This window comes from Pituophis catenifer, unplaced genomic scaffold, assembly GCF_029215685.1.
Source record: "Pituophis catenifer annectens isolate HBS135680 unplaced genomic scaffold, rPitCat1.0.hap2 SCAF_14, whole genome shotgun sequence".
Classification (NCBI taxonomy): Eukaryota; Metazoa; Chordata; class Lepidosauria; order Squamata; family Colubridae; genus Pituophis; species Pituophis catenifer.
Window position 1 is genome coordinate 21930354 of NW_027256894.1, and position 144179 is coordinate 22074532.

The following is a 144179-nucleotide window of genomic DNA, read 5'->3' on the forward strand; positions in this document are numbered from 1 at the left end:
GAAGGCTTTCCTCCTTAATGAAACTTGAAATATTTCCTCCTCGTTTCTCCTGCCTCCCAAAGGGCATTTTGCATTAGCAAATCAATGCCTTTCCCAAACGGGATATGCCTCTCTTCATATCCTGATTGCATTAAGCTGACCGATTGCAAAAAAAATAAATAAACGAAACGGACGAAAACAAAGGACGTAAACAAAGGGGAACACAAAACACACAACCGACACCTTTTGCCAACGCAATCTTCCTCGTTGGATGCGTGACCGCCGTGTATTTCTCTTTTCTCCGAAACCAGCTGCATTTCGTACTTCTTTTTTTTTTTTTTTTTGTTTCTTTTCAGTTTGGGTTCTTGGCTAATCAACTAGGCATGATGACAATCATATCTTACCACCGTTTTTCACACAATCTCCTGGAAGGGCTTTGCTACCTATTGTGTGGCTTCTGTAAATTATCCAGAATTAAAACGTCGGCCAGTTTTACTGACGTAGGATGGTTTTTCTTTCGATTCACCTTTGAAAGGAAAGGCTCTGGTTGTTTTGTTTTATTTTATTTTATTAATCCGATTCATTTGGCCGCCCGTCTCACGGAAAACGACCCTGGGCGGCGTCGAGCAAGCCAGTCAAAACAGGAAAGAAATAAGACAATCATTAATTCAAACCGTGGTACAATCATGATTAAAAAGAGTTAGAAAGGAGAGAAGCGGAGCTAAGAAAAAACTTGTTGTTTGTGGCGATTATCATCATCATTATTCTTCACTGATTTTAAGCCTAGATGAAGCCACGCAAAAAAGGCAGGGATTTTTTTTTTTTTTTTTTGCTTTGAGGGAAAGGAGCCATTTAGATTCACACAATTTTTCCAAAATTTGCTAAATCTGTTTAGTACTGTGGCCAAAAAAAAAAAAAAAAAGGAGGGGGAGGTGTTAGTGGTCTCCCCAAAATTTCTGGGTACTGCCGTTTATTTATGGGATCAGGCAGCAAATAACAATAGAACTACAATATTTACAGTGTTACAATATTATTATTTTTAAAAATTAGTTTATCCAACTTAAGAGCCAAAAATCAAATGAAGGCAAGTAAAGATTTGTGACCTTCTCAGCTGGTTTCTGATAACCCAATGGGGGAAGACAGATTCACTTAATAACCAAATGGTTCCCTTAATAACTAGAGTGATTTGTTTAAGAGCCATGGTGACACAGTGGTTAGAGTGCAGTATTGCAGGCTAATTCTGCCGACTGCCAGCAGTTCGATTCTCACTGGCTCAAGGTTGACTCAGCCTTTCATCCTTCCGAGGTGGGTAAAATGAGGACCCAGATTGTTGGGGGCAAATATTCTGACTCTGTAAACCACTTAGAGAGGGCTGTAAAAGCACTGTGAAGCAGTATATATGTCTAAGTTCCCTTCCTTCCTTCCTTCCTTCCTTCCTTCCTTCCTTCCTTCCTTCCTTCCTTCCTTCCTCCCTCCCTCCCTCCCTCCCTCCCTCCCTCCCTTCCTTTCCAGTGGTTAGAATGCAGAATTGCAGGCTGACTTTGCCCCACTGTCAGCAGTTCGATCTTGATCGGCTCAAGGTTGACTTAGCCTTCCGTCCTTCCGAGATGGGTAAAACGAGGATCCAAAATTGTTGGGGGCAAGAGGCTGACTCTGTAAACCGCTTAGAGAGGAATGGAAAGCACTGTGAAGCGGTATATAAGTCTAAGGGCTATTGCTATTGTTATTAACAACTTGGCAAAAAAGTTGTAAAATTGACTCAACAGCCACTTGTTTAGCAACTGGAAATTCTGGTCCCAATTGTGGACATAAGGCAAGAAGGAGCTTTACTAAGAACACTGGCTGTTTCCATCTTTTAAGGCGAACAAATTCTGATTTAACCAGCATCGGTTCTTCCAGACAGAAACCCTGAGTGCCAACAGACAGCCAAAAGTCCGTTTACTTGGAAGTAAATAAATAGCGAAGCCGAGATTATTAACTCCGCTCGGAAAACCTTAAAGCAGGACACGGAAGTCAATTTCCCTAATTGAAAGGGGGGAAAAGAAGAATGGGACTTCCGGATAACCTTTCGTTCACCCTGCAGGGATGGAAATGAATCGAGTCATTAAGGATTTAAAAAAGAAAAGAAAAAAAGGCAAGTGGATCTTTTTCCTTTTTTTCAACAGAATAAAATCTTTTTGCTTTTTTTGCTTTTCTTCTGATTAATCTCCCTTGAATGTCACGGCGAAGAGGATGGGGGCAAACCAGACAGCGGAGAAGAGAGTCAAGGACGAAGCCTCTAAAGATTTATTTTGGCTTCTGAGAAGACCTCCAGTCACCTCCCCACCCTCAAAGACTGCTGAGACAGGACTTCTGTTTAATCGTGTCTAAAAAAATCATTATACAGGAAAGGAGGAATGGAAGAACTCTCCTCGACTCATGAGAGTCATAATTCCTCTTTTTACGGTTTCTAGGAAACGAACCACTTCCTGGAAAAATTCACCGCTAAACGTTCTCCCTTCCCAATTTATCCCAGATGGTAGTCCTCGACTTACAATTGGGGATCAGAATTTCCATTACTAAGCAAGGCGGTGGTTCAGCGAGTCATGCTCGGTTTTATGACCTTTGTCACCGCCGTTGTTAAGTGAATCACATGGTCATTAAGCAAATCTGGCTCCCTCCCCCCCCCGGATTTCGCATGTCGGAAGCCGTCTGGAAAGGTCACGAATGGGGAATCAGGTAACCCAGGATGGTGCAACCCTCCTCAATCTTATGTCGGTGGCCAAGCACCCCCATTTTGATGGGTAACGATGGGGATACGGCGAAGGTCGTAAGTACAAATCCTAGGTCACTTTTTCCAGGGCTGTTGTGATTTCGAACGGTCACTAAATGGATGGTTGTAGGTGAAGGACTACTCTGTTTCCCCCAAAATAAGACCTCCCCTGATAATAAGCCCAATGGGGCTTCTGAGCGCATGGCAATAAGGCCAAGCACTTATTTCAGGGTTCAAAAAAACCTAAGAGTCTTATTTTCGGGAAAATACGGTAGCTGTGCAAGCCCACCCATACAAGCAGTCCTTGACTTGCAACAGTTCATTTAGTGACTGTTTGGCACCGAAAAAAGTTACTTATGACTGGTTTTTCACACCCAGGACCATTGCAGCATCCCATGGGGGGCACTGATTTGCCAACTGACTCATATTTATGACGGTCGCAGTTTCCCGGAGGGTCACGCGATCCCCTTTTGCGACCTTCTGATGAGCAAAGTCAACGGGGAAGCCAGATTCACTTAACAACCATGTGACTCACTTAACACAACCGCAGCTGTAACAGCTGTGACAAGAAAGGTGGTAGAACTCACTTAACAAATGTCTCACTTAGCTACAGAAATGTTGGGCTCAATTGTGGTCGTAAGTCGAGGACTACAGTACCTTGGGGACCTCATTCAATCCATACTCCTCTCCACAGTCTTTGCCTCTCTACCCAATCTAACTTCATGTTCAACTTCCAAGCTCCCTAACAGAGGCCACCAAGGTGTGTAGCCTCTGGCAGGCAGGAAGAAGTGACCCAAAGACTGGCTTTTGTCCAAAAATGGGGGTCTGAGACATCCTGGCGGGTTGTTTTCCATCGCAACTTTGCCTCTGGTCCTTGAGTGGTGGCCTTGGGAAAAGAGTTTGGGTTCAAATTGGTGCCTTCAGGACTTAGCCTTCTTCTCTGCGAAGAGGAACCTCCTGGGCTTTTCACTCTGCCGGGGAAATAGAGGGATGCTGATCAGAGGGGTCATTTCAGAAAGACCCTTCCCAGAAAATGCAGTTCTGAACATTCCTTGCTAGATGAAAACTCTGAACGTTACTGGTTGGAAGGCTCCCCATATGCTTGGATGCTCTATGGCAGTGGTCCCCAACCTTTTTATCGCCGCGGCCCGCTGAGCGCGCGCAGGGGTGGGGACACGGCCCAGGAGCTTTTGCGCACGGCCCATTGCGCACGGCCCAGGAGCTTTTGCGCACGGCCCAGGAGCCTTTGCGCTGCAGCGTTTATGTCCCCCGGCCGCTGCGCGGCCCGGTGCCAGGTACTCCACGGCCCGGCACCGGTCCGCGGACCGGGGGTTGGGGACCACTGCTCTATGGGGTCCCCCCCCAAATTTAGGAGATTCTGTCTCTCTGTAAGTTGTTCCATCCACCCACCCATCCATCCATTTTTCCATTCCATCCATCCATCCATCCAACCATTCTATCCAGACAGCCATCCTTCCATTCCATCCATCCATTCCATCCTTCCATCCATCCATCCATCCATCTACCTTCCATTCCATCCATCCATCCATCCATCCATTTTTCCATTCCATCCGTCCATCCATCCATCCACCCTTCCATTCCATTCCATCCATCCACCCATCCACCCTTCCATCATCCTTCCTTCCTTCCTTCCTTCCCATCCATCCATCCATCCCCTTCCATTCCATCCATCCATCCATTTTTCCATTCCATCAGTCCATCCATCCATCCACCCTTCCATTCCATTCCATCCATCCATCCATCCATCCATCCACCCTTCCATCATCCTTCCTTCCTTCCTTCCTTCCTTCCTTCCTTCCTTCCTTCCTTCCTTCCTTCCCATCCATCCATCCCCTTCCATTCCATCCATCCATCCATTTTTCCATTCCATCCGTCCGTCCGTCCGTCCATCCATCCATTCCATTCCATCCATCCTTCCATTCCATCCACCTACTGACCGATCCATCTACCTTCCCTCTCCCTCTCCTTCCTTCCTCCTTCCTTCCTTCCTTCCTTCCTTCCTTCCTTCCTTCCTTCCTTCCTTCCTTCCTTCCTTCCTTCCTTCTTTCCTACCCTACCCTACCCTACCCTACCCTACCCTACCCTACCCTCCCTGGATTTTGGATATTAAACCGAGATAACCCTTTTTTAATTGACTGTATCCATCATCTGCTCACTGAGTTCTCTGAAACCAAAGAAGACTTATCATCAGGGTTGGCCCCTATTATGTCCCACCCAAAAAGAAACTCCTATTTATGAGCCATGCCCCCTTAACAAGGGATGAATATTCAAGGTTACAGTACCTTTTGGGCGACCTTTCCTTCTATTCTTTTCCCTGGCAGGTAGGGAATTTGCTCGTAGGGGTCCTCCAGAGATGCAGCTTGACTTGTGGTTGAGGAACGTTGAGAGTAAGGATCAGGTATTTTTTCATATGTACTCTCAGGGTTGATCTGAATCTTGGAGACATGACCAAACTTTCTGGCGATTTGATCATAAGACCCTTTGGACCTGGAAACCTTGGGAGGTTTTTCTGAGGCAAGGAAGATACCTTTTGCCCATCTGAACGATTCCTGGGTATTAGTTGTGTTGTCCGTCCATAAGATAGATGGTTGGATCTTCTCATCCATGCGTTCCTTTGGGAGTTCAGACAAGCATTTGGGCTGGTTTAGTTGCCCATGTTCTTTGTTGACCACCGACCCCGTGTTGATCCCAAGAGGAGAGTCATGGAACTCCACCGAATTTTTTGATTTATTCAGCAACATAGGAGATAATTTTGAAGGCGGGTAATTAGGAACGGCTGATTTCTTGGACAATGGAAAGGTGGACTGATGACTGTGGGGCTCAGCAGACATCCAAAAGTTTTTGGGTTGGTCTAAGGCAATCCTAGAATAAATTGTGGGTGGTTGAGCTGTCTCTGCAGGATTCACTTTTATGGTGAATGGTGTGTCTGATTGCTTGGCCAATCCAAACATGGCTCCTTTCTTCCTTTGGCAAGGAGAGTTATGACCTTGGCCCAATCCTACAGGTTCCTTTGCCTTAGTGTCCCCAAAATTTCTGCCCCCCTCTTTTGATTTTCCCAAGCTCCTTTTATCTAAAGGAAGCTTCTTCACGGCTGAGTAAATAGTTCCTTCATCTCCAACCTCTTCCTCCAGAGACAATGACTCCAGCAAGCGGGACCTGTCTGGTATAGGTGGGGCTGCATCTGGATCCTCCTGTGTTGATGAAAGGTAAGGAAGAAAAAAAAAAAAAGACAGTTTGCGGAGGAGAATGTCTACTTCTTAGAATTCTTTCTTATTAGAATTCTTTATTGGCCAGTTGTGATTGGACACACAAGGAATTTGTCTCCGGTGCGTAAGCTCTCAGTGTACATAAAGGATATAAGTGATGAATCATAGTCATAAATAACATTTATCATGAATCATAAGATGCTACACGTAGTGATAGTCACAGGATACTAAATAAACAATCAAAATCATACTAGGAAATAACACAATATAAATTGTGAAGATACAAGCAAGAAGGTTATCGTCATAAGTGGGAGGAGATAGGTCATAGAAAGGATGAGAAAGAATAATAATAATAGTCTTAGTAAATAGTTTGACAGTGTTGTGGGAATTAGTTGTTTAGCAGAGCGATGGCATGCAGGGGAAAAAACTGTCCTTGTGTCTAGTTGTTCTGGTGTGCAATGATGCTCTATATCAGGGGTCTCCAACCTTGGCAACTTTATGACTTGTGGACTTCAACTCCCAAAATTCCTCAGCCAGCATGCTGAGGAATTTTGGGAGTTGAAGTCCACAAGTCATAAAGTTGCCAAGGTTGGAGACCCCTGCTCTATAACGTCATTTTGCTCTATAACTTCTTGGATGAAGATCTCAAGAGGTACCTTCTGACTGTGGACTCTTGCTTGACATGATAGACAAGCAAAGAAGATAAGAAACAGAATATAAACTTTACCCGTTGCTGAGTTCCAGCAACCAGTCTTGAAAGCCATACCTCCTCAAACTGGGGGGGGGGGGAGGACATCAGAGATGTCATAATTAATTGCTACCAATTCCTCCCCCTTCGGAAAATGGTTTCATCATCCCTTGGCAGCCCCCTCAGTGCTGCCATGTTGTTGAGTTGCGACCAACCCATGAACTGCTATTGCTCCTGGAGAGTGAGTAGGCGGAGGATATTTTAAATCAGTGCTCCAAAATGTTGTATCTTGCAACGGTAAATGCCACTATTGAACCATCAAGGCCATCACGGAACTTTGCTTCTTCTGAAGATCTCACCAGGAGTTACATGGTGAGGATTATTTTGGTACAAAACTGAGCACCCAAGAAGATTCTTGTATATGATCCAGACCTTGGATCCTTCTAACTTTCAGTTTCCATGTGTGCAAATCAGGGATACCAGTGGTGGAATTCATTTTTTGGGGCATGGCTTGGTGGGCGTGGTAGGGGAAGGATACTGCAAAATCCCCATTCCCTCCCCACTCTGGGGCCAGCCAAAGGTATTTGCCGGTTCTTTGAACTACTCAAAATTTCCGCTACCCGGTTCTCCAGAACCTGTTAGAACCTGCTGGATTTCACCCCTGCAGGGATCCCACCAGTCTGAAGGACATGAGGTTGGAAGAAGCTGGTTTAGAGCACTCTTCAAAACCTACCTTTGAATTTTGACGTTCTTTGAAAAGAGATTTCTGGTCTTCCTGAAGTGGAATCCTTGGATGTCCTGGCTGATTGGTGAAATGATTCCGGGTAACCAGTGAATCGGCAGATGGGTTCCTGCTCAGTGTTGGAGCATCTGCACTGGAACTTCGCTCTGAAGATATTTCATCATATATGCTTTTCTCCTCCAGCTATGAAAATGGAAGAACGTGGAGAAGATAAATCATGCTGGACCATTACCGCTAATTTAGAAAGGCATATAAATTCTAGATAACTTCCCAGTTCAAATTCTTTGGGCAGCCAATGAGACCATGAACCCAAAATACCATCCCAACCTTTAAAAAGAACGGGCTCGAAAGCCACAGTTATAGTACATCAACAGCAATTCAAAAATATGAATTTTAGCTCTAAAGAAACTGAAGTGGTACCTTGGTACTCAACTGCTTTCTTTCAAACTCATTCAATTTGGTACTCAATGCATTTTGATGCGAAAATTTTGTCCCAGTACTCATTGTTTGTTTGGTACTCAACACACAAGCTAGAACTTGTTGGTGTTGGCTGCCTTGTGACTCACTACATTATTCCTCATGGGAAAAATTTGTTTGGTACTCATCGCGCCTCTGAGAACCAATTAAAAATAAGTATCGAGGTACCACTATATCCCATGATGCTAAAATGATGCTGAAATTCTTGGATGAAGAAGGATATCTCTGGCTGTCATAGGAAGCCCCCACTGATTGCAACCCTTTGGGACAGGCTGGGTGGTAAGACAGGGACTCTTCGCTAAATAACAATAGCAATAGCCCTTAGACTTATGTACTGCTTTACAAGGCTTTACAGCCCTTTCTAAGCGGTTTACAGAGTCAGCCTCTTGCCCTCCAAAAATCTGGGTCCTCATTTTACCCACCTTGGAAGGATGGGAGGCTGAGTCAACCTTGAGCCGGTCAGGATCGAACTCCTGGCTGTGGGCAGAGTTAGCCTGCAATGCTGCATTCTAACCAATAGGAAGGAAGGAAAGGAAAGAAGGGAGGAAGGAGGGAAGGAAGGAAGGAAGGAAGGAAGGAAGGAAGGAAGGAAGGAAGGAATAGCCCTTAGACTTATATACCGCTTCACAGTGCTTTATATCCTCTCTAAGCGGTTTACAGAGTCAGCCTCTTGCCCTCCAACAATCTGGGTCCTCATTTTATTGACCTCGGAAGGACGGAAGGCTGAGTCCACCTTGAGCCTGGTGATATTTGAACTGCCAAATTGCAGGCAGCCGGTAGTAAGCAGAAGTAGCTTGCAGTACTGCACTCTAACCACTGCCCCACCGCAGCTCTTAAATGCAACAAAACCACTGGGTGACCATTTACGTTTGCATCATTGGGTTGGAGGCTATCTGTGGTTCGGCAACCTGACCCACCTTGGGACAGGCCGACGTGAGGTTTTCTCCAAAGGGTTGAATTTCAGACCTCTGGTAGTAGCCGATCAGTCCAGTCAAATTCACGTGCGTCCGAGTGTCTCCGGATACGACGTACCGCCCACTGCGGTGGCAGCTGATGACAAAATGACGGCAGCGATCCTTCCCTCTGCAAGTCAAAAAGCGGGCCATCTGAGGAGCAGGTGCTGAGGACAACCTGCAGCCTGTCCTGGTTCTCTTCTTGACTCCCCAAGGGAAAAAAACACAAAAGAGCCGTGTAGACTTCCCAGGAAAGCCAAGTTGATTTTCCAGCTAATTCCAGATCACCCAGTTGGCGCCATCGTTCCTTCCCTGGTCTGTCTAGGTTCTGCCTTTCATTTGCCTCTCTCTCTCTCTCCCTCTCTCTCTCCCTCCCTCCCTCCCTCTCCCTCCCTCCCTCCCTCCCTCCCTCCCTCTCTCTCTCTCTCTCTCTCTCTCCCAGGTGCCAGATGTTGAGGGGGGGGGGGAGAGAGAGAGAGAGGGAGGGAGGGAGGGAGGGAGGGAGGGAGAACAGCCCAGCGGCTCTTCTTCCCGTCTCTCCTCTCCCCCCCAGCTATCCTGAACTCTCAGGGGGATGAGCAAATTCAGTCCCTGAACTGGGCAGTTTAAAGCCTCGTGCCATTGGATGGCACACTTGTCCTGAAGGACCGGATGAAAGGAACAAGCTGAGTTTAGATACGCTGGGCTAGATTTGTCCCCCGACCTTTGGTTTATAGAGATGTAGCGATGCCAGAGATGGAAATTTCCTGCTGGGGTAATATGTTTTATTGTGAATGTTGCTTTGAATCATAGGTTCTGTGAATCAGAGCAGTTTGAGCTCTGTGATCGCAATACTTTATTTTTCTATTAGTCCCTAATCTCCTTCCTTCCTTCCTTCCCTCCTTCTTCCTTCCTTCCTTCCTTCCTTCCTTCCTTCCTTCCTTCCTTCCTTCCTTCCTTCCCTTCCCTTCCCTTCCCTTCCCTTCCTCCCTCTCTCCCTCCCTCTGTCTTTTTGTCTTTCTGTCTTTCTCTTTTTCTCTTTCTTTCTTTCCTCTTTTCCCTCCCCTTTTCCTCCCTCCCTCCTCCTCTCCTTCCTTCCTTCTCTCCCTCCCTCCCTTTTCCTCCTTTCCTTTCCTTTCCTTTCCTTTCCTTTCCTTTCCTTTCCTTTCCTTTCCTTTCCTTTCCTTTCCTTTCCTTTCCTTCCCTTCCCTTCCCTTCCCTTCCCTTCCCTTCCCTTCCCTTCCTCCCTCTCTCCCTCCCTCTGTCTTTCTGTCTTTCTCTTTTTCTCTTTCTTTCTTTCCTCTTTTCCTTCCCTTTTTCCTCCCTCCCTCCCTCCCTCCCATCCTTCCTCCCTCCTCCTCTCCTTCCTTCCTTCCTTCCTTCCTTCCTTCGTTCCTTCCTTCCTTCCTTCCTTCCTTCCTTCCTTCCTCACATTAGGCAAACCCTCCTTCCCTTCCTTCCCATGCAGTTTAGTTGCCTCCAGTCTAGAAAAGATCCCGTAGCATCTGCTTAGCCCTCGTTACTTTCTTCATCACTGGAGCATTTAATCCCAGGTCCACCTCGTTGAGCTCCTGCTGGAATTCTTTGCCACAGAGCCAAAGGCTGGAAGGCTGACCTGGAGAAAGCCCAAAAGTCCATCTTCACAGCTTCTCAAGGACAGAATTCAGGGTCACAGAGCATCGGTGTGCAAAGAAAGAAAACCAAGCCAAAAGGGATTTGGGAAAAGGGAGATTTTTTTAATTTTTTTTTTAAATTTGATTTATATGCCGCCCTTCTCCGGAGACTCAGGGCGGCTAATAATGCATTAAGCAATAGCCTTCATCCTTTTGTATATTTATACTAAGTCAGCTTATTGCCTCCACAATCTGGGTCCTCATTTAACCTATCTTTGAAAGGATGGAAGGCTGAGTCAACCTTGAGCCTGGCGAGATTCGAACCCTGCAATAATTGCAGGCAGCTGGTCTTAATAACCAGCTTAATAACAGTGTGCCTTAAACCACTGTACTACCAAGGCTCTACCAAGATTCACACAGTGAACGGTGACTTTTCTCACCCCTGAGAGACTTACCGGTAGGAAAGGATGTAGCCGAAGGCTTTTTCGTTCAGCCTGATCAGGAAGCAGCCAAGCTCTCTGTTTTCCAGCAGTGTCTCAGTTTCCCTGATACGAGAGAGGAATTTTGACAAAGATTCCCTTTTTAAATACAACTGAAGATGTTTTAAAGATTAAAAAAAAGGGGGGAGGAGTAAAAAAAAAAAGGGAAGAAGAATGCTGTCAATGATCTACTAATTCTACAATGGTAGACCTTCCATAATCTTAAAATATTTGTGGCTTCCAAGCCACGTCTCCTATTTTGGAAGAGAGATGCAACGGACTAAAATTCTGCTTTCTCTCGATCAGAAAAGGGTAGTTCGCTTACTGTCTGGTCAGGAATCCATGGAACCAGTCTGGCAATCTGCCCTCTTGCAACAGGAGAACAATCTGGGTCTCCAGGAACCATCTTAAGATCAGGTCTTTCAGCATCTCCGAAGGCTGCCTTTCCCTTTCCCTTCCTGAGGACGGGGGTCCCACCGGCTGATTCTGCATCCTGCCTGCCAGAAGAGATGTAGAATATCCCAGGAAACCATATATATATGTATATTCTTTTTTTTTTTTTAAACAGCTTCTCAAAACACTCATTTGCTTACTGTGTTTCACGCGCCTTTCTGGATGGCTGAAGCCATTCATCAGATCAAATGTCCTTATTTGCAGAGTTGACACCTTGGCTTGGGATCAGACTAGAGAACCTGGCTGGCTCCAAGTTCAAATCCTAAGAAAAGGAGATTGGGCATTGTCTTAGTTCTACTTTGGGTGTATGGTTATGGCCATTAACAGGCTTTAACCTGGTTAGGTGAGGGACGCAGTGGCTAAGTGAGCTTGTTGATTGAAAGGTCGGCAGTTCAGTGGTTCAAATCCCTAATGCCGTGTTATGGGTTGAGTTCCCGTGACTTGTCCCAGCTTCTGCCAACCTAGCAGTTCAAAAGCAGGTAAAAAACGCAAGTAGAAAAATAGGGACCACCTTTGGTGGGAAGGGAACAGCGTTCCGTGTGCCTTTGGCGTTGAGTCATGTCGGCCACATGACCACGGAGACGTCTTCGGACAGCACTGGCTCTTTGGCTTTGAAACGGAGATGAACACCGCCCCCTAGAGTCAGGAACGACTAGCATATATGTGCAAGGGGAACCTTTACCTTTACCTTAACCTAGTTAGAAACTGGGCTTGTAGCCATAGGGTAGGTTTCTCCTGTATATCAGGTAGAAATTGGAAAGGGAAAGAAGGAAAGGGAAGAGGGAAAGAAAAGAAAAGGAGAAGGAGGGAAGGAAGGAAGAAAAGGAAGGGAGGGAGGAAGGAATGAAAGAAGGAAAGAAAAAAAGAAAGAGAAAGAGAAAGAAAGAAAGAAAGAAAGAAAGAAAGAAAGAAAGAAAGAAAGAAAGAAAGAAAGAAAGAAAGAAAGGAGGGAGGGAAAGAAGGAAGGAAGGAAGGAAGGAAAGAAGGAAGGTGGAGAATTCTGGGAGTAGAAGTCCTTGCATCTTCACATAGCCAACGTTGATAAATCCTGCACTAAGTTGTCCTTCTTCCTCAACATCTTGGCCACTAGAGGGGCCCACATCCTCTAGATACCTGGCCATCTCCAGGGGTGTATGGCATCTGAAGACTATATTGCCACTTTGAGCTTGGCTTGGACCTTTCCACGCTGTACCAGGAAGCCCAAGAGAACCAACAGTGGATGCTTGACAATTTCTGGCCAAGCCCAATTATCTTAATTGTCAAGTTACATTAACCGAATCTTGCAACTCTGCAAATGTTTCTCCTCTCCTTTCCTTTTACTCAATGGAAAACCAGGGAGGGTCCCTTCTAAGATGCTTCCCACGCCCCTTTTCCTCTGGTGGGCTCAGCTGCCCCTTCTCTACCCATTGCCTAGTCTGCAGCTCTTCCTCCTGTCTCCAAGGTCATTCTCGCCTACCATCAAATCCATCCCGATTCTCCTTAGGGGCAACCCCGAAGGGATTGCAACCCCCTGGCTCAGTTCGACCTGCTCCCTCTCTTGCTCACCTCCCTCACTTGGCCAGGCAGTGGAAAACCATGCAAATCATCCCACCCGTCCCTGCGTGAATCGTCCCGGGGGAAAATGCAAATGTGTGCCTGTTAGGTGAACAGCATCATTTTATATTCAAAGGCTCCCAAACATCAAACAAAAGAAAGTGGAAAATATGGAAATGTTGCAGACTCTGCCCAAGTTCCTATAGATGGAATGAGCTGAACTCGCTTTCAAATGGAATATTTTTAGTTCTAGGACAATTTAGAGCAAAGTTTGGCAACTTTAAGTGGTGCGGACTTCAATTCCTTGACTGGCTGGGGAATTCTGGGAGTTGAAGTCCACTTATCTAAAATGGTATAGGTTCTCCTCCTTGAACAGGGGGCTGGACTAGAAGACCTCCAAGGTCCCTTCCAGCTCATTTTATTCTATTCTATCTCTTAAAGTTGCCAAGCTTGAGAAATACTGGGTTAAATTCAAGAACATATTAAGCCATAAAGTCTTTTTTTAAATCAGCCACAACGAGCTGATAAACCATCAAAGTTGACACCCTACCAATTTCCTGTGGTACAGGAAATGTGCAGGTTGTTTTTATGCCTCTCTGGCAGGATATAATTTTGATTAAATGGTTTTTTTTAATAAAGAAAAATACATGATACAAGCTAATTTAGAATAAGGAAAAGAAAGCCATCAAAGAGAAAGTTAAAAATGCAACAAAGTGGGGTGGAGGAATAAAAGAAACAGATGAAAACACACACACACACACACATATACCAAGAATCGGCTTCCAATCTTTTTACAACAGTTATAAGCACAATCATATATTTATCTCTTAGTCAAGAATTACAACATAACTCCCTTTTTTTAACCATTATTTTTTTTTTCTAATCATCAAAGAAAATCCAAAGTTCCTTTTTTCTTTGTAGGTTTTTTGGTTGCTGTTGTCACTTACATTCCCTAATTTGTTTGTTACCCTTCCCCTTTTCCCCTTTGCTTTTTGTATTTTATATTTGTTTGGGAATTTAATAAGGTTTTGATTAAAAAACAAACAAACCCATAAATCATGTTCAATTTTGTCCCCCCCCAAAAAAAGTCCCTCAGAGGTTTCTTGTCCCAATAAAAAGTAGATATTGTCCTATTGTTGATCAAGGAAATCAATTTAGCTGTCCCAGCAAGCTCCTCCATCGGGGTTCCCATCTTCGTACATTAAAATAATGTATAATATTTGTATCGCCAAAAAGAAAATTCTGTAACTTTTTTTTCCCAACAGTTTGTTCCTCAATCCCCAAAGAAAAACCTCTGGTTTCAACAGTTATACCAATCTTTAAAACCCTCTGAATCACTGTTTGTATGCAGGCTGGTTTTTCTGCACACAATATTTGGTATTTCTCTAATTTAATTGAAGACTCACTTCAATTCTCATAATTCTTTTAGAAGGTTAAGGGCAGAAATATCGCTGCGCCCTCTAGTGGCTGATCCAGGTAACCTCTTTGGCATTTGAATCGTCATAAGCTGCATTTGGCCTCTAGGGATTTTAAACAATGCAAAGTAAATGTAAATCCCAGCAGGAAGGTACCTCAACTAAAGAGAGTAAATCCCACTCCCTTACAGCACTGATGATGTTCCTTAGTTGGGTCATGAAACATCTGCAAGAAAGGAACCAAGTTCAGAGAGCAGCTAAGATGCTACAGTTCTCCTCCTCTTCCTTCTTGTAAACTCCACTCCCTTCTAGCTCTGATAATGTTCCCTAGCTGGGTAATGAAACATCTGCAAGAAAGTAACCAAGTTCAGAGAGCACCAAAGATGCTACAGTTCTCTTCCTCCTCCTCCTCCTCCTCCTCCTCCTCCTCCTCCTCCTCCTCCTCCTCCTCCTAGCAGACAATGGCTCTGACTTCTATTTTTCTAAAGGACTTGGGCGTGGCATTGATGCCAGCCCCTCGGCGGTTTTGAAAGTGCAAGAAGAATAAAAATGTCAGTTTCATAAACGTTCATGCATTTCCTGCTGCTCCTATTTTTGGCCCCCCGACCTTCAGCGTAGGCAGAACTTCCTCTTTTTTTCCTGTCCCCAAGCAGCTTTCGAGATCTGAAGGAAGGTGCGGAACGAAGAGATGCTTTGCTTCGCAGCGAGGATTTCGCGCTGCCTCCTGGCTCTCCTGTTGCTGAGAGAAGCTGCCGGTAGGGCTCTCATCCTGCTTCCTGTTTTGGTTCCTTGGGTGGCATTTCTTTTTCCTGCTGGGAATTTGTCACGGGGTAGAATTCGGGATGTGGGATCTACAGGAAGCACTTGGAGCTGAGCGAAAGAGGAAGGCACAGCCTCTCCTTAGGGCAGTGTTTCTCAACCTTGGAAGCTTGAAGATGGATGGACTTCAACCCCCAGAATCCCCCAGCCAGCAGCGCTGGCTGGGGGATTCTGGGAGTTGAAGTCCACCCATCTTCAAGCTCCCAAGGTTGAAAAACACTGCCTTAGGGGTCTTTTTGCTGCCTTTATATTTGGAATTTGATCTTTGCTTAACTTTGGAGATACATTTTTGGGTGTGGTCTTCATTTGGATTGACAGACGTATGACCAGAACTGAGTCCAACATTTCTGTTGCTAAACGAGACAGCCGTTTGGGAGATTTCGCTAAATTCATTGGTTCAGTGAGTTTTGCCCCATTTTACGCCCTTACTTGCCACCGTTGTTAAGTGAATCACAGCAGCTGTTCAATTAGTGACACGGCTGTTCAGTGAATCTGGACTTCGCTGGTCAGAAAGTCGCAAAAGGGGGATCACAGGACCCCAGGGACACAACAACCATCATAAATACGAGTCAGTTGCCAAATTTTGATCCCCGTGACTTATGGGGGTGCTGCAACGGTCATTAAGTGTGAAAAAAAGTCACAAGTCATTTTCTTTCCCAGCGCTGTTGTAAATGTGAAAGGTCACTAAATGAACTGTTGTAAATCTAGGATTATATTTATTATCTTTTCTTCCCAATGGGGTAGCAATTCCTTATTCAGGAGTGGGGCACAGCTTGGGTGTTTTCCTGGACTCACAGCTGACCTTTGAACCCCTTTGTAAAGCCTTAGTAAGGTCACACCTGGAATCTTGCATTCAGTTTTAGTCACCACGTTACAAAAAAGATGTCAAGACTTTGGAAAAAGTCCAGAGAAGATCAACTAAGATGATTAAAGGCCTGGAGGCTAAAACATATGAAGAATTTGGTAGGAAATGGGTATGGCTAGTCTACAGAAAAGAAGGACTAGGGGTGACATGTTAGCAGTCTCCCTGTATTTGAGGGGATGCCACAAAGAGGAGGGGATCAAATTATTCTCCAAAGTACCTGAGGCAGGACAAGAAGCAACGGATGGAAACTCATCAAGGAGAGAAGCAACCTGGAATGAAGGAGAGACTTCCTAACAGGGAGGACAATTGACCAGTGGAACAGCTTGCCACCAGAGGTTGTAGGTGCTTCATCTCTGGAAGTTTTTAAGAAGAGATTGGACAGCCATTTGTCTGGAATTTATTTATTTTATTATTTATTGGTTCGATTTATATGCCGCCCTTTTCCGGAGACTCAGGGTGGCTTACAATGCTTTTTTAAGCAATAGCCCTCATACTTTTGTATATACCTGCTTAGTAGGGCTTTTGGGCACCCCCTAAGCGGTGTTCTTTTTTTATACAAAGTCATCTTATTGCCCCCACAATCCGGGTCCTCATTTTACCTACCTTAGAAAGGATGGAAGGCTGAGTCAACCTTGAGCCTGGTGAGATTTGAACTTGCAGTAATTGCAGGTAGCTGATGCTACTTAACAGCACTTTGGTCTGCTGCGCCACCAAGGAATGGTATGGGATCTCCTGCTAGAGCAAGGGGTTGGATTAGAAGACCTCCAAGGTCCCTTGAACCAATCCATGGGGGGGGGGGGCAGAAAGAGGAATATGCTGGAGACTGGCGGGAGTTCTAAGTTAATCTTTCCACCTGTCTCTGTTTTTCTTACCCTAGGTGCCACTTTCTTTCACTGGTATGAAAGTGAACATATGACTCTGACCTGCAATCAATCCTTTGGGGGAGACACTGCTACTTGGTGGATTGGGCAGCACAAGACCTCTCTGCAAATATTTCAACGGGGGTGCTACTATCCAGATGGGATTCTCCAAACTCACTCTCCAAACTTTGAAAAGTGCCCCAACAATCTTTCCCTGAGCAATTTCTCCGGTGGTGGAATTTTTGCATGCAAAACCCAAATGGAGCATCAGATCCAGGAAAATGAAAACCCTGTATTTTCTTCACATGACAACTGCACGAATTTCAATTTCTTTATTGTAGCAATAAAGAGCCCAGCAGGTGAGAAGTCCCCCTCCTCCCCCCTCCATTTGGCAGGAATCAACGTCAAAGTCATTTTGATAGTTTAGATCAACCATTCTCAAATGTTTTGGTCTCAGAAATGACTGAAGAACTACGGTTGAGGCAAGCCATATCTGTCGATGTTTGCTGTAATAGAAATTGAACCTGAGAATTTTTTTTAAAAAAAATTGATTTATTTGACTCTGCTGACCTGAAAAGTTCTGGTTTAGAGAATCAATTTGGTTGGGTGCGTTTTGGGAACCAGCTAGAGACTTTTAACAGAAGAGAATATTTGTAGCTCAAGGTTGAACTGGAGAGTTTTTGGTAGTCTCTGATCTTGGTGGTTTTCAGGCAGACCCCAACTAGCAGGGGTGAAATCTAGCAGGTTCTGACAGGTTCTGGAGAACCGGTAGCGGAAATTTTGAGTAGTTCGAAGAATCGGCAAATACCACCTCTGGCTGGTTGCAGAGTGGGGTGGGAATGAAGATTTTGCAATATCCTTCCCCCAGGAGTGGAGGGGGAATGAAGATTTTGCAATATCCTTCCCCCAGGAGTGGAGGGGGAATGGAGATTTTGCAGTATCCTTCCCCTGCCACGCCCACCAAGCCACGCCCACAGAACTGGTAGTAAAAAAGTTTGAATTTCACCACTGCCAACTAGGTAACATATTCAGTGCCAGAAGAGAGTGGGGTTTACTCTCTTTTTATGTACAGGTGGCTTGGTGGTGATCATCAGTCCTGATGATGTTCCCTAGTTGGGTAATGAAATGTTTGCAGGAAATGTTTTCAGGAGAATCACCAAGGAGGAGGAGGAGGAGGAGGACCAAGGACCCCACAGCTAGAGAGTTTACAAGTTAAATCAGACTTGCACACAGAGGCCATCCATAAAGGAAGAATGATATCCTATAAGACAGGGTTCTCCAACCTTGGCGACTTTATGGCGTGTGGACTTCAATTCCCAGAATCCCTCAGCCAGCATTCTGGGAGTTGAAGTCCACACGTCGTAAAGGTGCCAAGGTCATGTAGGCCCCTGCTGTAACACAAGGACCACACCAACCTGCAAAACAGCAATGGGTTTTCCACTCCCTCTTTCCAAAAAAATAATAATAAAAAAAAAAAAATAGGACCCTGGGATCGAGATGCATTCAATGCAAAGCGCCACAGCAATAAGAGAAGAATGTTGTGGGTCCATAACTTGACAAAAATATGCCTCTCATCTCAACCCTTTCCCCTGTTTTGCACTGCAGAGCATCGTTCTGAAAACGTTCGTAGGAAAGCAGAGGAAAAGGTCTCCATTGAGGAAAAGCAAAACTTAATTCTTTCCTGTGAGTTTGAACTGGGAAAGGGCACATCCACTTTCGCTGTGTATTGGTTTAAAGGAACCAAACCGAGCAAGTGCCTCTTTTCGGCTTCAAATGAAGACTGTGGCACTCCCTTTAACATCTCCTACGATCTCAACTGCTGTATTGATGACTCATTCAGAGACCGACGAATCAAGAGCCACACAATTTCAAGTGACCAACATCGAAACCAGACACATGTAGTTACAATCACCAACAGCACCACGGCCGATAAAGGAAGCTACTTTTGTGTGGTGGCCGCTTATAATAAAAGATACACGTGGACAATAGAACGCAGGATATCTGTGAACGTGATGGAAGGTGAGTTTCAAAGGGTGAGAACCGAGCATTGAAATGTGTCCCACAAATTCCGATTATGAGGGCTCTTCGGTGCTCTCTGAGCTTGGCTCTTGTCTTGCAGGCATTTCATGACCCAACTGGGTAACATCATCAGTGCTAGGAGAGAGGGGTTTGTGGAGAGGAGAAAGAGAAGGAGGATGGTGACTATGGGCTCCTTGGTGCTCTCTGAGCTTGCTTGTTTTCTTGTAGATGTTTTATGACCCAACTGGGGAACAACATCAGTGCTAGAAGGGTGTGGAGTGTGCAGGGAGGGGGACTGTGGGGTCCTTGATGCTCTCTGAGCTTGGCTGTTTTCTTGCAGACCAGAGGTGGGATTCACTTACCTTCCCTACCGGTTCGCAAGTGTGAGTTCACGCATGTGCAGTTGTCGCGCATTACATCCAGGCGGCTGGGGGAAGCCTCCTGCAGTCACTGCTACTGGCTCGCGTGATCTGGACAGAACCGGCTGAATCCCTCCACTGTTGCAGACATTCCATGACCCGACTGGGTAACATCATCAGTGCTAGAAGAGAGTGAGGTTTGCTCTCTATTTATATAGAGTGGCTTGTCCTTTCAGTGTTCTTGGTGGTTCCTTGTTGATGCTTTTCTTCACTGTTAGCTAGTTGTCTTGAGTTGGTAGTTCCTTCACTGGGGTGCTGTTGACTTCTTGGTCTACTCTTAACTTTGATGTCAATCTCTGCTCATCTGGGTGTTGATTGTGGGCAAGGAGGTGTTTAGGTTTCGCTTTGGCTGGAGTAAACTGCACTCCATTTTAGCACTGGCGATGTTGCCTTACATCTGCAAGAAAACAGCCACGCTTAGAGAGCACTAAAGACCCCAAAGTTGTTGTTGTCGTTGTCGTTGTTGTTGTCGTTGTCCTCCTCTCTGCAAACTCCACTCCCTTCTAGCTCTGATGATGTTCCCTAGTTGGATTATGGAACGTCTTCAAGAAAACAACCAAGCTCTGAGAGCACCAAGGACACTACAGTCCTCCTCCTCCTCCTCCTCCTCCTCCTCCTCCTCCTCCTCCTCCTCCTCCTCCTCCTCCTCCTCCTCCTCCTCCTCCTCCTCCTCCTCCTCCTCGCAAAGAATGGCTCTGACTTCCATTCTTCTCTTCACAAGCTCCATTCCCTTCTGGCACTGATCATGTTACCTAGTTGGGTCGTGAAATGTCTGCAAGAAAACCCACCTCCACACTCAGAGAGCACCAAGGACCCCCCCCCCCAGTCCAACCCCAAGTTACAAACGTTTTCTCACATGGCATTCTGCTTCAGAAACTTCCCCCTGTTTGCTTCCTAAAACATGCCCTGAAGTGATCATTTCCCCTTTTTGACTACGCTAGAATGAATTTTGCGTTTCTCTTTTTTTTTAGCATCGCCACACAACTCAAACATCGATATGAAGATCTTCCTAGCAGCCATTGCGGCAGCCATTGTGGCAGCTCTGCTTCTGATGGGTGGGATAATTTTGTTCTTGTGCTGCAAGAAAAAAGCAAAAGGTAAAAAGGAATGATCAGACCAGGATGGTGTCAAAGGAAAACTTGCAATTTTGGGAAGGGAAAAAGCATTTGAAATATACAACGTTCACTATATCTTTTTAAATATTTTGTTCCAGGAAAGCCACTGGAAAGTCAACAAAGGTATTTGCCTATTGTACCATTGAATCGAAATTGTATTTTTCCCTTTACCCCAAAATGATTTTAAAATAATCTCTTTTATTTAGGGACCAGACTACAGTGGCTACAGAAGATTGTAAGTCAACTCTTCTTTCCATTACATTTAATTTCAAATGGTTGTTTTGAAACAAATATCATATCCTTAGTTTCCCTGAAAATAAGACCCTGTCTTATATTTTTTTGAACCCTGAAATAAGTGCTTGGCCTTATTACCATGCGCTCAAAAGACCGATTGGGCTTATTATCAGGGGTTGTCTTACTGTATTTTTGGGGAAACAGGGTAGGTAGGTAAGATAGATAGATAGATAGATAGATAGATAGATAGATAGATAGATAGATAGATAGATATAGATAAATGATAGATAGATAGATAGATAGATAGATAGATAGATAGATAGATAGATAGATAGAGATAGATAAATGATAGGTAGATAGGTAGATAAGTAGATAGGTAGGTAGGTTGGTAGGTAGGTAGATAGACAGACAGACAGACAGACAGACAGACAGGTAGGTAGGTACCGTGTTTCCCTGAAAATAAGACCGTCTTATATTTTTTTGAACCCTGAAATAAGTGCTTGGCCTTATTGCCATGCGCTCAAAAGCCCAATTGGGCTTATTCAGTGGATGTCTTACTGTATTTTGGGGGAAACAGGGTAGGTAGGTAAGATAGATAATAGATAGATAGATAGATAGATAGATAGAGAGATAGAGAGATAGAGAGATAGAGAGATAGAGAGATAGAGAGATAGATAGAGAGATAGAGAGATAGAGAGATAGATATAGATAGATAAATGATAGGTAGATAGGTAGATAGGTAGGTAGATAGATAGATAAATAGATAGACATACAGACAGACAGACAGGTAGGTACCGTGTTTCCCTGAAAATAAGACCTCTTATATTTTTTTGAACCCTGAAATAAGCACTTGGCCTTATTGCCATATGCTCAAAAGCCCGATTGGGTTTATTATCAGGGGAGGTCTTATTTTGGGGGAAACAGGGTATTTGGGATGTAAATACCGAGATATTTCATAGGCCCACTTAATGGATATGATCAGCATTGAGTTCAAGGCATTCTTGCAAAGCATACTTATTCTTTTGACAATGCACTGAAGCATCAGCTAATACCACGCAGGCAAAGCCCGTCAAAAGTTTTCTTTTAATAACAAATTCAAAACAAAACAATCTTAACCTGTTCACCAGCTACGTCTTCCATTCACCCAGTTTGGTTGCAGTCTCAAAGTTACTTTAAAAATAAAAATGAAACATATTTGTCTTTTTTCTCACTTCCAGGTTCCCCATATGCCGTTTCCAGCCACAACGACCTAAATGGACCAGAAACGGTTTATTCTCTAGCCACAAATCCTGGGGAGGCCCCCTCTACAGTGTATTTCTCACCGCAGAGCAAGCCAGCTCCTGGCGTGCAACATGGAGAAAATGTGGAAGCTCTTTATTCTAAAGTTTTGAAGGACAAAAATGGTCCCTCCTTGGCCTCTGATTCCAGCGTATGAAGTGCCTGATTTTGATTTCTGAAACTTTCCTTTATTGAGCAGGGAAAACGGACAATTCTCCAAAACAGGAAGTGAAGGCCAGTTGAATTGTTTGGAGGACTGCAGATTTCAGGTCAACTTTCTGGAGTTGAGTGGGTGGAGAATGGTGGATGCTTATCCTACGGTTGGGTAGATAATATATAGAAAACTATGTTCTGTAACTTTAACTGCTACAAAGATGACTAATTGGCTGTGCTAAGCAGACATATAAAGGAAGGCAGGAAGTTCGTTCACTCCTCCTCTCACTCCTGCTCTCACTCTTGCTCCTGCTCCTGCTATTGGAGGTTGAACTGCTGGAAGGAACTGTGTCTGTGTTTGAAGAGAACTGGAATTGTAAGCAGACTATGTTTTGTGTTAAACCATGATTGTTTGAAGAAGTTGTTTTGAGAAGCCAAGTTTGTTTTTTTACTACAAGTAAAGACTGTTTATTTTTCTTTAAACGTTCAGAGTCTGTGACTATCTGTGTGTTTTGCTAAGCATCGTATCTATTCGCTGTCTGGTCCGTTGCACTACTTTGCAGAGGGCAGTTTTACCCTCAACAGAGAACATCTTCAGAGGACTTTCACCAGAAAACATTTGAATTAGCTGGTTCCAGAATAGCTGCCCAACTCTTTTCCCCTCCCTTCAACTTCCCTGGGAGCTGCCATGTTTCATTTCATTTCATTTTTTTATTTTGAGTTTTGCACCCATGCCATTGCTAAAGATCCCACCTGCTGCTTGTCTATGGAGATTCTCCGTCATTCAGGACATGGTCTGCCCCAAAGGTGCTTTTTCCAAAAGGCAACTGGACTTTCTTGTTTGTTTTTCTTCAAAAACATTTTGCTTCTCATCCAAGAAGTGAACTGAAGAAACTTCTTTTTCTTTTTTTTTTTAAAAAATGTTTTATTGAATTAAACAATCATTATTCAACTCTTGTGCGTGACTGTGACCTGAAGAAGCTTCTTAGATAAGAAGTGAAATGTTTTCAAGGAACAAAAATAAAAGAAGAAAGTCCAGTTGCCTTTTGGAAAAAGCATCTTTGGGACACCTGCTGCTTGGAGCATTAGCTGCCAGTGGTCTTCATGCCTCATGATTGGAAACCCTTTATGGACTTTTTGTCTTAAACGTAATTGAATGATTGGAAACTCTTTATGGACTTTCTGTCTTAAACGTAATTGAATGATTGGAGACCCTTTATGGACTTTTTGTCTTAAACGTAATTGAATGATTGGAAACTCTTTATGGACTTTCTGTCTTAAACGTAATTGAATGATTGGAGACCCTTTATGGACTTTCTGTCTTAAACGTAATTGAATGATTGGAAACCCTTTATGGACTTTCTGTCTTAAACGTAATTGAATGATTGGAAACCCTTTATGGACTTTCTGTCCTAAACGTAATTGAATGATTGGAAACCCTTTATGGACTTTTTGTCTTAAACGTAATTGAATGATGGAAACCCTTTATGGACATTTTGCTGAAAAGGGATAAAAATGAATAGATGGTTTCAGGAGCCTCAAAAGAGGCCATTTAGGGGAAGAAGGCAACCAGGATTATGTCATTTGGGAAGGTGGCGATAGTAAATCACAGATTGACAGAGTTAGAAGGGGTCCTATAGGCCATCTAGTCCAACCCGCTGCCCGAGCAGCAGACCCTACAGCATTTCTGTCAGATAGCAGTCCAGTCTCTTCTTGAAAGCTTCCAGTGATGAAGCTCCCAGAACTTCTGAAGGCAATTCTTAGGTAAGCAACTGCTGCAAAGAGAAGATTGGAAGTCACTTCTTTAGATATCTTCCCTTTTATCTTTTTTCATTTATTCTTTCCTTTTTTCTTTTTCTCTCTTTTTCTGTTTTAAGTTTCAGTTGTTTTTAAATCTTGTGTAAAATTGTCTTTCAGGAACATAGTCATAGAAAGGATCCCTTTAAGGAAACTTCCCAACTATGTCATGTATTATACTGTATGTTAAAATGTGTTGCGATGTCCTACAAAGACAACTCAAACCCTTTAAGATCTTCAAGCTCATTCTTCTTTGAAGCTGTCAAACCAAACATGGGATTTCCACGTGTAGCACCTGTTTAAAACATTCTTTGCAAGCTGGTTGGGGTTGTTTTTGTGTGTTTTTTTTTCATTGATGGTCCATTAGATGGCAGCCTTGTCTCTTATGAGAGAAGTCTCTTTTGGCCAGAAGGCACTAAGATCTGAAATTACCACTGTTGGTAATCTTCATCTGCGGTAGCTATTTATGGAGTCAGTTTTCAAAGTAGGAAGGTTGGGTAGGGGAGAAGTTGTAACAAGCTAGAGAAAGGTAGCTTTTCCTCACCTGATCTCCAAAACATGTCATTCTTAAATAAGAAGAAAAAGGAGATTTATTACCCAGGACAAGTTCACTTTTTTAAATGGTGAGGAAGTTCTATTTGGCATGTCAAGAGTGCTGTTTGGGGAGTCACCTTCAATTCTTGAACCCAAGGGTCATCTCAATGCTCCATGTATATTCTTAGGATTTTATTGGCTGTCTTCATGTTTGGACTGAATAAAAGACTCTTTGGAGGAATTCTCTCACCACGATTCCCTTTAAATCCTAAGAGTTAGGATTAGGATTGAACTGGAGTGGGAGAGGAGAGGGGTATTGACTGCTGGAGAGACTCCCTGGTTTACATCTTAAACTTTGTCTCCTTAAACAAATTGTTGCACTTGTAAATTTAAGGTTAGGAGCTTGGAATGCAACCCAATTTAGATTCAATCCAGAATTTGCCTAATGTAGCAACTCATCCCAGTGTAAATCCTATTTTAGGATATAGCCACTCAACACATCTAATGAAGGCAGCTTCAGCTCTTGCAACTTCCAAGAAAGAGTTAGCGAGAAAGGATGCTACCACAATCCTTCTGGAGAAGTTAGGCAGTCCAAATAGACAATGCAAATTTGGATAGATGACTAGATAAATGGGACTGGATCTCATTTGATGCATTTGGTAGCAGAGTTGCCAAGTGTCTGCAGCCAATTTGTTGGGACGGCTGTTGACCAAGGGGTTGGACTAGAAGACCTCTAAGGTCCCTTCCAACTCTATTATTCTGAGAGTAATTTCAGATAATTTCTCAGGAAGATTGTTCTTCTGATCTGCTTCTGAACTAGCTGAGATCCTTAATCACATGTTGCTTGCAATTCGTTGTGTGCGTTTCCCTACTAACAGTTGAGCTGAAATTTATGCTGAGCCTCATCATTGAATTACCCTATTTTTCGGAGTATAAGATGCACCAGAGTATAAGACGCACCTTAGTTTTTGGGGAGGAAAATAAGAAAAAAGCTGATTGGTGGGTGGATTGGCCTCCTGGAATACCCCCAACCAGCTGTTCCCAGAGGTGAATTTTAGCAACAGGTTCCTTGGTTGTGAGCTCTGTGCCTTGCTTTTTTCCCAGCCTTTGAAACTTCTGAAACTCCGTTTCATAAAAATAGTTTTTTTCTGCCTCTGAAAGCCTCTGAAACAGCTTCAGAAAAAAAGCCTCTGAAGCTCTGTTTGGGGGCTTTTTTTCTGAACCTTCATTTCTGATGCTTTTTTCAGCCTCTGAAACCTCTGTATGAGAAGCTGGGCGGGGCTACATTTGGAGTATAAGACACACCCAGATTTTCATCCTCTTTTTTGGGGGGGTAAAAGGTGCGTCTTATACTCCGAAAAATACAGTAACTGCCTTTTAAGGTTTGCATGGAAACATCTCCAGCAATTTCCACTACTACACCTTTACGGCAATTTGCTAAGCCTGCTAGGTGGAAAATTTCAAGTGTGATTGAACCGACCATCTCCACAAAAACAGGAGCAACAACCCCAAAAGTCTCTCCTTTGCAAAATGTAGACATGCACTTATTGATGTGCGAGGATGCAGCATTTTAGTACTGAAACTAATGGACAGGCTCGCTTGTAGAGCCCTTTGATTGAGATGTGCAAATTTCACGCCTGCGCTCCCTGACCCCTAGTACCCGGTTTCCCCGAAAATAAGGCATCCCCTGATAATAAGCCCAATCGGGCTTTTGAGCACATGCGCTAAAATAAGCCTCCCCCCCCAAAAAAAATAAGGTCTCCTCAAAAATATTCACCAAAAAGCAATGAAGACCTGGCTTTTCCGGCAGGCCTGGGGCCGTTGATTTTGCTGTTGCGATCTGGCGAGATCTGGCCATGAATGGTGTGAATGGGTTTTAATTGTTTTTAATGGTTTAACTTTTAATATTTTATATATGGTTTTTAAATGCATTGTAAGCCACCTTGAGTCTTTGGAGAAAGGCGGCATACAAGTTGAACAAACAAACAAACAAACAAATAAATATTTAAATGCAGAGCTGGAAATCAAGTAAGACGGCAAGAGGAGCCCCATCTTGCTACACGCGCCCCAAAATAATAAGACCTCCCCGAAAATAAGGCCAAGTGCTTATTTCGGGGTTCAAAAAAATATAAGACAGGGTCTTATTTTCTGGGGAAACATGGTAGTAATAAGAACTAAAAACCAAATAGCTTCAGTTGCATCATTTCTAGTCAAAAAACCGGGCGTCTGATAGCACCTTTTTCAACTAAAATGTTGTGTGAAAAGGCCCAAGTGTTAATGTGAACTCAGAATTTGATAGCTGGAAACTTCTCCCCTATAAAGTACAGACGTACAGAATTTTAGTAGGAAAGCAATTTTTCAGGCATCAGCTTGCTGGTTAAGGAAAAAGCGAAGACATTTCACGTCAAGCACAGTTCTGCTTTCTGAAACATGGATGGCTTTGCTTCAAATTTCTGCTTATTCAGATATTACTGTTTCTTTGGCAACAGTGTGAGGAAGTGACCAGCTAATACCCAGTTCCCCCAAACAAACAACGCTTGAATTTGGAGTTAAACATCCTTAGCCTATGATTTTAGGACTTAAGGAAGAGCAAACACAGAGCAGCGTAAAACACTGTTAAGTTAGGAGTTAGCAATGTTTTTTTTTTCTCCTAAAAGTGTTCGGCGAAGGAGGTTAATTCCCTTTTAATATTTGCTATCTTAGAGTTTTAACGACTATTGGATTCACTGGGAAATTGGCAGCCTGGGGAGGGAAGCCTGAATTTTAAGTAGGATTGGCCTTTCGTTTAATTTATTTTGAGCTTTGCACAAGGAATTAAGAGGTAGCAGAGCTGGATTTGGAGGGTGCTGTAAATTTCTGGAGATCACGATCCCTGTTCGCTTGCAGCGGGACCACAGAGGATCTGGATACATGCAAAGGATATGTAACTAAGCAGAGAGGACTTCAAATTTTTTTTAAAAATGGAGACCTCCAAAAGCCAGCTGTAACAGGCTGCAGATCAGAGAGTAGAGACAGAGTAAGGATCGTTGTTTCATCCTTTCTTCGCTATGATTTTTATGCTCAACCTCCCAACAGTGGCTTCCTTTTTCTGTAGGGTTTTAACTGCATATTTAATATATGCAGCACTTAATTAATTAAGGAACCCTTTCTGGATTCTTTGCTGGAATCTTGTCCATGTTCATTTGAAGGATATTCCTTGAGGATCGTTCTCCTGTAGAAACTCAAAGGAGACCAGAAAGAGCAGCTAGCTAGTTCATCTTGAGCCATGCAAGAAATCCATGATTATGTTTCCTTGATCTGAAATGTGATATGAAATCTAGTACCGTATCTTCCTTCATATGCCATATGTGATTTGATATCCTGTTTAGCAGCGCTGGCTGGGGCATTCTGGGAGTTGAAGTCCACCCATCTTCAAGCTACCAAGGTTGAGAAACACTGCTGTAGAACAAAATATTTGGAAGACCATCCTGGAACTCTTGTGTGCAGAATTCTGATCAGGGAGGGACATTGTTCTGAAGTGAAATGCAATTACAGATATGGGGCCATAATTCACAAGGAAAGCATCTTCATTATCTGTGACTTGTAGATTAATTGAAAAGTCTCCCACTGTGTGGGTGACACTTCCATGAGAGATCGAAGCGGGCAATGAAATTTGAAACAGTGGCAAAGTTGGGAGAGAGCGCAGAAGTTCCAGCCATCTGGCTTCTATCCAGACCAGATTGTCCTCCTTCTGTGGCATGCATGGATGCATCACCAACAGGAGAAATATGGTTCTGTGCAATTCTCGGTGGACCATCTGAGGGGAAATGTTTGAAAGGATTGATATTATATGTGTGAAAGATATCTTTTCTCTTCGGTCCATGAGTCTATGCTTCATAGTGTTCCTTTTGAAATGAAGTTGCAGAACAAAATTAGGCTTACGCTCGAGTGTATAAGTTTGGGATTTTTTTTTCCACAATATAAGATACCAGGAGAAGAAGAAAACGAAAAATCAGAGCTGTGGGACTTCCTTCCTTCCTTCCTTCCTTCCTTCCTTTCTTCCTTCTTCCCTTCCTCCCTTCCTCCCTCCGTTTTCTTTCTTTCTTTCTTTCTTTCTTTCTTTCTTTCTTTCTTTCTTTCCTTCCTTCCTTCCTTCCTTCCTTCCTTCCTTCCTTCCTTCGCTCCCTTCTTCTTTCCTTCCTTCCTCCCTCCCTGTTTTCTTTCTTTCTTTCTTTCTTTCTTTCTTTCTTTCTTTCTTTCTTTCTTTCTTTCTTTCTTTCTTTTTCTTCCTTCCTTCCTTCCTTCCTTCCTTCCTTCCTTCGCTCCCTTCTTCTTTCCTTCCTTCCTCCCTCCCTGTTTTCTTTCTTTCTTTCTTTCTTTCTTTCTTTCTTTCTTTCTTTCTTTCTTTCTTTCTTTCTTTCTTTCTTTTTCTTCCTTCCTTCCTTCCTTCCTTCCCTTCTTCTTCCTTCCTTCCTTCCTTCCTTCCTTCCTCCCTTCCTTCCTCCCTTCCTTCCTTCCCTCCCTTTTCCTACAACAAACTAAAAAAAGATGAGTTAATATTGAGACAATTCATAAACCTGTCTTCATTCCAGACCAGAAGGAAAAGTTTCCAAACACTTACTTCTAGATAAATGAGATTGCTTGCTTCAAGGATAGCCATGTATGCATATATATATAACCAAGACATTTGCCTCTCCTCAAAACCCCCGAAAAGATGGAAAACCTGTGATCTGCCCCACTCTGCAAGCCTTCCCCAGAGGCTGCCAGACGTTGCCAATAGAAGCCCCCCTTTTGGGCCAATGTCCTTCCACACCCCAAAAGGACAAGGCAGGATCTGGATTAGATTCAGCCCTTACAGAAAATGCAAAGAATGCCCCCACCCCCTCTTTGAGAAGGGGGAGAAAAGAAAGCCGCAGGAATAAGAGATGAGCCAGCCTTCTTCATCATCCCTCCCAATATGGTTCCCCAAAGATATTAAATGTGGCCTCCAAACTTCAAAAGACCGGCTGCTACCTCGCTCAAACGTGCAGCCTGCTACAACGGGAACAATAGACTATAAATAAAGGAGCTGTCCCTGGTATTCAAAGAGGAATGGAGAAGATTTTTGTGGCTGTGTTTGAGCAATAGCGTAAATCACACGTCAGGGTTTACAAGCCATGTTGACCAAGCCGTAGCTCAAAACGTCTTCTCAGAACCAAAGGGTCTCAAGGCTTTGTCCTTGAGTTGGCCAAGAACTCAACCATCATGTCATGGACCTTCCTCAGTCTCTGCCCTTCCCTGATCTCCCTCCAACCCAAGGGTGAAATCCAGCAGGTTCTGACAGGTTCTGGAGAACTGGTAGCAGAAATTTTGAGCAGTTTGGAGAACCGGCAAATACCACCTCTGACTGGCCCCAGAGTGAGGTGGGAATGGAGTTTTTGATTCTGCTTGAATTGGATTGGAATAAGGGGGAAAATAATAATTTCATATCATTTCAGCTAAAGGCAACATCGGCTTGTCTCTTTCCTGGGCTGGAGATGAGATGAAGCTAAATCCCTGGGGATAGAGCAGAAAAATGTATTTTTTACGAAGGCAAAACCAGAAACGTTGGAAGAACATAACAGGGAAAAAAACACATTCTCTTATATCTCTCTTTTTTCTCTCTCTCTTCTTTTCAATTGCTAATTGATCCTTAAATATTTTCATGCTATGCTTTGGGCATCTACAATTATAACTCATTTCAACTGAGATTATTTTTATTTTTTTAAAATCATTTTTTCCTACACAAACCATATTCTAAGTGTCTTAGCATGCTTTGCTGTGTCATATATTGTTTATGTAGAACTATTCCTGCTTGAATTTGGCTGGGCTTTGCTATGAATACATACTGTTTCTATACTCATATGGTCTCTAACCTAAGGAGAAATTTCCTAACAGTGCGAACAGTTAACCAGTGGAACAGCCTGCCTCCAGAAGTTGTGGGGCTCCATCACTGGAGGTTTTTAAGAAGAGACTGGACAACCATTTGTCTGAAATGGTCTAGGGTCTCCTTCTCAACCAAGGACCAGAAGATCTCCGAGGTGCCTTTCAATTCTATAATGCTATGTTCTATGTTCCAATTTTTGTTTTCTACTTGTGTTGTTGAGTTTCTCTTTTCCAATATTGTATTGATCGATGAGGTCCTTTCAAATCATTGTTGACTCTTAGAGGACCACACAGATAGACCTTCTCAGGGGGATCTGCTCCCAACTTGGTCCTTTTGATCCTTTTTGATCACCATTGTGACTAAGTACATCCTCCTTGCTGTTGTCTTGTCTTCTTCTTCTTTTCCTCTTTTCTTCCACCTTTCCCAACATCAGAACCTCCTCCAGAAAGTCAGAGCCTTCACACAACATGCCCAAAGTTGGATAATTTGACTCTGGCCATTTGTGCTTCAGTTGAGTTGATTTGTTTGATGAACTGTTGGTTTGTTTTCTTGGCTGACAATGTTGTGAACAGCCTATTTATTCTGTAAAAAAAAAGAGAGAGAGACTTTTCTTAAGACAATCGTTCAAAAGGCAGATTATGTTGTGGCCCGCCAGTGGCCAGCAGAGCTGGCAGCAGATTTGGACAGTGAGGAGGTTGGGGAGGAACCTGGGCCAGTCCTGGAGTCTGGGGAAGGATCTGATGAGAGCTCTGCGTCAGAGGCAGAGAGAGGGCCAGGGCTGGATGCCAGTTATCAGCTGCCTTCAGAGTCAGACATCAGTGAGGCAGACGAACAGCTGGAGCCTGTTCCCAGTGGGCGCATGTGCAGAGTTGCCAGACAAAGGGAACAGCTAAAGAACAAGGGTCGACTTGGGAGTAAGGCCACAGGTGGATGATGAAGGGCCCCTCCCAGAGGGAATAAAAGAGGAGCGAACAGGGAGTGGAGTTTGCAGGAGACAATTAGTTCATTACTGCATTCTTGCCAAGTATTGCGGTGTCTGAAAGATATCAGCCTGGCCTCTCTCCAAGCCTGATAAAGGTCGGTAATCGTGAACTATCTTGAAAGACTGTGGGAGAGGAAAGACTTTGCTGGAGAGGAATTCACTGTCAATTAAACAAAAGGAGTTTATCGGGATGAGGACTTGGCTTCCTGCTGCAGGGGAAGCCTAGGTCAGAACACATTGGAGCTAGCATCAAACATATGAACGTGTTTTTCTCCGGGGTCAGATCTTTTTCCAGCCTACCCAGGATTGCTTGCAACTCTTCCCCCCGCTGAGCCTTTTCATCTCTTACACCCACCCCCACCCACCCCCTTTCAAGATCTCCAGGCCAGGGTCCCTGAGCCTTGCCTTCTCTTCGCCACCTTGCAAAGGAAACCATGTGCCATCTTGATTTACCTTCCCAACCCTCTGTTGCCACTCGCAATCGCATTGCGAGCAGAGTTGGCTCATCTGTCAGGTCCTCTTAGCATCCCCCTGCTTACATTTAATGCATTTCCTGGCAGATGTTTGTGCAGGTGTGCGCGCGCGCCTGGCTGTGTGTGTGCTTGATGGCATCTTGTATTTAAGATCGGAGAGTGGGGCGGTGTGGGGGGGGGGGAAAGTGCCAGCTTTAGTGCTGGTTTTGCAACCCTGGATGACAAAAAGGGACTTTGGCAGCGGCTGCCACATTAAGGTTATGTCTTGGCACGTCAGACTGCCCTGCTTGGTCATTTTCTCTCCTTTCTATTTAGAAGGTTCAAGCTGGTGAGGCCATTAGCAGAGAGGATAAAGGCTGCCAGAATTGGGCTCTCTCCATTGCAAGCAAGGACTCGGGTTAATTAACACAGCCTAATTGAAACCGCATAAAGATGAGCTCGTTTGGGGTCTGGAAAGAGCTGGGCAGGGAGCCAGGCACCTGGATAATGAAACCAGTTGCCAAGCTACTAAAACGGTGGGGGGAACTGGGTTTGGCGTGCTTGACCGGGGGGGGGGGGGCTCTGCAAGCAAGAACTGCAGGCTGGGTCTCCGGCCTTCCCCTCCAACCCCTCCCCTCAAGTAAGGTAGGAAGCCTGATGAACAGGGATTAACTTCACACAATATTGTAATCCGTTGTTTACTCAATCACGGTTGACTTAGGTTGAATACTGTTGATAGAATGGCCAATGGAATGTGTTCGCCGCATAGGCTGGATCAGAAATGTTAATTGGCAAATTGCGGGGACCACTTTCACCCGACGTGAGCCAGAAGCAAGGCAGCCAACCATGCCAGAGTCCCAACAAAAGGCAAAGCAATGAAGAGGTTGGTGGGCTACAAGGTTCGGGCTACAAGACCCCCCCCCCACAATGTTGGCTAAGCAAAGAGGTTCTCAAACCTACAACTATCTAGAGATCTGCTACATTTGGAGAGTTGTGTAGGTGACATGGCTTCAAAATTGAAGGGACTGGTTTGGACAAAACTCAACAGTACTTTTTTGTGTGGCTGTTAATAAAAAATAGCATCGCCAACATGATCGCCAACATCCGATGACGGATATGGCAGAAGAAGAAGAAGAAGAAGAAGAAGAAGAAGAAGAAGGAGAAGGAGAAGGAGAAGGAGAAGGAGAAGGAGAAGGAGAAGGAGAAGGAGAAGGAGAAGGAGAAGGAGAAGGTGGAGGAGGAGGAGGAGGAGGAGGAGGAGGAGGAGGAGAAGAAGAAGAGGAAGAGGAAGAAGAGGAAGAAGAGGAAGAAGAGGAAGAAGAGGAAGAAGAGGAAGAAGAGGAAGAAGAAGAGAAGGAGCAGGAGGAGGAGGAAGAAGAAGAGGAAAAGGAAGAAGAAGAAGAAGGAGGAGGAGGAGGAGGAGGAGGTGACATATTCATTTCATAATCAGTAAAACGAGTGAATAGGAAGTTAAAGTCATCCATGTTTTAGCTTCAGCCATGCATGTTTGTCTAAACCACCATGGACTAGGATCACCTATCTTGCAAAGTCACAAAATGGGGATTTAGAAATCATCATTGGCTGGGTCGATCAGAAAATGCCACAGTATTTCTGGGGGAAAAAAATCTTGGACAGGTTGGTGAATATTGAAAGCTTAGCTTCTCCTTTTAAAAACCTATCTGAACTCGAAATATGCTTGCAAGTACAGACTTCCCCCCATCTTTTCAATGTTTTCATGTGTTACCTTATGCTTTTTTCTCCTTTTTTCTTCACGTGTTGTGAATTGTTCATTTTGTTTGCTTGCAAATGGGTGAATAAGCAGTATTTTTTTTAAAAAAATTATGCAGCTGAAAAACAGGCAGAGGTTTTCGGAAGAGGGGAAAAAAGATACGATGGATTGTTGAACAATATTAATAAATCTTGAGTCTTCTAATAATAGACTCCTAGATTTCTCTCTCATTTTTTTTTAAAACAAATGTCTCCGAGGCCCCACGTATAAAATTTACACCCCTTTAAAAGGTACATTGTGGCTTTCTATTATTCAGCGTTGAGATGACAGTGGAAAAATTGTCGGAGTTAATTTCCTGCATTATTTAACACAATACTATTTGCTTCCCACCGCTCCAAAGTATACATTCTTCTACTGTTTCTTCTCTCTGTCTTTTCTATTCATGCAAAATGCACAAATCGTAAAGTCATCATATTTTAATGACCCCATAATCCCTTGTGGGGTGGAGTCTGGGCAACTGAATGCAGCTAGCAGAGTGTTTACTGGCCGGATGCCTTTCCTGTTGCCAGTACGGAGTCTTGTTCAGCAGATATATTCTCATCATGCCCAGAGAGAGAAATATCTGCCTCTACCTAGGATCGAACTCACAGCCTCCTGATTGTGAGCCAAGAGCTCCACCTCTAGGCCACTGCACCACTCCACAAATCCTAAAGTCAGATTTGAAAAGAATGAAGAGACCCCCCCCCATAACTTGAGATATTACTAAAGATGTTGTGGTCCACCAGCAGCCTGCGGACCTGGCAGTGGAGTCAGACAGTGAGGAGGCTGGGGAGGACAATGGGCCAGTCCTGGAGTCAGGGGAAGGCCCGGAAGAGGGCTCTGTGTCGGAGGCAGAGACGGGGCCAAGGCCATCTGGGAGCAATGTGCAGACTCTGGAGCCTCCAGAGATGGACAGCAGAGAGGCAGAGGAACAGAAGGAGCCTGTTCCTAGTGCATGCATGCGAAGAGCTGCCAGAAGACAAGAGCAGCTAAAGCAAAAAGGACAACTTGGGAGTAAGGCCAGGAGATGATTGGCCCCTCCCACAAGGCTTAAAAGAGTAGGGTTAGGGTTAGGAAGGAAGGAAGGAAGGAAGGAAGGAAGGAAGGAAGGAAGAAGGAAGGAAGGAAGGAAGGAAGGAAGGAAGGAAGGAAGGAAGGAAGGAAAGCAGAATAAGAGAGTTGGAAGGGACCTTGGAGGTCTTCTAGTCCAACCCCCTTCTAGTCCAACCCCCTGCTCAAACGGGAGACCCTATACCATTCCAGACAACAGCTGTCCAGTCTCTTCTTAAAAGCTTCAGAGAAACTCCAAAGGAGAAGAATAAGAACGTCCAAAAATCGCTTCTAAACCCAGCTGTGGCTAACGCATTTATTCCCCCCCCCTCTCCCGTTCGACTTTTATCTGCCGGTAGTTAAACCAGCGAGCACCTTAAGAACAGCTTCAGTCAACAGTCCCAAGTTTTCTCCTTTGTTTTTGAGCACTAATTACTTGGAATTTATGATTTGAAGATGACAGCCTAATTGTTTCGCTGGAAATGTGGCTCTCCTCTATGTTGCAGCCTAGTGAACTGTAAAATATCCCACAGATGCTAATTTGAATGAATAAAAGATTTCCCTTGCTTCCTAAACCTGGCCTTGACAGTTGCTTTAAGCAAGATCTATGTCTCAGAATCGGTTGGCGGGCACGCTTCCTGATGCCCGAAGTCATCCCCCACCCCACGGTCTCCAAGCCTGACTACATTTTAAGGATAAATGAAGCCATCTCTTTGGATTATTTAATAGAACATTAGATGAAGATGTTCTTTTTCGAAGCACAGAATGGCGGCGATGACCCTCCTTAGATGGTGAAGGGCAGAAACCTGTCTGGGTGGGCAAGAGAAAGCCATGTTCAGACCCTCCTAAAAATGCTACCAGTCCTTGGTCACCCCCAAAACATAAAGGCCAAAACGAGGGGGTGTTAAGAGGGGAGATGAGGCGGTGTTAACCATTCATGGTCTTGAGAGAAGGAGAAAGTTCTGTCCATTTTTTAAAATTCCACCTGCATTTGTTGTTATTGTGTTAGGGAGTCATCCTGATGCCTGGTGACTAGAATAAATAACAGAATAACAGAGTTGGAAGGGACCTTGGAGGTCTTCTAGTCCAACCCCCTGCTCTGATATGATGGCTAACCTTTTTGCCATCGCGTGCCAATAGCAGGGAGAGCATAGAGTGGTCGTGCACCCATGTTCCCACACCCTCCCCGCCCCCCGCGCATACGTACGCGACCGCCCGCGCTCCGCCTGCTTTTGGGACACAATGGCAAAAAGGTTACCAGTGGGCCTGGTAGGCCTGTTTCTCACCCTCCCCAGGCTCCAGAGGCTTTCTTGGAGCCTGGGGCCCTCCGGAGGCCAGAAGCAGCCTGTTTCCCAACTTCCGGTAGGCCTGGAAGACCTGAAAATCAGCTGGCTGGTGCGCGCATGCACGCTGGAGCTGAGCTACGGCCACGCTCGCGTACCCACAGATATGGCTCTGCATGTCACCTGTGGCACGCGTGCCATACGTTCGCCATCCCGGCCCTATATCATTTCAGTCAAAATGGTTGTCCAATCTCTTCTTAAAAACTTCCAGTCTTGGGGCACCCACAACATTTGGGGCTTTGGCTATATTTTCTGAAGAGTTTTTTTTTCTAATGCAGGCTCCCAACTCCCAGGGTTGAGAGTCAGTGGTTGGCCCAAAGTCACTCAGCTGGTTTGGTGCCCAAGGTAGGACTCGAACTCAGCTTTCCATGCTCCTAGTCCAGCACCTTGAACTCTGGACCAAACTGGGAACATCCAGTTGATGGTTGAAAGCAAACCTGGAAAAATACGATCGTCTTCCTTCTCCCATTATTATTCATCTATATCATGAGCATGATGAAGAATTCACTCCCACCAGAAGTAGAGATGACCTCCAGCTTGGATGGCTTTGAAAGGGCCCAGGTCAAATTCGTGGGAGGGAGAAGAGGAGATGGCTGTCTCTGGAAGCCTAAATGGATTCTCCTAAATGGGATCGTCAATCTGCAAAGATAGGACATGACGACGTCAGCTGGAGTTGGGTATTAGGCGCAGAAGGAGTTGGGTGTGAAAGAAGGAAGCCATCGATATCTGTCATGAAATTGGATTCCAGGAAGATGGATGGATGGAGACTGGAGTTCCCAAGCTTGTGCAAAAAAAAGCCTTTTGGGCATCAGTTCCAGATCCTAGATAGGATCAAATCAATCGGCTGAATTAGATCTGGCTGATCTGAATAGAGCACTTCTCTTGCACATAACTCTGTTCCAGAATAGGGAAGAGCCTATCCATTTGCTACAAGTCATTCTTTGTCCTATTTGAGAGCTTTTGGTCTCTCTCTCTCTGTGTTAGTGTGAAAGTGTGATTGTGCAAACCAGAACCCGAGTTTCTGAGGCCTTTGATCAGATCTTGCAGGCGTCTTCTAAGCCCTTCAAAACAGGGCCTGCTTCTTAAACAGACAAGAGTAACGTTAACCCTTACAAAACATGGTTGGCTTGTGGGGGGCCGAATCCATCACATCTTCCATATCTCCACGGGGAAAACACCGGATGCCACCTGCCAAGAGTGCCTCTGAGCACATGGACGGCCTTCTAGACCCAGGATGGACAACAAGTCCATGCCTTGTTGACAGGGGGTGGGTGGGATTCTGTGATAGCAACCCTTTGGGGTCAAAGTGAAAAATCAGGCTGTCTGATTTCTGGGGGCCAAGCTTAAGGGTGTAGCCCACCACCTGTCCTGACCGCCTAGACTTGATCATCCGGGCCCTCTTCCTTAGAAGCAAGCTGGGTCCTTGTTCTTCCTGCCCTCCCGTCGCCAGAGCGTGTTGCAAAGTGCTTTCTCACGAGCAGGCAGAAGGGTGGGGGTGGGGGGATGGGGGGATCGCAGTCTCCTGCTGCCTGGCTGGCGCTCTCCGGGTCGGGACGGAGCGAGGCTGGGCCCGCCACTGAGCCAGGAGGGAGAAGGAGGAGGAAGAGGAGGACGAGGAGGAGAGGGAGGAGAAGGAGGAGGAGAGGAGGAAGAGGAGGAGAGGAGGAAGAGGAGGAGAGGGGGAGGAGGAGAAGGAGGAGGAGGAGGAAGAAGAGGAGGAAGAGGAGGGGAGGAGGGGAGAAAAGAGGAGGAGAGGAGGAAGAAGAGGAGAGGGGAGGAGGAGAGGGAAGAGGAGGGGAGGAGGAGAGGGAGGAGGAGGAAGAGGAGGAGAGGAGGGGGGAGGAGGAGAGGAGGAAGAGGGAGGAGAGGAGGGGGAGGAGGAGGAGAGGGAAGAGGAGGAGGAGGAGAGGGAGGAGGAGAGGGAGGAGGAGGAAGAGGAGGAGAGGAGGGGGAGGAGGGGAGGAGGGAGGGAGGAGGGGACAGGAGGAGGAGGGTCGGAAGAGGGAAGGAGGAGGAAGGGGGTCCCCGCCGCTCTACATAAAGGCGTGCTGGGTCCGGGAGCTGCAGTGGCTGGGAGCATCAGCAGCAGCTGCCGCTCGGCTCCTGACGCGGGGAAGGAGGGAAGCCCGTCACGTGGGAAAGGCAGAGCGCGAGCCCAGCCGACCAGCGGCGGCGGCGAGCGAGCGAGCGGCGGCGGCGGGCAGGTGGGCGGACGGACGAGGGAGGGCGGGAGGGAGGGAGCCGGGCAGAGAGGCGGGCCAGGCGGCGTCTGGCTCCGGCAGGCTGCGAGGAGGCGCGGCGGCGGCGGCAGAAGAAGGCGACCCTCCACCCGGCGGGGCTTCCCGGTTGCGCGGGATCCCCCCGGAGCATTCCCCGCCGGCCTTGCGCCCTCGCCAACTTTGGCGCCTCGCCCGTCCGGCTGGCCGAGCGGCGCGATGGGGCTGCGGGAGCTGTCCGTGGTGCTGATCCTCGCCGGAGGACTCGTGCGCGGTGAGTGGGGGGCTTCGGGAGCTCGCTCGTCTGGACTCCGCTGCGATCGCAGCCTCGCCTTCCCCCACCCCCAAGGGCCAGGGAGGAGGCCAGAGCAGGGGGAAAGAGAGCCTCTGAGCATGTCCAGAGTGCCCCGTTTCCCCCTTCTTGGTTTTCTTAAGGGGCTGTTTCAGGACTTGAGCATTTGGAGGGAGGGTCTTCACGCAGATCTAAGGTGCCTGATTCAAATAGGATTCCCAGGGAAGCAGGTAGCTCAACCCTTCGTGAGGGATCAACCCTCTAAAATCGGCATGGTGATAAGCAAGGAGGAACAACTCACAAGAGACCAAGAAGAACCAAAGTGTTGCTTGTTTTGTGTCGATTGGCTTTCTCCAGGAGGGGTTTCCTCCCCACAAGCCCCCCTGAGCATTGGGGGAGGGGGTACCCTCCAATGGAGTTTGCACGCTGCCATCATGTGGTTGGTTGGCTCAGCTTAGCCTGCTGCACAAACTCAGCTCACTGGGTTTGGCCAACCCTGCTTGAAGTTGTGTGAATCCCGCGACTTGCGGTTGATTCAACAAGCAGTTTAACACCGAGACTCCAGAATACACTCCAGAGGTCTGAAAGGGGGGGGGGGAGTACAAAATCTAGAAAACTGAATTCAACTTGGGGTTGATTAGATATTCAAGTCTATATGTGCATAATCCCAAGAAAACGTGTCTGGCTCCCAAACTTTCAAAGGTCTTTCAAAGGTGTTGTTTTCCTAATACTATCACACCTACATGTCCAGACGTTCCTATTACTAATACTGGGGGAGTAACTATGTCTAGAAAACGTGGGTCTCATTCCTGGGAGGTAGACAATTGTGCTGTGAAACTTGGCAAGTCCCTCTGGCTTTCTTGGATAAATTGAGAGATTTGCAAATCATTTCCCTCCACCAGATGCTTAAAATTTGGTTCACTCACAAGCAAAGCCAGGCTGGGTTGGGACGATACGTAAGAGTCCAGCTGCTGTGGTTTTATGCCTGCTTACGTAACTCGCTTTGAACTCACCAGGGCTTCTGAATTGGCTTGCAAAAAAAAAAAAACAAAAAAAAAAACAAAAACCCACCACCGTTAGGCTTATGGCTCTTAAGTTAATTAGAAAGAATAAAGGAATTGCTTTAAAAAAAAAAAAAAAGTATCCCATCAAGCCAATTTTCAGAAATGATTTGCAAAGAGTTTCCAGTAAGTTTTTATGATGGGAAAAGTACTGTGTGTTCTTTTTAATTTCTGCTAATCTGGCTCCATTGTAGCAGCTGTTTTTAGTACCCCTGATTTATATATATATAATAGATAGCTAGATAGCTAGATGATAACTAGATGATAGCTAGATGATAGCTAGATGATAGATAGACAGACAGATAGTGAGTGGATGGATGGATGGATGGATGGATGGATGGATGGATGAATAGATAGACAGATGGATGAATGGTTGGATGGATGGATGGATGGATGAATAGATAGATAGTTAAATAGATAGATAGATAGATACTCTCATATTTTGGGGTAAGCAGGTAAAGCATTATGAGGGACTTTGCCCAGAGACCCCAACTAATAAGGTAGGTATCAGCCAGGATTTGAATCCTGGACTCCCGGGTTGAAGGCGATGGCTCTAACCCAGGGGTCTCAAGGCCCTTCCAAGCTCTGTTTTTGCTGGCAGAGGGTTGCAGGAGGCTGTTGCATCTGAAACGGAGCTTGGGGGGCCCATTTTCGCTGGCAGAGCGCTCGGGCTGCCACAGGTGCCCCCAACACAAGTGACATTGACCTGGCCATGCCCCCCTGACACCCCCAGAGGTCAAACACAACCCTGATGCGGCCCTCAATGAAATTGAGTTTGACACCCTGGCTCTAACGATACACTGTTTAAAAGCTGCCCCTAAATTATATATATATATATATATAATTTGATTAAAGATTTTAAAAAGGAAGATAAAAACTATGTCAAAGGAATGTAAAGGAAGAAATAAAGGAAGAAATGAAAGAGAAAGCTAAAGGTGTAAGAGAGGAAAACAAAAAGAAAGCAGACGCCAATTGTCTTTAGAACAGTTAGAAGTAGGTTTATCTCTTATTCTACATGACTCTCTTCTTTCCATAATCTCTCAGAAGCATAAATTCATTTTTTTCTGTTTCAAAGGAGTCTTTAAGGAGTTGGGTGCCTTAAAAAATTGGGTGCAACTCATTTAAATAACCACCTCACTTAGTGATGGAAATTCTGGTCCCGTTTGTGGTTGCAGGTCGAGGACTACCTATGCAGCTCTAAAATTTCCTGCTGGAAACTATTCCAAACTAAAGACTCTGGTTTTGTTTTACTTCTGATCCCGGACAAGATAGGCCAAGTGCTTCCATATGGGTTAAGACAAAGTTTTGTTCCACATTGTAATATTTTTATTTATACATTTTTGCTTTGTTGGGGATTTTGGTTCCTCTTCAGGTTCTTCCTCTCTTTGACTTGGATATAAACACACACAAAAAAAATCCCATTTAGGACAGGGAAGAAGTGTGTTTGTAGCAAGTCAAACAACCCTCTGCATTTCTCAGCTACTTAAATGGCTTTTAAATGATTGCTTTTAGCTGTAATGTAGCTTGTTTGGCTTCAACTTAGCACGCTGCCAAGTCTGCTGTGTCATTTCTCGTTGGACAATTGTTGATGTGGTTTTGTTTTGTTTTTAATTTCCAAATGTTTTGAATCAGGCGGGCCATACAAATTGAATAAGTCAAAGGAGTTGCCGAATGCAGACAGGGAGAGTGGCAGGTAAACCATGATGGTTTAGTGTGACAAGCGAACCCACCCAACAGAGGTTTATTCAGTACCTGGCCTTGGTTCCATACGAGTTTTCAAGTTGTCTGAAAAGAATATGGAGCATAAATACCGTAGACCAGGAGACCTAAAAAAAGAGTTAAAAATTTTAGAGCAGAATAACTATTTCATTGAGCAGAGAGTTATGCGACGAGCAAATCTATTTATTTATTTTTTTAAAAAGACACCTGTCCATAAAACACACATACACACACATACATGCATTAGAGCAGTGTTCCTCGACCTTGGCAACTTTAAGATGCATGGACTTCAACTCCCAGAATTCCCAAAGCTGGTTGGGGGATTCTGGGAGCTGAAGTCCACAGATCTTAAAGTTGCCAAGGTCGAGGAACATTGCATTAGTGAGTTTGTTTTTCTTTTCCTGTCTCATCTCCCTGGGCCCATCCATCAAAGAGAATCTCCTTTGCAGAGGAGTCTCAACATCTGTCCCCAGCTGCAGGTCTGGAGCTGTAACCTGTGAACCCCCTCCGATAAGACCGTTGGCGCATTTATTCCTAAACTGCACATGTGAGAGAAGAACCAAGAACCGAGGTTTCCGAAACAGTTCATGCCTGCAGATGTTTCGCTTCTTCTGCCATATGCTCCTCTCTTTCTTTCCCCAGGGAAAGAAGAAATAAGATGCTCTCTGTGCCTTCAAACTGCTGAGAAACTTTGCATACAATGTGAAAATCTGGAGAAACAGTTGGGCGCAGGGAGATTTATTCCTTATTTTTCCCCCTCGCTTAACGGAGCGCTTACTTTAAGGGCAGTAAGGGAGGCGTTAGACACATCCCTGCGTGATTTGTAGTCCGATCTCCAGGAAGAGTCTTTGGTACTTGCTGAGGGGGAAAAGTATACCTCTTTGCAGTGGTGAAATCCAAACTTTTTTACTACCAGTTCTGTGGGTGTGGTGTGGCTTGGTGGGCGTGGCAGGGGAAGGATACTGCAAATCTCCATTCCCACCCCACTCCAGGGGAAGGATAGTGTAAAATCCCCATTCCCTCCCCACGCCTGGGCGAAGGATATTACAAAATCTCCATTCCCATCTCACTCCAGGGGAAGGATACTGCAAAATCCCCATTCCCACCCCACTCTTGGGCCAGCCAGAGATGGTATTTGCCGGTTCTCCCAACTACTCAAAATTTCTGCTACCGGTTCTCCAGGACCTGTCAGAACTTGTTGGATTTCACCCCTGCCTCTTTGCCAGAGATGCTGCCTAAACAATGAATAACAGAATAGAAAAGTTGGATGGGACCTTGGAGGTCTTCTAGTCCAACCCCCTGCTCATGGTAGATAGATAGATAGAATTCTTTATTGACCAAGTGTGATTGGACACACAAGGAATTTGTCTTTGGTGCATAAGCTCTCAGTGTACATAAAAAGGCAAGATACATTCATCAAGAATCATATGGTACAACACTTAATGATAGTCATAGGGTACAAATAAGCAATCAGGAAACAATATCAATATAAATCATAAGGATCCAAGTAACAAAGTTACAGTCATGCAGTCATAAGTGGAAGGAGATGGGTGATAGGAACGATCAGAAGATTAATAGTAGTGCAGATTTAGTGAATAGTTTGACAGTGTTGAGGGAATTATTTGTTTAGCGGAGTGATGGCATTCGGGAAAAATCTGTCCTTGTGTCTAGTTGTTCTGATGTGCAGTGCTCTATAGCATCATTTTGAGGGTAGGAGTTGAAACAGTTTATGTCCAGGATGCGAGGGGTCTGTAGATATTTTCACAGCCCTCTTTTTGACTCATGCAGTATACAGGTTTGTGTCTGTCTTGTTGGGTTGCAGAACCAAACCAGACAGTTATAGAGGTGCAGATGACAGACTTTGGAGGCTTCCCATGACTTCCCTCTTTCTTCTCTTCCAGTGAGCCTGCAAGGAGAATACCAGCGGAAACTTTACCGAGAGCTGCTGAAGAATTACAATCCCTTGGAAAGGCCAGTGGCAAATGATTCTCAGCCCCTCACTGTCTCTTTCAGCCTTAGTCTCCGGCAAATTATGGATGTGGTAAGATTTCTTCGTTTGCGTAGTGCCTTGTCTTCCTCTGCCCACATTACAAACACCCAGTTTCTCCATTTGGGGGCAGGACAATTGGCAATAGCCATGATGCACCTAGAATTCATCAGATCTGTATCTTCCTCTATGCTGGTTTAGTGGGTCCTAATCAAATATTGCCAGTAATATGTTGGGCCTTGTATGCAAGTCAATGTGAGAGCCAATTGTTAATTTTTTAGTCATCTTAACAGCTGGTTGAGGGCAGCGCTGAGCCACGATGTCTAGGCTTGCAATGTGGCCCAGGGATGGCAGTGGATGGGCATAGCCAGCTGTTATACATTTATTTAGCAGGCCATTGGAGGTTGCCAATTACAGCTTTTGAATTCGGTCATGTCAGCTCTTTGAAGTTGGCAAACAAATCCTTCACGGCTGACTGGAATTCTACTTCACTGGCATCAGTACAGTTAGCTTGATTGGGTCCTTCCTTCCTTCCTTCCTTCCTTCCTTCCTTCCTTCCTTCCTTCCTTCCTTCCTTCCTTCCTTCCTTCCTTCCTTCCTTATCTTCCTTCCTTATTTTTCCATTTCTCATCTCCCTTCCTTCTCCCTTTCTCTCCTTCCTTCCTTCCTTCCTTCCTTCCCTCCCTCCCTCCTTCCTTCCTTCCTTCTCCCTTTCTCATCTTCCTTCCTTCTCCCTTTCTCACCTTCCTTCTCCCTTTCTCTCCTTCCTTCCTTCCTTCCTTCCTTCCTTCCTTCCTTCCCTCCCTCCCTCCTTCCTTCCTTCCTTCTCCCTTTCTCATCTTCCTTCCTTCTCCCTTTCTCACCTTCCTTCTCCCTTTCTCTCCTTCCTTCCTTCCTTCCTTATCTTCCTTCCTTCCTTCCTTCCCTCCCTCCCTCCTTCCTTCCTTCTCCCTTTCTCATCTTCCTTCTCCCTTTCTCACCTTCCTTCCTTCCTTCCTTCCTTCCTTCCTTCCTTCCTTCCTTCCTTCCCTCCTTCCCTCCCTCCCTCCCTCCTTCCTTCCTTCTCCCTTTCTCATCTTCCTTCTCCCTTTCTCTCCTTCCTTCCTTCCTTCCTTCCTTCCTTCCTTCCTTCCTTCCCTCCCTCCCTCCTTCCTTCCTTCCTTCTCCCTTTCTCATCTTCCTTCCTTCTCCCTTTCTCACCTTCCTTCTCCCTTTCTCTCCTTCCTTCCTTCCTTCCTTCCTTCCTTCCTTCCTTCCTTCCTTCCTTCCTTCCTTCCTTCCTTCCCTCCCTCCCTCCTTCCTTCCTTCTCCCTTTCTCATCTTCCTTCTCCCTTTCTCACCTTCCTTCCTTCCTTCCTTCCTACCTTCCTTCCTTCCTTCCTTCCTTCTTCCTTCCCTCCTTCCCATTTGTTTTATTTCCGTTGACTCATGTCCAACTGCTTGGATAAGTCCCTGCAGTTTTCTTGGCAAGGTTTTCCAGACCTGATTGGCCATTGCCTCCTTCCAAGGGCTGAGATAAATCAAATCTGAGCTTCCTTCTCTGACTCTCAAGTCCAAGGAGGCTTTTGTGCCTGTGGGTCACTATACACCCCTTCGAGGTAGGCCGGGTGAGAAAACAAATGCCAGAAGCAAGTTGATCTTTTGGGTTCTAGAAGAATGAATTTTACTCTCTGCAATTCTATCCATATTGCTATATTTTTTTTTCCTGTAATTTTTAATAATTTTCAATAAAAATTAAAAAAAAAAAGGAATGAATTTTACCGGTCATCCTTGCAGAACTTTGCAAAGAACTTTGCAGATGCAAACAACGCCTCTTAAAAAAAAAAAAAAGAACGAAAGAGAAACCCTATTTTTAAAATTAAGATGAAAAGAATTCAACCTGCAGAAAGAGATCCCAATGCTGCTGAGCCAACCTTTGGAATCTCCTTCGGAAGTGGGAGCTGAAAGACCGATAACCTGCTTCCCAAACCCCAGCCAGCTCTGTTACCTTCACTCATCCTTGGAGATGTTACTCCGGCTGCTTTTGGGCTTTTAATTGTTTGCCTTTTGAAGGCAGGTTGGTAGGAGCTTCGCTTTCTACTTTTCTCCTGTTTAGAATTTGCTCCTAGGCATTTTGAGTGGGAAAAAAAAAAACCCACTAAAAAGCTTTTAAGTGCTTAGGAAAGAAGTTCCAGATATTTTCCTTTGTTCTTTTATTGGGGGGGGGGGGGAAGGAAGGGGGGGGTGAAACGGACACAGTGACATACTGTAATAATCAAAAAAGCGTTTTACAGACATGCTCTACTTCCTAGTCCGAAGTCAGAGATTTGTAAGATTTCCAACGCCTTGAAAAATTTCCATCGTTTGGTTCTGCGGCAAACGCTTCTTCTGCTCTGAAGTTGTGCCAACCCCCAAAAATATATAAGAATATGTGCTTTGTAGCTATGATTCAAAACCCAGATAGTTCTCCACTTACAATAACTCATTTAGTGACAGTTACAACGGCACTGAAGAAAGTGACTTAGGATTTTTCACACATACGACCGTTGTAGCATTCCCATGGTCACGGGATCAGATGTTTGGCAACTGACTCCTATTTATGACGGACGCCCTGTCCCGGGTCACGTGATCCCCTTTTGCGACTTTTCTGACAAGCAAAGTCAATGGGGAAGCCAGTCTCACTTAACAACCGTGTTCCTAGCTTGACAAGGGCAGTTTGTTCACTTAATGAACGTGGCGAGAAAGTTCGTAAAATGGGACAAAGCTCACTTAGCAAATGTCTCATTTAGCAACAGAAATTTGGGGCTCCGTTGTGGTTATAAATCGAGGAGGATTACCTGCAGTGGATACTAGAGCTGTTAAGAGGCCAGGAGTTAAGATTAATATAATTTGTTGCTAGTATTTGTTAAGTTGGTCAAGTACAACGTTGAGGTTAAAGTATTTTGTACTTTGTTGTAGAGAAAAAAGTTGGAAGGCTATAATTTTTTCCCCCTTTCCTTTGTATCTACACCTTCCCCCCCTTCTATTTTCCAATCTTTATATTCACCTGTATTTTATCTTATGATCATCTTAATAAAATGCATATATAAATAAACAAGAGATCAGCAGGCAAGGCTCTGCAAATTCTCCCCCAGCAGACAGAACCCCAAACCCCAAATTTTGGGGGAGGCCAAATATCTGCCTTCAGGCTCTCCACTCACGGCTTCGTGTTAGGGTAACTTTCCTTATTAAAGGTAAAGGTTCCCCTTGCACATATGTGCTAGTCGTTCCCGACTGTAGGGGGTGGTGCTCATCTCCGTTTCAAAGCTGAAGAGCCAGCGCTGTCTGAAGACGTCTCTGTGGTCATGTGGCCGGCATGACTCAACGCCAAAGGCGCACAGAACACTCTTACCTTCCCACCAAAGATGGTCCCTATTTTTCTACTGGCATTATTTTTACCTGCTTTCAAACTGCTAGGCTGGCAGAAGCTGGGACAAGTCACGGGAGCTCACCCCATTACGCAGCACTAGGGATTCGAACCGCTGAACTGCCGACCTTTCGATCAACAAGCTCAGTGTCTTAGCCACTGAGCTACCACGTCCCTTGTAACTTTCCTTATTAGCCGCCCACAAAGTCATTATAGAAATGGAGAAATGACAATCCAGCCTTTATAACCTGGGTTACATACTTACCGATCTGGCTAAACACAATTAAGGATGGAATGAAAAACAAAGCTTTGGACCAAGTCTCTTTAAAAATAAAATAAAATAAACCATTTGGGATTTTTTTTTTTTTTAAAAAAGATTTTGAACAGCAGCCACTGAACCATTAAGATAATCATATAATTCCAACAGAATAAAAGCAGTTTCAGTAGCTGACTGGTAGAATATTTCAGCCACCCAAATAGCAGGAAGGAGTGAATTAATCCAAATTGAAAAATGTAAGGAGAGCAATTTTGGGCCAGGTTTAAATGGATCGGAAGTTCAACCTTATCTTTCTAGATTCCAAGGGGAGATCCTGAAATCAGATAGGAGAGCAAGGATCCCTCCCCATGAGCAATGGCTACATGCAGGTAGTCTTCGACTTATGACCACAAGTGAGCCCAAATTTTCTGTTGCAAAGTGAGACATTTGTTCAGTGACCCAAAGGTGCTTTTTCAAGAGGCAACTGGACTTCTTCTTCTTCTTCTTCTTCTTCTTCTTCTTCTTCTTCTTCTTCTTCTTCTTCTTCTTCTTCTTCTTCTTCTTCTTCTTCTTCTTCTTCTTCTTCTTCTTCTTCTTCTTCTTCTTCTTCTCCCTCTTCCTCTTTCTCCTCCCCCTCTTCCTCCTCCTCCTCCTCCATCTTAGCAGGGTTTGACTTGTTCCGCAAGCTACCTCTTCAGCCTCTTAAAAACCATTCTGTTTTTCTGTGCAGAGTTTCACACATCTGTGTAACATCTCCTATTTTTCTCCCTTCTTTCTAAGAGAAAAAAGCTATTTCCAATTGCTGCCAAAATAAGAGCAATTTGCATAAAACGAAGAAACAATCGGGTCTAGGCAAAAGAGAAAACTAAATTGCTGGTGTTTGCAATTCTGAAATAGGTATGGAGGCATCATGAATTCCAAAGATCTTTTTATACGCATGTAAATTGGGCGTTTAGTAATGAGTCAGCTGTGATTAAGGAGGCCTGGGAAAAATGACTCGGATCCTAGAGGAGAGCTGGGATGTGATGGATTGCTTTGGATGACTAGGGCTGAAATATAAAGCTTCCTTTCACTCCTAAAACAACAGGATCAGCAAATCCAGATGTCGTGCGATAGTTATGATCACCATTAAGCAGTTAATGCAATAGAATTACATCCTTGCTCGTAATGTTTATGCCTCAGCTGTGCATGGTTCAAGTGTCCTTGGCTTGTGTTGTTTTGAATTTTATGTAAGTGCAGGGGCTAGAACAAATGTTTTCGGTTGCAGAGAGATTTGCATCGCGGGTTCCTTTGTGGAAGACGGTTGGCAGCAGACTTCCCCCTTTTTTAAAAAAAATGAATTTATAGTGCATCATTTCCATGAATAAAGGGACAGTGGAGAAGAGATGGTGTCAGAGAGAGTCTTGTCAACTGGAGGGGTGGAGGGTCCCAAATCCAAGAATGTATTTATTAATTATTATATTAACTTTCAACTCCATATGGGCACCTGAGGGTTTACAATAACTTCATTTAAAATTATGGGTATCCATGGTGACCCCGTCTCTTGAGAATTCTGTAGTGCTGGGAAAGGAAACAGAAGAAAGGAAGGATCAACTGCAAATGGACAGATTCAATTATAGTGATAATAGATATACTGTTAAAGACCTGAAGGTTGGAGACAATCCCCCATGGAGAAAATATATGTCTTTGCTAACAGTCAACGCCAACTGATATCATATTATCCATCCATCCATCCATCCATCCATCCATCCATCCATCCATCCAATGCAGTGACCCAAGAGTGGGAGGCAAAATCCCAACACATCTTGATGATATCACAACTGGCATACTTGCATCGGAGGTCAGGATGCAACTACAGTATTGATGAGATGATGCCACCAAGCACACATCAGTGTTTGGACAACATTGTGGTCCCCTAGGGATGCTACTATATTGAACTATAAAACTGACAATTAAAGCCATTAAAAACAAGCCAGCCTCAAATCTCAGCTACTATCTAGATTTAAGCATCGACAAAATCTCTCTGTTTTTATGGTGCTCTTAGATGCCATAAAAAAAGAGCAACATCTGGATCTTCATTGTAGCTTGTTCCAAAGGGATGGACCCAAACTGAGAAACATTGTGTCCCCTCCCCCGATCTCTCTATTCCTGAACTTCAAGTAGAAAGAGATTTAACTCTGTGCTGCATCCAAAAAACAAGCTTTTGCCCGCTATGCGAGGAACATCATGTGTCCAGCAGAGAGTTTTGATGATCGCTAAACTAATAATGTTTGATCATCTCTTTGTTCCTTGAGCCGAGTCTTTTATTCCTGACCCTGTCCAGGGTCCTGAAGGGATGCCCCTTACAGAATGTCTTGATCACATTGCAAGCGCTTAGTCTGTGTCTGTCAATCCATGAAGTCATCACCCCCCATTTCAAAATGTTGACCCCATCACTTGAATGGTCCATGTCTCCAGCCTTTCCCTTTACAAATTCAAAATTGCAAGGAACACCTTGGGCTGATAGGAGGTTTGCCTTTCTAGGCAAGTTTAGGAGAAGGCATTTCTCCATTTGTGGTGTCCTCACCCTGGCTTTAAAAGGTGCTCCCTCTGACAACTTCTTAACACTCTGGACAAATGCACAGATGGGCCATGTCTATCTCCAGGACAGATTAGCTGCCTTTTTATAGGTTTGTTCTCAGTGTCAAGCTGTTTCTAAGCATTCCAGGGCTTAGAAAATTCCCACCAAACTCAGACATCCTGGTATCAGAAAAAGAGATCTGTGGTTCAGACAGTTAAAAAGAAATCACTATTAAAAGAGCCCAATTAAATGTAGCCCAAATAATTAGCCAAGGTGACGAAGGACAAAGAGGCAGAAATAAACAGAGGCCAACACAACAGTGATAGTGAAGTGATGGAACCAAGAATTATCTCAACAACTGAAAGCTATGGAGAGGTATAGTGAATGGACTTCATTCATTCATTCATTCATTCATTCATTCATTCATTCATTCATTCAAATGTCTGTAGCCGCCTAACTCAACCATGTGACTCTTCTTGCAGTATTACCTGTATTTCCTTTTTTTCTCCTTTTGCTATATTTTGTGTGTGTTTTGTATGCTATTTATTATCCCAAAAAGGAATAGTATGCCGAGTGGGTATATCAATGCTTAAATTTGAACCAAACGGTGCACGTATTTGGCATTTCATACGCCGTCACCATTCTGAAATTAATCAAAAAGCTGGGTTTGTGTAAAGCTCCATTACATTCCCATTATCCCAAGCAGGGCTCCTCAAATTAGCTTCGTGTCTGCACACATTCCATGTATTCTATTAACGGACCATCCCATTAAATCAAAATTATGCTCAACCAGCCTTAGTAGATCTAAAGGGAGAAGTGTTCTATGCCAGGGATCTCCAACCTTGACAACTTAGTTTGGTTCTGCAACCCAACAAGACACACACAGACTTCAGAGGATAATTAGAACTGCAGAAAAAACAATGGCTACCAACTTGCCTTCCATTGAGGACCTATATACTGCACGAGTCAAAAAGAGGGCTGTGAAAATATTTACAGACCCCTCGCATCCTGGAAATAAACTGTTTCAACTCGTACCTTCAAAATGACACTATAGAGCACTGCACATCAGAACAACTAGACACAAGGACAGTTTTTTCCCCGAATGCCATCACTCTGCTAAACAAATAATTCCCTCAACACTGTCAAACTATTCACTAAGTCTGCACTACTATTAAATCTTCTCATCGTTCCTATCACCCATCTCCTCCCACTTATGACTGTATGACTGTAACTTTGTTACTTGGATCCTTATGATTTATATTGATATTGTTTCCTGATTGCCTATTTGTACCCTATGACTATCATTAAGTGTTGTACCTTATGATTCTTGATGAATGTATCTTGTCTTTTTATGTACACTGAGAGTGTATGCACCAAGACAAATTCTTTGTTTCTCCAATCACACTTGCCCAGTAAAGAATTATATCCTATCCTATCCTATCCTATCCTATCCTATTCTATCCTATCCTATCCTATCCTATCCTATCCTATCCTATCCTATCCTATCCTATCCTATCCTATCCTATCCTATCCTATTCTATTCTATTCTATTCTATTCTATTCTATTCTATCTTTAAGACTTGTGGATTTCAACTCCCAGAATTCCTTAATTCTGGGAGTTGAAGTCCACAAGTCTTAAAGTTGCTACGGTTGGAGACCTCTGTTCTACGTGACTAAATTCCAAGTGCTGCTCAAAAAACATATAGGTTTTGCTAAGTTTTCTAACCGCCTCGCTTCTAAACACCTTCACTATCTCTGCCAATTTGTAATTATTGGAATTTTCCTCCATTTGATATGGAAGAAATATACCCGCCTTCTTAATAGCTTCTTCAGATTTCATTTTGGGAGAAGTGAAAATGTGATTTCCAGAGATCTGTGTTAGGACTTTTATTACTTAATAAGAAAAGTAATTTGCCTTGCATCAGAAAAAAAAAAAGAAAGAAAAAAGATCCAATTAGGATGTGGACACAGCAGTGCCTTTTATCTGATGATGTTGTATCAACTACGGTCTCCGACAGAGTGTGGGCGATTGTTAAATACTGAGGACCCATGGAATCACAATCATTGGCTACCAGAAGGTTTCCTTGTAATCTTGCGAACAGTGAATTGCAGACCCAATTCTTCTGCAACTAGGAATATTTGGGTCTGATGTTGCAATTGTGTCGCCATTATTTTCCGGACTGAAAAGGAACTTAACCCAGCAAGTATAAGAAATGCGTTTTGCCCCATTTCACAAAGAGCTGTGCTTGCTTCAATTACTTTGAAAATGACATTTCCAAATTTATATTTATCATCGCGATGCTATCTAGGAGGGTGGGAAATGTTTTTGAATGAAGCCGGTCTGAATGGGAAGTGTCTCGTTTTGAATTCAAAACAGGCCGTTTCCAGGTCAGAAGAGTTGTTTTGAGTGTGAAAAGGCAACAATCTTGGAAATGTTTCCCTAAGTGCTCAAAACACTTAGAAATAATTGATATGGTCTGTTTCATTTTTAAAACTAATGTTGCCCATTCAGATGGGGGGGAGGGGGCTGCATGAAGCCTCTTATTGTAAATGACTCTATCTAGAAAGTGAGTTTGGATACCAGCAGCTAATATCTGCTACAGAGTTAACTAGTTGAAGGCCTTTTTCTAGCTGCTAGTAAATTAGGATCTAGATCAGTGGTGAAATCCATTTTTTTTTACTACCAGTTCTGTGGGCGTGGCTTGGGCGTGGTGTGGCTTGGTGGGCGTGGCTTGGTGGGTGTGGCAGGGGAAGGATACTGCAAAATCCCCATTCCCTCCCCATTCCTTGGGGAAGGATATTGCAAAATCTCCATTCCCACCCCACTCTGGGGCCAGCTGAATTTGCAAAGAAGACCATTTGTTTTGCGCTCCTTATGGGTTGTTGCTGTGGAAATATAGGATTTTGCTGGAAGAAGATGACTTACATTGTACTAGAATTGCAGCCAAGCTTTCTGTTGCCAGTTGATTCCAACAACGGAGGAGCTGAAGGTTGAAGCTGTGATAGAAACCCTTGCCAGATCCCACCATCTCTAGAGCTAGGGGAGGGAGGGGGGGTCCCCAATGAAAACATTCATTTTGTTGGATGGGGTCCCATCGATCAGCCCATCTGTTTGCTGCCTACGGTCTTCTTAGTTTGGGGAATCTTCCTCTTTGCTCCTCAGCCTCTCCACTTCCTTTAGATCGGTTCAACATTGCAGATGCTGGTAACAGTAGAAATGGGCTGTCTTCAATTTACCTTCAAGTCGTCCTAAAAATGTCCTATTGTGTGTGAGAGAGATAGACATAATTAAAAAAACCTGGAGGGTTTCTTTTCAGTTTGTTGTTTTCAGTGGGAAAGTAATCGTTATGACTTTATCTAGGGACAGAGATCGAAGAAGAGAAATCGTAAATTCCTGAAAGTATCTTCTGGGGAACAATATATATTTAACATTTCAGAAGAGCAGAAATTGTGGTTCCTCTCTCTTGCGCCTTCAAGGAAGTCAACTTTGCTAGATGCACTCAGACGTTTGAGGGTGTAAAGCAGGGGTCCCCAAACCTGGCAGCTTTAAGACTTGTGGACTTCAACTCCCAGAATTCTCCATCCAGCATAGCTGGGAGTTGAAGTCCACAAGTCTTAAAGCTGCCAAGTTTGAAGACCTCTGGTGTAAAGGAAGAGAGTATTGGAAATGCTTTCATTGTGGAACGGTGAAGTTTCCACTGGAAAGAAGTATTATAATTATAACCGTTTTAAAAAATGTTGGCAAAATTAAAGTAGGTTACGGGAGCTTCTCTGCAGGAGCCCTGGCTGTTTAATGTTTAACGACTTTGTTCTCTCCAGAGGATGTGAAGGAAGTTTCTTTTATTGTCTGAAGGAGAAGGGATAATAATGTTGACGCTTCTGCACCGTTAGACAGAAATTTATAGCTTGGCGTACTCGTTGGACCTCACTGACAATCTCTTCATTAATTACTTGAACTTCGCTTGTTATTGCAATTAAATAAATGGCAACATAACCTCTGTAGTGGAAGACTCATTAGTAGGTCAACAGCAGATGGAGGAGAAAGCAATGCTATACCTCTAGTTAATGTTGGGGAAATGCATTTTTTTAAATATAAAAAAATAAATAAATTAAAAACTGTCCCTGTCAACCAATACTTTCTCAACGGCTTCCCTGTGTATAATAATAATAATAATAATAATAATAATAATAATAATAATAATAATAATAAAGGTCATGGTGATTATAAATGGCATTCCTGACCAGAGCAGACAACTGTCAAATTGGCGCAAAGAATCAGGGCCATTTGTAAGGTGGCAGCATAGAAGATTTATTCAAGCTTGTACATAGGAATCTGATCGACTAAAGGTCAACACTAAATTGGTGCCAGATAAGGGTCAACGGAATTCAGGAGGGGTTGGACTGGGAACACAATGACTCTAAACCGATGACATGCTTCACTCCGCCTCCCCAGCTGTGCCTACTTTTTTCCTACATTAGAAGAGCGGAGGAACGGAATAAAATCCAAGAAATGTTGTTGGCAAACGAAAGCTGGTGAATCTCCCCTTCCACTCAGGGCAACCACAGTCTCAAATCAACCAGCCCACCCAGTTGTGCCCAAGATGGGACTCGACTCACAATCTCCAACAAAAATTCTTGCATTTAATTCCATTCTCCTCTGTTCTTCTAATGTAGGAGAAGAGCTGGGGAGGTGGAGTTAGGCAAGTCATCAGTTTAGAACTGTTGAGTTCCCACTAGCGCTCCAAATCTAACACCTCCTGAATACCATTGACCCTTATCCGGCTCCAATTTAGTGTTGAACTTTAGCTGACCAGATTCACGTGCACAAATCTTCTATGCTCCAACCTTACAAATGGCTCTGATTCTTTGTGCCAGTTGGACAGGCTATTTATAACTGGGTGATGCCAATTTCCACCTTTCCAATCCATTTCCAATAGTTGAGCATGGCTGCCTATAATTTAACCATTTCTGAAATCAGTTATTTGCTCGTGGTGGTAAAGATTATTATTGAAAGCTGATGAGGTCCATTCTTTGGAAGTTTGAATGTGGAATATTTCTGGGCATGTGGCATAAAAGAGAGCGTGGCCCCAAACTTCTTAAAGTTTAAGAAACTAGTCCATTTCCTGTCTGTGCCAGAGAGGGATCTACCGCCGAGATTATGACATTATTATTGCCAAAAGCCAGGTTTGCTCTCAATGTTGCTGGTTCATATGCTATTCAGTATAATGAAGGCCCTTTTACTCAAAGCAGTTGGTTCTTAAGTTTTAGCCTCCTTCCTTCTTTCCAGATTACACTTCTTGCCTGCAGGGAATTTTGAATTATGCATCGTCAGTAGAATAGTAAACTAACTCAGAATGACAATTTTTACAACAGCTTGGGGAACCGGGACTGTGTTTTTACTATAGGCTATTGCTGTGCAGTGTGAATTTAGCAATAGCATAAGACGCAGAGAGGGTACAGCAGAGTTATTTTGAATTATAATCATTGTCTTTTGCTGCACGAATTAAGAGTTCTTTTGATTTTAATCTCTTGCGAACGGACTTGGCAAAATCTGATGTATTTTTGTGTGTGAAGGGGAGCAGATCCCTTAATAAGACGAAGGACTTAATTTTGCAAAGAGCAAGAATATTGAGTCCCTACCCCAGACTTAAGAAGTAAACTTCTCTGCAGAGGCAAAATTGCTGCAGCTGCTTTTATGGAGCATAAGAAAAATAAGAACGGAAAACAACCTCATCCAATGTGTCAGTTAACATTTAGGGAATGGTTTTCCAAACTCTTCACTTGCTAAGAAATTGTGTGCGGGATCAGCTTAGCTGTTGGAAACGCAATTTATTGCATTTATTGATTTATCACATTGCTAGGAAGTTTAATGGGTTGACCTCTGCAAAGCAACCGCCGTTTCCATTGTCACCAAGATGTCACTGAGATGTTCGGCGTTGGCCACCTGTCCTTTGGTTTCCAAATAAAATCGTTTGAAATCAAACAGCCAAAGTATCTGCTGAAAAAGCCTGTGGAATGATTTGGTTTGCTGCAAAAATGAAAACAAAGCAAAACAAAGAAACTCCTGGCCCAGCCTCAGAATGCAAGTTTACTTTTATAGCTGGGTGACATTCCTGGAAAAGGAATTTGGAGTCACAAATCTTCAATGCGATAATCAGAAAGGAAGCGACTGCATCTAGAAATGCTCTCGCATGCATTCTGAATTTTTAAAGTCAAGTGCTGTTCCTGCAGGAAGAGCTTGTCATAAAATTCTGGGTTTTTTTTCTTCTTTTGCTAACTCTGCGCTAAGTGCTTTGCCAAACTTTGCAAATTAGCAATGCGGGAAGAAAAGCATCTCTGCGGTTCTTCACTTCCTATTATTTTTGGGGGTTTTATTTTCTTTTTTTCACAAAGGCGACTCTTGAGATTTGATTAGAATGGCTGTTAAAAGCTGCGCAAAACTTAGGCGTCGTTCTCCGAACTGAATTGGAGGGGGAAAAAATAATAATAATAATCTTGACATTTGGGCGTTCGTTTTGTTCATTCAATTATGGCAATAATTAGATTTGTATCCCGGTCTTCAGCTGGAAGCCTCTTGTTTAAGAACGGTGAAAATATAGACTTGCGAAGCTTGTACTTAAGAGGCCTGAAAGAAATGGAAACATGGGAGACCTTTGGGAGAAGGGAAGCCAGCTTCATAAAAACAGGACGTCAACTCTGGAGGGGGAAAAAAAATTAAGAGATTAAAAAACAAAGCGAGGCCTTTTGCATCAAGAAAATCTTTTATGCTGCTGAGCAGAATATTGGCAGAACAGGAAGCACAGAAATTAATATTTGGAGAGGACTTCAAATACAGAAAGTCCTTGACTTGCAACAGTTCGTTTAGTGACCATTTGAAGTTACAAGGGCACTGAACAAAGTGACTTGCAACCGCTTTTCACACTTATGGCCGTTGCAGTATCCCCATGGACATGTGATAAAGAGCCACAGTGATGCAGTGATTAGAGTGCAGTACTGCAGGCTACTTCTGTTGGCTGCCTGCAATTTGGCAGATCGAATCTCACCAGGCTCAAGGTGGGTAACATGAGGAGCCAGATTGTTGGGGGGTAATAGGCTGACTCTGTAAACCACTTACAGAGGGCTGTAAAACCATTGTGAAGCGGTATATAAGTCTAAGGGCTATTGCTAGTCCTTCCCTTCCCTTCCCTTCCCTTCCCTTCCCTTCCCTTCCCTTCCCTTCCCTTCCCTTCCCAATGGTTAGAATGCAGAATTGCAGGCTGACTTTGCCCACAGCCAGGAATTCGATCCTCACTGGCTCAAGGTTGACTCAGCCTTCCAGCCATCCAAGGTGGGTAAAATGAGGAGAGAAGGCTGGAAAGCACTGTAAAGCGGTATATAAGTCTTAAGTACTATTCCTTCCTTCCTTCCTTCCTTCCTTCCTTCCTTCCTTCCTTCCTTCCTTCCTTCCTTCCTTCCTTCCTTCCTTCCTTCCTTCCTTCCTTCCTTGGTGTTACAGTGGTTAGAATGCAGCATTGCAGGCTGACTCTGCCCAATGCCAGCAGTTCAATCCTGACTGGCTCAAGATTGGTTCAGCCTTCCTTCCTTCCAAAGTCGATAAAATGAGGACCCAGATTGTTGGGGGCAAAATGCTGACTCTGTAAACTGTTTAGAGAGGGCTGGGAAGCATGTGAAGCAGTATATAAGTCTAAATGCTGTTGCTATTGCTAACAAAACGCTTGGCCGCTGACTCATATTTATGATGTTTGCAGTGTCCCAGGGATCACGTGATCTTTTTTTGCGACCTTCTGACAAGCCACGTCAATGGGAAACCCGATTAACTCAACAACTGTGTTACTAACTTACCGATTGCAGTGATTCATTTAACAACCGTGGCAAGAAAGGTCGTAAAAGAGGCAAAACTCACTTAACAAATGTCTCAGCAACAGAAATTTTGGGTTCAACTGAGGTTATAAGCTGAGGACCACTTGTAGTTCTGTCCCCCCCCCACACACACACACAACAGTGAAGCTTTGTGTGTCTCTGTGTGGTTGAATTCTGCAGGAAAACATAAAATTTAAGGCTTAATTATGGATTTATGGCTACAGAAAGCTGAATTTCCCTTGCTTTGGGGTTTCTAATAGGCTGCTCTTTGTCCAGTGCATTTCCCAAATGTTTGCGTCGCCTGGAAGCAAACATGTTGTCCATTAACGCTGATGAGGCATCACTCAGAAGTGTTGTGATAATGACCAACACCTTATGAAGCCATTATTAATAAAAACTCCCAGGAAACTGCACTGATAATGACCAACAAATTATATCTTGGATGAGGAAGTTCATGGCCAAACATGTCCCTCTCCATCCTTAATAACCGTTTGGCCGAAAGGCAATTTTACTGGACTCTGGTCTGGATCTGTTTCCCCTTTGCTGGGAACAGCCCTGGAAGAAGTGAGTGAAGGCACAGAATCCACCAACCAGTTGCCGTAGCACAATTTTCCTTCCTCATCCATTGCTGAGACCCGGTTTGGGATAGTGGTTAAGGGCTCAGCTTGGAAACCAGGAGACTGTGAGTTCTAGTCCCACCTTAGGCACAAAGCCAGCTGGGTGTTCTGATTTAGGCTCCCTTAAAAAAACAGGAAGCAGGAATTGGTCCCGGCAAAACCTCTTTTATTTACACGACTGTGAATTGCTTTCATTCACAGGCAGCAAGGTTTGTCCAAACAGTTTTTCAAAGGAATGTTTATCAACGCACCTTATCTCGCTTGGCAAGCTGCCACGTAACTTGTTTCCAAGCGCAGAGTAAGGGAAAACTTGGCACAGAGTTTCTTAGAGTCATGAACAGAACTTTCCACTTTCTTGAAATTACTGAATGAACGAATGGTTTCCTGCAAAAGCTCCCTCCCTATTCCCTCCTCTTTTGTTTCCTATGGGAGGGGCCAATCATCTTCAAGGTGTGGCTTTACTCCCAAGTCCACCCTGCTTTCTGAGTTGTTCTTGTCTTCTGGAAGCTCTGTGCATGCGCACCCTGGGAATGGGCTCCAGCTGTTCCTCTGCCTCACTGTTGTCTATCTCCCTCTCTGTCTCCGATGCAGAGCTCTCGTCTGAGCTTTCCCCAGCCCGCAAGACTGGCCCATGTTCCTCCCCAACCTCCTCACTGTCTGACTCTGTTGCCAGCTCTGCTGGCTGCCAGCGGGCCACAACACTGGGTGACCTTGGGCCGATCTCTCACTCTCAGCCCTGGGAAGAAGACAACAGCAAACCACTTCTGAAAATCTTGCAAAGAATCTTGTAGTTGACTAGTTGCCAAGAGTCAACACTGACTCAAAGGTGTGCACTTACACACCCATACACATGTGCAAACACAGAAGGATGCACTACACAGTTGGGTTCCTCCTTATTCATCCTTACACCTTTGGTTCAAATCCTGTTAAAGGATTGAATTTAGAACATCTCATTTGGAGGATGTCTACACCTAAGGAGACCCAGTAAGGATGAGATGTATGTAGTGCCTCCAACTGGTCAGTAAATAGTGCAACCTTTGAGGCTGTTCCCTTTAGAGGTGGTAGTATAGGGTCTCTTATTTGGGCAGGGGGTTGAACTATAAGACCTCTAAGGTCTCTTCCAATCAGTGATGAAATTCAAAAATTTTTTACTACCGGTTCTGTGGGCATGGCTTGGTGGGCATGGCAGGGGAAGGATACTGCAAAATCTCCATTCCCTCCTCACTCCTGGGGGAAGGATATTGCAAAATCTCCATTCCCTCCCCACTCCAGGGGAAGGATACTGCAAAATCTCCACTCCCACCCCACTCCAGGGGAAGGATACTGCAAAATCTCCACTCCCACCCCACTCTGGGACGAGCCAGAGGTGGTATTTGCCGGTTCTCTGAACTACTCAAAATTTCTGCTACCGGTTCTCCAGAACCTGTCAGAACCTGCTGGATTTCACCCCTGCTTCCAACTCTGTAATTCTGTTATGTTGATTCTCTACATCCTTCCTGGAGAAGCTCCTTATTTTTTAGGTGGGGTTTTTTGTTTTGTTTTGTTTTGAAAGATCACGTGGGAAGGAAAGCAGGAAAGGTTTTCCATCTAAAATGTATCCTTCTAAAGATATCTGACTTGGTCTATTTCTTTCCTTGGTTTTGCAGGATGAAAAGAATCAAGTATTAACCACAAACGTTTGGCTGCACATGGTAAGTTTTAGAGAGCAGAAGTTCCTTCAGATAAGGTGGCTGGGTAATTGTTTCTCGCAGCCAAGGAGAAGCCGCAGCAAAAGGTGGGACTGTTAAACGGGTGATCGGGTTTTGGTTTAAAAGCTAGCTCAACCTTAGCTCACCGTGACGGAGTTAATGAATGAATCCGGTGAATGGAGAGGAGAGAATTCTATCGGAAACCCTGAATGAGATCCTGTCAAATATTAACTGCTGTCATGCATCAGCTGTCAAGTAGAAAAAAAGTCTCGAAGTTGTCTGTCACACCAGGCGGGGTTTTAACAATGCTTGGTTTTAGGCCATGCCAGCTGTCACCTGCTGGAAATGTCAAGCATCTTCTTTGGAATATCAGATATCGAAGAATTAGATATAGGTCAGGAATCTATAGTAGTTTGGGTTGACTGTTAAGTCAAATGATCCTATTAAATCAAGATGTGGCTTCAACAGGCTAAAACAGAGGAAAACTGAAACAATATGTTGAGGTAGTGTGCAGTCATATGTTTAAATAAACCCAATCCCTTGGCAATTAACCTTAATCAACAATGGATGGAAACTGACCAAGGAGAGATTCAACCTGGAAATAAGGAGAATTTTTCTGACAGTGAGAACAATCAACCCATGGAACAGAAGTTGCCTTCAGAAATTGTGGGAGCTTCATCACTGGAAGCTTTCAAGAAGAGACTGGACTGCCATTTGTCAGAAATGGTCTAGGGCAGTGATGGCTAACCGTTTTGCCATCATGTGGCAGGAGGGAGGGTGGGGGGGGTTTGCACGTGTGCGTGCCCACACCCATAATTCTATGTGCCCGTCCTGCGCATGTGCACACAACCCCTCTCCCCCTCAGGAGGCCTGAAATGGCCCGTTTCCCACCTCCCCGTTGGACAGAAAGTGATGTTTTTTGCTGTCCCCAGCCTCCAGAGCCTTTCTAGGAGGGGATAGGGAAGGCTGTTTTCGCCCTCCCCAGATGCATAGAGAGGATCTGGAGCCAGGTGAGAAAGAAAAATGGGCCTTCCCCCCCCCAGGCCCTCTGGAGGCAGGAAACAGCCTGTTTCCCTACTTCTGGTGGACTTCAGAAGGCCTGAAAATCAGCTGGCCGGCGCAGGCATGCATGCCAAAGCTGAGCTGGAGTGCCCACTGATATGGCTACGTGTGCCACCTGTGGCACGCATGCCATAGGTTTGCCATCACGGGTCTAGGGTCTCCTGCTTGAGCAGGGGTTTGGACTAGATGACCTCCAAGGTCCCTTCCAACTCCATTATTCTATTCTAATCTCATGTAGATAGGGTGGATTGAATGGCTTCATCTATAAGCTTGACAATCTTTGGTTTTGCCCAGGTGAGAAATCAAATTCCATTTCGCTTTCCAATTCTACAGCGGCTTCATTCGATGGCAATCGAAACCCGGCTAAAAGTTCGCTCCCGAAGGCTATCATTGTTAGGGAAATGGAGCTTGAAGACCAGATGGTAAAACGAAATCCAATAATACATAAAATGATATTAAAACCTGTCCGATAATATTTGCACCGTCTTGCAGCTCCTCGGATGCGATGGGGCAGCCTTGAAAACCCACCACTTCTTCAGGCAACCCTTTCAGAGAGAGAAGATTTATCGCAGGAGAACAGCTCCTTCATACATCTGTGGTCTATTGCCATTCGTTTGAACGGTGGCTACGAATGCCGACATGACAGCTGCTGTCATAGCCTCTGCAAAAAAAGGCACAGAGAGAAACTCGCAGGGAAGGGATGCTAATTCAATTTGTCATACATGCTGTCATTGGCAAAACCACCGGAATTTCTATGTTGTTATTACTTTTTTTTCCTCCAAAGAACAGCAAATCCAGAATTCACCGAGAACCTTGGAGATGGGGAAGGGATGGAGGGGGAGGATAAGTTGTGTGATGTTGACTTCCAAGTGCAAAAAAGCCAAATGTCAACAAAATGGTCTCATTAAAGAAGTGGCTCTAATTATCTCCTACGTTGGCCCGGAATCAACGTTTTTCCATGCAAAACATGCCTGGGATCGATTTTCGCCACTGTTGTCTCTCTGCCAAATTGACTTTTAAGCTCCACTTGGCTTTGATTGTTGAGGTGTAGCAATTCCGGATATTCAAATCCTTGCTTTGCTTTGAAGACAGATTAATTCCAAGTGCAGAGATTTCAGGAGGGAAGAGAAAGAACCTGGTGGCTAAATGTCAGAAAATAGGCAGCAGGTCTAAACTATTCTGGGTTCTAAAGTTGGTAGGCACGTGTTTGAAGTGTGGTTGAAAATATCCCAGAAATAATAGCAATAGCCTTTAGATTTATATACTGCTTTACAGTGCTTTACAGCCCTCTCTAAGCAGTTTACAGAGTCAGTATTTTGCCCCCAACAATCTGGGTCCACATTTTACCGACCTCGGAAGGATGGAAGGCGGAGTCAACCTTGAGCCTGGTGAGATTTGAACTGCCAAATTGCAGGCAGCTGGCAGGCAGCAGAAGTAGCCTGCAGTACTGCATTGTAACCACTGTGCCACCATGGCTCAAGATATCTTCCTTTGATAGAAGAGAATATCGAAGGCTCAGGATTGGCTGTGGGATCCTTGGTTCTCTCTGAGCTTGGTTGTTTTTTGTCCAGCACATGGACAGACCTAACCATAGTTTAAGGGAAATTGTGAGCATACTAGACCAAGCCAAGTCTAAAAAATCTAGAGAACTCTTGGAAGTCTGGTGCGCAGACAAATTGTTGGGTAATGAAACATCTGCAAGAAAACCACCAAGTTCAGAGAACACCAAGGACCCCACATTCCTCCTCCTCCTCTTCCTCTTCCTCTTTCTCCTCCTCTTCCTCCTCCTCCTCCCCCTCCCCTCCTCCCCCTCCTCTTCCTTCACTCTGCAAATCCCACTCCCTTCTAGCATTGATGATGTTACTAGTTGGGTAATGAAACATCTGCAAGAAAACCACTAAGTTCAGAGAACACCAAGGACCCCACATTCCTCCTCCTCCTCTTCCTCTTCCTCTTTCTCCTCCTCTTCCTCCTCCTCATCCCCCTCCCCTCCTCCCCCTCCTCTTCCTTCACTCTGCAAATCCCACTCCATTCTAGCATTGATGATGTTACTAGTTGGGTAATGAAACATCTGCAAGAAAACCACTAAGTTCAGAGAACACCAAGGACCCCACATTCCTCCTCCTCCTCTTCCTCTTTCTCCTCCTCTTCCTCCTCCTCATCCCCCTCCCCTCCTCCCCCTCCTCTTCCTTCACTCTGCAAATCCCACTCCATTCTAGCATTGATGATGTTACTAGTTGGGTAATGAAACATCTGCAAGAAAACCACCAAGCTCAGAGAACACCAAGGACCCCACATTCCTCCTCCTCCTCTTCCTCCTCCTCTTTCTCCTCCTCTTCCTCCTCCTCCTCCCCCTCCCCTCCTCCCCCTCCTCCTCCTTCACTCTGCAAATCCCACTCCCTTCTAGCATTGATGATGTTACTAGTTGGGTAATGAAACATCTGCAAGAAAACTACCAAGCTCAGGGAACACCAAGGACCCCGCATTCTTCCTCCTCCTCCTCTTCCTCCTCCTCCTCTTTCACTCTGCAAATCCCACTCCCTTCTAGCACTGATGATGTTACTAGTTGGGTAATGAAACATCTGCAAGAAAACTACCAAGCTCAGGGAACACCAAGGACCCCACATTCTTCCTCCTCCTCCTCTTCCTCCTCCTCCTCTTTCACTCTGCAAATCCCACTCCCTTCTAGCACTGATGATGTTAACTAGTTGGGTAATGAAACATCTGCAAGAAAGCCACCAAGCTCAGAGAACACCAAGGGCCCCTCATTTCAACCCTGAGCTACAAATATTCTCCTTTAGAGAGATGTTTAGCGGTCTCGCTAATGACTTCTAATTGGATATTTCGGTCTTCTCCTTTTCAGCTTTAAGGAGCTATGCTAGTCAAGGCTCTAAAGAGAAATGTAATTGAGATGTAAGGTGTGTGTGTGTGTAATATTCTAATTTTCTGCTTGAGATGGCTTGCTGGATGCTAAAGTTTCTTTTAGAGGTATTGAGTGCAATTGGGTGACCTAAAACATGAGTTTATGTTTACCAACAAAACATTGTTTTTTGGGGATACAGAGTTGTCTTCACATGGGGGGATATTGAGTTCCATGGACTTGCATCTGGGATGAGCCATAGGGATGCCTCCGGCTCCATGACACCATCCCATAATTTGCATCCGTTAAGCATAAAACCATGACAGGTGCAAATGGCATAATTAGCTTTATATTTGATACGATGCTGTGATCCATTTGACATCCCTTGCCCCTGTAGACATCCGGGGTCCTAAGGCAGCAAGTTGGTGCTAATGGAAAAGTAAATTAGCTTCTGGCTGTTGGCTCCAATTTTCCTTTTTCTTCTTTTTAATTTTCAAGTATTGGAAAGATTATTATCTACAATGGAACATGTCTGAGTATCCTGGAGTGAAGAATGTTCGCTTCCCTGCTGGACAGATATGGAAGCCAGACATCCTTCTGTATAACAGGTAGGAATAGTAAAGGTAAAGGCTCCCTTCGCACATATGTGCTAGTCGTTCCCGACTCTAGGGGGCGGTGCTTATCTCCGCTTCAAAGCCGAAGAGCCAGCGCTGTCCGAAGACGTCTCCATGGTCATGTGGCCGTCATGACTCAATGCCAAAAGTGCACGGAACGCTGTTACCTTCCCACCAAAGGTGGTCCCTATTTTTCTACTTGCATTTTTTACCTGCTTTCGAACTGCTCGGTTGGCAGAAGCTGGGACAAGTCACGGGAGCTCACCCTGTTACGCGGCACTGGGGATTCGAACTGCTGAACTGCCGACCTTTTCGATCGACAAGCTCAGCGTCTTAGCCACTGAACCACCGCATCCCTTATACAGGTAGGAATAGTTGATGCTAAAAGAAGGAAGAGAATTGTCAGGGTTCCAAGTAACACCCTCCCGCTCAACGAAAGAAGACTCTGAGGCTAGAAATTCCTCAAAGTTCCATTTTATTAGAGATGTCATATTGGCACATTTGGGAAAACCCGAACCTGAAAGCTTCCAGGTTCTCCCCACCCAAAAGAAAGTCCAAGTCCCTTCCTTCTCCACCCACATGTCCATCACATGATCCAATCAATGCACCGTCCCAACTGGAGATGCCTCCCAATCATACCACTCCAGGTGCAGGGCAGGATGTCCTTGACTCTCAGAGAAAAGAATGTTATTTTGGCTAGATATCTCCACCACTCCAGGCAATCTCCCCCTCCCAGTTTCCCACAGCACTAAGTGTGGCAGCTCTGAAGATCCAAAGAACAAGATGGCCTCCAGGGCTGACAAGAATTTCACTTCAAGGACAATGGAGATTGAATGTGCCTGCTATGAGGTGTCTCCAAAATCTTGAGTATATTCTTGACTGGGTGGGGCTGGGGACATTATTCATGAAACAGAGGAAGAAGATGGGAAGAAATCCTAAATCTCTGCTGCCCCAAGGAAGAGCAATGGGCTGTCATCTTGCTGTTCTTCTGGTTCCCATCTAGAGAACATCTGAAGAATCACCCTGCATCTACTTAGGCTTCAGCAAAAAGATCTTCCAGATGACAGCATTTCCATCCAGATGAGTTTTGGAAAATTTCAAATCAGTTTGGGGAGCCCAGAGAGGGGTGACCCCTTTGGCCACGTGATATCTGCAACTATGGAGTGGCAGATGGTCCAAAAAACCCAAACAAAACCCAGATTGGAATATAGCTGGAGGTGTTACACATGTGTATAAATATCTCAACCATCTGTGAAACGATCAGCTGAAACTCTCAGCCTAAGAAACCAGATTTCGCGAGAAAGATTGAATCAGTTTTCTGGAGATGCCTTGAACGGCTGAGGTTATAAATAATATCTTGTAGCTGTCTGGCAAGAAGGCATTTCTTAAGATGCATTTGTATAAATGCATACATTAACAGTGACACCGGCAAATTGCACAAAGTTGTCACTTAGCTGCACAATATTGTTGCTGCTATAATTATGCTTTCATCACCGGCTTAATTACAAAGTCATATTTCATTATGGAGATAGAGGAAGGGGAGACGGGAGCAGTAAATTTTGATTCAACTTGCCGTTCGGCGGAATCCGAGCATTCTCGGCTTCCTTAGTAGGACATCAGCAGTTGCCTGCAGAGACTTACGACTGAATAATAAACACACTTCCCTCGTTTGGAAACAAGCAAATCGCACAAGCACTTCGCAATGCTCCTTGCCCAAACATTTCCACACCGCTGGCTGTACAATATTAGAGCCATTGTAAGTTATGAGAGAGGGTCACAGGTCCATGTAGTAGATCTTCTTCAAGGCAGGCATTGGAAGTTTGATTTCCATCGCCTCTGTTTCAGGAGATCAAGTTGCAATTGAAGTCGTAAAAAACAGTTCGAACAGGTAAAACTGAACAAGAGGAACTGGGACTTAAACCAGGACCAAAGCTTAGTGGTTTTAGCACACCTTTACCTCTCAGGTTCATTTCACAGCATCTTCAGGTAAAGCTGAAGAAACATCTACCTGAAACCTTGCGAAGTATTCTCCTAAGGCAGGGGTCTGCAACTTTAAACACTCAAAGAGCCATTTTGACCCGTTTCCCACAGAAAAGAAAACACCGGGAGCCACAAAACTCTTCCACAACTTCGCACATTGGCGGTTGTGACGCATATTTTGAGTGACAGGGAGCCGCAGCAGAGGGGTGAAAGAGCCACATGCAGCTCCGGAGCCGCAGGTTGCTGACCCCTGTCTTAAGGCAATGAGATCTTGATTGCAAAAATTCAGAGAGCTTAGATTGGGAGTCCTTCTCCTCCTTCTCCTTCTCCTCCTCTTCTTCTTTTCCTCCTTTTTTTCTCTCTACTGTTGTCTCTCTAGTTCCCAGCTGGAAGTTGCTGGTTGGGTTGATAATCCTGGAGTTCTAACCGTTTTAAATTGTTCCTACCGGTCTCACCATTGCTGCTATGATGTGTTTCAAGTCCACCTTGGTCAATAACTGAGTCATTCTCCATATGCTGGGCTTGTGTGAATATTGGGAGGAATCCTTGTGGCAAGCTAAGATTTGGGGTTCAGCTTAAAACCCTTTGCGCTCTCTTAAACGTTCTTCCTGGGCAGTTCAGCTACAGAAATAGCATCTTAAAATTCTCCCCTCTGGCTGTTGTACTCACACATTGCCCTTTCTGAGTGCATTCCCAGCTGTCTCTGTCCATTCATCCTGCTAAGCTACTGTCTTCTATGCAGGGCCAGTCGTATTTATGCACCAGATAGAAAAGCCTGCTTGTTGAATGCCGCAGAGAGAAGGGATTAAGTCGGAGAGCGGATTTAAATGTTCCCAGAGAGTTTTGTCGTGTTATGCTTTGTTTCGCTGGCTTCTGCTCAGCCTTCGCCCGACTCCCTCGCTGGTCTTTAAAAAAAAATGTAGAACTAAATTCTTGGCTGCTTCTGCAAATGTGTGGCCACAAAAATCTGAAGGCTCTTTGGCTGAAGGCTGAAAGAAACGCATCCATCAGCCATCTCGCCAATATTTCACAGATAAAAATAGAAGTGCTTAAGATGCCTGCTATTGTTTTCACAGGAGATCCAAAATGGACAGATCTTTCTTCTTGGGTCTTCTTGGGTTTGGATTGCCAAGGAGCGCTGTGCATCAGCAGATAAGAACTCTCTGCTTCATGTCTACCTTCTCGTGGCAAGATTTCTTTAGCAGATCTTCTGTTGTGACCTAGGCTTATTGAGTCATTACAAGACACAATTAGTCCCAAACAAACCTATTTTATTGTAACAGCTGAGAATTATGTTCATTCCCAGCTGAGTCCCAATTAGTAGCAAAACAAGTCCTAGACAAGTTCTAGGCAGACATCTAGATCATCTTTGGAACATCTAGAGTACCTTTGAAGTGATGGTGTTCTCCAGGTGGTGTGTGTAACAGAGTCAGGTCTTTGTTCATTTTTAGCCCATGTGTGAGCATCTTAATATGCTTATTACTCACTGATGAGTACTCAGTTCTAATCTTTGGCCATGCGTCTACGGATTGGCCACATCTTGGCTTAAGTACCAAGAAAGTGCCTTGTCTCCTTTCTCAAACGAGCTTCGACACTTGGTTAATTTCGCTCCAATTTGGAGCTGCCACTGTCAATCATGGTGGATTTCCTTCTGGCCCACTTGAGGATTGGCATCGCAATTAGACGCTAGTGTGAACTCATGATATCGTCTTAGTTTAGTGGTCTGTTAGAGAAGACACTTTCTCCCGTCAATCAACCAAGACCTTCTTTCAGGCCTGACAACTTCATTTTGTTTACTTCAGGATCCTAGTGAGTCTTTTTTCTTCTTCTTTTCATGCATCTCTTTCTTGTTTAAATAATCTTGGATAAAACTTGCTCCAAAACACGCTCTACCAGTTCCATCTGTCAAGAGGAAAAATTGGTTCTGGCGCCAGTGTTTAAGCAAGAGCTGGAGATGAGCATATGTTATTAGCCTTGGAGGGAAGGGAAAACACTAAAAGGCTTATGAAGACTTCCTTGTGGGAAAAGAGCTCAAGACATGCTCAGAACAAGCATTGTTGTTCGACATTCATTTCTGTGCAATGTATTTTTTTTAAAATCCTTGTTGGAAATGGGGACTGGAGAAATGTTCAGAAGTTCAGCTGTTGGTTCTGTTGGGTTTGGCCAAAGACTCTGGTTCAACCTCAGTTTTTCCAAATTGTCCTGCACTGATGAGGTTACCTAGTTGGGTAATGAAAAGTCTGCAAAACAACAAGAAGAATAACCAAGCTCAGAGAGCACCAAGAACTCCACAATTGAGTCCTGAGCTACAGATCTTTCCTTCAAAAGGAATATGAAGTAATGTATTCATCCCTATTTGTTGCACTTAGAGGTATACAGCTAATCCTTAATTTACAACCCACAACTGGAGGCAAAAATTCCATTGCTAAGCAAGGCAGTTGTTAAGTAAATTGCACCCAGGTTTACATTTGTCTGAACTGTTATAGGTTCTCCTGCTTGAACAAGAGGTTGGACTAGAAGACTAGAAGACCAAGGCCCCTTCCAACTCTGTGATTCTGTGATTCTCCGATGCTTGGCTTCTTAACAACTGTCCTCCCAGAACAGTTGCTATTTGTGAGCCTGGAATGTCCAATTCACGCCGTCCAAAGCATGGGGAGAAGCTTCCTTCTGTTGAGGATCAAGATGAGGCTCGCTTCATAAGAGCTGAAATGCATCTCGTGGGAGACCTGCAAAAGAGCATCGGTGGATTCTGGCTAAACATATGCTCAGGCGACTTCTTTTGGCAGCCTTCATTTTTCAACCCATTCAGTTGTCAATTTGTCAAAGTCTGTTAAGTAGCGTTGTAGGAAAGTGGAGACGTTGTGTCTTCTGACCCGGATTGTGATGGATTTCCTTTCAGAAAGCACTGACAAGGTCCCTAATTCACCGGGAGATGGGGGTGATAGGCCCAATTTCATTCCCTCCATATGCTCGCACCTATTTCTGTGATGGCCGTGTGCAGTGCCTGGAAGAGACTGCAAGAGACGGCTGATTGATGAGGCCGTCAGCATCAACCCCATGCTGTCCCTCAACCACAGACGGGGTCTCTACTCTCTACCTGAACTCATCCTGCGAGTGGGAGAAGTTGTAGCAAATCTTTAGCTTTATCCTCCATTGGCAGAGAAGAGCAAAGCAAGTAGGTAGCCAGCATCTTCTCAAAGAGGCCATCTTCAAGGATGGACCTAAAATTACAGCTTTCTCTCTGGGAACTTCTTTTCAGCAGAAAATGGTCTTTGGACCACCCACTGCACACAGGTAGTCCTCAATTTACAACAATTCATTTAGTGTCCCTTCAAAACTACAACGGCACTGAAAAAAAGTGACTTATGACCGTTTTTCACACTTACGACCATGGTAGCATCCCACGGTCACATAAATACTGGATATTTTGACCAAACACGATTCTTTTTTGTTTGTTGGGTTTAATTCTAATAAAAATCATTTCTCTTTTCTTTGTTGATTTTCCCCAGTGCTGATGAACGTTTTGATGCTACTTTCCATACAAATGTTTTGGTCAACTCTTCAGGATACTGTCAGTATCTTCCTCCAGGTATGAATTATGGGAATAGTGGGAAAATTAACACCTGTCTCAGGAGTCCCTGGCATGCTTCCAATAACGAGATAGGATTTTTGGAAAAGTTAAATGAGCTCCTCTTTTAAAAAATAATAATTATAAATCAGCCTATCCCTGCTGTTGTTTTAATATGATAATGGGTATAAATAAAAACATATTTATAGATAAGAGGCCCCTCAAACTTACAGAGATGCAGCGATAGCCACGGCAGGATTAACTTTTAGAAATATTGATAGAAAAGGAACATGAAGTCATTCTCTTAGATCAAAAATACAAGGAAGAATCTAGCTGGAAATATGTAAACAAGCAAACAAACAAAAATCACAGAAATAAAATGAAAAATAAAATAATAGTTACAGGAAAGAAGAAAAAGCTATTGGTACAGAAAAGAATCAATGTGATGCTAGTAATGTTAATAGTTTGTGTTATTTTACAGGGAACACACCATAACAATACTTTTAAACAAATCGGTTGTAAATTTGGAAGGGCAGAAGTTTTGCATTTTTTAAAAAAGTGAATGCTTGACCTATTCCTTCCTTCCTTCCTTCCTTCCTTCCTTCCTTCCTTCCTTCCTTCCTTCCTTCCTTCCTTCCTTCCTTCCCTCCCTCCCTCCCTCCCTCCCCCCCTCCTTCCCTCCCTCCCTCCCTTCCTTCCTTCCTTCTTTTCCTTTCCACTTCAATCTAGGGATTTTCAAGAGTTCTTGCTCCATCGATGTCCGCTGGTTTCCTTTTGATGTCCAGAACTGTAAATTGAAGTTTGGATCCTGGACTTATGGAGGCTGGTCTCTTGATCTCCAGATGGAAACAGCAGAAATCTCTGGATACATTTCGAATGGCGAGTGGGACTTAGTTGGTAAGCGAAATCCGTGGATCTTCTTTACAAACAGGACTTTCCTCTCCCCGCCCTCCCCCCCCCCAGTTGAATACTGGGTGGCTCAGACTGGTATAAAGTAACAGCATGTAATAAAAATAAAGCAAAGAAGAAAGAAAGAGAAAAAAAGAAAGAGAAAGAAAGAAAGAAGAAAGAATGAAAGAGCAAAAGAAAGAAAGAAAGAAAAGGAAGGAAAGAAGGGGGGAAGAAAGGGGGAAAGGCAAAGAGAAGAAACAAAGGAAGGAAGAAAGGGGAAAAGGGAAAGAAAAGGAAGAAAGGAAGGAAGGAAGGGGAAAAGGAAAAGAAAAGGAAGGAAGGAAGGGGAAAAGGGAAAGGAAGGAAGGGAGGGAGGAAGGAAGAAGGGGAAAAGGGAAAGAGAAGGCAGAAAGGAAGGAAGGAAGGAAGGAAGGGAAAAAGGGAAATGGAAGGAAGAAAGAAAGGAAGGAAGAAAGGGAAAAGGCAAAGAGAAGGAAGGAAGGGGGAAAGGGAAAGAAAAGGAAGGAAGGAAGTGAAGGGAAAAGGCAAAGGAAAGGGAGGAAGATGAGAAAGGGGGAAGGAAGGAAGGAAGGAAGGAAGGAAGGAAGGAAGGAAGGAAGGAAGGAAGGAAGGAAGGAAGGGGGAATGCATTCTTATAGACCCCAGTTGACTCTTTATGACCATAGTCTGTGGGCTCCCTGCCCCCAGGACATTTGAGGGCTGAAGATGAGAGTCCATAGAGAAAAATATTGGATATAATTGCTAAAAAAAAATCCCAATGTATCCATAATCTCACCAAGTCCTGAAGAAGACTTCTCTTTAAGACTCTTCAGGGATCTACAGCTCCAAGGGGTACCGAGAGTAGGCCAAGGGAGCGATCCATCCTGAGTGTGGCCAATAACAGGGAGCATTATGCAAGGAGGCTACTCAGAAGGTCTCTAGTGGGTGTGGATTGGCTTCACGGATGGTGACGCACGGATCACCTTCTCGGTGGCCAGCAACACCCGCAATGGAGATGAATCCAAATGGGCCGGTGATGGTGTGGTCATATCGGCCAAGATCTGGCATCTGCTGCTCAGCCCCCTCATCCATCCCTGGGTGTCAAGTAAGCTTTGAAAGGTCCTTGAAACAAAATGACTAAGATTGAGGATGGGCAGGGCTGGAACGAAAACTAAACATCTCAGTAGTGTTATCCTACCTGGGGGAATCGTTATGGCAGTGAGAGAGCTCACAGATGCTGCTTTACTGCACCCTGTGTAAAAAAGTTGTGTTTTTATTGCCCCATTATAAAAAACAGGACAGCTGGGGGGAGGGGGGTGGGCTGCTATCACAATTCGATACTTCTTAATTGTCCATATTCCTGATCGTTCATTAAAAGCAGCCCAAAGTTTTGTGCGCCTGCCAACCCGGACAGGAAGTATTTGGTAATTTCACTGGAGGCCTCTCCGATGCCTACATAAAGTTGTAAATTATTAAGTCGGAAGATTAAAAATGGGCCACTTTTGTCAGTCTTTCTGATGAGAGCTAATAACAAAATAAGAGACCGGGGAATAGTTTTACAATCTCTGTAGCCGATTCATGAAAGACAGCTTGAGTGGTATGATTGTTTTTATGAGAGTCGGATATTTGGAAATTTTTTTATCTTCCCATTGCTCCACTCTTCGACATTTGCTCAATGTGCATTGATTCAGTTTGACTGTTGGCAACTAAACAACTCTCTTCTTCTTCTTCCTCCTCCTCCTCCTTCCTCCTTCTTTTCTTCTCTTCCTCCTCCTCCTCTTCTTCTTCCTCCTCCTCATCTTCTTCTTCCTCCTTCTCCTCTTCTTCTTCTCTTCCTCCTCCTCCTTCCTCCTCCTCCTCCCTCTCCTCCCCCATCTCTCCCTCCTCCTCCTCCTCCTCCTCCTCCTCCTCCTCCTCCTCCTCCTCCTCCTTCTCCTCCTCCTCCTTCTCCTCCTCCTCCCCTATCTTCTCCTCCTCCTCCCCCAATGGCTGGTCCATCTGAATTTGTGTTCTTCCCACCCAGGAGTTCCAGGCAAGAGAACAGAATCCTTCTACGAATGTTGCAAAGAGCCCTATCCAGATGTGACCTTTACAATCACAATGCGACGGAGAACATTGTATTATGGACTTAATCTTCTCATTCCATGTGTCCTGATCTCAGCACTTGCCCTTCTGGTTTTCCTGCTTCCAGCTGACTCTGGAGAGAAAATTTCACTTGGTAAAGAGATGATTCTGTTTGCTTTGAAGCAAGTTTTTTTCTTGCTGACGGTCACCTCCAGCTTTAAAAGCAGGTGGAAAGCAGGTAGAAAGAAATTTCCAGGAAATCATAGAAGAATTGGATCAGGAGCAGGGAGTGAGTGAAGGCAGTCAAATCAACAGCTGAGGAAACTGTCGCCCATATAACTTTTATAACCTTGACACTTCAAAAAAATTCAGTGGTTTTTTTAAAATGTTGGTCACCAGATCTGCTTCATTTGCTATCTGGCAAAGAAGAGAACTGAGTTTCTGCTTCCATTTGCTAGGCTTGTTACATCCAACTGTAAAAATCTAGATGAACATTTAGTTGCAGCAAAGAGTTTCCCTTAATTATTTGTTGTAACCCAATGTTCTTCTTGATTTTTGGACCAGATATGGCAATCAAATCCTAGTCTTGCCATTAGCAGGAGGAATATAGCAGTTCTAAACTGGAACAATGCAGCTAAATATTTGGGTTCCCAGGATGCTGGTGGGCAGACATTAACAAGAGAAAAGAATTTTGCCAAAGATGCCCCTGTGTTGACAGCAGAAATGAGTTTCAGATGAGGCATGTTTGCAACCCCTTTTACCTACTCATTAGCAAGTTCCATTTTGCTCAATGAGGATGGCTCCCAAGTAGGACTACAACTGCCTCCTTGTTAGAATTTCACTGGTTAAGAATGTATACACATCCCTGGTTTTACATCCTCATCTCATCATGGACATAAAATCTTGACTTAATGTATGTTTGTAGCAATCGTTGGGGGTGGGTGGGGAAAGAGCATAAGGATGATTCATTTTGGCACTCCAGTTTGGCGAGCTTCTCTGTCCAACAGATGAGCAATGTGGAATCAAAGTGCCAAAGGGTACCATTTGCAACCCATCATCATCATCTATGAACTTTTTCCAAGTCCATATTGCATAGCATATAGCGTCTTCTCTCTCTCTCTCTCCCCCTCTCCTCCATCCCCTTGTTTTCCACAACATGAACAAGATCCAAAGGATAGCTACTAAATATTTTATATTCGGTTACTCAGCAGTGCAGCAAAGCCAGAAGGATGGGAAAATGTGTAGTAATTTGCCTGCTAAATATACATAGGGTTGGTATTGCCAGGGGCCTACAAGGATCACCCTCTGTGAGAGGGGGGTGGGTGGGTCTTGGTCCTCCTGAGAGCATTCTTGCAAGGAATTTAAGATTTCACCAGCCTTCCAGGTGGTTGAGTAGAGTAGACAAACATGAAAAACGGAGTGTATAAAAAGTGGTAGAAAGAACACCATGGTGGGCTGCCAAAGACACCCCCAGCTGGAATTATCTCTCCACAAAGTCTTTTATCATCAAGAGATATCACCTTTTAAAAACATGGCTCTTTCGCGGTCAGTACTGACCTTTACCCTCCAATCCCTCCCTTTCCGATCCCCAATTCTCTGCTTCTCATTGGCTATCTTCCAAGCCACTTTCCCCATCTCTTCTTCGTCAGATCACAGGAATGTCTCCCCCTCTCCCATCTCCCAGGAGACAGAATCTTCAAAGGGATTTAGTAGGCAAAAGTTCAAGCTTCTCCTCTCTTTATATATGTCAGTGCTGGGACGCTGACAACATCCAGTGCCATCAGCCTTCTCTCCTCCTCTTCTTTGAGACATTGGTGGAGATTCTCAACTGTTCCAGACTCCATCTGAATCTTCCCTTTGTCTTCTCCCGTCCAACGTTAACACTTCCGGTCTCACCGACTTTCCTCTTATCAGTTGCTGGCCACCCTTTGGGGCACTTGTCAATTGCCAGACACCTTTTAGATGTGCTTGAAATGCCAACTGGAACATCCGAAGGGTATCAGGGATGGGTGAGGTTGGGTTCTACGCCACAGAGGGATTGAGATTTTTCACGCTGCAGTCTATCTCATTGTTTCTCAACCTTGGCCCCTTTCGGATGTATGGACTTCAATTCTCAAAATCGAAAATTGTGAAGTGAAGGCTCCATCTGAAAGTTGCCAAAGCTGAGAACGTTGGTATATTTAATCAACCTCAGCCTGTTCTGTGCCCTGAGTCCAACCCAATCATTTGTTTTCCAGGAATCACAGTTTTGTTATCCCTCACCGTTTTTATGCTCTTGGTGGCCGAAATCATGCCAGCAACATCGGATTCGGTGCCGTTAATTGGTAAGTCCCTTTCAAAGAATTAAGCTCTTTTCTATCTTGCAATACAGTCATGTTTTGCAAGATTGGCATGTTTCCTCTTTGCACTGGGTAGACCAGGCCAAAGCGATGCAGGCTGGCCCCTTACATTTTCTAGGATGGCCTCACGGGCTGGATCCGACCACATCCGAACCTGGGCCTTGAGTTTGATACCCCCGTAATAGAGCAATCGGTTGATCTTCCATATCAGTCTTACGGCATCTTTTTTTTTTAAAAAAAAATATATGTATTTCTTGCTTCCTTCCATAGCTCAGTATTTTGCCAGTACCATGATTATTGTCGGACTTTCGGTGGTGGTAACGGTCATTGTCCTCCAATATCATCACCATGACCCTGAAGGTGGGAAAATGCCAAAGTGGGTAAGCACCATTTTTTTGGCAGAATTTTATTTTTCCTCCGTTAAGAACACCCGACCAGCCACAGAGGCAAGTGAATTACCGCCCTGGTAGGAAATGTGAGATTTTTTTTCAGGCAGAAGAGAAAAATGCGTAGCGATTTCTGCTACCTGAAGTTCAACCGACCGTAGCTCCCTCTCTGTTTCTGCTGCCAAGTATCAGGAGCTGCCGCGATGTATATTTTATTTATCCAGATATGTTGCTCCGCCTCTTCATCTGTGAAGTTCATTCAAGCAGCCAACTCATCATCAATAAATAAAGAACACAGAAAATAAAGGAATACGTATCTTTTTCCCTCCAGCAGGCAGAAAATTCTTTGGCTGCATAAGCGAATGTTTTTTAAACTTTCAGGGGGCATCTGGAGTACCGTTGAGAAGGGGTCCAAGTTCCTTTCCTTTCCGTACGGTTTTGCACAGATTTTGCAACTAGACCGTAAAGTGGTTGTTCTTTCCCCCCCACCAAACATCACCAGAAAACTTTAGAGTAGGGAGTCTTCTCTTATTGTTACCAGCTTCAAAGAATTCTACTATCAGACTTTCTCTTAACATAGCTTTACAACAAAGTAGAATTAGTTTTGCTTGTCCAGGGTGTTGATTGGGGTCATGTTCAACTGTGGAACCCATGGGTGAGTCTCAGTGACCCATATATATGATTGTGATTTTATTAGGTAAACATCTGAAGATGATGTGCCTCAACTTTGTGCTTTCCTCTTTTCTAAATACAGGTAGTCCTTGATTTACAACCACAATTGAGCCCAGAATTTATGTTGCTAAGTCAGAAATTTGATAAGTGAGTTTTGCACCATCTTACGACTTTTCTTGCCACGGTTGTTAAGTGAATCACTGCCGTGGTTAAATTAGTGCCATAGCTGTTAAGTGAATCTGGCTTGTCAGAAAGTCGCAAAAGAGGATCACGTGACCCCGGAACACTGCAACTGTCATAAATATGAACCAGTTGTCAAACACCAGAATGCAAATCACATGACCACGGGGATGATACCATGGTCATAAGTGTGGAAAATGTCATAAGTCACTTTTTTCAGTGCGGTTGTAACTTTGAATGGTCACTAAACAAACTGTTGTAAGTTGAGGACTACCTGTAATGGTATGTGGGAAAGACCTTGGGGGAATGAGACGAGGAGCTACTGCCTAGGAACCATCTAGATAAGAGAAGACATAGACCTCAGCTGCATAACAGACTGAGAAAGAGACCTAGAAGGGATCCTTCTTAGCTTATCAGACTGAAAAGGAGAAGGCAGCAGATTTGTGTTTTTAGACCAGCAAGATTCTGTTAATGTAGCCTTACAATGAAGAAGAATTAGTGTCAACTCTGAAGCCATTTTGGAGCATCTTCAGGGCTGCCACAGCTACGCTGGTTGGAGCTGTGGGAACGGGAGGGGAGAATAAAGAAAGCTGGGGACATGTAGCCAAAATAAAATTCTTTCTCCTGGGAACCAAGGACGTTCTCACCATCTGCTGGGGAGGCGTGGACTGAAACCAACTGGAGTTGGGGCAGTGACCGCATTGGACCATGTGATGGACATGTGGACTGGCGGGAAGAACTTTGACTTTTAATTTGGGTGGGGAAAACTGTGGGAGCAGGGGTGAAATGCTCCCGGTTCGGACCGGATCGCCCGATCCGGTAGCGATGGCGGCAAGTGGTTCGGAGAACCAGTAGCAAAAATCACTGCCCTTCCCCCACCATGCCCAGCTGAGCCTTGCGATCAACAGAGGCTTTTTTTTTCTTTTAAAAGCAATGCTTTTAAAAGTAAAAAAAAAATTGCGTGCCATAGCTGATCACACACACACACCCACGCGCTGTTCTACTTACCCCAGCCTCCTTTTGACGTGCACTGCACACCCGCACCTCGCATTTGGTGCATGGTGCACACTGCACATGTGCAGCCAGCAAACTGGTAGTAAACCAGTTCATATTTCACCACTGCTTCAGAATTGGGTTTTCACCCGATGTGCCAATATAACATGCCTAATAAATCTGTACTTTGAGGAACTCCTAGGCCTCAGAGGTTTGATTGTGTTGGGTCTGTTACTTGGAACCCTGACAATTATCTCAGCTGGTGGTGTTTTCTGTCTGCTCTAATTAGGAAGGCTGACGGAAAGACTCTGTATATCAATCACATGCTTCTCTGTCTTTTCCAGACCAGAATTATCCTCCTCAACTGGTGTGCCTGGTTCCTGAGGATGAAAAGGCCCGGAGAAGGCCGAGTGCGCCCGGCTTGCCAGCACAGACGACGCTGTAGCATTTCAAGCATGGAGATCAATACGGTCAGCGGTCAGCAATCCAGCAATGGGAATATGTTATATATTGGCTTCCGTGGCTTGGAAGGTGTCCAATGCACCCCGACCACTGATTCCGGGGTGATCTGTGGAAGAATGGCTTGTTCTCCCACGGACGAAGAGAACCTCCTTCACAACGTCCACTCCTCTGAAACGGACTCGGATCTAGCGAAGATCCTGGAGGAGATCCGGTACATCGCCAACCGCTTCAGAGACCAGGATGAGGCTCAAGCGATTTGCAACGAGTGGAAGTTTGCCGCCTCCGTGGTGGACCGCCTCTGTTTGATGGCCTTCTCGGTCTTCACCATCATCTGCACCATCGGCATCCTTATGTCGGCGCCCAATTTTGTGGAGGCGGTTTCGAAAGATTTCGCTTGACCTGCGCTTGGGGACTGCCCCTAACCCCAAAGTTGGCCATTTCTAAAAATCTGTTATGTAGCAATAATGTATTTCAGGGCACATGATTCTATTGGATTTATGGATGCAAACTTTGCTCTTTTTTTTCTTTCCGGGGGGGGCTGGGGAGGGTGACGGTTCAGGCTAATTAAGAACCTCAGTGAGGTAACATAAGTGCTCGTCCACCACTACCTGACCTCACAGCTTTGGTGTCTGGAATAAACTCTTTAAATAAAGTCAACTTGCATCTCATTTGTATTATTGATTCAGCTTCGAATATTTTTTTTGTTTTCGGGGATAATTTTTTTATTCATTTGTTTTGTTTGATTGGATTTGGTGCCATGCAATTCCAAATTATTCTTTAAGCAATGATTTGTATTTTTATGGGAAAGCGGTACAAAGAAAGAAAGGAAATCTGAGCCTTCTCCTTTTCCTCCTCCTCCTCTATCTCCTCTTCCATCTCCTTCTCCTCCTCCTCCTCCATCATCTCCATCTCCTTCTCCTTCTCCTTTTCCTCCTCCTCCTCCTCCATCTCCATCTCCATCTTCTCCTCCATTTCCCCTTCCCCCCAGAGAGTTGGAGATAGTCAGCCAAATACTTTTCCACCTCTCTGAACTAAACACACAGTTCTTCTGCACCAATAGTCCTAACCTTCTCCGAGGTCATCTCCATTGTAGGTCCATGGTAGGATTCAAAGTGTTGGCTTTAAACTTTGAAGACCTAAATGGCTCAACTCCCAGATTCTCTTCCAAGCAGAAACCTGCCCATTCAACTGGCATATCCCAGTTGGACGCATGGAAGCTATCTATGAGAAAGGAGATCCTGTGGTGGCTTCCACTCAACGCCATAGCTTCTTGTTGCACATCAGATGACACCCACCCCAGCATCCTTTCCAAAAATGGCTAAGAAGGCGTTGTCTCACAAGGCTCTTGACCTTTCATCAGTGCCATCATCTCCTAAAGCTTACCTTTGCTTCTTTTAATTTTTCAACGCCAAAGTTGTACATGCATCTAAAACTTGCTTGTGTGGTATTTTACAATGGCGAGCAAGATTTACAGCTGTATGCAAATTAAACTAATACCATTTACATAAAGAAGTTAAAAAAAACCCTCTCCATAAAGAAACCCTAATGAGAAGCTTCGTTTTCTGGTTAAGGATTCCTGGATGTCTTCTGGAGCATCTCCCTGAGCTGGAGAGAAGGCCTTGCTTTGATTTCATTGCAAAACTTTGGATTATTAATGCCACAGGCCCTCTGAATTTAACTTCAAAGAAAAAACAGCCTCTGGGTGTGCTGCGCACCGTTTGACACCCCAGTGAGTGACACTGACGGGCAGAAATGAGCAATTAATTTTTTGGGGATGGGGTGGGGGGAAGGATTCTTTGATCCACTGGCACTTAGCTGGGTGTCAACGCCAACTCTGGCAAAACGTTTGGCCAGGCCAAACTGTGGAACTTGTTTCTCTACTCACTGTTTTGTTAGAACACAGAAGAATAGAGTTGGAAGAGACTCTGGGGACTGCTAGTTCAACCCACTCCTCGAGCAGGAGATCCTATGTCTGTGATGGCAAACCTATGGCATGCTGTGGGCATGCGTGCCATCACCAGCTGCTCTTCTGGTTTCCGGCGTGCACGCGCACTGGCTAGCTGGCCTTCATGGGCATCGGGAGCACTGGAAGACGGCCTGAAAACAGCCAAAAACTAAGCCATTTTGGGGTTCTGTTTTCAAGCCTTTTGGGGGCCGTTTTCAGGTCATTTTAGGTCATTTTGTGGGCCTGAAAATGGCCCAGAAAGTGCAGGGGTGAAATCCAGCAGGTTCTGACAGGTTCTGGAGAACCGTTAGCGGAAATTTTGAGTAGTTTGAAGAACCGGCAAATACTACTTCTGGCTGTCCCCAGAGTGGGATGGGAATGGAGATTTTGCAGTATCCTTCCCCTGCCATGCCCACCAAGCCACGCCCACCAAGCCACACCCACAGAACCGGTAGTAAAAAAAAATGGATTTAACCACTGAGAAAATGGCCCAAAAAACCAGACATGCACGAGTCAGTTAGCTGGTCACACACATTCATGCGCATTCTGGTTTGGGCACTCAGTGCTGAAAAGATTCGCCATCACTGCCCTATGTCATTTCAGACAAATGGTTGGCCAATCTCTTCTTGAAAGCTTTCAGTGATGGAGCATCCACGTCTTCTGAAGGCAAGCTATTCCATTGCTTGTCTGGTCTCACCATTAGGAAATTTCTCCTAAGTTCTAGCTTCCTTTTCTCCTTGGTCGGTTTTGAACTTGTTGCTTCTTGTCTTGCCTTTTGGTGCTTTGGAAAATAGTTTCACGCCCCCCCATCATCGTAGGAGTCCCACAAATATTGGAACGCTGCTATCATGTCTCCCCTACTCCTTCTTTTCATTAGACTAGACACACCCAATTCCTGTAACTCTTCTTCGTACCTTTTAGCCTCCAGCGGCCCCCTAATTAATTTATTTTTTTCCTCATTACAGGGAATTTTGCAGAGCCCCAGGAAGAAAATGAGAAAAATCTAATCTAAGGCCATTGCTTAGAGAAACCCACATATGTTCTTCTGGTTGCAATTAAGGGTTATTATAGTTGATCAATCTTGAATTGCTTTCAGGATGCCCAGACTGTGCTTTGCTTTGTAGGGAAAAATAAATATTCATTATTTTCTAGCTAAACCAGGTTGATCACCTCATAGGAGGTAGGCAGAGAGACTTGAACATTTATTTTTAACCAAAACACTTGTCCCCAATTTTTAATATTACGTTTCACCATAAAGTCAATTTAGCAATTTAATGGGAAGATCTCCCTAATTGCTTTTTCTGTAAAAATATTCTCAGAATCAAAGAACCCCATAACATTTTTCCAAACAAAGAGATTTATTTTCTGAACATATTTTCCAGCTATTTAAACAGGAATTCCGCTCAGAATATAAATTGATCTGCAAATAATATTCATTCTGAAACATTCGCCTTTCCCTAAAGGGTGTTGAATGACTCCCATCTACCATATATTTTAAAAACCCTCCTTCTTATATATATTTTTTCCATATTGCATATTACTGAGTTACATCTTTGGGTACGCACGTAACTAAATGTTTAACGGATTGGTACAAATGCAGAATTGATATTCTTTAAATGGTTGGGCAACCCAATCTTCACCTACTGCTATCAACTTTGATCTGGACCAACACAAAACATCTACTTAATTCTCTTGATTTCTTGCCTCGTGCCCTTGAAACCGTCTCATGTTTTTGGTGTTTATTAGATTGTTCCTTTTCATTGTTGAAAGTCCTGGTATTTGCCAGTAAACCTGTTTTGAATCTTTTTTGGTCCTTGGCGTCTCTTAAGGCAGGAAGCAGAGATATATGGCTCAAACAAGGACATCCAGAATCCATAAAAAGGGAGAGAGAGAGAGAGAATGAGAGAGGGGGGTGGAGATGGTTATTGAATTGGGCAGAGACGGAATTTAAAACAACCCAGTAAAAGAACAGTTAAAGCAAATTATCCATGTGTGCGCCATAAATTGGCCCATGGGTTGGAGAACTGATGTTCCAAAGGAAGCCAAAGCATTCCTTAGGGAGGCATATTTCTTGTAGACATTTTCTTTCATGGATTGTCTCTTCTTTTTGTTAACAGCTGGTGGCCTTCGAATTCTTCATAGATGCTTTGAGGTCACTCAGGGGGCTTAGCGGTGTACATTTTCAAAGCTATAATACAGAACGAGCAAACCGATGGAATTGGGTGGGGGAAAAAATGGATGAAAATCAGTCATTTCTTAAATTATGCTAGGCTTAGGCTGGTGAGGCTGGAAAGTAGAGAAAATCCTTCCTTCCTTCCCATCCATCCATCCATCCATCCATCCATCCATCCATCCTTCACTGCCTCATTCTCTTCCTCCCTCCCTCCATCCTATCCCCTTCCTTCCCTCCCTCCCTTTCTTCCTCCTTTCTTCCTCCCTCCCTCACTCCTATCCCCTTCCTTCCCTCCCTTTCTTCCTCCCTTCCTCCCTCCTTCCTTTCCTTCCTGACCTTTTAAAATGTCCTCCCTATTTTGACTGTTTTCAGAACAAACTTCAATTAAGCTTTATAAAAAAATTAAAAATTAATACAAACTGATACAAAGCAGAATGAAAAAAGAAAGAATGAAAAAAAGGAAAGAAAGAAAGAGTGAAAAACAAATAGAAAGAAGCCTCCAATTTCCCTTGCAGCAGATGTAAGTGCAATTACAACATTATCTCCATGGTTACAAAAGAAGCTACCTTTTTTCCTGTTACTCATTTCTTTTCCTAATCATCAAAACCACAAGTCATCAGTTCAATTTTTTTTTCTGTTTCGTGCAAAAAGTCTACCAGGAATTTCCATTCAAACATAAATGTAGACATTGTTTCCCCCACCCCCCCCCACTTCTGATCAAAGAAGCCAATTTAGCTATCTCTCCAAGTTCAATCATCTTCACCCAAGGACAACAGCACTTCCTGGGATGCTGACATGAGAAGCTGGCAGCTATGTCCAGCCAGGGAGAGAAGGCTGAATTTTAATGATTAAAACTGGGCATGAATCATCCTTCACCCATCCTATTTTATTCTTTTGAATGAGAGGAGGTCCTTTTCTTTCCTGAGATTCTTCTTCTTCTTCTTCTTCTTCTTCTTCTTCTTCTTCTTCTTCTTCTTCTTCTTCTTCTTCTTCTTCTTCTTCTTCTTCTTCTTCTTCTTCTTCTTCTTCTTCTTCTTCTCCACCTCTTCCTCACCAAAGATGCTACAGTTCTCCTCCTCCTTGTCCTCCTCCTTGTCCTCCTCCTCGTCGTCGTCATCCTCCTCCTCCTCGTCCTCGTCCTCCTCCTCCTCCTCCTTCCGGTTTTTACTAGGCTGAAGTTTCTGTCTAAATGTCTTTGAACTGCACTTTCAAGTTTGAACATTCACATAACCAGACTCTAAGTGTCGGTTTCTGGAGTGAATTCATTCTCTGTTAATGACCTCAGCAAAAAAGTGACATGCTTTTAAGACTCAGCTGTAGCTGAAAATAGTGACCACTATTCTAGCCTATTGTTGTAAGAATATGTCCTTGGAATTTTCTTTACTAAGCCTGTAACTGTGTCTCAGATTCCCACTGGCATTTTCCTTGAAAGCAGCTTACTTACTGGCACTGTGGTTGAGTATTTTGGGCATCAATTGTTCTGCAATGATTTTTTTTTTTGGTTCTCTGATCTCATTGAATTGCACTTGAATTTCAGTAGCAATGAGAAGGTTAGAAACCCAACCTTGTAAAATTTTTTATTTTACTGCTCCTGAAACAGTGATTATTTGAAAGAAAACTGCATTTATTGATGGTTGCTATTTCCCACTGACTACCTGTTAGTTGGAAATGGGATGTAATGCATTTTTTTTTTCAGTTGGGAAGGAACTTGGTGGCTTCACCAATGTTGTAAGCTCTGAGTCATTTTTCCCTCTGTGTTTCTTGAGAAAGAATAAGAAAGTGATGGCACTTCGAAAAGAAGTTTCAAAAAATTATTTCAATTGTACCCTAACCCTTTGCCTTGCAGACCAAGAAGGGGGAAAAAAAAGAACATTATAAGTTCATGTGACTCCATTAAACTGAACTGGTGGTGAGCTGAGGACAATCAAAACATGGCAGGGAGCATTATCCAGTTTATTAATTTCATCTTTTTCATGTCTTGATCGGACCACCCTGTTTTCAGCTAATTTCCTCAAACTTCATCTAATTTCTCTGCTCTTCTTCCTCTTTACTGTATAAGGAGGTGGTTTATCCTGGTATTGGTGGGTGTTCTCCTGGAACTTTTCTGAAAAAAGAAAGAAAGAAAGAAAGAAAGAAAGAAAGAAAGAAAGAAAGAAAGAAAGAAAGAAAGAAGAAAGAAAAAAGAAAGAAAGAAAGAAAGAAAGAAAAGAAAGAGAAGAAAGTGATGGGACGGAGGGAGGAAGGTGGATGGGAGGGAAGGGAGGAAGATGGATGGAAGGGAGGAGGGAAGAAAGGAGAGAAGGGAAGAAGGGAGGGAGGGAAGGGTTATATTACAATAGTCCACATGGCAGGTGGCTAGAATTTGCGTGACTGTAAGAAGGGCACATTGGTCCAACAATATATTGATTATTTTTTGCGGGGGAAGTAAAGATATTTTAGGCAAAAAATAACTGTTCTACTATACCATGGCAATTCACAGGTTTATGCCTTGGCTAGCCTAATCAGATGTTTGCAGAGATGAGCTCAAAGGTCTGTTGGTTGATTTGGAAGACAAATTCATCCTATTAGAATTTGAATGCAAATTTACCATTTTGTTCTTTCAAAATAACAAATGCCACCCAAAACACAATCGATCTTTGAAACCTGGACTTCTTCTGATTCTTTCCAAGGATTAAAAAGCAACTTAGAAAATCATATGACGTGGGAAATGTATCTATTATAGTATGAATAACAGAAAAGAGTAATTGGGGAAGAATAATGGAAGAAACACCCCTATATACAGAGAGCATGCTTTTGGCAAAAGCATATTATGGATTAGTTCTATCTCATGGAATTTAACATCCCTTTAATAAAAACTGGAACAGCATATCAACAGTGGTGTGGTTTAAAGTTCTCCCTCCCTCACAGAGAAATTATATATTCCTTCCTTCAAAACAAGGAAAATATTTTCTATTTTAAGGGGTAACTAAGCATGGAATCATTTGTCATATTGGTTCTATTTGTTATCATTCCTTGCTTGCAGGTTGCATTCATCATAGTTCAGTTATTGTCCTTCTTAATTACTCTTTAAGAAGATTAGAAGGCATTGTTAACCTTCTTCTAGAGAGCAGCTGCTATACGAACTGTGCTAATTCAGTACGTCTCTCTCTTGCATGAAAAATAACTGAATCAGGAATGCATTTGGATTAAACCAATAATAGGTTTGCCTGGGATTAGAATGCTAGACACCAATCAATGATTGCTTGTTTCAAATCACAAAGTAACAGAATAACAGAGTTGGAAGGGACCTTGGAGGTCTTCTAATCCAACCTCCTGCTCAGGCAGGAGATCCTACACAATTTCATTCCAATGGCCGTCTAATCTCCTCTTAAAAATCTCCAGTGATGAAGCACCCACAACTTCTGGTGGCAAGTTGTTCCACTGGTTAATTGTTCTCACTGTCAGGAAATTCCTCCTTAGTTCTAGGTTGATTCTCTTAGCTTCCATGCAACCCTTCTTGTCCTACTTTCAAGTGCTTTATCAATCAATCAATCAATCAATCAATCAATCAATCAATCAATCAATGCAATTTATTAAAAAAAAGTGTGTTATGTTTATACAACTCACCGAAATCTAGAATCTAAATCTCATAACATTTTAGTGTAATCTATTATTTCAAGCCCGGCAAGGAATTGCGATATAGATCGATATATCTCATCTGAAATCCATTTGTTGCCAATATTACTAAAATTCAGTCATTGCTCTTTTTGGAAACCAATTTCTTTCCCCGCAGTATGTATTCACTGATCAGGATCAATTTCTCAAGGTTTTTATCAACCCTCTCTACTTTTGAAAAAAAACAACAACCTTCAAATAATGGATAAATGTTGAAAGCATAATATGTGCCATTATTTCAGGCCCTTACATGACTCTACTGGCATTTATATTATATACTATAATCAGCATAATCACAGTCTACGTACTTAAGAATTTAAACATTAAGGGTTTGCATTCATTTTTTTTTTAAAAAATCCCCTTGCTGTTTCATATCATAATTCCACTTCCTACAGTTAGATCGTACTCATTGAGTCCGGATACATGATTGGATTGTAGCTGTCATAAGAATGAATGCAACTTGTGCTGCATTCACATAAACCACTGAGTTAAGGAGCTAGTGCTTGGATGGGCTGCTGGGTTTTTTCTTGAGGTTCCTGGATGGGACCGACAAAACCCAACTTTCCAATCCTATGATGTAGGTTGAATTCAATTGGAGTAATGCTGATCGTCCCCCAGATCTTCAATGCCAACTCAGGAAGCTCAAACTGCCCAAGGAGCTGCTGATTCAGTTCTACAGAGGAATTATTGAGTCTGTCATCTGCACCTCTATAACTGTCCGGTTTGGCTCTGCAACCCAACAAGACAGACACCGACTTCAGAGGATCATTAGAACTGCAGAAAAAAACCATGGCTCCCAACCTGCCCTCCATGGAGGACCTGTATACTGCATGAGTCAAAAAGAGGGCTGGGAAAATATCTAGAGACCCCTCGCATCCTGGACATAAACTGTTTCAACTCCTACCCTCAAAACGACGCTATAGAGCACTACACACCAGAACAACTAGACACAAGGACAGTTTTTCCCCGAACACCATCACTTTGCTTAACAACTAATTCCCACAATACTGTCAAATAATTTACTAAGATTGTAATACTATTCTTCTTCTCTTCCTTCCTAGTATCTATCTCTTCCCACTTATTACTATAACCATGTCACTTGTATCTTTCAATTTATATTGTTTTATTTGTTTCCTAGTACGATTTGATAGCTTATTAGGAACCTTGACTATCACTTGTATCTTTTTATTCTTGATGGATGTATTTTATTCTCTTTATGTACGCTGAGAGCGTATGCACCAAAGACAAATTCTGTGTGTGTCCAATCACACTTGCCCAATAAAGAATTCTATTCTATTCTATTCTATTCTATTCTATTCTATTCTATTCTATTCTATTCTATTCTATTCTATTCTATTCTATTCTATTCTATTCTATTCTATTCTATTCTACCTCTACTCTAATTCTGTTCTGCTCTGCTCTGCTCTGCTCTGCTCTATTCTTCTCTTCTCTTCCATTCAAATCTGCAAATGGAATACAACTTTGAGGTGTCTCTATGAGCTTCTCTGTCTGGTCTGGCATTTCTATGCTAAGAAATTAGAAACCATGGTTACCATCCATGACATGCTGAACCAGGCAGGGTCAAGATCCAGGCTTAATTTCCAGAGTCAGAGGATGGTTAAGGATCACTTCATATATGGCAGTACAGCTAAGAGTTGGCTTGCTTTTCTTTTGAACAGAAAATGTCAGGTTTTCTCTCGCAAGAAAGATCAAGTGTGCCACCATCCCTTGACAATGATGGGCAGAGGGGCTTCAAAAGGGAGGTATAAATCACTCGTTTTGTTTGAAACTTAAAGAAAAACCAACTCCCTAACAGTATTGCCTAATGTGTGATTAATGTACCCTCTTGGGACCAAGACACATTTTTTTCTACACAGAATGCAAAGGTTAAAAAGAACCAACAATTACTTGCATCTCACAGCTATCTAATTTCATCAGAGAAATCTTTACAAAGGAAGTTCAGCTCAGTAGAAAGAATTAGATCCAGAGAGCAAATTGAAAAAAAGACCCCCCCAAAAAATGGATAACAGAATCAGGATTTCTTTTCACTCTTTGCTTATTCTACATTTATCTGTGTCTAAAAGGGAGTTTCCACCCCTTCTACTTTTGGGGTGTTGGAAAGGCTCTCTAAGCATACCTGTAATAGGAAAATACCAAAGATAATAGTGTTATTTGTCTTGTCACAGATAATTCAATATGGGATGCCTTTGGTATTTAATAACCCAGAACATCAGAAGCTGGCGTAGTTATGTATTGTAGCATAAATACAAATATTGCATGCTTAACTTTGGGAAGGAGAGGGGGGAAACAAATAAAACAAGCAATGGGGAAAAGGAAGATTATTTCTTCTGAATGCTTCATGTTTCATTTGGGGAAATCAATGCACTTAGGAGAATGAGGCAGAAATATCACTGTTATTTCAAAAGGTTGTCCTTTGAGTAGAAGAAAGTCATAAGCTTGTCCAATGCTCATCACCTACTTCTCTTTGGTTTACAAATTGAGTTGGGATTATATTTTGTGGGGTGACATTTTCTTGTCAAAACCATGTCCTCAAATGGATTCATGGAGTCTCATTTCTGCCCAACCTTGTTGGGGTTTTCCCCCCTCCTCTTTTATCTCCAGCAGTCACAGCCAGTTGAATTCTTGCAGAAGTAGAATTCCCTGATGACGGAAATGTTGTCAAAAAAAAAAAAAAAGCTTGAAACTCTATGAGCTCCTCTAGGCCATGAATGAAGAAGAGAAGAGGTGGCTGGTTGTTGGAGGTGGAAGGCAAATCCATGTTGTCCATTTCACAAGACTTTCAGCTTCCCTGATTTTATTTCTGGGGTTTGCAATGAGTGAAAATTCGTGGTGGGAGCCCCGAGCCTTGAAAATTCACACGACAGTCATAATCTGCAAAGGGTCATCCTCTGTTGACTCGACTCTTTGCAGCCTCTGGGATTTTCTTAAGAATCCCCTTGTCTTAACTTGCATAAAATATAAAACATTAATTGCAGTTTATGATAAATTTTGGCCTTGGAAGGGGAAAAGTGTGTCGTACACCAAAGGCATTGAAACAGTTAACGATAACACACTGAAAATGAAACAGAGGAAGAAAGGGAATATCTAACGCATTGAATAAAGGAGAGAAAAGGACAGTACGGAGTTTTTTCTTCTTCTATTTAAGTCTACTGAAGATTCGTCTCTTCCTTTTGTAGTCTCATCTTCAGGGATTGAAAAAAGGGGAAAGTTGTTTTAAAGATGACATTGGAAGAGAGAATGCCGGGTGTTTGCAGGCTGAGTTGAAAAAGTTAAGATGCACACAACATACGCAAAAAATTTTCCATAGTTCCAGCTGACATCTTGACTTGTTTTGACCGTTCCAATGGAGGTGCCCCCAGGCAACACCAAAATGAGTGAAGAATGGCCACATTAAGCAATCCAGAGGTCCACATAGTCCAAAATTGAGCACCAGCTTTGCTCAGGATGTTCACATCATGAGGCGTTCCACAGAGATGTGAAATTCCGCAACCCTTAAGTGAGTTCCTTGTTTTGTGAATTTAAATTAGTTGCTTAGTATGCCATGGGCCATAAATAAATTCTTCCAAAGAAACACGTTTGTTTAGAGTATCATAGCCTTCATAAGGAAACCATTTATTGTCCAAATCAAATAATCAACAGGTTGAATGAGAAATCACACAGTGTCGGCAAAACTCGGTGAATTACTTTTCCTCACTGAACACTAATAATAATTTATAGTTACAGGTGCAAACCCACTTTGATTGTAATCAGTATTCTTATCAACGTCGGATTTAGAAAAGCGCCTTTGAAAATAACAGCAGTGGTTGAAAATATAATGTTGCAATATTCCACGCGCAACCAACAATCAACAAGAGAGTAAATCCTTGAATGCTCATAAGGTAGGGAAGATTTGCAAACCTATCAAGAGGAAATCTATGGAGAATAACAGTGCATCCTTCTAGAACACAGGCATATAATGACATGGTCAGGTTTTGTTTTCTTTAAATATCCGTTGTCACAATAGTTGGGTCAATAGCGTGTTGTCAAACAAGAGATGAATCCAGGGGTGAAATCCAGCAGGTTCTGACAGGTTCTGGAGAACCAGTAGCAGAAATTTTGAGGTCCAACACACATAACAATCCCCAAACACACCCCCACGTACCACAAACCACAAAAAAATACCACCTCTGATCTTATCAGATGTACAGACACCAGGGGAGATATTTATTTGTTTGTTTGTTTGTTTGTTTGTTTGTTTGTTTGTTTGTTTGTTTGTTTAACTTGTATGCCACCTTCCTCCGAAGACTCAAGGTGGCTTACAATGCATTTAGGTAGGTAGATAGGTAGTCCCTCAAAGAACCTGGTCCCAAGGAAAACCCAAAGGTGCTTTTTTCAAGAGGCGATTGGACTTCCTGGTTTTTCTTTGAAGACGTTTTGCTTTTCATCCAAGAAGCTTCTTCAGCTTCAGAAACTTCTTGGATGAGAAGCAAAACATCTTCAAAGAAAAACCAGAAAGTCCAATCGCCTCTTGAAAAAAGAACCTTTGGGACAACCATGACCTAGATGATTGAGAATCTCCATAGACATCCCAAAGAAAACAGAACAACTCAATTGATTGCCAAAGCAGTTTCTTTATTGTTGATCATCTATTTTACGAGAATCTTGTCAGACTGCCTACATTCCCTTGGGAACCAGTAGATAGAAGCTTCACTCATCCTTCCTCCCTGGAACAACTCCATGCTTTCATGCCTCTTAGCTCCCCACTCTCCTTCAGTTGGTAAATCCACCACAATTAGGTAGCAAAAGAGTTGGTTTCTGCTTAAAAACAAGGTTGGAGATGAGAGCTATGGCTTTTTGGAAGACAAATTGGTTCAGCAACCATTGTCTTCATCTTACCATTCTCTAACCCAAACCTCCCCCCCCCGACCTTCAATCATGTTGCTATTGAGCTTTGAACCAATTTTGGATTGGGGGTGATTTTTGAAGGTGGAGAGGACATCTGTGTCTCAGCCTCATGAACTGCAAGTTCAGAATCAGCTAACTTCACCTTAAAATTGAACCAAATAAGTGTCTTCATTAATCTGTGGTGTTGGCATTGTCCTCCATGGATTTAATCACATTCCCTTGTTGGCAATATCTGTCTTCTTCTTGATGTCTTTCAATATATCCAAAAGGAGCTCAGAATGAGGATTAGGAGAGAAGGCCATTTATTTAATGAATTGATATGCCAATTAATTAGTTGAAAGACAGATGATTCACCAGGGGAAATCTTTAATAGAAGAAGATCCTTTTTTTAAAAAAAAAATGTTTATTTTCTCCCTGGTGTTAATTCTACTCTCTATTTCTAAGAGATTAATCGTTCTCTGGATGTGTATTATATTTAATAGGTCTTGATAAGGTAAACAACTTTGAATTAACACAGCAGTGGGACCTTTGGTGGAAATTTACATTTTGATGTACAGCACCATCTGGCATTTTTAATTTATTGACCTAGTCATGCCTTCATCTTCAGTCCAATTCATCAAGTTTTAAATAATTTATATCGCTCGCAAGAAAAGCAGGAGTCATCGGTTTAAAATAATGATGCAGACATTTCCGTAAAAAATGAGAGGGAAGCGAAGGAAAAATAACTAAGACATGCCTCTACTAACAGGACCCTTCACCATTAAACTCCCATTATTCTCGGCTTGGCAATCCTCACTGATGTTGTGCCAAAAAACCCAGTATCTGTGCAAACCTTTGAATTTGGAGATCCCGCTTCTCAGGGGCTCCTGTAACCTGTTGTCCTATCTCATAGTGCAGAGAAGCAGAGAATAGCTTAAAATGAACATTAGTCACACGTCTCGCCTCCTACCCACTAGGGATCACAGTCTGAACGGGCTACGTTACAGTAGCAATAGAAATCTATCCTGAGCAAAACGTTGAAACCCACCTGGGAGAAAGTGAAAAGAAATCTAAATGAATTGGGGGGAAAAATATTTCCCCAAAGAAGCTTAAAAATGTTGGCTTAATTTTATAGCTACCAATTATGTACCTTTTGCAAAAGCAGGCAGGGAGGTTTCCATTTGTTTGCGTTTTGTCACGCAGCCGAGCAGGTTGTAATTTTCATGATAGATGCAAACTGATTCCAAGTTGGCTCTTTATCTTCTCCCCAAATTCGTTTGGTGACATTTTAAATTTTAGACTCTTTTGCGGAGAGCAGAGAAAAAGACAAATGGCAGATTGTGCAGCCAGGAAAAAAAAAAAAAAAAAAAGGAGAGGTCACAAAGATTCAACTTCCTTTTCTGCAGATGGAATTATATTTTTAATTTAAACACATTTTTTTGTATATTCCTGTTTTTTTTTTAAAAAAAAAGGTGCCAAAAGAAAAGCCGAACACAGAGGTAGATGCAACACATTTTAACCATTTCAAAAAAAAACAACAAAAACAAGTGGCATTTGTTATTGTCAATTAAGCCTATCATGGGAGTGAGGGATAGAAAAGAGGGAAAAGGAGAGGAAGAAAGGAGAAGGGAAAGAAGAGTAGGAGAGAGGGTTAGAAAAGGAAGAAGAGAGGAGTGGGGGAAGGGGAAGTAGGAAAGAAGAGGAGGAATGAAGAAAGTAGAAAGGGTCAGAAGAAGGAAGAGAAGGAAAGAGGAAGAGGAAAAATTGTGTTAAAATAAAAGAGAGGAAATGGTAAAAGAGCAACCCCGAACAATTAATAAATAATAATTAAAAATAGTTAAAAGATAAAGAGGAATGATTAACGATGGATAAGAGATTGTACATTTAAATATGTTTATGAGAAATAAAAATAAAAACTTTTCTATAAAAAAGAAAATTTAGCCTATCATGGAATTAGTAAATATTCTATGTTCTGTTAGATTAAAAATTACAATTTGGGAGCCATTTCCGGGTTGAGATAGGGATGTCTTTGGGGATTTCAACTCAGCCATGAACTCAAGTTGTTCCTCCAGGTTTGAACGGAGAACTCTTTAAAAGTTTTCAAAAGTTGCAGCAAGGGGACATTATCCATCCCAGCACTGGCATTTTATAGAGCATCTTAAAACGCACAGCCATACATATTTAAAAGAGGCGTAATTATAAATTTATTTTGCCCTTTTGCTTGTTATAATTGCCTCCATCTTTATCTGCGACTCCGAAGGGCTCGTTTTTTCTTGGCCACCGGAGGGACTCTGGTGAGGATGGGCAGAGGGACCATAAGTCTCAGGGTGGAAATAAGCTTGGCAAAGTCAAGGAAAGAAGAGGAACAGTTGTTTGAATTACGAGAAAAAACGCTTGAGAAAGACAAACGGGGTGGGTGGGGGGGTGGATGGGTTTGAATAGCAGAATTATAACCGTTTTACAAACAGCATTTCTAGAGTTTAATTGGTAAATCTATATGCATAACTCCCACGCAAATCACAGTTAAAATGAACAGCCATCCAACCTTCATTTTTTCCCCTGATCTGATTGCCATCCTTCTCTCATCACAGGATGCTATCTAAGCTGCCTCCGCTTCTTAAGAAGGCATCTAAGCAGTCCATTAGATACTTGACAACTAATTTCAGACTCTAATTTCAAACACTGGAGGGTTTCGTGTATCTGTTTTTTTATTTTATTTTTTGCATCTTCTGATTCATGATGGATGGAAAATTACCCATTCCCGGGCAGTTGTATAAGGAGGAAGGCATGGCCTTTCTGATAATTGCTGCCTACAGACTGAAAAAAAAACATGGAAAGCAAACATGTCTAGCAACATCATGGTATACTGGACTCCATTTTTTCCTAAGCCAGGAATTAATTTGCAAATGCCGTTGTAAGATTGTCAAGCTCCCAATGATAACTGTTTGTTACCAAGGCAGCCCAGAATTCATGGCTGAGATCAACCCTCTGGTCCAGGAGAACATGCTCCAATGGTTTGGGTCCTATGACCTCCTCCAACTCGGTAGACATGAGGGACACAAATGTTCTCACAAAGGTTGCCTTGTCTTTCTCTTTGGGTGAAGCATCATTATTCAAAACGATGAGATATTTGAATCTTTTGGGATAGCTGTGGACAAAGATAGCTGGAGGAGTTAATTTCCCCTTTGAAAAGAATATGGTGGGACAGTTGACCAAATCAGCTTCCCTATCACCTAGCTGTTGGACAATACAGAAAATTTAGAATAGAATACAGAATCACAGAGTTGGAAGGGACCTTGGAGGTCTTCTAGTCCATCCCCCTGCTTAGGGAGGAAACCCTACACCACTTCAGACAAATGGTTGTCCAACCTCTTCTTAAAAACTTCCAGTGTGGGAGCATTCACAACTTCTGCAGGCAAGTTGTTCCACTGATTAATTGTTCTCAATGTCAGGAAATTTCTCCTTAGTTCTAAGTTGCTTCTCTCCTTGATTAGCTTCCACCCGTTGCTTCTTGTCTGAGGTGGAGCTCTTGCCTCACAATCAGGAGGTTGTGAGTTCGATCCTAGGTAGAGGCAAATGTAGGGTCTCCTGCTTGGGTAAGGGGTTGGACTAGATGACCTGCAAGGTCCCTTCCAACTCTGTTAATCTGAGCTTAGGTGCTTTGGAGACCTCTTCTTTGTGGCAGCCCCTGAGATATTGGAAGACTGCTCTCATGTCTCCCCTGGTCCTTCTCTTCACTAGACTAACCATGCCCAGTTCCTGCAACTGTTCATTGTATGTTTGAGCCTCCAGTCCCCTAATCCTCTTTGTTGCTCTTCTCTGCACTCCTTCTAGAGTCTCAACATCTTTTTTACATCGTGACAACCAAAAATGAATGCGGTATTCCAAGTGTGGCCTTACCAAGGCCTTATAAAGTGGTATTAACCCTTCACGTGATCTTGATTCTATCCCTCTGTTTATGCAGCTTAGAATTTCATAGGATATGATGCAAAATTGTAAGGTCCAAAACTGCTTGATGATCTAAAGTGGTCACGATGTCTTTTGAATCACACCACTTGGTTTCTAAGGCAAGAGGACAACAATCTCTCATCATCTCACTAAAATAAGGGGACAATGAGTTTCAGATCGATGTTATCCGACGTCTTTAAATACATCGAACAAGAGCTCTGCTTAGGCACGGGTGGCCCACATGATGAGCAGTTTAGAAACTACTTACTCATAAACAAGGGAGGCTATTAAGATGACAGCTCACATGGTAGGGATATGCCACGAGCCATTCTTTTTCAATTTTTAAAACTGCCATATGGCACAAATGGATTAAATTAGCGGGTCTCTGAAGCATGCAAATGTACTTCTTCTTTTCTAGGTTTCTTACATCCCAGGATTGCAGTTTGGAGAAAGTTTGCAAGCTTTCACATATCAAGCACTCAGGTAGATCAATCGATTGATTGATTGATAGATGGATGGATGGATGGATGGATGAAGGGAGGAAGGGAGGGAAGGAGCGAGGGAGGGAGGGAAGGAGCGAGCTTGAACATGGATAGCCTAAAAACAAACAAATGAACTTGAGGCACAGAGGGCCAAACTCAAATTATTATATTTTAGACACATTTCGCAAAGACTTAAATTTTGTTTAGAAGTCCATATGCTGAGCAAGATCACGTGGAAGGATGAGGAGGATAATCAACAGCAAAGTGGACAGACTCCATTACAGCAGTGACGGAGCCCCTTTGGACAACTAGATGGGACCAAACCTTCTGGAGATGTTCTATCTCTGTGGTGTTTAAGAGTCAACACTGGCACATAATTAACCAAGATACGCTGCAGGCAAACTGTTCATTTGTATAAAAGCTTGGACATCTTGACTCAAGGAGAAAGCCTTAAGAAAAATGGTCAGCAGGATCCTGAGACGAGAGAGATTGCTACCGGCTGACTAAATTGTGGAGACATAACTACGGTATTGTTAACCTGACATCAGTATGGAAAAATGTTCTCTAGAAAATTTAGTTTATCCATATCTATTCTGATATCGATCTCACCGTCACCCCCTCTTTGGCAGGCGCCCAGAGGGGTGAGGGGGAACCTAAAGATGAAGGCAAAGCCATCCTACCAGCCACGATGTCAAATGCCGCCCTTGAATAGGGACCACAGCTAGTGAAACAGAAAAAAGAGCACACGTGGAATTGATTATGAAGGGATGTAAGATTAATGAGCGTGAGTTAAAATTACGGCATGGCAGTCATTCATTCTGCTGTCAGTTTTAATGAGCCTCTCTGTCTAGGATTCCCAAGGAATTAATAGGCTACGTGGCTAATCAATTTCCTGGAAAACTGCCTTGGAGAAAAGACAGATTATATGAGCAAAGCGGTTTTGTTCATTCTCCTGGACAGATATTCAGGTTCACTTTCCTGTTGATGTTCATCATGTGGTACAGAACCATTCATGGGGGACCTCTTCTGCAACACCCCAGCTCCTTCAAGCTGACTCAGATGTGGGTTGAGGTCTCCAAAATCTTACACTTTGAGTGAATACAGATTACAGATTAACAGAGTTGGAAGAGGCCTTGTCCACCCCCCTCCCGCCCAAGCAGGAGACCCTACACCATTTCTGACAGATGGCAGTCCATTGTGCAGAAGAGGGGTGCAATGTTACAAGAACATGATTGTTAGCATTGTTAGCCAGGAATGGAGAATTCATCTAATCTGATTCTTTGGCAGGCAATTGGAAAAAGAGAGGGAGAAATACAGTTTGTAAACAAGAGATAATAAGCTTAAATTTTTTACTGGCTCCTTACCACAAATGTGGTTATTTTGGGGTTTTGTTCCTTGGTGGGATATATTTTGGGTTTTGACGGCAAAGAGTGGGATGAAAACCAAGATCCACATCTCTCTCTCTCCCTCCCTCCCTCCCTCCCTCCCTCCCTCTCTCTCTCTCTCTCTCTCTCCCTCCCTCCCTCCCTCCCTCCCTCCCTCTCTCTCTCTCTCTCTCTCTCTCTCTCTTTCAGTTGAAAAGCAAATCTATTTAAAATTCTACTGCGTTCTTTGCGGGGAACCAATTCTCCAGTTTTTACTTTCAATTTACAGAGGAATTGCCATATCTCAAGTCCTATTTGGCTGCCTTTGCTAATAATAATAAATGGGGGTACTGATATGATCAACCTTAAGTGCCATTTGGCATTAATGAGCATCAGAAAAGATCCATCTAGGAAGACTGGGCTGCTTCTATCAATGCATGAATTCCCGTTTTCTGATTGTGTCTAAAGTGCCAAAAGTCAGAGATAAAGGCAATCCAGCATAAAGTCCAAGATGGTTTTTTTGACCCATTAGCATTGCCCCACAGTCCATCTCCTCCTCCTCCTCCTCCTCCTGCCCTGCAATCCCGTCTAGCACTGATGATGTTCCCTAGTTGGGTCATGAAACGTCTGCAGGAAAACCAGCAAGCTCTGAGCACCAAGAACCTGAGAGCCGTCTCCTTCTCCTTCTCCTTCTCCTTCTCCTTCTCCTTCTCCTTCTCCTTCTCCTTCTCCTTCTCCTTCTTCTTCTTCTCCTTCTCCTTCTCCTTCTCCTTTCTTCTCCTTCTCCTTCTCCGTCTTCTTCCCCTTCTCCTTCTCCTTCTCCTTCTCCTTCTCCTTCTCCTTCTCCTTCTCCTTCTCCTTCTCCTTCTCCTTCTTCTCCTTCTCCTTCTCCTTCTCCTTCTCCTTCTCCTTTCTTCTTCTTCTCCTTCTCCTTCTCCTTCTCCTTCTCCTTCTCCTTCTCCTTCTCCTTCTTCTTCTTCTTCTTCTTCTTCTCCGTCTCCTTCTTCTTCTTCTTCTCCATCTCCTCCTCCTCCTCCTCCTCCTCCTCCTCCTCCTCCTCCTCCTCCTCCTCCTCCTCCTCCTCCTCCTCCTCCTCCTCCTCCTCCTCCTCCTCCTCCTCCTTCTTCTTCTTCTTCTTCTTCTTCTTCTTCTTCTTCTTCTTCTTCTTCTTCTTCTTCTTCTTCTCCTTCTCCTTCTCCTTCTCCTTCTCCTTCTCCTTCTCCTTCTCCTTCTTCTTCTCCTTCTCCTTCTCCTTCTCCTTCTTCTTCTTTTTCTTCTTCTTCTTCTTTTCTCGCACTGATGATATTTCCTAGTTGAATTATGAAATATCTGCAAGGAAGTTCAGAGAACAGCAAGGACCTCACAGTCCTTTTCTTCCTCCTCCTCCTCCTCTTCTGCAAACTCTTCTAGCACTGATGATGTTACCTAGTTGGGTCTCCAAATGTCTTGAAGAAAACCACCAAGCTCAGAGAGCACCAAGGACCCCACAGTGTTTGACTGAAGAGCAACTTTTGATAAAGATAAATACTTTTTATAAATAAAAATAAGGAAACCAGAATCCAGGCTGTTCCATATTTCATAGTTTCAGCTGATCTCTGAATTTTTAAGCAGCCACTACAGCCTCTCTTGACATATCAAACATCTTTCTTGAAACGAAGTGGCATGTCTGCTTTTTTTCTTGGCCGTTTTTGTTTTTCTTTCAAGTAAACAATGTGTCAATCTTTTATTAATGATTCATTGAGTTATCTTTCAGCACATTAGATTAAACGGAGGGCGACGGGGGGCTTCCTCAGAAAGGATCTTTCTCCTATTCCTGGAATAATTTTTGCATCTCATTTAATCAAGGTTTCCTCCTTCGAAATCCACTTACTTCTCTTTTTAGCAAGCCGTTTGTCAAACGCCATGTAAAAAAGGCGAGATTAAAAGCACTCATTTTAATAATAGTTCACGGTTAGGGGTTTGAGGAAACTTTTCATTATATGGCATCCTTTCTGAAATGTCACATTCAAGCAAGAAATGTCACGAGTGTCATTGCTGTGGTTAGCAGAATGCTATTTAAGCAGTCACTTCTTCTTTTTTAGGGCAAGATCCTCATTATTTCCTCCAAGAAAGACTTCCAGCGATAACTCAAGGAAGCATTTAACTTGTCAAGGGTTCCCCTTATCAGAGAGATTTAAAAAACAGGATGGGAATTGCAGAGATTCCAGGATCGCTCCGGAATGGAAGTAAAAACCTGTGAAATTCTGGGTGCTCCATCTCTGGAGGCTTTTAAGAAGAGACCTGGTGGCCACTTGTCTGAAATGGTTTAGGGTTTCCTGCCAAGGCAGGGGGTTGGACTGGAAGACCTCCAAGGCCCCTTCCAACTCTATTATTCTGTATTCTATTCTGAAATTCATCAAGGAACTCATTGAAATAATCTTGGGAGGAGTGGAGTGGAAGGGATAAGTTAAGAAGAAAGTCGTAAGGTAGATTGTTCCATAGATACTCAACCCAAAAACCTACAACCTGGCCACCCCCATGTAAAATTTAAAGTAGAAAACAGTACATTCATTTAAAGTCATATAATAATAATAATAATAATAATAATAATAATAATAATAATAATAATTTTATGCAGAAGAAGGAGGAGAAGGAGCAAGAGGAATCAATTCATTCTACTGATAGATGTCCATCTCTTTTAATGCTGTCTGAATTACTTTATCGTGGAACAAACTTAATAGAACACTTAATAGAATGAATGAGCTCGAAGGGACCTTGGAGGTCTTCTAGTCCAGCCCCCTGCTCAAGCAGGAGAACCTATATATACCATTTCAGATAAGTGATTGTCTAGACTCTTCTTGAAAACCTCCAGAGATGGAGCGCCCACAATTTCTGGTGGCAAGCTGTTCCGCTGGTTAATTGTCCTCACTGTTAGGAAGGTTTCTCCCTAATTCCAGGTTGCTTCTCTCCTTGATGAGTTTCCAACCATTGTTTCTTGTCCTGCCCTCTGGTGCTTTGTAGAATAATTTGACCCCCTCTTCTTTGTGGCAGCCCCTCAAATACTGAAATACTGCTATCACGTCACCCCTAATTCTTCTTTTCTTTAGACTAGCCAAACTTAGATCCTGCAGTCGTTCTTCATAGGTTTTGGTTTCCAACCTTCCTTCCAAAATGTTGGTTTGAGGAGGAAAAAAATGGTCAAAACAGAGCCGTCTGGCCAACAGCGATTCTAAAATACAGGCCACAACAGAGCAACCTTATCGCCTTCTCCAATGGAGTCCAGTGAGACTTTGTGTTGCAATGGGTGGTTTATTTTAGTGCTGGCTGATTTCCTGACAACTGGTGTTGAGCAGGAGAAGATTCAGGCTCCTGAAGTGTAAGATGTCAGCTATTACTATAGCAACACTTGTCGCCAGAGGCCTGGCTTGGTGTCAATTAGGCAAGGATCACGCTGGAACGGTGCCACAAAGCTCTTCATTTTCTCTCCAAAAGAAGAGGCAGCAAAGGCAGACCCACACAGGTGGGTCAATGGGGAAAAAACAAACCCCACATAGTTCACAGAAGGGGGACCCAGGAGAGGTGTGACTTTTTATAACACGGCAATTTGCATCCTAAACACCACCTCCCGATCGGTTTTCCCCATAAATGTAACCTTGGGTCTTCCCAGCCAAAAAATCAGGGGAAGGTCTTGGAAGGCAGAAGCTTCCCTGAACTGAAGAGTTCAAGTCATGCGTGAAAGGTTTGGACTGATGGAGGATTTTAATTGGGATGAGCCAAGGAGGTTTGGGTAGGCAGATGCAGTCTACAACAATCTTAACATTAACAATCAGAGTGTGTTAAATACAGTGCTGCCCATCGATTGGAGAGCAAAATCTGGAATCTTGGCTACTATTTGTTTGGGACAGAAGGAACTTCTTTATCAGTCAAGATCACTGATCCACATAGACCAGGATTGTCAATCAATGCCCCAGAACAACTTTCCACGGTTTCAAACGGGTACATTCCCTCCAAGCTATGCAACTACAGATGGTTGTCAATCCAGTGAAGCCAACATTCCTTCCTTCCTTCCTTCCTTCCTTCCTTCCTTCCTTCCTTCCTTCCTTCCTTCCTTCCTTCCTTCCTTCCCTCCCTCCCTCCCTCCCTCCTTCCCTTCCCTTCCCTTCCCTTCCCTTCCCTTCCCTTCCCTTCCCTTCCCTTCCCTTCCCTTCCCTTCCCTTTCCCCATGTTTATCCAAACTCCTGAGTTTGAATGATGCTGTTTGTTATTTCTGTGGATCTGACATCATCACTCTGGCTGAATTCCAGTTAATCTAAAATGCATTAGAAGGACTTTAGGATAGTCCTCCCAGATGACCTCTGGGGCTTTTTGTTCTTGATCAATGGGAAGAAAGAAGGAAGGCCCCCTACTTCTGGTTGCCTGTGGTTGAAGAGGAAAATTTGGTGAAAATTTAATTAGAAAGGAAAACGACATACATTCTCCTTTCTCCTTCTCGGTGTTTTCTGTGATAAGGTGGCCTCTTCCCACCATAAGTTGCTTTGAAGCCACCTTCATCCGAGGAAAGATCGACTTCGAAGTTTTGCCTACTCTTCTGTAAAATGCATTTGCTGGAGATGAAATACATAGAACTCCTCTGACCTACCCTTATGAACGAGACCATGAAAGTTATGGATCCCTTAATATGGTTTACAAATCACGAATTCTTCCATAATTAGCTGGGTCCTTGACTTCTAAGATTGGTTTCTCAGACTCCAGCTGGGGCGGAACTTCTTTTCCCACCTTTGGCTGGTCCAGCTTCATAAAGACAAAGCTTTAGGATCTGAAACCCTCTACAAAGACCCCAAACGCCACATTCTTTCACCAATCTGCTTTGTGTTTCCATGTCTCATTCCAGGGGTGGGCTTCAAAATTTTTAGCAAGGGGTTGCTGGGTGGGCGTGGCCATGGTGGGTGTGGCCTAGTTGGCCTCCTGCACCACGGTGTGTGGGGGGAGGCATTTTTGCCTTCCCTGGGCTCCAGAGGTTTTTCTCGAGCCTCCGGGAGGGCTAAAATGGCCTCCCCAGGCTCTGGAGGCCCTCTGAAGGCTGGAAACGGGCCCATTTCCGGCCTTCCTGAACTTCCAGTAGGCCTGTTTTTTGTCCTCCCCAACCCTCTGCGCGCACCCTTCACTTAACTGTATCCAAAACAGGCTGCGTGGGGACTCCTGAGAGGGGAGGAGCAGGATGGGTAGGGCCAGCCAGGAGTGGGATTTGGGGGTTCTCCAAACTGCACAGAATCTTAGCTAGAGGTTCTCCCTGCAGCCCACCCCGTCTCATTCCTAAGACCTCCGGTGATCTGAGGAACCTTGAAAAATCTATTTTCCCTGCATTTCTGCTCTGCCAAAGGCAGGAAAGTGAAGAACATGTGGGCCTCCAGGTGTTTTTGTCATTCCTACTATCCCACTCTAGAGTTCAGCAACCTCTGGAAGACCTTAGCTCTTCTTCTTGCTCTCAGGCCATCTTCCAGCTGTCGTGCAGGAGAGGAACAAAAAGACACCTCTGTGCTCAAGTTCTCTACCATTAAAAAAATATATATATTATGCAAATGCTTGATCTCCTGGCTCTACACCTTCTTTATTCTTTGGAAAGTAGAAAGTGGTGCTGGAGAGATGGGTGATCAATGCTTTGCTACCAAGAGAAAAACAACCCTTAAGATCCCTTCCTTTGTCTCCCACTGTGAAGTCTCCCACTTCTATTGCAGCCGTATTTCACTTCCATGTAGCCGAGCTCTGAGCTCTGTTTTTGGTGTAATAAAAAGCTCAACGTTAACAAAGGACCTCATTTTGAAGACTTTGATGTTCAAATGCTCCAAGATGATTAGCTCCGTCAATCAAGTAGGGCTGTGTTTTTATTAAGGCAGGAGATAAATTCTATAAGCTCCAGTTCTTCACCGAACTGTTAGTGAGTTATCCCTTTTATCTTTCCCCAATGAATAACATTATCAGTCAGGGTCTATTCACAAAATCATGTTGAATCCCCTCCGCTCCCATTTCTAAATCTCTCGTTTCCGACTCTGCAAGAAATGCTGTCCTTTTGGGCTTTGCACTCACTTCAGTTGAGTTTACCTCTCACACTAAGCTAGGATTCTTAAAACTATCTTAATCGAGGTATACTTGGACAGCCAATAAGCCATAATGGTTGGGCTGAAGACTCACGCCAAGCCCAAATCAAAGGAGCATCTTTTCTCATGTGGGTGTCAAGATCTAGAAGTCGGAATTCCATAATCTTGTCGGATGCTTGTTGAATTCTCGCAAAATGTCATTCTGACCGTGCTCCTTCTCCTCGTTTTCTCTTAACGTTGCTGCCAAGAAGGAGGTTCCATTCCTTCTTTGTGCCGCTGGTCATTGAAATACTGATTTACCTGCCTGCAGAGATTTAATTTCTAGAAGTCTTGGAAGAAAATCAAAACTGGAACGAGAGCAGTTATCGGAAGAAAAGCTAGTGAAGATTTGCAACATCACATTTCAAAATCCTCTCCAAAGGCCATTCATCCACGAGGACTGTGTGTAGAAATTAGCATTTTTTTTTTGCACCAGAAAAACCTCAGCATATCCCTTGAAAATAAGGACTGCTGCTGGAACATCTACAGGAATATTATCCTCGCAGAAAGGCCTTGTGTTGTGCCATTGTTGAAGATGATTGAATAACAATTTGTAGAACCAGTCTCTTCTTTTTAGGGTCACGCTGCTTTCAAACCGAAAACAGATTTTTATGAAATGGTTTTCCAAGTGATGCTTGGCAGCTTATGACTCAGGGAAGAGCTGCTTTTTGTAATATAAATTCCTGCCAATTTCCATGTATCAGGACTAGAATTTGTTGTTTTTTAAAAATGTATGCATTTCCAGCTCTATAATGCTGGGCTTGCTTTCCCATCAATAGGTTCAATGCCAATTTGGCTCTCTAGCCAAGTTTTCCGGAGTTCTATCTGCTAATTCAGAGATTCAGTGTTATCTGTCTTACCTCTTTAAAAATCCGTGCCAAGTATTCGCCATGCTAAAATTTAAATTTCGTAAGCTGCCCAAAGTCACCCACTATAGGTATGTTTTTGGGCAGCTATATAAATCTGCTTAATAAGTAAATTTTATCAATAAAATTTACTTATTAAGAGATCTCTGGATCTCTCTCTCTCTCTGTATCTATGTCTCTCTCTTCCCTTCTCCCCTCTCGGTATCTCTCTCCCCCTTCTCTATCTTCCCCTCTCTCCCCCTCTCTCTGTATCTCTTTCTTCCCCTCTTCCTCTCTATCTCCCCCCTCTCTGTATCTCTCTCTCTCTCTGTATCTATGTCTCTCTCTCCCCCTCTCCCTCTCTCCCCCTCTCTCTGTATCTCTCTCTTCCCCTCTCTCTGTATCTCTCTCTCCTCCTCTTCCTCTCTATCTCCCCCTCTCTGTATCTCTCTCTTCCCCTCTTCCTCTCTATCTCACCCCTCTCTGTATCTCTCTCTCTCTGTATCTATGTCTCTCTCTCCCCCTCTCCCTCTCTCCCCCTCTCTCTGTATCTCTCTCTTCCCCTCTTCCTCTCTATCTCACCCCTCTCTGTATCTCTCTCTCTCTCTGTATCTATGTCTCTCTCTCCCCCTCTCCCTCTCTCCCCCCTCTCTGTATCTCTCTCTCCTCCTCTTCCTCTCTGTCTCCCCCTCTGTCACCCCCTCTCTCTGTATCTCTCTCTCTCTCTCTGTATCTGTCTCTCTCCCCCCCTCTCCCCCATCTCTCCTCTCTGTATCTGTCTCCCTCCTCTGTCTCCCTCCTCTGTCTGGATCTCTCTCTCTATATATATATCTATGTCTCTCTCTCTCCCTCTCCCTCTCCCCCCCCTCTGAATCTCTCGGATTTCCAAGGCCAGGCGAGGAGTGACTGGGAGCGGAGGGCAAGGCCAGCCAGTGATGGCAGAAGGAGCCACAGCAGAGGGCCCAAAGAGCCTCATGCGGCTCCAGAGCCACGAGTTGCTGACACACGGTTTAGAGTTAGACCACGTTCTTTAAACCTTTTGCTGTAGGCTCCTTCCCACTTTTAAAAACGGGCTTGCATGACGTGCTTAGCATGGCAAAGGACATCATGCAAGCTTAATCACGGTTAGTTATGATTCACTCAATTTACCAAACGTTACGCATTCACACCACATACCCAGCTATAAATTAATCATACGAGCTAGGTTCCGATGCTGCACTCTGCTAAAATACCTTTTGCAGAGATATTTTTGCAGCGTTTGTAGATCAATGTGCCATGCCACGTGTTCATAAGAAAAGGGGCATTTTCTCTGCATATTGCAACCAGTTTTAGTCACCCCGCCATAAAAAAGATGTTGGATTCTAGAAAGAGTGCAGAGAAGAGCAACAAAGATGATTAAGGGCCTGAGGATAAATCATATGAAGAATGATGGCAGAAAGTTTATCTACTTTAATGAAAAGAAGGACTAGGGGAGACATGATAGCAGTGTTCCCATATCTCAGGGGCTGCCCCAAAGAAGAGGGAGTCAAGCTATTCTCCAAAGCACCTGAGGGCAGGACAAGAAGCAACGGGTGGAAACTAATCAAGGAGAGAAGCAACTTAGAACTAAGGAGAAATTTCATGACAGTGAGAACAATTTGTCAGTGGAACAACTTGCCTCCAGAAGTTGTGGATGCTCCAACACTGGAAGTTTTTAAGAAGTTGTTGGATAACCATTTGTCTGAAGTGGTGTAAGGTTTCCTGCCTAAGCAGGGGGTTGGACTAGAAACCTCCAAGATCCCTTCCACTCTGTTATTCTGCTATTCTGTGTTATCCTCTGTCTCTAACCTAGGACAATTATTTTATTTTATTATTCATATTTCTATGCTACCCACGCTCCGAGGACTCTGGGCGGCTTACACCAAAGACAGTATACTAAATAGCATCTTGCCCCCTAACAATCTGGGTCCTCATTTTACCCACCTCGAAGGATGGAAGGCTGAGTCAACCTTGAGCCAGTGAGATTTGATCCACTGAGCTGCTGAACTAGCAGTCAGCTGAAGTAGCTGCAATACTGCACCCTAACCACTGCGCCACCTCGGCTCTTAGAGGTGCATGGATTAGTCTTCCATGCTTGATGAACAAGAAATAATGCAACAGGGTTTTACTTTTAAATAGACTTCATGTATTGCTAATTGTAACTCTATTTTAAAAGAAAAAAGATTAAGCATTCCTAATAGAAGATTTAGAGGTAACAGGGAGGACTTATAAAGCACCTAAATATCCAAATATTTAAATTCAGTATCTAATGTTTGTCAGAAGTAAACAGCAGCCTGTTTGCGTGGAATTTGCTGTTTTGTAAGAGAAGAGAAATATCTGGTTCTTAGCTATTTGCATGTCTTCAGGGGATGATTTCAAAAAGACAGATCTTTATGTACAAACACGGGGAAGAAAATGAATACATTAACATGTTCAATGCGTGTTCAGGAATATGTCAAAATGGCTTTAAAATATTTTAAAATGACAAAGGAAAGCAAATATTGGCTTTGCTCTAAACACAGCTTGAAAAAGAGAGCTTAAGAGGTAAATCAAGGTTTTGTAGAATTTAAAATTTGGCAGCCTATGGGGCAGTCCTTTTCAACGAGGGTCAAAGAAGGGTGATAGTTTGATAAAATACCTATATTGATTAGGGTTCATCTCTTTGAATATCAACATCTCTTTTTCCTCCCCATATTTTTCCTTCCTTCTTCTCTTATAATCTTTTTGATAACTTGATAATCTGAGGATTGTGCAAAGAATCATATATACAGCTATTAAAATGTTCTTAACAGATGCTTATAAGGCAAAAAAAAAAAAAAAGAGCAAAATTCCCAAACCATTTTCCCAGTGGAAATATGCACAAATAGATTGCAAGCTACAACTAGGAAATCTACATCAGCCCAAACCCTGAACTGGGCATCCACAGGTCATTTTCTACACCTTCTAAGGCAAGGTATGAAGCTGGAGATTGCCAGCCATTTGCTGATCATTTCTTCTTTATGGACTACATGAATTATCAGCCTCTCTGGCCACCTCGGTACTCGGTACCACCTCATCCAGGTCCTGGTTGTCCCAAAGACCCTTTTTCAAAAGGCAACTGGACTTCCTTCATTTTTGCTTGAAGATGTTTTGCTTCTCATCCAAGAAGTTTTTCCAGTTCTGAAGAAGTGAAGCAGCTGAAGAACTGGAGGAGCTTCTCGGATGAGAAGTGAAACCTCTTTAAGCAACAACAACAAAAAAGTCCAGTTGCCTTTTGAAAAAGCACCTTTGGGACACTCAAGAAGATCTGAAACATTTCGGAAATCTGCTGGAGAGAAGGAAAGAAATGGTAGAACACGTGGGACTCAATAGACCACTGATCATCATCTGAGTTATCCAAAGAACAGCTTGTTATCATTCTAGATTACAGATGTCCATCCATTCGTTCAACGGAGTTTAAGCATGGAATGGTAAATAAGGAAGATTGCAATTGTAATGAAATAGATTTGAACCTCTTTGAAAAAGGTCTAAGACCGCACATGGAGTCTCAACTTATTTCATTAATCATCATCTGAAGGTCAAGTAGGCAAGCTACAGATGCAAGATGAAAAAAAAATAATCAATGAATCTTGGGAGCGAAAAAAAACTTCAAGGAGGCTGCTTGATTAATAGTTTTAATTAAGGTGAGCTACCTAGGCATCACAAAAAGGTCTTTCAGGAAACCGGTTGAGCTATCTAAACAATCACTTCACTCTGATTTGTTTTTTTTTTAAAAGTTGCTATGTTGACTAGTTAAGAGTAAGTTTAAGACTGGAAGGGTGAGTTTGATATTTAGGAAATGCAAGCCAAGATTTCACGCGACAGATGGCAATTCTTTTTAAATCACCATGGAAGACAAACAGATCAATAAAGCAGCAATTAAAAGAACATCAGATAGGCCAGTATGCTATCTTTGTCATTGCTAGCTGACATGACATTTTCTTTCTAAGAACGGCATATAAGCATCTCCACCCGGCTTAGAGGAACCAACATTATTGATAAGAAGAGAATATTTGTAGTTCAGGGTTGAATTGAGAAGTCCTTGGTGCTCTCTGAGTTTGGTTGCTCTCTTGCAGATGTTTCGTGACCCAACTAGGTAACATTGTCACTGATGCACAGATGATGATATCTAGATGGGCAATGAAACATTTGCAAGAAAACAACCAAGCTCAGAGAGCACCAAGAACCTTTCAGCCATCATTAGGAGAAAGAAAGAAGAAGCTAAAACCACTAAAAGCACTTAGAAAGAGAAAGTGATCTCACAACTAGTTGTGTCAATGCTACTCAATATATTTCTCTATTCTTTTCTGATCTTACTTCCATCCTTATTTCCAACAAACCTTATTCCCAGTCAACGGCCTTGACTGATTCATTCTTCAAACTTCTTACCTCTCTCTTTTGGATACCTTCTCAACTCAATACTTCCATGGTCTTCTTTGGGCTTTTTCTTCCTCTTGACCCATTCACTCTTCTTTCCAATTTGATCTTTTTTTCCCCCTAGGACCAACATCTCAAGCTACTTCTTCTTAATCTCAGCAAAGTCATGGCAATGGTAAACCTAGACAACAACGGAGAGATTTTTCTAGTATGGATGACTTAGAAATGGGCCTCTAAAAGTTGCCCATATGGAAAGAAGCTTGGAGCGGGGAAAAGGTCACAATAAGATGAGGTTGAGATTTAGAAGCATAGACTCATTGAGCTGGAAGGGACCTTGGAGATCATCTAGTCCAACCCCCTGCTTAAAGCAGAAGTCCTTTACATTTTATGTAGATTATGTACCTATTTATTGATTAGGTTTGTAAGGCCCCTTGGCCAGTGGTGAAATCCAAATTTATTTACTACCGGTTCTGTGGGCGTGGCAGGGGAAGGATACTGCAAAATCCCCATTCCCACCCCATTCCAAGGGGAAGGATATTGCAAAATCCCCATTCCCACCCCACTCCAGAGGAAAGGATATTACAAAATCCCCATTCCCCCCCCCCCACTCTGGGGCCAGCCAGAGGTGGTATTTGCCCGTTCTCCGAACTGGTAGAATTTCTGCTACCAGTTCTCCAGAACCTGTCAGAACCTGCTGGATTTCATCCCTGCCCTTGACTCTATCCAATAGGCCACCTGTTCAGCAGCTTGGCTCTGTAAATTAAAGTCAGGTTGGCTACTATTTATGCAGGAGATTACTAGAAAAACACCTCTATTTTGCTTCCGGGCAAACTCCGAAGAACTGACTCAAATATCCCATAATTCCTGTTTGACCTTGCACCATAAGGAGTCCCAGATAATCCAAAACTGGTCCTTCACTTTGCTTGTAATCCAACTTCACCTTCACTCTGTTGAATAGATCCATCAAAAGATCTTGTCCAAGTTATAAAAAGCCATTTGTTCTCCCTAAGAAGTGCATCCATTTCTATGCACATCATTAATTCCCACCCCACTCCACCCCAAATCTGAGGACTCAGCCTTTCATAGAAGGCAGAAACAAACGTGTTGGATGGACCTGAAAGCATCTCTGGAGGACTTCATTATTCCACCATCCAGAGAAAGTACAAATAAGACAGGAAAAACTCAGGGAGGAAAAACAACTTGGGTTTGTCAAAGGCAATTTATTACTCTTTTGCCTTTTAAAACGAATTAGAATTGTCAGCAGTTGGATACCAACAATTAGATTAATTTGGAGGCTCGGATTCATACTGTTCCGAGAACTCTGAAATCATAATTATTTAAACTGACGGCAAACTACATTAGAGCTGCTGCTCTCGTACGAAGGGTACATTAAATGGCCATTACTTAAAAACAAACAAACAAAAAAAAATACCCAGAAAGAGATTGACATCATTCTTCTAATTTTTTTTTTTAATCCAATCCTTTGAAATAGTTTGAAGATCTCTCCAGCTGTCTTCAAGAGGAAGATACAGTCACAGGCCTGTGTAGAGTTTCTGTAAGTCTTGGAAAAACAGAATCCAATACATATGAATTGCAGTTAAAAGACTGCAAGGTCAGTTCCTAATTCAAAGTTTCTCAACCTTGGGTGCTTGAATTGAGGGTCCCAAAGGTGATTTTTTTTCAAGAGGCAACTGGACTTCCTTTTGTTTTTCCTTGAAGATGTTTCACTTCTCACTCAAGAAGTTCTGAAGAAGCTTCTTGGTTGAGAAGACTGAAGGACTTTTAGGATAGAATAACAGAGTTGGGAGGGACCTTGGAGATCTTCTAGTCCAACCCCCTGCTTAGGCAGGAAACCCTATACGCTTCAGATCATGGTTCAAAAGACTGAAACTGAAGAGGTTTCTTGGCTGAGAAGCAAAACGTCTTCAAGGAAAAATAAGAAAGTCCACTTGCCTCTTGAAAAAAACCCTTTGGGATAACCATGACCTGGATGATTGACAATCTCCATAGACATTGAAGATGAGTAGACTTCAACTTCCAGAATTCCCCAGCCAGCGTGGCTGGCTAGGGAATTCTGGGAGTTGAAATCCAGTCATTGTCAAGCTTTCAAGGCTGAGAAACCCTGTCCTAATGATTCCAATTAGTATATATGCCATTGTCTAAAATTGTAAAGTCTCCCTTCGGTTGTTATTTGATGTATTATTCTTGGGAACAGTACAAAATAAATTTGCTCTTTCTTCCTCCGAGGACTTATTTTTAAACAACCCAACCCAATTTTTTTGGGTGGTCTGCTCTCTAAATAATTTTTGAGCTTATTCAAGATTGATGCAGTCTTTAGCTGGCTTGGCACATATTAGTTTGGCACATTTTTATTTTATTCTTTTTTAAAAAAAGGATTAAATGAGAATTTTTCAGTCTCTCAATTTATGTTGGAGGCGAATTGTGGGACAGAGAAATAAGCGACATGATGCTGATGATTGAAGTTTAGCACCCCAGTATTGACACATTGATTTAATTTGATTTTATCTGGTTTTTAAATTTTTTGTATCTATGTATTTTATTGTTTGGCTGTTCACCGCCCTGAGTCCTTCGGGAGTAGGGCGGTATACAAATCAAATAAACTAACATCCTGGACCTGATGAAATATATATTTCTGATATGTGTGCTTCGTAATAATAGCATTGCAATGCACTTCCTTGACTTTGAGAGTTTCAAATCTCCAGGAGTCTGCCCCACTTCTGCTGACTTGAAAGAAAGAGACATCTGAAGAAGTGACCATGCTGTGAAGCTTAGCTCACCCGGATCCGATGTCCATGGGATGAGAATCTGAATATTTCCAGATGAAAGAGATCCATCAACTGATATATTTAGCTTCACTTATCTCGCTAACTATTCATTCATCTTCTACAGGTTGTCCTTGATTTACTGCCATTCATCTTAGTGACTGTCCAAAATTATGACAGCACTTGGGGGAAAAAAAGACTTAACGGCTGATCTTCAGCATTACAACTGTTGCAGGATCACTCCCGCAGGGTCACAGGATTCCCCTTTTGAGACCTTCTGAGAAGCTAAGTCAATGGGGGGGGGGAACCAGATTCACTTAACAACCATCTTATTAATTTAACAACTGCAGTGATTCATTTAAACAACGGTGGCAAAAACAGTCGTAATGCGGGGCAAAACCCACTTAACGAATGTCTCACTTAGCAACAGAAATTGTGATCATAAGTCGAGGACAAACCTGTACAGGTAATTCTCCACTTACAACCATTTGCTTAGCAACTGTGACTTACAGCCAGTTCTTGGAGTTATGACCATTGCAGCATCTCCATGGTCCTATGAGCAAAATTCAGGTGCAGGGCAATTCTGGTGTGAATTTACAGCATTACAGTTTTCTTGGGTCATGGGATCCTCATTTGCATCATTTGATTTCCAAAAAGTCAAGTCAATGGAGAAAGCTGGATCCTCTTATTGACCCTATGATTCCCTTAAAGAGGTTCACTTTACAACATTTAGAACATATACATTTGCAATATATTTATTGTTGCAGGAAACCATTCTGTGGATCGGGGGGGTGGCGGATATATGACATTCCACTTTGCCGTTAAAATTCTATTTTACTATCACCATATTATCTGGAATCTTGGAATTGGGCAGTATGTAAATATATGTTAATAAATGAAGCTTGCCTTTTTGGTCTTCCCATCGCCTTCAATGGGAGACACCCAGAAGTCGGTGTTTGCCACGTCTCGTCTCCTAACAGGAGTTTGTAGTGACTGAACAAGGCGCTTTCTTCTCCGCCTCCGTCCCTTCCTGGGGTCCATGAAATGCGCTCCTGGCCAATAAAATAAAAATAAAAACAAAAACCCAGCATCTGTCAATTTTAACAAGTTTTTTTTGGCGCTACGGTTGTCTCTGGCTATGACAGCCCATAAATACATGGATGTTTTTAATCCTTCAAATATTTGTCAGCTCAAAAGAGCCGGTTCTAATTCATCATTTGCCAAGGCAGGGAAGGAAACCCTGATGGAAGAGCTTGAGGTGGGGATTAAAGGACATTAGACAACTCATCTTTCTCCAGGGATACTGACTATCTTTTGGACAAGCAAATGGAGGAATCCTCAGTCCACTTCATCCTGTGGGTTGGAGGGCTTGGATACAGGGGAGAAGGGAAGGGAAGGGAAGGGAAGGGAAGGGAAGGGAAGGAAGGAAGGAAGGAAGGAAGGAAGGAAGGAAGGAAGGAAGGAGAAGGGATAAGAGAGAAGGGAAGGAGGAAGGAAGGAGAAGGGGTGAGAGAGAAGGAAAGGAAGGAGGGAGAAAAGGAAGGAAGGAGGGGAAGGTAAGGAAGTGTTTGTGTGGAGAAGGAAGGGAGGAAGGAGAAGTGGTAAGAGAGAAGGGAAGGAAGGAAGGAGAGGGGTGAGAGAGAAGGAAAGGAAGGAGGGAGAAAAGGAAGGAGGGAAGGAGGGGAAGGGAAGGGAAGGAAGTGTTTGTGTGGAGAAGGAAGGAAGGAAGGAAGGAGAAGTGGTAAGAGGGAAGGGAAGGAAGGAAGGAGAAGGAATGAGAAAGAAGGGAAGGAAGGAGGGAGGGAGGAAAGGAAGAAAGGAAAGGATGGAAGGAAGGAAGGAAGGAGAAGGGGTGAGAAAGAAGAGAAGGAGGGAGGGAGGGAGGAAAGGAAGGAGGGAGGGAAGGAAGGGGAAGGGGAAGGGGAAGGGGAAGGGGAAGGGGAAGGGGAAGGGGAAGGGGAAGGGAATAAAATGACTTTGAAAAAAGTTACTGCCATCTGCTAGGAGGGTGAGGTGGGGATCGTCAGGACCTAAGTATCACAAATTCACAAATGATTCACAAATGATATGATTCTGTACTTGTGCTGGGTACATAACATGATGTAATTATGGAATCTTGAAATCCAGCTTCTGAATAATATAAATAATACCTGTACACCTATTGATATTCTTCTGCACGCTGACTATGTTTTGTGAATTAATCCAAGGGTGTTTTCCAAATAAACTAATTGTAACCATTTCCAAACTATAATTATCATCAGTGCCAAGATGTCCTACTTATGCTCTTCCCCCAAATCTTAACCATTTCTTTCCCCACAATTAAGATATTCCTATTGTTAAGCCGATAGCTTCCTTGAACATATTGTAGATCAATCCAAGGACGTGGAAACTGCAGATCAAGGACACACACCCAACAAGAAATAAGGAACTCGTTGTCACATCTTGGCAATCCTAAGAGACTCCGATCTATAGGACGAGAAATAAATTGATAGTGATATGGATTTAACATCCACCACACTCTGCAAACACAGAACTGTTCTCATTTCTTCCTCTGTCTTCTTCAGAAGAAGAATATTTTAATGCAACCCTCATGAGAAAGGTGCAAAGCTCTTGAAGATGACCGAAGAGAAGTGTTCATTTTTATGGTACAATTTTCCCCTTTCCAATGATTGTCAACCTCTCTGGATTTTAACAGGAAATTAGCTGGAAGAGGGAAGCTTAAGAATACTCCAATGGGCTATTTTAAAGGTGCCCCCTCCCCCATTTTTGTCATTCTAGATGGCTCATTTGCATTCGAACATAATAGATGCTTTGCTTCTCTGCAAGACTTTTAAACAATGATAAAAACAACAGCAACAAGGCTGTAAACATTAGCATTAAAATTTATTAGCAAGATGGATATCCTGGTAACCAACACAGCCAGAGCTAAGCAAATGGTTCTTGCAGGTTGTAAAGAGAAGGAGGGGCAAGGAGGGGGAGCGGGAGAGAAAAAGCTGGGTTAAATTTGAATAAATAAAAACCAGATATAGTAGTATGCTTGAATTGGAGCTGTGGGCATCTTCTGAAGTGGGATTTTGCTTCCCATTAGCTTTATTTCTGCCTAGGGATGTAATCATTATCTCCCATGTCACCAGTCTGCTAAATAAAAGCATGAAAGAAAACAGTAAAAAAAAAAAAAAGAGAGAGAGAGTGGGGGGGGGAGAGAGAGAGAGGGAGAGAGAAAAGAAGCGGGGGAAAGGTGTTTCATTTCCTGCCATAGTAGTGGGTCGGGAAATAATACCAGAATATTATGAATCCTGAATTTAGGTCACAAACTGAACTGTCAAATCCGCCTGCCTCTTTTATAAATAGCAAAAGTAATTATGCATTCAGGCAGAGATACTTAAGGAGCTGAGTGTTGTTACTGTTGATACCAGAGCCAGATAGCCACCCCCCCCCCAGAAGTGAGGTCCTTTCTCAAAAGTAGTAATCCATGATTTCTTAAAGGCCTTAAAGAAAGCCTCTGATTGGCAGCTTCCAAGAAGAAACCAAGAATTTAGAATAGAATAGAAAAAAACAGAGTTGGAAGGGACCTTGGAGGTCCGTTGCTTTGGTCCATAGTTTTCAGGACTCAAAATCTTCTCATAAGTGAAGCCTTCTCTCCCCCACTTCCCAGTTTTAAAAAAATGCTACTCTCTGTGGTCCCAGAAAATGCTCTTTGAAAGGAGAACTAAATTAGATGGTCAGATGAATTATGTAGAACGGAATAACGGAGTTGGAAGGGACCTTGGAGGTCTTCTAGTCCATCCACCTGCTCAGGCAGGAAACCCTATATTATTTCAGACAAATGGTTGTCCAATCTCTTCTTAAGAATTAAATTGTGATCTTCCTCTTCCTTGCCTTGCAAGAGGTGATGTTTGGCATGGATTTAGTGCAACTTCTGGGTTTCTGTTTCAAGAAACCAACGGGCACGCCTGGGTTGAGCCTGCATTGAATTAACTCGGTTCGCAGACTCCCAAACACTTAAGTAATTTAAACGCTCATGTGTAGGATTAATTGTTTTAAATGGAGAAGCATCTTTTCCCCAGAGTTCTGGTCAGATATATTGATTGAGGATCATTAAATATCATTAGGAGTTTAACAAGCACAAAGGTCAAGACACAGTGAGAATTTATTTTGGGGGCGGGGAAGAAAAAAATGAAGAAGACACGAGATCCTTACTTATAAATTCTTCTCCACGCACCCTATTAAGCTACATTCATGGATTTCTACAAAGCCTTTAATTCAGGCAGGCACCTGGTTCCCATAACGGGGAAAGCAGGATGGAGTTTGCTTGCTTTTAGCTTGGCATCAGGTGCAAATTTAGTAAAGCACAATTTACGACTTTGCAACCTGGTTCTATATCAAGCCAAGGCATGGCACGCTTAGCTGAATTTTACTAAATAATTCACAAGCAACTAGGTTTTGCGCACCGCACAAAACTATCCCTCCAAACAGCCTCATTGTGTGTGAAACCATTTACTGTCTTTTTGGGGGGGTACCACTAGAAATCTTATCCATTTCGTGCTTGCAAATATGTCAGTGTGAAATTTAGTTCTGAATAGAATAGAATAGAATAGAATAGAATAGAATAGAATAGAATAGAATAGACTAGAACAGAACAGAACAATGGAAAATTAATAGAATACAACAGAACAGAATAGAATAGAACCATGGAAAATTAGAATAGAATAGAATAGAATAGAATAGAATAGAATAGAATAGAATAGAATAGAATAGAATAGAATAGAATAGAATAGAATAGAACCATGGAAAATTAGAATGGAATGGAATGGAATGGAATGGAATGGAATGGAATGGAATGGAATGGAATGGAATAGAATAGAACAATGGAAAATTAATAGAATATAACAGAACAGAACAGAATAGAATAGAACCATGGAAAATTAGAATAGAATAGAATAGAATAGAATAGAATAGAATAGAATAGAATAGAATAGAATAGAATAGAATAGAATAGAATAGAATAGAATAACAGAGCTGGAAGGGACATTGGAGGTCTTCTAGTCCAACCCTCAGCTCAGGCAGGAAACCCTAGACCATTTCAGACAAATGGTTGTCCAATCTCTTCTTAAAAACCTCCAAGTGGTAAAACTGAAACAAGGAATGGATGCAGACTGTTTTCCTTCCCAAAAGAGCCTGAACTACGAGGATGGAAGAAAATTCTCGGCACATGGCATGGTTTCACAAGATATTGTTTAATTCTCTTAATGGAATTTTGCTTCAGCTTTTCTGGTCTTTGAAGGGATTAGACATAAAGATCTTATGGGGCAAAGAAAAAAAAAAAAGAACAAGAAAACAAAAATTGCACATTTGGGTGTATTGCACAAGCTGGGGGGAAAAAATTGCATAGGCTGGGGGGAAAAAACCCCATCACCAAAAACCTCCTTCTTGATAGAACTGTTCCTGATTGATTTCTTTGCAGAAGCTGAGCAGTTCATGAACATCTCTTATGTGCAAGCCAAAATGATTCAGCCCAGCCCTCCCTTTTGAACACGACTGCCTCAGTTTTGATGTGTGGAAAGGTGTAGCATCTTTCTTCTGGGAATCAGAGGGCGTTGTAAAAGTCAAAAGTGGGACCAGGTCCCCCGAGGTGCCAACAAAGACTCTTCTTTGGTTCACTTCAAGAGGAGCAAAATCTGGCCTCTTACCTCCTACTTCGCGTTGATACTTTCAAAAGGATGCAGGAAGAAAGCTTCGACTTCATCACGAGCCACCATACCCCCTCTGGGAGGGAAACTTATTTACTCTCAGCACTCCTTTGGTCACTGACCTTTCTGGCAAGATTCATCTGATCTGCCACTTGCTAACAAGGTTTTGGAGGATTTTATGATGTGAGCAACTTTCAGAAGGAAGCAAGCAGTTGTACTTCAAGCAAGCATCGGGGAGTTGCCAACGAAGGGGAAAATCTTTAATTCTCTCCCTCCTCTCTTTTAACAGCATCTGCTATAGATGGTTAGGGGATGGAGGCTAAAACACACAATGAATGGATGGAGGAACTGGGCATGGCTAGTCTAGTGAAGAGAAGGACCAGGGGAGACATGAATGCAGTCTTCCAATATCTGAGGGGCTGCCCCAGAGAGGAAGGGGTCAAGCTATTTTCCAAGGCACCTGAAGGCCAGACAAGGAATAATGGATGGAAACTGATCAAGGAGAGATTCAACCTGGAAATAAGGAGAAATTTCCTGACAGTGAGAACAATCAACCCATGGAACAGAAGTTGCCTTCAGAAGTCGTGGGAGCTTCATCACTGGAAGCTTTCAAGAAGAGACTGGACTGCCATCTGTCAGAAATGGTGTAGGGTCTCCTGCTTGGGGGGGGTGGACTAGAGGACCTACAAGATCCCTTCCAACTCTGTTATTTTGTTCTGCTCTTCAGTGGTGGCATCTTTTGGAAGGCAAGACTTTGAAGCGAGAGAAAGAAGAACACAAGAGGAGCATGGTTCAAATAATGGCTTGGTAGGCACACCCCGGAAGTAGCGCAAGTGAGTGGATCAGAGGCAACAATTTATTCAGGAACCCTTCAGCAACAAATGAAAATGGTTTTCGAGTCATCATGGCAGTTGGGTCTCCATTTCTTCCTTTCTCTTTCTTGTAGATATCGGACAATAGAAGCTGTTTGTCTACAAGGATGGGTCTTCTTCGGGATTGCTCCTTGGAGCTTTTTTTCAATCTTCTCCAGTCTGGGATGGATAGGACCATATCTGGTTATGCAGACGTTCAAAATATGCCACACAAGTCCACTTCAAATAATAGTAACGTAACCAGAAAAGCATCAGGATTCCCATTAAAAAAATGGATGAGATATTCCCAATAAAGGGGATTTATATGTAGCTCAAGGTTGAAATGAGGGCTTCTCAGTGTTCTCTGAGCTTGGTGGTTTTCTTGCAGATGTTTCATGACCCAACTAGGTAACATCATCAATGCCAGAAGGGAGTGGGGTTTGCTCTCTGTTTATATACAATATAATCCCACTCCCTGATAATGTTACCTAGTTGTGTCATTAGGAGCCGAGGTGGTGCAGTGGTTAGAGTGCAGTACAGCCAGCTACTTCAGCTGACTGCTAGTTCAGCAGATCAGTGGATCAAATCTCACCAGCTCAAGGTTGACTCAGCCTTCCATCCTTCCGAGGTGGGTCAAATGAGGACCCAGATTGTTAGGGGGGCAATATGCTATTTAATAGACTGTCTTTGGTGTAAGCCGCCCAGAGTCCTCAGAGAGTGGGCGGCATAGAAATATGACAACTAATTAAATAAATAAATGTCTGCAAGAAAGCAACGGAGCTCAGAGAGCACCAAGAACTCCCCATGGATAAGATATTCCTATTGCTTCCATTTTGGTAAGGACAGGACCCGATTTTCCAACTTTTGTTACAAATAAGAGAGGAGAAACCTGAAATACATTTCATTTGTTAAAAATAAAAAGTAGGTTCCGCCAATGACTTAAAAGGGATTTTGATTACCGTGGGCCAATGAAATATTAGTGGGGTGGGGGTGGGGGAGAGAATAAGACTTATGATCACCTTGAAAAAAAATCTGGGGGAAATTCAGCTGGATTGTGACTTTCTTGGAAGATGAATAAGCAGCAGGGGAGAGTCTCAACTTCGTTTCTTGAAAAGCTGCGCAGGCATGTGAATAATGACAATTTCTTAGATTCCATTAAAATGAGTGATTACATATAACCGTACATTTCTCCTCTGAATGCTGTTTTTCTCCCTCTATGACAGATGATCATCTTCTACCAATCCAGCATTATCTAGCTGCTGCGTCAAACTCTGAGTGCCACAGAACAAGAAGAATGTAGGAAAAGTTGAGTCAGTTCAACTCGGCAATGCTGGCTACCAGTTCAGGCCGTCTTAAGTGGGGAGTGGACCAGTTCGTGGAGGAATGGCTATGAGTTTTGAAGGGTGTATTCCTCAATCATAAGCACTGTTTCTTAAATAGCCACTCCTGTGGAGCAAAGATAGAAAAGAGTGGCCATCTTTAAACCTGAGTTTGTATGATTCCTGGGTAAACATGGCCACTGTGTGTCTCCACATTTTGGAAGAGATGGACTCCTGCCTTGATCTACTGGGAAGGCACTTTATATTCTTAACTACCTGAATTATTGTGGGTTCAGAGGACAGTAAATGATCAGAAATGAGAGAAAGAGGGATAGGAATCGGAGAGAGTAAAGCAATAACATATTTAAGGGATGAGAACATTTTCGAAGTGGGGGATTGACATCTTCTCCTTATTTGCTTGGTCAATACTTAACAGAATAATACAGTAACAGGGTGGGAAGGAAACTTGGAGGACTTCTAGAGGAGACCTTATACCATTTCAGACAAATGGCTGTCCAATCTCCTCTTTAAAACTTCCAGTGTTGGAGCACTCACAACTTCTGGAGGCAAGTCATTCCATTGATTAATTGTTCTCACTGTCAGGAAATTTCTCCTTCGTTCTAGGTTGCTTCTCTCCTTGATTAGTTTCCATCCTTTGCTTCTTGTCCTGCCCTCAGGTGCTTTGGAGAATAGCTTGACCCCATCTTCTTTGTGGCAGCCCTTAAATATTGGAAGACTGCTATCATGTCACCCCCTAGTCCTTCTTTTCATTAAACTAAACCGTTGTTTGTAAGCCAAGGAAATTCATGCAACCGTTCTCCATATGTTTTACCTCCAGACCTCTAAATCCCCTAATTGAAGGGGTGGAGAGTCGCAAGACAACATATCTGAAGGCCAGATGGGAGAACAACCTATAATAGCCGGTTGGAACAGTAGGAATGTAAGATCTAATTGGATATCAAAATTCTTTTCCGCTGTTCCCTTTTTCCAGTGACGAATGTGTTTTCATCCTTCCCTTGGCCCATCAAAACAAGAGATTTGCTGTTAAGGCCAGCTCAGACAGATCAGATGTTATTTTCTCTGTTCTGCACACCTCAGGAAGCAGTATTTTCCCCACTTGTCAAAGAGCATTCTGCCTGAAACAGGCATTGTTAAAAAGAGAGGCAAACACTGTCTATCTCTTAAAGGCAAAGAGAGCGAGAGAGTGAGAAAAAGAGAGATTTAAGACTCGGGCATCAGGCAATACAATTTATAAGACAATATGTTCAAGAATTGTAGCTGTAAGGGTTGAAGCTTCTGTAGATATGCTAAAGAGCGGGGGACACTTTACAGATCTTTCCAAATTCATCGCCCTGAGTCCTATTTGGAGAAGGGCGGTATAGAAATGGAAACAAATAAATAAATAAAATAAATGTTTTTCTCCAGTTGGTGCTTAAGTCCCTTGAAAATCTACTGGATTTTTGAAGCAATACTTTATTTTAGACGCCTAAGAAAGCACCATGTCTTTTTTTTTCTTGCTTTAAAATCCAGGGAGTGGAGAGCTGAAAGACCATCAACTAACTGCTTTTTTTAAAAAAATATTTTTTATTGAATAGTTTACATTTTTAAAACCAAAAACATAATAGAAAAAGAAAAAAAAACATACACATACACCAAACAGTAAAATGCAAAACATAAATAAGAACATTATATAATATTTTACAACTTTCTGCATTGACAATTATCTTTACTTTTAAATTCAATCTTCCTAATCATTCTCTTATTCTTGTGTAACCATATTGAGCATTCTTATAAACTAAATTGTTATATATACTTACATCCTATTTATTAACATAGTCAATATTTTATCCTTACCAGTATTCAATACTCTTAGATTCCAATTAATCAAATTTCAATTTACAGTCTTATTTCTTCTGATTTCTATTTTCTAGCCACGTATAGAATCTATTCCACACTTTATAGTAATCCAAATCATCTCTTTCTTTAATCTCCATTGTCATTTTATCCATTTCAGCACATTCGAGGATCTTTTTAATTACTATTTCTTCGGGTGGTGTATTGATCTGTTTCCACATTTGCACCAGAGCAATTCTGGCCACTGTTCAACTAACTGTTTTGTTACTTTGGGAAGTGCATTCTTGAAGGAAAGAGAAATGAAGTGGCCATGCTACTTCTGTTCATCTACTTTTGAGGTCTCCACCTTAAGTCTTCATCTACTTCTGTGGCCTTCAGCATAGGTCCCCCAAAACTGGAAAGCGGTTTTCTGCGAGTGCATTTGTGCAGAAGTTACTTCCACGAAAATTCCAAGTTCTGTTGGAGAATCCTTGAGGTCCGTGCAAAACACCTAGATGGAGAGAATTGCATCTCCTCTGCAGCACACAACAATTCATTGGGACCAAGTCAAGCGACGTTGTGCAGATCTTCCGCAGTATGAATTTATTCATTTAATAAAGTCACTTTGAATAAATTTCATACGGTCATTGTCCAACAGCGAGGTCAAAGATTCCAGCAAAGGTTTTCCCCTGTGCTCAAGAGGTAATAATCTGCTTCAACCATTTCTCTTCCTCCACACAACCCTGAACTGATTCTGACCTTTAGGGACGCCAACACAACTGAAAATTAATTTGTGTTCTTGGAGGACTTCTCTTTGGTGGGGGGGGGGGGTGCATGTGTGGAGAAAATAAATTTATTGCTGTAATTTCAAGCTATAAGATGCTCCATCTGCATCTCTTTATAAAGATGGTGCTTCATAAATGCCGAAATAAACAGTTACATTGGAGTAAACCTTGAGGGCAATTACTCCTTTGATTCCACAGGCAATTATGGCCTTGGTGTATCTGAAGCCCTGTAGCTGTGAGAGAACAACTATTGCAAAGTTAGTCTCTTTGGTCCAAGATGCAACTTCGACACAGTTTTGGGTGTGTGCATGGAGGGGAAAATACTGAAACCATTGCTTTTCCGGGTGAATCTCACCCAAACTGTTCACAGCTTTGATTTCCTATAGTCGAAAGGCTTTGAAGAATGGAGATTGCAGAATAAAAAAAGGATTACAGTTGGAATTGTCCCCCCACTCATATCTGCAACACCTTTGCTTTGCTGTTTGAAGCCGTCTCATCTGTTCAGACAAAACCGGCTGGCTTTTGAAAGCAGAACTGAATTTATTTCAGATTGGCTGGAGAATTCTGGGAGTTGAAGTCCTCGCATCTCGAGGTTACCAAGATTGAAAAACTCTGGCCTGTAAGATTCATCCTTAATCAACATTTCTCTGGATTAAATAAAAGTTCTTCATATTTAATACTTTAATAAGAGAACTACAGCTTGGAAAGTCACCAAAGATTACGGACTGTTTTTTTTTGTCCCCTGCATCTAATAATCAGATTTGTTTCTCCCATACACATATATATCCATTTTTAGTTCTCATAGGTTTAGCTTATCCTTAATTAATTCATTTAAGCTTTTATTAAAATCATCCAGGCAAACATCTGCTGCTGCATCTCATAGCAGTGAAATCCTTAATTATGTATTGTGTGAAGATGAACTTCATGTCCTTCAAGTGGAGAAAAAAAAAACCCAGCTTACTGTTGCCATCTCTCCGCAGCTCAGGATTATTTTTTTTTACTTTTCAAAGCTACAGACAACACTTGGTAGAAAGTCAGTCAGTCTCACTTAATACTCTGCCTGAGCCCTGAAACAATGTGGGTGTATGTAAACATGTAAAAAGGAAATGCTCCTTCTGGTTGCCAACCAACTTTTAAAAATAGATCTAATAAAAGTAGCTTATAAAATATGACAAGTATTTCCATGGAGGGCTGGGAGGGGAAGAGAAAGAAAGAAAGAAAGAAAGAAAGGAAGGAAGGAAGGAAGGAAGGAAGGAAGGAAGGAAGGAAGGAAGGAAGGAAGGAAGAAAACACACACACAGAGGGAGAGAGAGAGGGAGGGAGGACAGGGAGAGAACAACCTTGCATACCATATGGAATTCAACATTTGTAGGTTCAAACTGTCATTCCTTGGATACATTATATGAAGACCCTGCTTTCTTGAGAGGTCTATACTATAGTGCTGGAAAAAGTGGAAGAGTTAGGGTTGGGGACAGGTCAAACCAAGTTGAGATGGTTATAAATTAAGGAAAGAGAAGAAGAGAATGACCAGCCTACAAGGTGGGGGGATTTGATTACATCAGCAGTGAACACACCATTGAAAGATTTGAAGGCTCAGGTGGTGGACAGATCATGATGGAGAAAGTCTACCAGTGGGCCATGAAGAGTCAACGTTGACTTGATGGCACTTGATTGATCCATCAAGCAGATGCTACATAACTTGCAAAAATATGAGGCTTTCTGGGTCTACAAAAGACCCCACTTCATGAAAGTTCCAGTGAAGGTTGAGAAGTGACTTCTGCAGACCCACAAAGCTTCCTGTGATAAGGACCAGTGATAAGGACCAGTTTGCTCTTAGAATCCGGGGTCTATGTTGATTTGCCCAGTGATTTTGAAAAATGAAATGATTTCTTCATTTCATCTTTCCTTGAAGCAAAGGACCTCTTCAAATCTTCACAACCCATGAACATGGGTGTTCACTCCTTTCCTCTGGCCACGCAACCAGAATCTTCTGGATGTTTGGCTTTATCCCTCATCCTCCCTCAAGTGCTAGTGACAAAGTGTGGTTTCAGGTCCAACTAGCAGGAACGTCTTCAATTTCATATGCACGTCAATCTCAGAGACGTTATTACCAAAGATGAAAATGTGAGGCAATATTTCTTTTTACAGTTCTGGAAAAAAAAAAGTCATTTCAGACTAACATTGATTTTCAACTCCCCTGACCCCTCCTCATTCTTTCTCACAAAAAGCTGTGAACAGACCCTGAAATCTCAGCCTTTTTCAATGGAGTTTCTGAAAATGACGACTCCATCTTTGGGGCAGAATTAATTTATGCCCAGTTTGTTAACCTCGTAGAAGAATCACACAGTTCTGTCAATTATCTGGGACACCTCATTTGAAATCCAGCCACAGAGAACTTTGCTAAATTCCATTTCCTTCCATCATAGCAACGTTCAATTGCTTGACCCTGATTTTTTTTAAAAAAAACTACAACACTCTTATGGTAATTTCCTTTTGTTCTATTATTTATATGCATAATTTTAGGAAGGGAGCATGAACTACAAGCTTGTTACAAAGCAGATGCTATAAGTTATTACTGATGTAACTACTAGAGGGATTACCATGCTACGTTCATGAACAATGAGTGTTAAAAAAAAGAGGAGGTTGTAACAACCCATCTTTGGGTATTTTTTTGATCCAACAACTCTACAAGGAAATACTTCCCAAATTAACCACCAATAGCCCTTAGGAACTTTTTAATTCAGAAACCTCCCTGGATTGTGGTTGGTTTTCCTTTAGATACATACCTTGGACTCTAGACTAATAAAAGCTGTGAATAATCGCAATGCTGCCTTTGGAAAAACACTTGATCAACAACCTGTGAAGAGAGAAATTGCAGGGCTTCCTAGAAATGGTGGTGTAAAACAAATTTGTGTGAAAAATGGCATGATTAAAACATAGGAAGTACATAAATCTCTGAACATTTTTTCAAGAGAGAGAGAGAGAGGGAGAGAGAGAGAGAAGAGGGAGGGAGAGAGAACTGTTCCTTTTGATATGTCTCCTTCTTCCTAATCAAATTCCTGGTCTCAACATCAGTTGAGGATCTCCTAAAATTGGAGCCGTGTGAAAAATAATCAAGAGAAAAATCGCATCAACAGTCCACAATGTGTGTTGCCCTGCTAAATTTCTAAGCCTGCTTAAATCAAAGGCCCACAGGTATCATGGACATTTGAAGAGATGGGACCTCCATTAGTACTGCTGAAGGTTGTTTTTCTTCAGATTTGAGCTGAAGGGAGCTCAGTCAATTTTTTTACAAACAAAAGGGCCCAACGGGAGAGAGAACTGCTCCTGTTGAACTGTCCCCATTTCCCTAACCAAATTCCTGGTCTCAACATTAGTTGAGGTTCTCCTAACATGGACGCTATGTGAAAAATAAGCAAGAACCTCTTAGCTTATTTGACGTAGCATCAAAATTTACGCATTGTATCAGAAGTAAGATGAGACTTCCTCATCTTCATCTACCTCCCAAGGAAGACCAGACTATCAAATGCTCACAATAAATTTTTAAAAAAATGGAAATCAGTTTATCAAATACTTTGTTCCCTCAACTCTAGAAGTTCAGTAACTCCAATTAGTAAATTTTAGAAGTGAAGAAGTGTCATTTTGAGGCTGGGCCTGATGGTGTCTCTTTTGTGAAAGGGAAAGGACTGGAATTTAGGGTAGGCTCTTATAAAAAGGAGTAAGGAAGGAGAGGACACAATAGCCTATAGGTTTCAAACTTATTTTCCTCTTCTTCCACAACAATTTTCCAGAGGTAAGGATGTCATGAGAGCAGAAATCTCCATCCCAGAGTTAATGCAGAAGTTAGCTGGACTCCAACCTTGAAAACAAAGAATTGAGTCCCGAATTTCAATACCCAATTTCAGGTCTATATCTCAAAGTTGTTGAGAGATACTACCATTCTAAGTTAGCAGATGGACCCAAAAAAAAGTCAAATCAACAGACCAAACTTTGCCTTCATTCATCCAACAGGTAGCCAGCAGATTCTCAAGACTTCTTTGCATTCATACCAGGCGGCTTCTTTAGTGCTGCTTAGTGTAGTCATTAAATCCTTCTCCAGGTGTTTACAGATATTTTTGGAGAGTAAAAATAAGAGAAAAAGACACCGGCTATAACTCACAATAATGTTTCCCCATATTTCAAAAGCGACTTATTTCTGACCAACGTGTGGAACTTTTTCAACTCAGGGTAGGTTTATTACATACTTGTAATTCTTTAAACCTTCCTTAAGTGATATACTTTGTGAAGGGTTGTGTGTGTGTGTGTTGATTTTTGAGTTTTGTGTACTATTAAACTCGAAAACAACTTTTGCCTTAGTTTGAGACTCAAGAATGACTAGTGGTTGGAAAGAAAAGAAAAAAAAAAAACTACCAAAACCTCCAAGCATTCATAAACAAGAAACATATTCTAAAATTGCTAAGAGACCTTTTTGATATATAGTTATAAAGACATAATCCACTCCATAAAAATAGATGAAATTCTGTATTTCTCAAATTGCTGTAATTGAATATAATCCAAAAGTTACCATACTGTTTGAGTTAGACGTATAGATTACTCCCAGCTTCTGAAAAGTATATTTATTGTATTGAGAGACCCAAGGGATACGCAAAAGCATTCTTACAGAGACCAATTTCATTTGACAACGGTTTAGAGACAATGGCGGAGACACAACATTTTATTGCTGAATACTGATGAGTTGCACTGAAATTGTTATGCCTCCATTCTTGATAAATGTTCCTTTTCTTTCCTGGATTTCTTTTATGCGTGTTCTTTAATCCCTTGGCAGTTTTTCTTACACAAAAGTTTGATATTGCTTAGTTTCCCAGTTTTGCAATTCAAGCAAACATTACATGAAGATTGGCACCGTTATAATATTTATTTTTCCCGTGGTGTGTTGCATATCTGAGCGTATTTTTACATGCAGTTTTCCAAATCATTCCCAATGATATAATGTATGTTTTTCACATGTTTGTTTTCCCAATATGTGGATTTCTGAAGGCATTTTTTCCCCCAGTGACAAACTGATGCTTGGAAGTGTGACTTGAGAAAATTTGTGTTCAAAATTCCACACTCGGACAAAATCACACGTGGTTAGGATTGACTTGAGATGGATACCTTTATTTTAAAGGTGGACAATGTTTTTAGCACTTTGAATTTGTAGTAGGAAAATAAATAGAGTTTTTGGCATTGTGTATTTTATGGTTATAACTTGGAACCTGCCTAAGGGACTGGTTATAACTTGTCTCCTGGGGCTATAAGTCAGGATAGACACTTTTGAAATAATAATGAACACTGTAGATTTGTTCTTAAGTTTGCAAGTTTGCTAGCTATAAAATATGATGGAAGTGTTATGAAACCCATCAGTTTCCTTCTTGGGAAATCTCCCTGACTTTGCTAGATAGAAGATAAATATTAAGTCACCCAGTGAAGTGAAGAGCCACTAAGCCAAAGGAATCTCAAAAGACAAAGTGGACAGACTTTCCACAAAGTTGTGTTAGCAAAACTTCTCTTCCTGGAGGTAACAGCGGTAACATTTTCTGACTGATGGAAATCCTGATTCCTCTGGTATAAAACTCAAAAGCCTGAAAACTCTCATCTTTTAACATAATCGATGCCAGCTGATCCGCAGATACTGTATCCTTAAAGCTGATATTCACTTATGCCACTACATACTCAAGATATTTGTGATATATCACAACAGCCACCTTCAGGGCAGCACAAAGCTTGGTAGCTTTAATGAGAAGAAGAAACACATCTGTTTGGGGTTTTTTTGCTGCTGTGTGTAGAGGGTGCTCCCCCCTTCAAATAATCCAGCAAGAAGCCTTGGGCATTGACAAAATCCCCATCAGTCAATTGCAAAAGGCAGCTTTGCTTGGAACAGCTTACATCTTGTGATGATATCTATAACACCCTCAAACAACAACGTCTGCCTAGCTATTCCAGGTCTTTGGGAAGGACTCCAGAGATGAATAAAAATGCCAAATCCAGTTTAAACATCTAGATGACTGTGCGACACAGCGTCATATTTGGAGCACCCCTTGAACACCGTCGGCACTGACAAAATCACCATCGGTCAATTGCAAAAGGCAGCTTGTCTTGGAAGAGCTTACAACCTGCGACAAGCCCTTTTAACGCCATCCAACAACATCTGCCCATCTCCGATCTGACAGATGGACAAAATGCCAAATCTAGTCTAAACATCTGGATGACTGTACAACCCATAATAATAATAATGTCATTGAGGACTTGGTTTTCAGTTGTCCTTTTTCTTAGCTTTAACTAATGGAGGCATTTAGTTTAACCCTTTGCACGGCTGGGTCAGTGTAGGGCTAAATTTACCTGTTTGGGGTATTGCTAACTAGGCACTTTCCTCTCCACTCCCCAGTTCAGAAAATCGTAGGAATAAAGTCCAGTGATGTGAAGGTCAATTCAAACTCTGTAACAGCCTATTCTGAGCTGAAAAGCAGGCGCTAATGAATAATCCTGAAATTGCTATGCATAGTTTCCTTTTCATTTCTATTTTCATATCTAAAGCCGGAACATTTAATATCCACAGGATGAAAAGGCAAGTTTCAAAGAGTTTGAGGAAGTAGGACCGTAAGCCCCAGCATCCTCCTTAATCTCGCTCAAAATCATTTTGACCACTAGACGAGCAGAGCTATTCGAATCCAAAGGAGCGATTTTAACCCATCAAACAACTCCAGGAAAACATTTTGGGGCAAAAGATTAAGTTGCAGTTTTATGCAACTTACCTATTATGACGAAACAGGCGTCTCTAAACACAGAGGAACATTTTTCTCTACAAGGACGTTTAGAAGTTATCTGTTTGTTACAGTGGAAAAGGAAGACAGTCCATCCAGGTTTTCTTTCTTCTCTAATCTGATTTGAAATGTACATATTTCTAGTGGGGTGAAAAATGGCAACAAGCCACGTATCCGTCCTTTGATATAAGGTCTTATTGTTGAGGCACCCCCAAGAAGTTTTATAATGCTAAAATGTTACAGCACAACAAGACCTGAGATTTCTCCACAGGGTCATGGAAGGAAGGAAATGTTTTACCCTTTTGTAGACACATCCAAATCTTCTTAATCTGTTCTTTTGTTCTTCATCCCCGATTGTAGGTTGTTCACCGTATTTCGCGCAGATGTTATTACCCTTGAGATCAGCCGTGTAGGTATCATGGCCCAGGACTTAGGCTCAGTCAGATCCTGACTTTGTAGAAGCTGCTCCAACTGAACCTGTGGAATGTCAACCTCAGGAGACAGCAAGGAGGCTTTCAAGACAGATTGGGTGGCCATTTGTCAGAAATGGTGTAGGGTCCCCTGCTTGGGTTGGATTACAAGGTCCAGTCCAATCCAGTCCAATCCAATCCAATCCAATCCTCATTTGAGGCTGATCAAACACAGACACCTGTCAGGTTTCGAGGTCGTCTCAAATAAATTGCATTTCAAACAAAGTCTTTGATGGAAAAAAACTCCCATTTATTAAGCACGACATTCTAAATCTGACTCCATCGTAGCCAACACTGACTTCCAGACCCAAAACCCTCCCTTTCCGTTCCCCACTCCCCTGCACTCATTGGCCATCTTCCAAGTCACTCTACCCCAATCTACTGCTCCAGCTCAAAGGAATTTCCCCCCTCCCATCCCATCTCCTAGGGGATATTATCTCCAGGGAAAATAAGTAGGTGAAAAGTCAAACGTCCCTTTCCAGACGCCTCCGCTTCTCCTTCTTATGTCAGCACTAGAGTAAATGCAGCTTGAAGTGCTGACAACACCATCAGAAGAGCGGTCAGAGGATGACATAAGACCTCCAAGCTCTTGGACTCATTGAGTAGAATGGAGAGCAGAGCAAAGTTATTCAATGAGGCTCCTTGCCAAGTAAGAGAGAAAACCAGGGGTGGGCTGCTGAGGGTTCTCAGGAGTTTGGGAGAATCTCTAGCTAAGATTCTGTGCAGTTCGGAGAACCCCCAAATCCCACTCCTGGCTGGCCCCACCCCGCCCACCCCAGGAGTCCCCACATGGCTCATTTTGGATGCAGGTAAGTGCAGGGTGCACACGGAGGATCGGGGAGGGCGAAAAACGGGCCTACTGGAAGTTCAGGAAGGGCCTCCAGAGCCTGGGGAGGCTGTTTTCACCCTCCCAGTGGCTCGGAGAAAGCCTCCAGAGTCTGGGGAGGGCAAAAACGCCCCCCCCATGGGGCAGGAGGCCGACTAGGGTGGGTTCTCTGCCCACCCAGCAACCAGGCAGAGAACCCCTTGCTAAAATTTTTGAAGCCCACCCCTGGAGAAAACATCTTAATTGAAGATAGCTGGCTGCAGCCTGATTTAAGAGGTAGGCCTGACCGACGTTACTCCGTTGGAAACAACCATCTGATCTCTTGCTAGAGTGTGTGTCATTCCTGTGGCTCCTGAAACTCTGACCATGGACTGGCTGGCCGACAAACCTGACTTCTGAATTTCCTGGACTCCTCTGAACTTCAGGCTCCTCTGAAGTCTAAGACTACTTTTAACTCCTCTTCTGTGTGCTCCCGTTGGAAAGGAAGCCACCAGGCATACCCCCTTTTTTTCCAAGAGACTTTGTTGACTTAGAAAGTCTACCATTACCTGCTCAGCCTGGAATAAATTGCTATTCTCACCTAGCAACTGTGTGTGTGTGTGTGAGAGAGAGAGAATTTGAAGCCAGAAATGGGAGAATAGGGAAATTCTCCATGTACTCATGCTACCCCCCAAAAAAATCGAATTTATTTAGGTTAGGGTTTTTTTTTAACAATATCTATGTCTCAGACCCATATAATGAGAGGGGCAGAACTAAAGGACTTCAGACTGGTTGAAATGCCAGCAGCTTTCAGTAGCTCTACTGCTTAGCATGAAACCAAGGCATTTATGTGGTTTTTTTTTTTTTTTTGCCAGTAGAGCAAAATAGTCTCATTACTTCACTGCTAGACGTTACGGAGTTGGGGAGAATTAAACACACAGCATAGGTTGTTTTTCCCTCCCCCCAGCATGAAAGCTGCACATGGCTCGTAAGATACATGCTGGAGTCCTTAGTTTCCACATTAGCAGATGGGGCCAGGTCAAAAATGAAATTTAATTTACATCCCAATTTCATTCGCAGCTAATTTGTTTATGATAATCCTCCTCCAACTGCATAATTAATCATCTTCTCAATCTGCTGCCTAGACCCATTGCAAGGGGCTATGAACTTTGGGAGGTCTCTGAGGACGACCCTCCTGGTTTTTGCAGCGTGGGGGCATCAGATTACCCCTCTCTGCTTTGGCTGGAGGTCTAGTTTGTCATCCGAACGGCTGCAGTCATGGCACAAACTGCCTTTTCCAAGAGATTTCAACCTGGGGGTGGTTTCTATAAACAAGGTGAGAGCAGAATTGTGTTGCCAGGGAGGAGTCCGCCAGTCAGCTCAATCCCCTGTGGAAAGTCAATTTGTTGCAGACATTTGATTGAAATAGAGGTAGTCCGTGACATATGACCATGACTGAGCCCAAAATCTAACTTTCTAAGTGAAACATTTGTTAAGTCAGTTTTGCTCCATTTTACGACCTTTCTTGCCCACAGTTGTTGAGTGAATCATTGAGATTGTTAAGTCAGTAACCCGGTTCTTAAATCAATCTGGCTTCCCCGTTGACTCTGTCAAGTGTTATAAATCCATGCCAGTTGCCAAGTACCAGAATTTTGATCACGTGACAATGGGGATGATGCAATGGTCATAAGCTTGAAACCCTGTCACTTTTTTCAGTGCCGTTACAACTTTGAATGATCACTAAATGAACTGTTGTAAGTCAAGGGCTATCTATACCCATGAACTGAATCTCTGAATTGAACTTCTGCATGTGGCTGGTTTGAAGGCTGTTGTGACATTAGAAGCGTCCCATTAATTTTATACAACTATCACCAAACAGTCTACCATATTGTTCTGATCCAGCCTTAGCAGAAACAAGAAAGAGACTCCTTGTCTGGAAACCCCCCTCTTTATTTATCTCCTGTGAATTAATGGCGTTCACACACTGAGAAGTCCAGGCATTAGTCCTTCAAAGAGTTAACGGCAGTATCAGACCTTATCAGTTCCTTGCAATAATTGCCAGGCTGTGAGCTCCCAGCCGAAAGGCTGCAAATTAAGTTCTGGCAAGCAGTCTCTGTGGCACGAAACACAATGAGCAAAATCTTCAGAAATACGAACTGTTGTCTCCTACGACCACCACTCCCCTTTCCTTCTATTTATTCCCCAGCAAGGGAGGGGCCATTCAGCGTCCATGTGTGTTTTGCTTCCCAAGTCGGCTCCTTGTCCTCCGTCGTTCTCCTCTCCTAACTGCTCTGCGCGTACGTGCATCTGGAACAGGCCCCAGCTGTTCCTCCTCCTCGCTCATCTCAGCCTCCAAAGGCAGCTGCCTCTCCGGTGGCTGGGAAATGTCGGATGGCCGTGGCTCTATCTCTGCATCCGATGGAGAGCATCCATCAGAGTCTTTCCCAGGCTCCAGCACTGGCCCAAATTCCTCCCCAACCTCCTCATCGTCCGAGTCTGCCATCAGTTCTGCTGGCAGGTCATAACACATATGCTGGGAAGCTGAGAGCCCAGTGGGGCAAAAAAAAAAAAAAAAAAAACCCAAAGAAAAGAAATTGGAAGAAGGAGATCGAATGCATCTTTGATTCCTATTCCTCTCCATAAGGGCCTTGTTTTCAAAGATGGCCATTCCTGAAGGTATGCCATAAATTCCAGATTAGACCAAATACCATCAGCCTGACTCTCTGCCTTCTCTTCATGGAGAAAAGGTCAGTCCAGCTAGCAGGGCTGTAAATTAACACAAACCATAAGCATTGTCAATTATTTTTAGATTTAAGTTGCAACGAATACATTCCCGAGGCTCTTTGCTTTCTTGGAAAAGAGGCATATATTTATTCCTTCTCTGTTACATTAAAGGTAGGCTGAAATAACAGAGCAATACTCTTAGGCTCCATTAAGCATTCCTTGGCTGTTCTTTTTTCTTTTTTTTCTTTTTGGTGCATCCAGAAAACAAGCAGCTAAATCGAAAATGTAGCCTGGGGTGACCGAAGAACTGGATTATGAATCTCCAACTCAGGAGCTGAGTTTTTCACTGTTCATTAAGAGGTCACCGGGGAACGTTGGCGGTGGATTAAGTCGTAATTCATATGCTTATTTTAAGGAAGCGCTTCTACCTTTCTCCAAGGGTCTTGGGTTCCATCCTAGCAGTCTGATTTAATAACAGTTGTGAAAATAAAGGATTCACGCACAGGCATTTTCTGGGTCAGCCCCCAATGGCTTTAGAACAGGGGTCTCCAACCTTGGCAACTTTAAGACTTGTGGACTTCAACTCCCAGAGTTCTGGCTGAGGAAGTCTGGGAGTTGAAGTCCACATGTCTTAAAGTTGCCAAGGTTGGAGACCCCTGGTTTAGAATAATATTCTGTCTCCAGGGACATTGCAAACATCATAAATGTTTTCAGTTGTCAAGCATTGAGTCGTGGCACAGTGGTTAGAGTGCAGTACTGCAGGCTAATTCTGCTGACTGCTGGCTGCCAGAAGTTTGGCAGTTCGATTCTCACTGGCTCAAAGTTGACTCAGCCTTCCATCCTTCTGAGGTCGGTAAAATGAGGACCCAGATTGTTGGAGGGTAATAGGCTGACTCTGTAAACCAGTTAGAGAAGGCTGTAAAACACTGTGAAGCGGTATATAAGTAAGCGCTACTGCTATTCCTTCCTTCCTTCTTTCCTTCCTTCCTTCAATCCATCCATCCATCCATCCGTGGTGCACAGTGGTTAGAATGCAGTATTGCAAACCAACTCTGCCCACAGGCAGGAGTTCGATCCTGATGGGCTCAAGGTTGATTCAGCCTTCCGTCCTTCCGAGGTCAGTCAAACGAGGACCCAGATTGTTGGGGGCAAGAGGCTGACTCTGTAAACTGCTTAGAGAGGGCTGCAAAGCACTGTGAAGCGGTATATAAGTCTAAGTTATATTGCTATTGCTATCCAAATGTAAATCAGATGGCCATGGAGACGCTGCAACAGTCATAAGTGTTCAAAAATGGTCATCCGTCACATTTTTCAGTGCCGTTGTAACTTTGGTCACTAAACAAACTGTTGTAAGTCGAGGGCTACCTATAATCACCGGCCTTGGAGACCGGTCCATCACATCTGGATTCTAAGCCAGGGACTAATTAAGTTCTTGGGATCCAGCAATGGATCTGAACAGGGGACTCAGCAGTGCCCAGCCATCCTCAAAGAAAGAGCAATTTCACTTCTGCTGATTTACAAGGTAATAAAACTATTGATGGGAAATTGGGAGGGGTAAGAGATCGATGGGCCAGGAGGAGGCTGAGTCAATATGAAATGTTATTCACAACCAAGGACAGGCTGTGAGTTGTCACAACTTGTGTGTTGTGGCCTGACCAGGCTGAAAGGAAACTTGGACCTTTCTGCTGCTTTTATACCCTCTCTTCTTCTAGACCAGGGGTCTCCAAATCAGTGGTGAAGTTCAAATTTTTTTTACTACCGATTCTGTGGGTGTGGCTTGGTGGGCGTGGCTTGGTGGGCATGGCAGGGGAATGCAAAATCCTCATTCCCTCCCCACTCCTGGGGGAAGGATACTGCAAAATCCCCATTCCTTCCCCACTCCTGGGGGAAGGATATTGCAAAATCTCCTTTTCCACCCCACTCCAGGGGAAGGATACTGGAAAATCCCCATTCCCACCCCACTCTGGGACCAGCCAGAGGTGATATTTGTTGGTTCTCTGAACTACTCAAAATTTCTGTTATCGGTTCTCCAGAACCTGTCAGAACCTGCTGGATTTCAGCCCTGCTCCAAACCTGGAAACTTTAAGACTTGTGGACTTCAACTCCCAGAATTCCCCAGCACAGCTTAAAATCACGCCAACGGCACAGAACAAACCCCATTTTTCCAATAACAGATTTGACATCTCTGGATCTCCTGTATTTCCCCCCACCCCCTCTGGTCATATATTCAAACTTTCATATTTCCACATATTTGCTTTTGGATTTTGCCCTGGGCAAAATTCAGTGACCAGTCCAGCATCTGGCAAGAGAGCAAAAACTCTCGCTGTAAATGAAGACATTCTTCAAAAGCAGATGAAATTAAGAATATTTTCAATTCTGTTGACTCATTCAAAATGGGGAGTTATTAAGTTAGCTTTTGTATTCCTCACTCCGCCACTAAGTGGAGAATCTGCAGAGCAATACGTCAATGGTTCGGTCTTAAAAGTCTACCCTTCTCTGTCCTCAGCATAATGAAGTTACCAGCAGTCTGAAAAGAGGACAAATTTACAGGAGGACAACAAAATGCTGCATTAATGCATATGACAACCACATCATCGGAGATCATCGGGCAAGTCATGAACCACTGAGGAAGGAGGGTGGGGGTGGTTAGATGAGGATAAAGAGGAGGGATGGGAATTTTGAGCTGTTTACTGTTCGCTCAAAATTGGAAATCAGATCAACTCCCAACCAAAGATAAAATAATCTCAAAGATAACAGAATGTGCTGAAATGGATAGATTGACGCTGGAACTCCAGAGTAAGGAAGAAAGTGAATACTATCTTGTGTGGCACCGATGGTACCAATGGCTGGAAAGGAAAATCAGTACAAATGTAGATGACAGAAAATAGGGTGAAAAATTAAAAATAGGAGACGAATACAGGGAAGATGTAAGATTATCTTTAATTTAAAACACTTGAACCAAGAATTTACTACTTCTTCACTAATTTATAAAGTAATACAATATATATTCTGTTGATGACTAAAACATATATGTAGAATGTGGTGTGGGTATGTAGGTGGTGGGATTTCGTTTGTCTTTGTATTGTCTTCATATTTTTGTTTATAATCCAATAAAAAACATTAAAAAAAAAGAGGAGGGATGGGAAGACTGACTCATTATAAAACTTTGGAATAGTAGAGTTTAGGTGATTGACAACTTCGGTTAAAAACCGAAGAAACCGAGAAATGATCTAAACCACAGAAAAACACAACAGTCGCAAAAACGCATCTTAAAAGAGCATCGATAAAAACCCAGCTCTACAGAACAATGAACTCCAGAGAATAAACAAGGGAAGGAAAATGTGTAGAACATGATGGTTTCTAGAAAGTTTTGCAATGGCCTAGGTGGTTTGTATGTTCTTCCATGGATTAAATAATGTGTGTTTTTGTGAGTGCAAGCTTTGAATAGTCTAGAGAATAAGATGGAGGAGCTGATGATGTTCATTATTTGCAATGTCTCTTCCTTCTCCTCCTCTCCTCCATTATTATTATTTCTTCTCCTTCTCCTTCTCCTTCTCCTTCTCCTTCTCCTTCTCCTTCTCCTTCTCCTTCTCCTTCTCCTTCTCCTTCTCCTCCTCCTCCTCTCCCTCTCCTTCCTTCCTTTTCCTTCCTTCCTTCCTTCCTTCCTTTTCCTTCCTTCCTTCTTTCCACCATCAACACATAAAGTGAGAAAAAACTGATCTATTTATTTCTTTCACTCACTCACATTTCCTTAAAAAAAAAAAAAAATCTCAGAGCGATGGGCCAATTAAAACAAACTTCCCCGCAAATGCCTGGACCAGTTTTCTTGTTTGCGGCCGGATGGCTTTGGTTCAACAGATCAGACCACGGTGAGTTCTGAGCTCTGCAGGGGTTGAGCAAAAAAGCTGGCTGCACCTTTTACAAAACAGCCCCAGAAGACAGAGAGAAAAGCTTAAAGAGAGTAGCCTTCCTTTTTAATGGCCATTTATGCTGACCCAACTTACATTTCCTCCAGCTTCGAAGGAAATAATGGCATACGTAAACATACCACTTTCAGAAGCAGAATGGCTTGGGGTGGTGCAAGCTGCCAATAAGCGTTTGCTGGGGAAGTGAGTTAAAAGGTGGCTTGTTTGTGAGTCTCTCTGCACCCCCAGATGCCGGATGCAACAGGGAAATAATTGGTTGGCAATAAAAAACAACCACCATCAATTTGTGAAATGGAACAATGCCCCAAGGAGAGAGGACAAATTAATCAGGCCAAAGATAAGAACCTGCTTCAAAATTATGGGGGGGGGGGTGGAATCAAGGTTAAAATAAATATGTTCTTATCTCTAGCAACCCTTAATGGGCTTTTGCTGATCAGGATTGAATGAGGAGGCTTTAAGGATTTGTTTATAGATAAGAGACAGGATACGGGAACAAGAGATCCTTGGTTGTATTTTTTAGAGAAGGTGATACCTTACTAAAAATCATTTCTACTTACTGTGATGAGGGGGATGGGGCCGTTTCTTTATGTATATATATCTTTCCTTCATTCTTATTTTTTCTTTCTTCTCTATTTTTTTCTTTTCTATTCTTCCTTTTATGTTTTTATTCGTTTAGTTTGGGTTAGTGTCTTTGCAATTGTAATGGCTTAGGACCCAGTTATTTACGAGACCACCTTCTGCCTCCGATAACCTCCCACCGGCCAACACGCTCCCACAGAGAGGGTCTCCTCAGGGTGCCGTCTGTCAGGCAATGTCGGCTGGCGACCCCCCGGGGAAGAGCCTTCTCTGTGGGGGCACCCGCCCTCTGGAATGAGCTGCCCCCAGGGATACGACTAATCCCGGATCTCCGGACCTTCCGCCGGGCCCTGAAGACGTTTTTATTTCAGCAAGCCGGGCTGGGTTAAAAATTTTTAATTGGTGAATTTTATGGGTAACGGGGTTTTAAATTGGAGAAGCCTAAGATAATTTAATTCTGTTTTAATGTATTTTAATATTTGTATTGTGTGTTTTTAATTTTGGCTGTTCACCGCCCCGAGTCCTTCGGGAGAGGGGGCGGTATAAAAATTTAATAAATAAATAAATAAATAAATAAATAATATTGAATAAAACTACTATACAAATTGTGTGTGTGTGTGTGTGTGTGTGTGAGAGAGAGAGAGAGAGAGAGATGCTGACAGGTACTGTTTTCAAAGGATGAGGCTAGTCCTCCCCAACTTGCAAGGACATCATTTTAATTGTATCCATTTTATGTTTTTAGAAGGCTTTCACAAATGCTGCCATGAAAAGATGCCTGTTGATATGGGCCAAGAGACTTTATGAAAGTTAATACAATTGAATGATCTTGGAGTTGGCCAGGAAGTTACTGAAGAATAGTTTCCCTTATTGTTCTTCACCTACAGACAGAATCTTACCAGACTAAAGCAACTAGTACTCATTTCAAAAGATCTAAGCCCCAGAGCTCACTGTAACAACATTGCTAAAAAGGCATTAAGAGTTGTCAACCTTATTTTACGAGGTTTTCTCTCTGGTAACGCTATACTTCTCACTAGGGCATACAAAACCTTTGCCAGACCTATCCTTGAATACTCCTCACCTGCCTGGAACCCACACTGTATTTCGGACATCAATACGTTAGAGAGGGTCCAGAGGTATTTTACAAGAAGAGTACTCAACTCCTTTGCTCACAATAAAATTCCTTATACCTCCAGGTTTTAAATTTTAGGCCTTGATAATCTTGAACTACGCCGTCTATGTTCCGACCTAAATTTATACACAAGATTATCTACTTTAAGGTCCTACCTGTAAATGAGTACTTTAACTTCAACCGTAACAACACAAGGCCTATCAATAGATTCAAACTAAATGTAATTCGCTCTAATCTTGATTGTAGGAAATACGACTTCTGCAATAGAGTAGTAAATGTCTGGAATGCTCTACCTGATCCTGTTGTTAGTCTCTCTAACCCCCATACCTTTTACCTTAAACTGTCTACCATGGACCTTACACATTTCTTAAGAAGCCCCTAAGGGGGCGTGCATAAGTGCACCAGCGTGCCTACCATTAGGCTCAAACGATATCCTATCAATCCCTGTCCTACCGTCCCCATTTATATGTACTCATCTTATGTGTTAGAGGCTACGTTTTGCCTATTTATACCCTTTTATTTGTGCCATTTTTCATGTGTCCATGTTTACGTCAATACTGATACTGTTTCCTTGTTCTTGTTGACAAATTAAATGAATAAACAAACAAACAAACAAATAATTTGCTTAAGAATAGATACTGTGTATTGTAGGAATAGCTAGGAAGGAGCCATTTTAACCCTCTTCCTGCTGGCTAAACTTTCCAAGCTCTGCTGCCTGGATGACAATCCAGACAACAACACAATTGCAGGAATCTCTCTTCGTTTTCTTACTTCAGGAAAAAAAAATCCATTCTCCCATGGAAGGACTTATTGGGATAGTGATCAGCAGGGATGTCCACTGGGTAAAATCAAAAATTAAAAACAGCGGCTGTGATGTGCGATCAAACTGCATTTTGTGCGTGTCACATGTTTTCACAGCTGACGTCTTCACTTTTTTGATCCTACCCAGCAAATACCCCTGGACAATAGCATCGATCCTGAGATTTGATTTGCTGACAATTTGCTGGAATATCTGAACCTGACTGATATGCCTGCTCTGATGGAGACAATCTGATTTTATTTTTTCCATTTGATCCAAGGCAGCCGGTCCACCTAGTGTGTGTGACAAGGGCATGAACAAATCTCTCTCTCTCTCTCTCTCTTTCTCTCCCTCTCCCCCTCTCCCTCTCTCTCCCTCCCTCCCCCTCTCTTTCTTTCTCTTTCATCTCTCTCTCTCTTCTCTCTCTTCTCTCTCTCTTTCTCTCTCCTCTCTCTCCTCTCTCTCTCCCTTTCATCTCTCTCTCTCTCTCTCATCTCTCTCTCTTTCTTTCTTCTCTCATCTCTCTTTCTCTCCCTCTCATCTCTCTCTCTCCTTTCACTGGATATATCATTTGAAATATAGCTTCAATGTACGTGAGTCCTCTCTGCTTGCTTTCTGCCATGCAAGAGGCCTTGAAAAATTGTGACAAGCAATTGGACTGAGCGTGGCAAAGTGAGATGTACTTAACATACAATGCCAGCAGTGGAAAAGAATCTGGTTACCAGGAGGATTTTACAAAACATGGATTTCCAAGGAGCTTCTGTAAAGAGACATGGGAATAATTGAAAAAGGTATGGAGGAATTGAAGAAGGTGCCTTTTAGGGAAAGTCATGTAGTCCCTCTCATCTTACCGTGAAAGCCGCAAGAGCAAATACGTAAGGGGACAAGAAGGTGGAACAACAACAATATCAAGAAAATAAAATCATATTTACAGCCTTGAAGAACAGCGAAGCAAATTACTAACAGAGGATAAAATGAAAGCCAAAATCAAAAGCCAAGTGCCATCTGAGTTCATGTTAGAAAAGTAGAGGCCATCCAGGAAGGAAGGAAGAGGTAAAATCATTAAAAAAAAAAATTAAAGACGAAGAAGTGAAAGTCAACAGAAGATCAGTTCTGCTGGAATCACTGGCACAGAGACCAAAGGAATAAATAATAGAGCAGAGAAGGAAAATATCGGAGGTGAGGGGAAAAAAATGTGATTGTTTCATCCATGTTTCAAGGATATCAGCTCCCTTTGATCAGAACGGCACACAGAACAGAAAAAGGGAAGGATCAGAAAGTATGGTGATTTATTTTTTATGTCTTTTGAAGGTACAGAGGAGGAGAAGGTGTCAGCCTTGCGAGGTAGTTCAGACAAGAAGCACACCCAGGAGCTCTAATTTTCTTGTGAGATTACATTACCAGAAGTCCGAAGGGATTCCTCCCCTCCTTTTACTTCCCAGGAAACTAGGGAGGGTCCCTTCTGAGATGCTTCCCACACCCCTTTTCCTTCTGCAGGCTCAGCTGCCTCTTATCTGAGGCATCTCTTCTCCCTATCACCCAAGGTCATTCTCACATACCCTTACATCAACTATGAAACAAGATAAGAACTGGCATTGAAATACCATCTGGAAGGTCAACAAAGATGACCGATTAGCTGAATTGATCATACGTTGCCATCACAGGGTTTACATGAATTTGTTTTGTTGCGTTGCATCAACCCGGCCACTGCTGTCTGTAAATCATGGCTTATGGTTCACTATGTTGGTCGTGGGCCAGCATGGAGATGACAAATCTGCCAGCACAGCTGGAGAAGTTGCCCTTTGCAACCATGGTCACAAAATGGGTTAATAAAAAATGTCACTCGTTATGGCCACCTGCAGTCGGGGTGATTAAATTCTATTTTCTCTCAATAGGTTTTGCCAGGTTGCTCCATCACCGGAATGGGCTTTACTCCTTAATCTGTTAATACATCACGTCCTGCTTCCTTCTGGTTGAGAAATTTAGAAGCCTTGGCTGCCATTATACGAAAACAGTTTTGACAACTTTATAAGGAAAGAGATGAATAAATGTACTCATTTTTAAGAATTCAGCATTTTATGGGCACCGGATGATTATAATGATACACTGCGAGTCAGATTAAATTTATATTTCCAATTTGTATCTCATGTCTACTGAGTTGTTAAAATGGGGGAATTGCCCTTAAATCTTAATTAAAAACAACAAGGAAATTCTCAATGTCAAGATCTTTTGGATTTGAGCTCTCCCTCCTTCCCCCCTCCCTCCCTCCCTCCCTCTTTCTCCCTCTTTCTCTCTCTGATTTGCACTTTTGGCCAAATGCATGTCAAATCTTTGATTCGCTCTCTGCCAGTTCCATCATAAATTTACATACAAAAAATTAGAGAATTTGCATAATACTTTAACTTTAATAAGAGTCTGGAAATGTGACAGGGAATCAGCTCAGGAGGTTGACAAAGCAGAATCCACTTTCAATTCATCCTATATTTTCAGCACAAAATTGGGTACCGATTTTGGGTTATGCAGCATCTGAGAAGGAATCAGAATAAATTCGAAAGGAATGAAACAAAGCCTATTCAGCATTAGCTCTCTGTAGACCACAGTCCACCTGGTTGAAAGAGTGACCAGAAGAGGGGGACACATCCAAGACATTTTGCCTCACTTTTTTCCTTTTTACCACCCTGTAATCCCCTTTTTTCAGGGTGAAGTCAGGGCCACTGAATGGAGCTGAGCATTTACTGGCTGGATGCCCTTCCTGATGCCTATGTGGAGTTCACAGCAGATATTTTCTCTTTGTGGCCTCATAGAGAAATATCTGTCACTGCCTAAGATTGAACTCTCAACTTTTTGAGTGAGAGGTGAGCACTTTCATTTCTAGGCCACCACACTGCAGTGTACCATACTCCCCTTTAACGCTATAATTTCCCATAAATCACAGATGCCTCCTCATCCTGATTTCAAAACAAACAGGGTAATCATTCATGAAGGCACCAGGTTGGCTACTGAGTGTCATGGAATCCTACCAACCTTCACATACTATTCCAAATCCAGTTCTACATGGGCCCTTGGCCTGATTAACCACACCTCCTTTCTTCTCCTATTGACTATGTAATTCTGAAGATCAAGTTGAGGTTTTAGTGGAGACACACAATAGTCACAGAATCATACAACTAGATAAAGACTACAGAGGTTAGAACTTCAGAATTGGGCTACAAAAAAAAAATTGGACGATCATTGGATGGCATCCAAGAACTAGTTTTTCTAAATTTCTTTTCTGCTATCTGGAATTTTGTAGGCCAGATTAGATAGTCCAGTCACGAGGTATTTGACTTGGCCACCCATTAATGCCATCAACATGGTTTTACAAGGTTGCCAACCATCTTTTGGTTAACACACTTCTAATAAGAAAGACTTCATTGTCTTTCAAATCAGTCTCTTCTTTTTTTGAATAGCTTACCTTGTAGTATCAACAAAGACTTCTTGAGTGCAGGCAAAATCTCATTTCTTGGAATAAAAAGGCTGTAGTTGGAACCTTACTGTCATGCTACCTGACAGCCCTTCAAATATTTGCAGATAGTTATTACATTCCTTCTGCCACCTCTTTTTGCTAAGCCTCTCCATCTTTTTCTCAAAGAATTTGTTCTCAAAGTCCCAGCAAAAATAACATTATTCTATGTGGAGGGGAGGGAAGGGAACTGTGATTTATACAAAGACAGATGTTCTGCATCTTGAAATGACATAGAGTAGAAAAATAAAATGACACGTCCGTCATGTGAAGCTGAGGTTTTCAAATATTTCATTCGTTTATCAAAATATACAGTACAGAAGTACCAAAAAAATGAAATAAGGGGAAAATAAGAGAGGAAAGGGGGAAGAGAGAAAAAGGTAGGGTGAAGGAGAGAAGAAAAAAAAAGCATTGGTTTCTGACTCCTTTCGGTGCAATAGAATAAGGTAGTAACATAAAAGCTCAGCTTTTTTACTTTCATATGGTAATGTATACTAGCCATTTATGCAACAACAAACCTATTTAATCAGCAAAACCCAAAATCAAAGTTTAGCAATAGCGCTTAGACTTATATACCACTTCACAGTCCTTCACAGCCCTCTCTAAGCAGTTTACAGAGTCAGCATCTTGCCCTCAACAATCCAGGTCCTCATTTTACACACCTCAGAAGGATGGAAGGCTGAGTCAACCTTGAGCTGGTCAGGATTGAACTGCTGACAGTGAGTAGAGTCAGCCTGCAATGCTGCATTCTAATCATTGCACCACCACAGAAGGAAAGAAGGAAGGAAGGAAGGAAGGAAGGAAGGAAGGAAGGAAGGAAGGAAGGAAGGAAGGAAGGAAGGAAAGGAGGGAAGGAAGGAAAGGAGGGAAGGAAGGAAGGAATGAGGGAGGGAGGGAGGGAGGGAGGAAAGGAGGAAGGAAGGAAAATAGTATACCACTTCACAGTGCTTTACAGCCCTTTCTAAGCGGTTTACAGAGTCAGCAATCTGAATCCTCAGTTTACCAATCTCGGACGGATGGAAGGCTGAGTCAACCTTGAGCCAGTTAGGGTAGAGCTTCTGGCAGTGGGCAGAATTAGCCTGCAATATTGCCTTCTAACCATTGCCCCACCAGGGCTCTTCGTTTCATGTTTTTCCACCTCAAGCCCAAAGTCCAAAAGTGGTTTCCAAGTGGAAAAAACAGAATTGTGTTCTTTTCTTTAATCAAAGCAGTCAGTTTAGCCACTTCTGTTAACTCCGTCAACTTTCTTCATGTAAAGTTAAGGTAGCTCTCCACTTTCTCTTTGTACCTATTTATGGATATTGTGAAGCGGTTGTTTTCTCACAACCGCTCAACAACTGCAGAGGATCCACCCATAACTGGGAGTCCAGCAGCGGATACATTTAATAATAACACGGCAAAAACCATAATTTCATTGCTCTTCTTCGAAAGGCCCCTCCTACAGGAAATGGGCATCCATAAATGCTGCCCATTCACTTGACGTGTTTGCACCTCTGAAAGGTTTTCAACTAGCTATGATTTTCTTCTGAAAATACCAGGCGGTGGTTGCCAAGAAACTGCCAGCTACTGCCAAGAAAAATACACGAAGAGGACCGCAAAGTCTCCAGAAGTCAAACTGACTCAAGGGGGATTTCATCTTTTATCTCTCTTGCGTTCTGGTATCTATTGGTACCAGATGTTGTATTCATACAATCAGTGGGATGTAGTTCTATTTTCTGCTCCGATAATTCTCAAGTCGCCGCAAAGGTGGAACAGTTTGCATCACAAACACGGCAACTTCTCAGGCCTCTCATTCAATGCAGCATCCATTTCTAGGATGGTGATAAAGCTATCACCTGACAGCCCAACTGACAGCTTGAGAGACCGGGATGACTGTTGCCTATAATTCACTCGTCGAATGAAATCAATTTTCAGACCTGACATTCGAAACAAGGAAAATTGGTCTTGCTAGGCTGGGTTAGGGGTTGGTCTTGCTCAGCTAGGTTACACTTCCAACAAAAATTAAATCGATGTGGAATCAAATGCAGGTCCTAAAAACCAATAATCAAAGCTTCCTGCTGTATTTATTTAATCAGTGCTCATTGGAGGAATTCCCTCCAGAAAGCAATGGGAGGGACTCCGACCGACAAAAGGATGAACTCACATATTTATATACTTCAGGAAAAGGAGGAGAAAATGAAAGTCATGCACATGCATAGATAAATAAATAATGTAAGCATAGTCAGTCATAATTAGCAAACCTCAAGTTATTTCCTCACCCTTCTGCTGTTGCTGTCTTCAAGAAGGAATTATTGTCTTAATAGAAACATATCAGTTGTGTTGCCATAGAGGTGTTGATACAGCATACTGACAACCAAGCATTTCGAGGTTGCTCCAATTAGCACACATTCTTTCTATGTTTCTACCTTTACTCGTGTTGTATGGCTGTATGTTGTCCTTCTCATCTTCTCTATTATCCTCTCTTATCAATATATTAAGATTATTACTCTGTTGCTTTCAGTGGTGGGATTCAGCCAGTTCGCACCACTTCGGGAGAACCGGTTGTTAACTTTCTGAGCAGTTTGGCAAACTGGTTGTTGGAAGAAATCATTAGGGCAGAGAACCGGTTGTTAAATTACTTGAATCCCACCACTGGTTGCTTTGCATGTACATTGAGAGCTTCTGCACCAGAGACAAATTCTTTGTGTGTCTAATCATAGAACATAGAATGATAACAGAGTTGGACCTCTTCTAGTCCAACCCCCTGCTCAAGCAAGATATCCTGTACTACTTTAGACAAATGGCTGTCCAAT

At 43.0% G+C, this 144179-nt stretch overlaps 1 protein-coding gene across 2 annotated transcripts; it reads left to right on the top strand.

Moving 5' to 3' along the window:
- The first annotated feature begins 38297 nt into the window (after positions 1 to 38297).
- Positions 38298 to 77972, top strand: CHRFAM7A (CHRNA7 (exons 5-10) and FAM7A (exons A-E) fusion). Of its 2 annotated transcripts, XM_070953537.1 has the most exons (10): positions 38298 to 38352; positions 43052 to 43191; positions 59462 to 59506; positions 63924 to 64033; positions 69529 to 69608; positions 70317 to 70484; positions 72502 to 72696; positions 74780 to 74866; positions 75152 to 75261; positions 77457 to 77972. In XM_070953537.1, exons 1-10 carry the CDS (start codon positions 38298 to 38300, stop codon positions 77970 to 77972), a joined length of 1506 nt encoding a protein of 501 aa, XP_070809638.1. The 2 variants fall into 2 exon arrangements, with proteins under 2 accessions (XP_070809638.1, XP_070809639.1); XM_070953538.1 differs by lacking the exons at positions 38298 to 38352; positions 43052 to 43191; positions 59462 to 59506 and adding an exon at positions 63521 to 63553.
- Positions 77973 to 144179: the final 66207 nt, after the last annotated feature.

Bases quoted from the DNA above. Each gene is read 5' to 3' on its own strand.
- CHRFAM7A (XM_070953537.1), top strand. From the start codon at position 38,298: ATGGGGCTGCGGGAGCTGTCCGTGGTGCTGATCCTCGCCGGAGGACTC. The intron at 38,353-43,051 runs GTGAGTGGGGGG...CTTCTCTTCCAG, and splicing joins CGCCGGAGGACTCGTGCGCG to TGAGCCTGCAAGGAGAATAC. The intron at 59,507-63,923 runs GTAAGTTTTAGA...TTAATTTTCAAG, and splicing joins CAAACGTTTGGCTGCACATG to TATTGGAAAGATTATTATCT.